The sequence below is a fragment of the Myxine glutinosa genome, chromosome 1, assembly GCF_964187855.1.
Source record: "Myxine glutinosa chromosome 1, kmMyxGlut1.1, whole genome shotgun sequence".
Classification (NCBI taxonomy): Eukaryota; Metazoa; Chordata; class Myxini; order Myxiniformes; family Myxinidae; genus Myxine; species Myxine glutinosa.
The window spans coordinates 425,021,571-425,165,749 of record NC_136261.1 but is presented as its reverse complement, the minus strand read 5'-3'; the positions used below and the strand labels follow the sequence as shown (position 1 = coordinate 425,165,749).

Genomic DNA, 144,179 nt, shown 5'->3' with positions numbered 1-144,179 from the left:
ACGCTTCTCAGCGGTGATATTGCCATCATCATCGACGAGTCCACGAAAGTGGAACGCTCTGCTCTTTTTCTCCCAGTGAGGAAGGGAGCAAAGTTGGGATCGAGCGATAAAATATGAAGAAAATTGTGTCTCCAATTTTCAAAAGAATTCACCGTTTCAGTTTTGCTGATTGACCATTAAATAATGTCGGTGTTCGTCAGTGTATGACTACTGTTACGTGGTCCTCCCGGTAACTACCTGGTCTGGGTGACCCCCGGACCGTGAGAGGAACTTCGCCAGAAAGCTGTACTATATAGGCGCTTTCGCCACGCAAGCCATATGAATTTCACCCAAGAGACAACTGACGTTCAAGGATATATTTCAATGGTAATGATACCAAACAATTTCAATGACACAACCATCAACAATATTTCAAGGACACAACCACGGAGATTTTCCCCGAGCCATCAACAATACATAATCATCACCCATTCCCAATTCACAATCAATTCCCTAGGATTAAGATGGCCATCTTATACAGGTGTGTCCCGGTGAGTACTCACGAAACCCTTTTGGTCTCGGTCCCGCACAATGTCTCTGGGCCCCTCTTGACCAAGATGATGGTCACCGTCACCGCACTCGGGCGGTAGAACAAACCCCGGGTGGACGTTTCTCCACCGGGCAGGTATCGTACCAGGCACCGTGGCGGCAGCCCCCCCCCCCCCCGTGGCCACGCGCAGCGGATACGGTAGAGCAAGCCAAACCCCACGCCGCTTGCAAGGCGCGTTAGGCCCCAACGTGCGACCCGCACGCGTCGGTTTGGACGGTGCCGCGACCGATTCCAGACGCGGGGTCGATGCACGGCCCCACGCCAACTTGACGTCTCCACCGGGCAGGTACACGTCCCCGGGAATTCCTCTCGCCTGACAGGTTTCGGAACGCCTCTGTTTTCCACGCAGCGCGAGGTCGATTCCACCTTTTGTCGTCGCGGGGCGAGGAAGAAGAAGCACCGTCCTTTTTTTCCTCGTGTCTTTTCTTCTTCCGTTTCCGGCCACTTCCGTTTCCGGCCACTGGTTCCGAAGGGCACCTGACCCTCCCATCACAACAACCCTTAATATAATACACACGGATAAGCAACCTGAATGGTAATTCACATACATTCACATAAATATGTAACACTCCCCCCCTTCAAGAAAGAAAGTTTGAACCCAGCGAAAACTTTCTTTGCCGGCCAATTTGGAGAAACAAACCAGATAACTCAACCCCCCCCCACATTATCAGTTCCCCCCGGGCACAGTTATCACTTAAAAATAAAGCAACCAAAATTTCACCCCAACCCCTCCAGATTACTCCCTCTGGACTAAGTACCAACAACGACCTTGTCCCTGCCAAATCAACCTCCATCTCAGGACCCTCTGACTTTACCCATCCATATCTTGGGAATGAAGGTTAAGGGGTTGATCAAAGATCCAAAGTTAAGCAACTCGATAGCACTTTTTCCGGGAGGCCAAGCCGAGTATTCACTACATGGATGCCTTTAGGAACGCGGAGTTCACGGTTATTCCGTGCAGGAAAGTTCTCTACATGGGCGCCTTGAGGAACGTGGAGTTCACGGTTAGTCCGTGCATGAAAGTTCACTACATGGACGCCTTTAGGAACGGCGTTCACGGTTAATTCGTGTAGGAATCTTGGCTCGGCGGCTCCGCCGCCTTCAGTGCTTCAACTTCTCAGAACTTCCCTAATAATTAGGGTGGGACCACTGGTCCCTGTAGTCCCATGAATAGCGGTCTCCTTCTCGGCCACCATTTTTCCAATCCTTCCTTCGGGAGCGGCCATAACTCAGGGAGCCTCCATAATAATATTGATTGCGGCCACCACCAAAACTACCGCCCAGTTGTCCTCTCCTGTAGACCTCTCGACGCCTACGAAATGCCTTCCCTACTGTTATGGTCCGACCCTCCAACTCCTTGCCATTCCAATTCTTCTCTGCCTCTCTGGCGTCTTTTGTGCTGGCAAACGTGACAAAGCCGAACCCTCTTGACTGTTGCGTTTCCCAGTCTCTTACCAACCGCACTTCCACCAGCGGCCCATATCTGTTGAAGACAGAGGTCAGAACTTCTTCCTCTGTTTTGAAGTTCAGTCCCCCTACAAATAACTTGGCACTTTTGTCGCCATCCCGAGTTGGTGTGGTGTTATTTACCCTGCTGGGCTCTTTACCAACCCTCTGGTTACCATAAACTTGACCCCCGGCCAAATCATTCCCGATAACCACAGATACACCCTCTACAGGAAGCGTGGCTTGTAAACCGACGGTGACCGGTCCTGACACCAAATCGGACTCCAACTGGATGACCTGAAGGGGAGCACTAACACCGCCCCCGATCCCCTGTAAACGCACACTATCCCCCGTTGCCGTCTCCTCGGACCATGGCAAAATGCCTTCAAGCATTAAAGATTGATGGGCCCCTGTGTCCCTCAATATCCTAACCAGTCTCCGGTTAGTCGAGGCTCCATCCAGTGACACAAACCCCTCTGAAATAAATGGTTGGTAACCCTTTTGATGGCGATTTCTTACGCTAGCCATCGCATTCGGAGTTGTAATAGTCGGACTCCGCTCTGGGTTGTCCCTTTTCATGAGGTAACAACTGGACATCAAGTGTCCAGGTTTCTTGCAAAATGCGCAAGTAGGTCCGGAGGAAAAACTCGGGGTCTGCCTCGGGCCCCCCGAACTATAAGTTTGTCTTGGGCCCGCATCCCTCTGATTTCGAACCGGTGGGGTATCATAGTTGTCCCCATAATCATCTCGAGGCCGCCGCCATGTATGGTCGTTCTCCGCACCTGCTGTTCCCCACCTCCCCTGCGGAGATCTAGGCGAGGAGTTAGGTTCGTGGACCCCTATTCGGTGGGTTAAGGCATAATCATCTGCCATGGTGGCTGCGTCCCACAACTTTGGTACCTTCTTTTCCTGCAGGTACACTTTGATGTCCTCGTGGACACACTGCTGGAATTCCTCCACCAGGATCAAGTCCCGCAATGTCTCGAAGTCTTTCCCGACTCCTTTTGACTCACACCACCGATCAAACATGTTTTCTTTCACTCTGGCAAACTCCACATGGGTCTCACTCTCCCTCTTCCTGGCATTCCTGAATTTTTGCCTGTAAGCTTCCGGAACCAACTCATAGGCCTTGAGGATGTGCTTCTTCAGTACCTCATAATCTGCACATTGGTCCATTGGTAGCGCCGAATAAATTTCCTGAGCTTTCCCCACCAGCACACTTTGCACGAGTATGGTCCAGGCCTCCTCCGGCCAGTTTAATTGTCGAGCCACTTTCTCAAAGTGTGGGAAAAATTTCGCGACTTCTTTTTCACTGAACGGTGGAACCAGCCTCACATGTCTGCCCACATCCCAGGTTTTCTGGTTAGGTGTCGACCCCGTCAGCAAGGGTGGTGCCTCTCCCCGTTCTCTCATTAACTCCAGCTCCTTGAATTTGATTTCTTGCTGAAGCTCCATGTCACGTTCCTTTAATTCCCTTTCCGCTTTTCTCTCCTCCGCTTCGAGGTCCCTTGCAGCTCTCCTCTCCTCTGCTTTTCTCCCTTCTAACCTTTCCTGGAGTTCTCGTTCCACTCTCCTTTCCTCTGCTTGTTTCTCTTCTCTCCTCGCTTCTGCTTTCCTTTCTTCTTCTGCTAACCTTTCCTGGAGTTCTCGTTCCACTCTCCTTTCCTCTGCTTGTTTCTCTTCTCTCCTCGCTTCTGCTTTCCTTTCTTCTTCTGCTCTTTCCTTTTCTGCTTTCCTTTCTTCTTCTTTTAACCTTTCCTGGAGTTCTCGTTCCACTCTCCTTTCCTCTGCTTGTTTCTCTTCTCTCCTCTCTTCTGCTTTCCTTTCTTCTTCTGCTCTTTCCTTTTCTGCTTTCCTTTCTTCTTCTGCTCTTTCCTTTTCTGCTTTCCTTTCTTCTTCTTTAATCCGTTCCTGGCTCCGTAATTGCAACTCCAGTTTCCGGAGCTCAACGTCTTCTGGTTCTTCGGGTAGCCACTCCCAGGCTAACTCGTCCCATGTTCCTAATCCCACCATAGATTGTATCACCGTGGCCTGCAACTCTGCCTTCCTCAAATTAGTTCGGACCTCCAAGTTAAAATGTTTGGCCAATTTCAAGAGGTCCGACTTTAGCAACGCTCGGAACTGTGCCTCTCTCGGGGTTACCCCAAAGTTCTGTGCCACAAACGCCATGGTGCCTATCGTTAACACCTGTTAACCTTCACCCAAGACTTTACCCCAATTTCTCAAAAAAAAAAAAATTTACCAATTAATAATTAATTAATTAATTTTAATTAATAAAAAATATTATTATTTTATTATTTTATACAATTTTAAATCCCGGACGTAGACCCAATTGCGAAACCGCAAATCGTAATTTGGACGAGCCCCCAATTCTGTTACGTGGTCCTCCCGGTAACTACCTGGTCTGGGTGACCCCCGGACCGTGAGAGGAACTTCGCCAGAAAGCTGTACTATATAGGCGCTTTCGCCACGCAAGCCATATGAATTTCACCCAAGAGACAACTGACGTTCAAGGATATATTTCAATGGTAATGATACCAAACAATTTCAATGACACAACCATCAACAATATTTCAAGGACACAACCACGGAGATTTTCCCCGAGCCATCAACAATACATAATCATCACCCATTCCCAATTCACAATCAATTCCCTAGGATTAAGATGGCCATCTTATACAGGTGTGTCCCGGTGAGTACTCACGAAACCCTTTTGGTCTCGGTCCCGCACAATGTCTCTGGGCCCCTCTTGACCAAGATGATGGTCACCGTCACCGCACTCGGGCGGTAGAACGAACCCCGGGTGGACGTTTCTCCACCGGGCAGGTATCGTACCAGGCACCGTGGCGGCAGCCCCCCCGTGGCCACGCGCAGCGGATACGGTAGAGCAAGCCAAACCCCACGCCGCTTGCAAGGCGCGTTAGGCCCCAACGTGCGACCCGCACGCGTCGGTTTGGACGGTGCCGCGACCGATTCCAGACGCGGGGTCGATGCACGGCCCCACGCCAACTTGACGTCTCCACCGGGCAGGTACACGTCCCCGGGAATTCCTCTCGCCTGACAGGTTTCGGAACGCCTCTGTTTTCCACGCAGCGCGAGGTCGATTCCACCTTTTGTCGTCGCGGGGCGAGGAAGAAGAAGCACCGTCCTTTTTTCTCCTCGTGTCTTTTCTTCTTCCGTTTCCGGCCACTTCCGTTTCCGGCCACTGGTTCCGAAGGGCACCTGACCCTCCCATCACAACAACCCTTAATATAATACACACGGATAAGCAACCTGAATGGTAATTCACATACATTCACATAAATATGTAACACTACGTTTAACTCATAACGCACTGTAAACTGAATGGAATTGAGGTTCAAGCCCTTTGGGATACTGGTTCCCAAGTAAGCATAGCAAGCAGAGACCGGCTACAAGATAACTTGCCAGACACCGTTGTAAGACCAGTGGAAAAAATCCTACAGGACGGATTGTGATTTAAGGCCAAAAATGGAAGCCCCATTCCATTTGAAGGATGTTTTGAAGCAGAGTTTAAGCTTAAAAATTGTTTACACATGGACCCAATAATTGGAATAAACGTCATTTCAGAGTTGATGGTTCAGAACAAGACCACGTCTGACGATGTAGTAGTACCACTGGAGTCATTCATTTCTTTCTGGAACTGAGCCGATCACAAATATGAACCAAACTGTGCAGAATCGAGAGGAGGAACCAGTTTCCATGTGTACAGGCTGTCACCATACTCAAATTCTTCCTGGGAAATCAACAAATATCCCTCATGTTCGTTCCATCCACCTGCATGTTGTTATGGGGTCCTCCCCTATCCTCTGGTCTCGGTAAACCTCCGAACCCCGAGGAAGTCCCCAGCAGAAAGATGTGTTGTCCTTGGTTGAAAACAAGCCAATCAATAACGAGTCCACACCAAGGGTTACGAACAAACCACAATATATTATAAATCCCACACAGGAATCACGACCCCAATTAGTACAGCACTTCACCATATAATTCCTATCCACAGGTGGCACCACCTTATCGAGTCCCTTAACCCCCAAACTCACGGTGCTTTCCCCAATGTCTCTGGACTCCTCCCAGGCGACGTCGATTCGCTCCAGCGATCGTGGAATCAATTTCCGATTCCAATCAGTGGAGGCGTAGATGATCGAACCAACCTGCAGGTCATGTGGTCCAATCCCCAGCATGATAGCGGTAGAATGGGAAACCTCCCAAAGCCGAATTTCTGGTACGTACACGGTTGCGGTTCAATCTACGAGTCTCCTCAATAACCCTCCAAAAGCCACTGTCTTGTACAGCCGTCCCCGGCAAGCCACCGGAGAATAACGCCCGGCCGACGCGACACAAAAACCTGGTCACTGCCGGTTGTGCGCATGGCGAAGACGGCGGACGGCTTTCTCTCGCACACGGGTTTGGAGGTAAGGATACTCGGCAACCTCAGTGAGGATACCCGACTACGCAGGCTCCGCAGCAATCCGGCGATCTCCTATCGCGCGGACTTCTTTTCAAGGAAGCAAAGTTCCCGTGTACTGTACGTTTGACTGCTTGGTCCGGAGCTGCAATCAGAAACGTCTGTTTATGATCTTCTGATGCTTCTTTTTCCTCCTGCTCCTTATCTCTTCCGGATCACGATCCGATTTCCGGCCACATTTTACCAGGAGTGCTTTTTACCCTTTTAACCACAATAAGCATCATCTAGAATCAACCATGATAACAAGAACCACCATAATTAGGGCTGGTGTCCGTAACACTTCCCCCCCTCAAGAAAGAAAGTTGAACATAGGGAAAACTTTCATTGTAGGCAAAATTATTTACACCAACAAGAGTAAGCTCACCCCCAAATCGTCAATTCCTGTGAGCAACAACCATCCATAGTTCCCAAAAATAAAGCAACAAACTTTTCACCCCCCCCCCCCCCCCCACAGAATTCCCCAAACTTAACTCACTCTGGACAACGCATCTGCCATGACATTGTCCCGGCCCTTCACATGTTCAATTTCCAAGTTGAACTCCTGCAAAGGAAACTCCATCTCATCAACCTCGGATTATTGTTTTTCGTTTTTTGAATGAAGGTTAAGGGGTTGATCAAAAATCCAAAGTTAAGCAACTCGATAGCATTTTTTCCGGGAGGCCAAGCTGAGTATTCACTACATGGACGCCTTTAGGAATGTGGAGTTCACGGTTAGTCCGGGGAGGAAAGTTCACTACATGGACGTCTTCTGGAACGTGGAGTTCACGGTTAGTCCATGCAGGAAAGTTCACTACCTGGACGCCTTTAGGAACGTGGCATTCACAGTTAATCCTTGTAGGAATCTGGGCTCGGGGGCTCTGCCGCATTCAGTGCTTCAACCTCTCCGGACTCCTAATAATTACGGTGGGACCACTTGTCACAGTAGTCACCTGACTGGCGGTCTCCTTCTCGGCCATTGCTCTGATAATCCTTCCTCCGAGAGCTGTCATAACTCTGGAAGCCCCATAATAATATCGATTGCGGCCACCACCACTACTATTCCGTGGTCCTCTTCTGTAGCCCCCTCGACCCCGAGGAAATGCCTTCCCTACTGTGATGGTCCGACCCTCCAACTCCTTGCTATTCAGATCCTTTTCTGCCTCTCTGGTGTCCTTGGAGTTTTCAAACGTGACAAAGCCAAATCCTCTTGACCTTCGTGTCTCCCAGTCTTTTATCAGCAGCACTTCCAAAAGCGGTCCATATTTGCTGAAGGCAGAATCCAAAACATCTTCCTTTGTTTTGAAGTTCAGTCCACCTATAAATAACTTGCTAAACTTGTCGCCATCCCTAACTGGTGTGGTGTTATTTTCCCTACTGGGCTTTTTAACAACCATCGGGTAACCATAAACTTGATCACCGGCCAAATCATTCCCGATAACCACCGATACTCCCTCTACAGGAAGCGTGGCTTGTAAACCGACGGTGACCGGTCCTGACACCAAATCGAACTCCAAATGGATGACATGAAGTGGAGCACTAACACAGCCACCAATCCCCTGAAAATGAACACTATCCCCAGTTGCTGTCTCCTCGGACCATGGCAAGATGCCTTCCAGCATTAAAGATTGATGTGCTCCTGTGTCCCTCAATACCCCAACAGGTTTCTGGGTAGTCGGGTCTCCATCCAGTGACACAAACCCCTTTGAAATAAATGGTTGGTAACCCTTTTGAGGGCGATTTCTCACACTGGCCATTGCATTCGGAGTTGTACCAGTCGAACTCCGCTCCTGACTTTCCTTTCCCAGAGCATGACAGTGGGACATCAAGTGTCCAGGTTTATGGCAAAAAGTGCAAGCAGGCCCGGAGGAGAACCTCGTGGTCTGCCAAGGCATGGTGGCGGCGGTCTGAGTCGAGCCCCCCGGACAATAGGTCTGTCTTGGAACTGCAGTCTTCTGATTTATAGAAGTCGTGGTATCAGAGTGGTCCTCATTTTCATCTCGAGGCCGCCCCCCTGAATCTTCGTTCTCCACACCAGATGTATCATAACGCTCCGTGCGAACTCTAGGTGGGAAGTTAGGTTTACGGAACCTCATCCTGTGTGTTAAGGCATAGTCATCCGCCATGGTTACTGCCTCAGAAAACTTTGGTACTTTCCTTTCCTCCAGATGTACCTTAATGTCCTCGTGGACGCACTGTTGGAATTCCTCCACCAGGATCAATTGTCACAATAGTTCGAAGTCTTTCCCCACTCCTTTTGAATCACACCAACTATCAAACATTGTTTCTTTCAATCTGGCAAACTCCACATGGGTCTCACTCTCCCTCCTCCTGGCATTCCGGAATTTTTGCCGGTAAGCTTCCGGGACCAATTCATAGGCTTTGAGAATGTGTTTCTTCAATACCTCGTAATCTGCACATTGGTCAATCGGTAAAGCCGAATAAATCTCTTGAGCTTTACCCACCAGAACACTTTGCACCAGTATGGACCAGTATTCCTCAGGCCAGTTTAACAGTCGGAGCAACTTTCTCAAAGTGTGGAAAAACTTGGCTACCTCCTTTTCATTGAAGGGTGGAACCAGCCTCACATGTCTGCCTACATCCCAGGTGTTCTGACCAGGTTCGAACCAGTCGGCATGGATGGTACCTCTCCCCGTTCTTTCCATACATCCAGCTCCTTGATTTTAATTTCCTGCAGAAGGACCATTTCACGATCCCTCGACTCCCTTTCGGCTTTTCTCTCCTCTGTTTTTTTTTTCCTCTAACTTTTCCTGGAGTTCTCTTTCCACTCTCCTTTCCTCTGCTTGTTTCTCTTCTCTTCTCTCTTCTGCTTTCCTTTCCTCTGCTTTTTCCCTTTCCTGGCTCTGTAATTGCATCTCCAGTTTCCGGAGCTCCAAATTTTCTTGCTCTTCTGGTAACCACTCCCAGGCTACCTCTTCCCATGTTCCTAATCCCACCATAGATTGTATCATCACTGTCTGCAACTCTGCCTTCTTCATATCAGTTCGGACCTCCATGTTAAAATGTTTGGCCAATTTCAAGAGGTCCGATTTTACTAACGCTCTGAACTGTGCTTCACTAGGGGTCACTGTAAACTTCCCTGCGTCAAACTCCATGGTGACTACTGTTAACACCTGCTAACCTTCACACAAAAATCAAAAAAAAATTAATATTTTTTTGTTTGTTTGTTTTTGGAGAAAATTTGGGAATGTTGGAAAAGTTCCAAACTTTGGAATTCTGGGAAAGTTAGGGAATTCTTTCCCGGACTAAATTTAGGAATTTTCAGATCCCGGATGCAGACCCAATTGTGAGCCCACGAATATCAATTGGATGAGCCCCCAATTTCTGTTACGGGGTCCTCCCCTATCCTCTGGTCTCGGTAAACCTCCGAACCCCGAGGAAGTCCCCGGCAGAAAGATGTGTTGTCCTTGGTTGAAAACAAGCCAATCAATAACGAGTCCACACCAAGGGTTACGAACAAACCACAATATATTATAAATCCCACACAGGAATCACGACCCCAATTAGTACAGCATTTCACCATATAATTCCTATCTACCTTATCGAGTCCCTCAACCCCCAAACTCACGGCCCTTTCCCCAATGTCTCTGGACTCCTCCCAGGCGATGTCAATTCGCTCCAGCGATCGTGGAATCAATTTCCGATTCCAATCAGTGGAGGCGTAGACGATCGAACCAACCCACAGGTCACGTGGTCCAATCCACAGCACGATATCGGTAGAATGGGAAACCTCCCAAAGCCGATTTCTGGTACGTACACGGTTGCGGTTCAATCCATGAGTCTCCTCAATAGCCCTCCAAAAGCCACTCTCTTGTACAGCCATCGCCGGCAAGCCACCGGAGAATAACGCCCGGCCGACGCGACACAAAACCCTGGTCACTGCCGGTTGTGCACGTGGCGAAGATGGCGGACGGCTTTCTCTCACACCCGGGTTAGGAGGTAAGGATACTCGGCAACCTCAGTGAGGATACCCGACTATGCAGGCTCCCAGCAATCCGGCGATCTCCTATCGCGCGGACTTCTTTTCAAGGAGGCAAAGTTCCTCTGTACTGTACGTTTGACTGCTCGGTCTGGAGCTGCAATCAGAAACGTCTGTTTACGATCTCCCGCCACTTCTTTTCCCTCCTGCTCCTTATCTCTTCCGGGTCACGATCCGATTTCCAGCCACATTTTACCAGGAGTGCTTTTAACCCTTTTAACCACAATAAGCATCATCTAGAATCAACCATGATAACAAGAACCACCATAATTAGGGCCGGTATCCGTAACAATGTCAAAACACCCACACTGAGAAACTGACCAAGAACAGTGCTGGTCAGATGGGGAGACAGTGAAACCTTTTTTGTGTACTTGGTCTCGGCTTCTTTGAGAGCTAACACATGGAATCTATAATAAGGGCAGCGGGAGAGAAGAGGAGGAGAGAGAGGAAAGTACAACAATAGTAGGGAACAGGGACATCAGGAGATCAGTGAAAGAGAGAGCGCTGGGGTGGAGTCTATGGGATAAAAAAGATGGACACAACAGGGATCTTTTATACAGGAAATAAATTGGAATTTGAAGGAGGTGGATTTAAGATAGATTAATGGGGGTAGAAAAGATCAAGGTTTTGGATGTGGGAAGATATGAGATCGTGGGGAACAGCTGTTTTCAAGACCTGGAGAGAGAAGCAGGATTGAAGAGAGTCTGTGAGTTCGTTCCAGAGGCAGAAAAAGAGGAATTGAAAGAGGGAAGGTGAGCAGAGAGTCTTTATTGTGTCACTTTCACCAGAAAACCCATGATGTACCAAAAGGTTTACTGGCAGATCTTGTGAGTCCTGCAGAGGAATATTTGGGAGATAGAGCACAGGCAGAGGAGTCGATAGAAGTTAGAACGACCGGGAACCTGCCTGCGGTGAGAGTGAAACACCCTCTCTATCAGCTTAATCACGGGAGATAGCAACAATCCTAAAAGCCCTGTTTTCGAAAGCGTGAAGCCGCAATCGGTGTGAGCCAGGAGCGCCAGCCCAAAGGGGAGAGCAGGACTCCATCAAGTAGCGGATTAACACTTTGAAGGTGATGAGGAGCTCAGCAGTGCCAAGGAAGGACTTCGCACGACGGAGGATGCCGAGTCAGCGACTGGCTTTGGAGGTCAGCTTGGAAATGTGGTTTTCCCATCAAAGATCAAGGCAGAAAGTGAGATCCAAAGGCTTGAGTGACAGAACTTCTTGGAGAGGATTGTTGAGAAAGTAGATGGGAGGGTTTTCCTGACTGTCTTTTCGGAGAGACAAGGTAAGAGTGTGAGATTTATCAAGTTTGAAAGACATGTTCCAAGTGTTTGACCCGCCTTACCAAGTCTGCAGAGAGTGAAGAGGCTGATTTTTACCGGGAACTGTCGATCTGAGGGTTGAGAGATGGAACGGCAGAGAGTGGAGTCATCAGCAAAACAATAAACATTTTCCAGAGTCAGAAAGATCATTGAAGATGAGAAAAAGCACCAGGCCAAGAACACCGATTTGAGGAACTCCAGCCTGGCAAGTAAGAGGAGATGAGAGAAATCCATTTGGAGCCACACCTGACTCCGGCAGGGGACATCTGTGAGCCCTTCCTGAAGATTTACATGGATTCCATAAGAGGGTTTGGTGAGCATGGCGGGGTGCCAGACCATAATCGAAGGCACGAGATATGTCAAGGGAGACGGTTCTGATTTAATGTCTGGCGTTGAGGACATCCGTCCATTATTGAGACAGCCGAAGCCGTAGGCTATGTCCAGAGTAGAGTGGCCTGGTCTGAATCTATATTGATGATCTGAGATCAAGCCATTGCAAAAGAGGTAGGATTTAATGTCAGAGGTTATGATGGATTCCATGATCTTGCTGATGATTGGGAGCAGGCTGATTGGTCTGTAGTTGCAAGGATCTGTTTTTGGAATTTGTTTTTTTTAGTTTTTGGAATTTTTGTTTTTTTAGTTTTTTGAATAATTTTTGCTGCTTGGTCTGGGTGGTGGCCACATCGACTTGAATCTCAACCTTTTCGGGGGCAGAGGTTCGTTCCACCTCTTCTTTTCTTTCGAAGTCTGTGTTTAAAGGTATTCCCTCCATTAACAATGCTTTACCATTGATGTTGAGAAAAATGTGGTAGCATCCAGGTGTGTGGACTTCCACATTGGGACCTGTGTAGCTAAGCTGCTTGGCAGCAATCAGTGATGGCATGAAGTGCAGTCATGCCATTATATCACACTAGGGCGTGCCCGTACTATATATATATCTAAAATTATATCCCCCCCCCCCCCTCTATTTACATGAAATGGTTTGGTTCATTCGCAAATGGTTTGGTCCATGCGAATGGTCCAAAGCCAACGGCTTGCGAGTACGGTGACAATCCCCCCCCCCTCTATTTACATGAAATGGTTTGGTCCATTCGCAAAGCCAAACCGAACGGCTTGCGAGTACGGTGACAATCCCCCCCCCCCCCTCTATTTACATGAAATGGTTTGGTCCAAAGCGAACGGCTTGCGGAGTTTGGTAAAGAAATCGCCATAGCTCGGTAACTACTTGTCCGATTAATATGAAACCTTGAAAAGGCACATCCTCGGGTCCCCAGCAATATACCTGGCAAGTTTAAAGTATATCGGACCCGTGGTTGTCGAGAAACAGCGGTCACAGACAAACGACAAACACACAGACATACACACAGACATACAGAGATTACTGGAATTATAGATAGATGCTATGCAAGGCAATCAACTGGTTTGGTGAACAACTCTCAGTTTGATCAGGATTACTTATGGGGACATGGACAACTCCAAACTCTCCACTGACTGATAAATTGATCATGTCCCATTACATATCTATATACATCAAAGCGAAATGTCCATTTGTTTGTTTGTGAAGCTACTCCACTGAGCTCCCAAGGTTAATCGGCACAAAACTTTATAGGATAACATATTTTACCACCCTGCACCTAAACAGGTGTTTTAAAACAGTTATTTCCGCACAATTCGTCCAAAAACCATCCGAGCCGCCACTTGTTTCCATGATCTTCATGGATCGATCCACATCTATCTATAATTCCACTAATCTCTGTGTGTATGTGTGTATGTGTGTATGTTTGTCTGTGACCGCTGTTTCTCGACAACCACGGGTCCGATATACTTTAAACTTGACAGGTATATTGCTGGGGACCCGAGGATGTGCCTTTTCAAGGTTTGAAATTAATCGGACAAGTAGTTACCGAGCTATGGCGATTTAGCCGTTCGCCGTTCGCTTTGGCGTTGCGAATGGACCAAACCATTTCATGTAAATAGAGGGGGTGGGGGGGGGGGTTCTGTGGTCGTTGCGAATGGACCAAACCATTTCATGTAAATAGAGGGGGGGGGGATTGTCACTGTACTCGCAAGCCGTTCGCCGTTCGCTTTGGCGTTGCGAATGGACCAAACCATTTCATGGACCAAACCATTTCATGTAAATAGAGGGGGGGGGGATTGTCACCGTACTCACACCCACGTACCCACGTACCCACGTACGGGCATTGCACCCACGTACGGGCATGCCCTAGTATATACAAATCTTAATAAAAAGCCCTAATTGTTATCGGATTTCAACACGGATATCGATACGATTACTTTGATGGCGAGTTCTGATCCAGGTTACCTTTTTGCTAAATTTACTAAACTAGGGCATGCCCGTACGTGGGTGCAATGCCCGTACGTGGGTACGTGGGTACGTGGGTGCGAGTACGGTGACAATCCCCCCCCCCTCTATTTACATGAAATGGTTTGGTCTATGGAATGTTTTGGTCCATTCGCAACGCCAAAGCGAACGGCGAACGCTTTACATGAAATGGTTTGGTTCATGAAATGTTTTGGTCCATTCGCAACGCCAAAGCGAACGGCGAACGGCTTGCGAGTACAGTGACAATCCCCCCCCCCCCCCCCCCCCCCGCTCTATTTACATGAAATGGTTTTTATTAGTTTTAAAACATAGTTTAACGCCAACATAGCGCCAACATAGTTTGCAAACGTGAAATAAATGAATACGCTCTCAAATGTGCCATCCGAGGCAGAGTGTGTTCGCCACGTTCGGCACACGCGATAGCTCGCTGCTCTCTGATTGGTTGAATCGTTTTTTGGACATAGCTCGGTAAGTAATTGTCCGATTAATATGAAACCTTGAAAAGGCACATCCTCGGGTCCCCAGCAATATACCTGGCAAGTTTCAAGTATATCGGACCCGTGGTTGTCGAGAAACAGCGGTCACAGACAAACAAACGTACAAACAAACAAACACACAGAGATTACTGGAATTATAGATAGATATACACCTCCAAATATACACCATCCAAATATACACTCAAAATATACATCCTAAAGTTTAAACAAACGATGTTAATCCGTAAAACCTTTATAGTTGTTTTGAGCATGCGGCATTGTCAAACAACAAAACAGATTTCGAATATATTATTTAATTAAGAGGTTCCGTGAGCGTGAGACATCGTGGGTGGATCTGCGGGTAACCTTGCCAACAATAAATTTTTTAGATTTCCAAATGGTTTCTGGTCACTATTACAGAACATTCAATCGCAGGTGAGATATATTTCATTTCTTGCGATATTGTCGGTGTCGCCGACAATCTTAACAGTCTTATCCATTCTAAAATTACGTACGGGTGTGGTACCTAACGCTTGAGGTGTGGGGGCTGGTGGTTGGAGTGGGTGGGGGTGGGTGTATGTCCAAACGTTATGGAGTGTTAGAGCCGAGAAGGGGCTACATAACGACCTTTTTCTTTTCATATTAAAATGAGCTGAAGGACTTTTTCGACATTTCTGGGTGAGCTTTACCATAACCTTTAATGAGGTTCTGATAGAGCTTTTCTCTATCAAGTATCAGCCATAACTTGCGGAGATGTCTCACTGTAAGTGTAAGCTGGTCGATGGAAGAAAAAAGTGACACCACATCCCTGATAAGGAGAAGAAGAGGCTGCAAAGGGAAAATAGGTTGGCTATACCAGATAAATCCTGGCACCAGAATTACTTATAGTCGTCAAGCCGCCATCCCTCGGAACTGATGTGATGGGGGGTGGGGGGCAGACTTCAAGCATCATGTAACATATTATTAGAGGGTGTCCATTGAAGTGTTACCGAGGTTTCCAAGGTGTGTGGAAGTGTGGGGAGAGGAGTGGTGGGGCTGTGGTGTTTTGAGGAGCAATATTAGGAGACGATTTTAGCGTTAACTAATTTTTTAGCGTTATTCTGTTAAATTGATTTCAGTATGTATGTAAATATGTAAATAAAGGTCAAGATATGGCTGTATTTTCATTAGGCAGAGATGGACAAGACCACTATGATGAGACCTATGCATATCAGAATGCTCGATATGTAAGCACCAATGAAGCCCTCTGGAGAATTTTTGGCTTTCCCATCCATGAGCATCATCCAACCATTCAGAAACTTCAAGTTCATCTCGATTCTAGAAAATGGTCAGATGATTTATTATAACTCCAGCACTGCAGCACAAAAAGCCCAAGAAGCCCCCATTACAACTCGTACAGCATTTTTTCCAGCTTTGGGGAGAAGATAATTTTGCCTAGACACTGAGGATGAGGAAGTTGGCAATTTTGCCAAATTACTCCTTGATATTGGAGATGGCGGCAAAATTACATTAGCTCATAATTCCAACCAAATTACAATCCCAAATTGATGTGGCATTATTGCAAAAGATGAAGAAGAACTTCACAGTAATGTCTTCCCAACTATTAAGCAATATTACAAGACATTGATTGGCTTTGTGGAAGGGCAATCTTCGGTCCCAACAACTCTGATGTCGAAAAGATCAATATACAATTGATAAATAAATTCCAGGAAAAGAAGTGTCACATAAATCACTTGACACCACCAAATGATGAGGATGCTACACAATATCCCAGAGAGTTTATCAAATCTTTGACACCAACAGGAATGCCACATCATATATTTTACTCTTGAAAGTTGGTACTCCAATCATTCTATTGCAAAATCTCAATGCACCAATATGATGCAATGGGACAAGATTGGTAATAAAGAAGATGCTGCCACATGTCCTGAAGGTCACAATAACAACAGGGAAATATAATGGTGAAGAAGTATTCATACCAAGAATTCCAATGATCCCATCAGATTATCCATTTCTGTTTAAGAGATTGCAACTTCCAATAAAAGTTTGTTTTTCAATCTCTATAAGTTATCCTGCTTTTCACATGGTCAGGTGTATGTTGCATGTTCTAGAGTAAGATCGCCAAGAGATTTCTATATTTTTCCCCAAGAAGGTTGAATAACTACCAACATAGTCTACAAAGAAACAATCTCAACACCAACAAAAAATATGCTTGAGCTTATGTAAAATTATTGTAGCTACCAGGAATGTTTATGAAATAAAGTTATTTTAACATAATTTACTTGGCAGATATTGTGATATTGATAACATGAGTTTTACTTCAATTATGGTGTGGAATGAAGTCACTGGAAAAGAAATTACATGTCAGATATTGTTTTAATTAAGTTTGTGATGTGCAGAAGATATATGTCATCCTGATTTAACTCCAATCTCTCATCCACGAGACAAAGGACTGGTAACTCAGATGTTAAAAATAACTGTTAATTTAAGCCTTTAACATGATTGGTAAAGAAGGAGTCACGTGACCTCTCAATTGCACAAATCATTCAAAAACCAAAATAGTACAAACACAACTAATACATCGATTTAAAGGTAATTTTACTGCACATCCAACAACATCACTCTCAAGGGTGAAAAAAAGATTACCACTAAGCAAAATTTACTAAATAAACACCTCCAAATATACACACAAAATATACATCCTACAGTTTTAAACAATCAATTTTTATTCGTATACCGATATCGTTGTTTAGAGAATGCGTTACGATTGTCTAACAAAACAGATTTCGAATATCTCATTTCATTAAGTCGTTATGATCTTGGATGATCGGGCCAACTGGTGCGTTTTTTTAAAACTAAGGCCGTTTGTTATAAGTTCCCATTGGCTGCAGTTTGAAATTATAAGTCGTGCAGATTAAACAAATACATTAAATTAAAGCCCGAACAGCCACACATTCAATGACACAAGTCAGAAGGGGTCATAATAATATATATATATATATATATATATATATATATATATATATATATATATATATATATATATATATATATATATATATATATATATATATCTATATATATAAAGTAGAGTTGGCCTCTATCTATGATCTCTAAGATCTCGAGAACCCGTGGACGGATTTGCGAGCGGAAAGTACTGTTCGACTCGGGATGGTCCCAGGAATGTCACGGAGACATAAACATTTAAAAAATTTCGGGTTTTAAAATTAGCGTATTATTAGCACTAGCAGAAGAGAGAGGGATTCGAAGGGAGGGAGCGCAGCGCTTCTAGCGCTTCTGACTACAGCACACCTTAAAATTAAAAAAACTTCGGGTCTACAATCTCTAAGATCTCGAGAACCCGTGGACGGATTTGCGAGCGGAAAGTACTGTTCGACTCGGGATGGTCCCAGGAATGTCACGGAGACATAAACATTTAAAAAATTTCGGGTTTTAAAATTAGCGTATTATTAGCACTAGCAGAAGAGAGAGGGATTCGAAGGGAGGGAGCGCAGCGCTTCTAGCGCTTCTGACTACAGCACACCTTAAAATTAAAAAAACTTCGGGTCTACAATCTCTAAGATCTCGAGAACCCGTGGACGGATTTGCGAGCGGAAAGTACTGTTCGACTCGGGATGGTCCCAGGAATGTCACGGAGACATAAACATTAAAAAAAATTTCGGGTTTTAAAATTAGCGTAGCAGAAGCATTGCCGGCGCAGAAGCGGCAGAAGAGAGAGGGATTCGAAGGGAGGGAGCGCAGCGCTTCTAGCGCTTCTGACTACAGCACACCTTAAAATTAAAAAAACTTCGGGTTTTAAAATTAGTGTGTTACGCGTAATTAGCGCTAGCAGAAGAGGGAGGGAATCTCAGGGAGGGAGCGCAGTGCTCCCTCCAGCGCTTCTGTTAGCGTAATTAGCGTATTTCGGAACGTTAACCACAGACTAACGTCTACCGTCTACAACACCACTACCGTCTACCGGACCGCCTGCAACCCCACTTCCATTAACCAGCCCGCCGGCAACCCCACTACCGTCTACCAGGCCACCTACAACACCGGTAACAGGTGAGTTAACAATATTAACTTACAAAATATGTTAAGTGTTCAAGTTTTTGTAAATTTGCATCATTTAACAAGCCGCAATTTTACATTGTCAATTAAACCACCCAACCCCACTACCGTCTACTAGCCCGCCTACCAGTGTTCACAATAATCATAATTTTTAGAATTATGTATCCCGATAACGTCTGCCAGCCCGCATACACTCTCCACTACGCCCAGTTTTGACTTGCGCATTTTTTTTTTTTACTACGCCGCTGAACTATTGTTGCTATAATCTCTGCTTAACTTAAGGCAGTTAAATTTAACATTTATGGTTATTGTTCACTTCAGATATGCCAAGAAAGAGGCCAGCTCTCGGACGCAATACGGCTGCCGCCAAAAGATTCCGTGCTGCGCGGGAAGCAGAACAGCCAGAGCAACGGCAAGTACGACTTGATGCAAATCGCCGTCGCAACGCCGCAGCTCTACAGACTTCACAAGCACGAGCCAGTGAGACCGTCGAGCAACACCGTCACTCCAATAGCATGGCCTTCACCTATGACCGCGGTAACCCAGTGAATTTTGCAAATGTTGGACAAATGAACGACAAGTGCAGGCATGTGCAGCTATGAAGTTTAATGGAGAGACAAAAGGGGTGTGCTGCAGTGATGGCAAAGTCATCCTTACCCCTTACCCAGCCCTACCACCATTTCTCAATGAGCTCATCTCTGGTACAGATGCCACCAGCAGGCACTTCCTTGCCAACATCAGAAGGTACAATGGATCATTTGCGATGACAAGCTTTGGTCACAAAGACGCAGCAGTCCAGGGTTGGAACCCCAGCTTCCGCATTCAGGGCCAGGCCTTTCATCGCATTGGTTCCTTGCTACCACCTGAGGAGGGTCAGCCTAAGTTCCTACAAGTCTACTTCCTGGACTCTCATGCTGATGAACTGACAGCCAGGAACCACAGCAGCCTTAATCCACATATTCTTAGGAATCTTACCATCTGGTTTCATGACAACAATCACCTGATCCGACAACTCAAGACAGCTCATGATGTTCTTGCTGAGGGAAGCAACAATGAAGAGAGGCAGATCATCATCAGGGAGGACAAGAGGCCACACGGAGAGCATGCCCGTCGCTACAATGCCCAGTCAGCACCAGAAGTGGCCATCCTGATGGACAATGAGCCTACAAATCCCCGAGACATAGTCCTCAGGCTTCGAGATGGTGAACTCAAGAGGATCAGCGAGCTGCATGCATCCTATGATTCACTCCAGTACCCAATCATCTTCCCGTATGGCACAGACGGATACAGTGTGTATCTACAGGCCCGAACTGCTGCAGGACAGGATGGAGGGCGCAAGGTCAGCCAGCTTCAATACTACAGCTACCACCTCATGGTAAGAGAGGGCAACCACCTACTGCAAATGGGACGCCTCTTTCAGCAATTTCTGGTGGACATGTACTGCAAGATAGAAACTGAGAGATTGGGCTGGATCCGTCGTGAGCAGAAGACCTTGCGCGCTGATGACTATGTGAGCCTGCGTGACAGCCTGTTTGCTGGTGATGGAGATCCACACAATGTGGGACAAAGCGTTGTACTCCCAGCAACATACACTGGTGGCCCCCGCTGGATGCATGAAAAACAGAGCGATGCCATGGCCTATGTCCGCCGTTTTGGAAAGCCTGACTTCTTCATAACCATGACCACCAACCCCAAATGGACTGAAATTCAGGAAAACCTGCAGCCAGGACAAGAGGCACAAAACCGCCCTGACATCATAGCTCGGGTCTTTCGTCAAAAGCAAAAGAAGCTCATGGAACTACTCAAACGTGGAGCTTTCGGCAAGATGCAAGCCTTCCTGTACACCATTGAGTACCAGAAGCGTGGTCTCCCTCATGCACATATCCTTCTGTGGCTTGCTCCCGAGAGCAAGGTCAGACCTGATGACATTGACCTGGTGATCAGTGCTGAGATTCCCGACAAGGAGATAGATCCGGAACTGCACAAGATGGTCATGGCTCATATGATCCATGGCCCATGTGGACATCTCAATCAGAACAGTCCTTGCATGAGGGACCGCAAGTGCGCCAAGGATTTTCCAAAGCCATTCTTGCAGAGCACAGAGCAAGGAAATGACTGCTACCCCAAGTATCGGCGTCTCAAGCCAGAGGATGGTGGTCACATTGGGGAGATCAACATGCACCAGCTGGGAAGACAATTGGAGCAAGTGGTCAGCAACCAGTGGGTGGTACCATACAACCCATTCCTCCTCCGCCAATTCAACAGCCACATCAATGTTGAGATATGCTCCAGCATTAGTAGCATCAAGTACATAACCAAGTATGTGACCAAGGGGACTGACCAGGCTGTCTTTCAACTGCAGCGCATCGGGGCTGGAGACTGTCCAGTGGACGAAGTCACTCAGTTCCAGAATGCTCGCTATGTGGGTAGCAGTGAGGCAGTATGGAGGATCCTGGAGCACCCCATATCTCAGCACTTTCCCCCTGTTGTGGGACTTGCCGTGCACCTAGAGAATGGTCAGAGAGTCTACTTTAATGCTGAAAATGCCCTGGAAAGGGCACAGAGACCACCGCCAGCCACCACACTCACTGCTTTCTTTGATCTCTGCAGCCATGATGATTTCGCCAAGACACTCAAGTACCATGAGGTGCCACAGTACTACACCTGGGATAAGTCAAGCAAGAAGTGGACCAGGCGCAAGCAAGGAGGCGTGGTTGTTAGAGGAGATTTTACTGTCCACGAAGTTTCAGCTATTGGCCGCATGTACAGCATCAGTCCACGGCAAGGCGACTGCTACTACGTTCGCCTCCTTCTGACTGACATATGTGGTCCCACTTCCTTCAATGCCCTGAGAAGTGTAGATGGTCAAGAATTGTCCTTCCGTGAAGCATGCCTGGCAAGAGGACTCTTGGAAAATGACCAGCATCTTCACCTTGCTATGGAGGAAGCAGGAATCAGCCAGTCAGCATCAAACCTCAGGAGCCTATTGGCCATCATTCTCACCAGCTGCTTCCCCAGCAATCCACGTGCACTCTGGGAGGACTTTCGTAACCTGCTATCCGAAGACTACCTATTCCAGCACCGTCGCCATATTGGTAATGTTGCGGCTTGCTACAATGATGAGGTTTACAACCTGGCACTCTGCGCACTTGAGGACAAGGTGTTGCTGATGGGTGGCAGTGTTCTCAGTTCGTATGACTTCCCAATACCACAGAGGGGCACAGATGAGAGGCTCGCAAGGGAGTACTTCAGAGAGGTAGATTATGACCAAGATCAGTTGACAATTCAGGCCAATGATCTCCTTGAACAGCTGACTGATGACCAGCGTGATGTCTACAATGCAGTCCTTCAACTGGTCGAACAAGGTAGCGTCAACAGTGGCATGAGGCACAGTAACATAATCTTCTTGGATGCGCCAGGTGGCACAGGCAAGAGTTTCGTCATCAATGCCATCCTCAAACATATCCGATCCCAAGGAAAGATCGCCCTTGCAACTGCATCCAGTGGCATTGCTGCAACACTGCTCCAGGGTGGGCGGACACTACACAGCACATTCAAAATTCCACTTGACGCCCACACCAAGGAGCAAGCAACATGTGGCATCAAGCGTGGCACAGCCTTGGCCAGGGTCATAAACGATGCAGCTGTCATCATTGTGGACGAAGCACCAATGACCCACAAATCAGCGTATGAAGCTGTAGACCGCACTTTACAGGACATAACAGGCGTGCACAGACCCATGGGAGGCATACCCACGCTGCTCTGTGGAGATTTCCGCCAGATCTTGCCTGTGGTCAAGAGGGGCACAAGGGCCAACATTGTGAATGCCAGTCTAAAAACTTCCGACCTCTGGCGTCATGTGACTGTCAAACACCTAACAAGGAACATGCGAATGCATTTGTCTGGGGATCAAGGGGCAGCTGACTTTTCCAAAATGCTCCTGGAAGTTGGCAATGGACAGATCCCATTAACAGCTGCACCAGACACCATCACAATCCCTACTGGGCTGGGGAAGGTTGTGAAGACATTGGAGGAGCTCAAGGCTGATGTGTACCCATGTTTGGTTGCCAATGCTCACAATCATGAGTGGCTGGCTGAGCGAGCAATTCTCTCTCCTCTGAACACCAATGTGAGTAAGCTCAATACCTGGCTCATGTCTGAGTTTCCTGGTGAGGAGAGAAGGTACAAGTCTGTTGACAGTGCCATCTGTGATGATGAGGCAGTCACCTACCCCGTTGAACTGCTCAACTCCATTGAGCTGTCAGGAATGCCGCCACACATTCTGATTCTCAAGATCGGTGTCCCAATCATGATACTCCGAAACATGGAGCCACCAAAGACCACCAATGGCACTCGCTGCTTTGTCACCCGCCTTCATGCCAATGTTATCGAGGCCACCATTTCCTGTGGGCCATACAAAAGTGAAGTCATCCTTCTGCCCAGAATACCACTTATGCCATCAGATTCAGAGCTGCCTTTCCAGTTTCGTCGCCTCCAGTTTCCATGCAAGCCATGTTTTTCTATAACAATCAACAAATCACAAGGTCAGACATTCAAGGCCATTGGAGTGGACCTGTCCGTGCCTTGCTTCACCCATGGTCAGCTGTATGTGGCGGCCTCTCGCACTTCCAACAAAGAAAAACTTACAATCTTGGCACCCGAAAGTAAAACGCGGAACGTTGTTTACACAGAGGCCCTGTAGAACTGATATATTGACTACAGGAGGTGCCAGGCGTTGCTCGGGAGAGGGCAAGGGAGTATTCTATGTGTCTTTTGCCAGCCCCACTCCATAATTATGGATTGCGATATGTATCAAACCAGCCCGCCGACAGACACCATCTATCGTCTACCAGCCCACCTCCAACCCCACTAACGTCTAGCAGCCAGCCTAGAACACAGCTACTGCCGACAACCTTACTACCGTCTACCAGAACGCCTACAACCCAAATAACAGGTGAGTTAAAAACATTTACTCATTAATGTAAAGTAACCCACTGGCCCAAAGTAACCCACTCCCGTGCAAAGCCGGGTACCTCTATATATATAAAGTAGAGTTGGCCTCTGTGTCTGTATCCTGATCTATGTATGTGTCTATGTATGTATGTGTCTACAATCTCTAAGATCTCGAGAACCCGTGGACGGATTTGCGAGCGGCAAGTACTGTTCGACTCGGGATGGTCCCAGGAATGTCACGGAGACATAAAATTTAAAAAATTTCGGGTTTTAAAATTAGCGTATTACGCATAATTAGCACTAGCAGAAGAGAGAGGGATTCGAAGGGAGGGAGCGCAGCGCTTCTAGCGCTTCTGACTACAGCACACCTTAAAATTAAAACAACTTCGGGTTTTAAAATTAGTGTGTTACGCGTAATTAGCGCTAGCAGAAGAGGGAGGGAATCTAAGGGAGGGAGCGCAGTGCTCCCTCCAGCGCTTCTGTTAGCGTAATTAGCGTATTTCGGAACGTTAATTTTTCAACTTCATTATTCGGAATCAGTACGTCCCAGAGAACCTTCGTAACGTTAATTTTTCAACTTCATCCGATTGACATGGGACCAACGGCATGTGACAAAGAGTGAAACATACAGGCTACATTTATTTGACGACAATGAGTTCCGACTTCCGACCTCGGTGGGATGACAGGCTGAGTCAACCCCCCTGGTGTGAAGGGGGAGGAGGAGGGGAGGGGGAAGAGAAGGGGAGGGGAACGAGGGGGAAGGGGATGGGAGGGGGGAGGGGAGGGGGAAGGGGGAGGGGGAAGGGGGAGGGGAGGGGGGGAGGGGAAAGGGGGGGGAGGGGGAGGGGAGGGGCCCTTCTTCCCCTGGGCACCCCTGCACCCTTCCCTCCCCCCTTCCCCTCCCCCCTCCCCCCCTTCCCCCTCCCCCCCATTCCCCTCCCCTCCTCTTCCCCCTCCCCTCCTCCTCCCCCGCTTCCCCCTCCCCCCTCCCCCCCCGTTCCCCTCCCCTCCTCTTCCCCCTCCCCTCCTCCTCCCACTCCCGTGCAAAGCCGGGTACCTCTGCTAGTATATATATATATATATATATATGGAGTCGTCACCGCACTGGAGGGACATCATCATAAACGATGCCTGCCAAATATCCTTATATGCAATGCCTGCCAAAACCCCACGTGCCACCATCTCCAAGCCACCACATGCCAACGGGTAAACCTCCAACATCTACCTCACTCACAATAAGGTGAGTTGTTGCTTTTCTGTTTGTTTGTGACCTCACTGCGTTGAGCTCCCAATGTTAATCATGATAAAACCTTCTACAATGAGACTTTTTACAACAATGCACCTCAATAGGGGTTTTAAACAGTCATAAGGACGTCATTTGGCCCATTATTTCCGGGGTGCACTCCAGTTAATTTATTAACGAACCCGAGGTAATTTATTGACTACACCTTCACTCCTTTACACCATTCAAACACTTTCCGCCCCTTGGACCCCCTACACCCCTCAAGCAGTACTTCGGAGTTACAACAAGCACAGATTGGAAATCTTCACTGATGGAATGGTATGAGGCTGTTGAGGTTACCAGCTCCACCCATTGCAACATATGCGCACTGAATATTTACATTCAATTCCCATTTCTATCCATACACACTCCAAAGTCAATTTCTCAATTCAGGTCAGACATTTACGAACCCCCTTCATTGACCGGTATCTTTCATAGAATTCCCAATAACACAGACAGTGGATTGTGGTTTTAGGACCTCTTTTTATTGCAAAACCCTTTACAAATTCAAGTTTCGTAATAGGCAGGAGACTTCTTCTGACAATTTTACAACAAGTGTGTTCTCTCCATATCAGACATGTCAATGAAACATGGACTACAGAAAAGATTGAGCAACAAATGACGTCCAAACTGCCATGGAAAGATGCCATCTGAGCATAACCAAAAAGAGACAAGAAAAACAACTAAATCAGAAAGAAAACTAAATTCCTAAGCACAGGTCACAATCAAAAACCTCAAATGGATCTTGGCTGGATACATGGCGAGGAAGGAAACAAGAATTACAAACTGGCAACCTGCGGAAAACCCTCAAAGAATCCCAATGAGATCCAAGATCAGATTGAGAGATGAAGTTACATTACCATTTGAGTTTGTGGCATCAATTTTCCAATAATTATCCATTATGAGAATATGGAGAACCAGAATAATAAATTTTACATTTTTTTAAAGCTGTCATTTTCTTATCCTACAACCTCATTTTTAATGTCTGGGTATTTCAGATTTCAGCTCTCCTGTATGGATGTTCATCTGTGATTTAATATTTATTTTTTGAGAGAAACCTTTGTCATATAGAGCATTTGTGAGGACGCTCCGCTGTGTGGATCCTCATATGTTTATTCAAATTGCCTTTTTGAGAGAAACCTTTATCACATATTGAGCATGTGTAAGGTCGCTCTCCTGTATGGATCCTCATATGTGATTTCAAACTGTTGCTATGAGAAAAACCTTTATCACATATCGAGCATTTGTAAGGTCGCGCTCCTGTATGGATCCTCACATGTGATTTCAAATGGCCTTTTCGAGAGAAACCTTTATCACATATCGAGCAATTGTAAGGACGCTCTCCTGTATGGATCTTCATATGTTTATTCAAATAGCCTTTTTGAGAGAAACCTTTATCACATATCGAGCATTTGTAAGGTCACTCTCCTGCATGGATCATCATATGTAATTTCAAATTTCTGTTGTTAGAGCAACCTTTGTCACAAATCAAGCATTTGTGAGGTCGCTCTTCTGGATAGATCTTCATTTGTCTAATAAAATTTCTTTTTGTGAAAACCTTTATCGCAGACAGAGCACTTATGGGGGCGTTTTCAGTTTGGATCCTCATGTGTGTTTTGATGGTATCCGTTGAAGCAAAATCCATTCTGCACACAATACACTTATAACGTATTCACCTTTCTACAACATTTTTGTGTTTATTCAATTTAATATCAATCTTGATGGACATGCACTTGTATTTCATTCAAAGTGAGTCTTGATTATGTGATTTTGTTTTCTTCAAAAATGGCTTCTTCTTCACTGTGAAGCTGTGACTGGACCTGATTTGTCCCATATGACTTCTGGATTGTTCTACAGAAACAAAGAACATCACTTTTTAGTCAAAATCAAATTTGCAAAATATTTAACACCTTTCAGGAAAATTTTATATTTTCTCAACACAAAAGATTGTACAGTCACGTGAAAAAGTATGTACACCCCATGTAAAGTTGACTTTTTCAACATATTTCAACATATAGCTATTTGATCTTCATTTCAACAATATTGATAGACTAGCCGAAACACGTGGAACATCCACGGAAGGGAGGATGTGGTGTATGGATAGAGTGTACCATTATGGATGGCATTGCTTGTCCGAGTAAGAGTTAGGAAGAAAGATGAGAATGAAGAGTGCGTATATGAACAACGATCGCCGAAACCGGCACAAATGCATGCTCTGGATTGTCCACTCAGTGGACAGCTTGCTTTCGCCTTCGCCCAGCAGACGTCAATATGATGGCGTCGTAAGATGGCGTCGTAAGATGGCGTTGTATCGGCAGTTAATCGGATGCTTTTGGGCCCCGACGTCGGCTAATTCAGATTTTTCGATTATGGCTGTATGTGATAAACAAAGAGTGCAGTTCGTAGATCGTAAATCCATTAGTGCCGTGGGCAGTGGGTCACTGGGTGCAGGGTAAAAGGGATAACAAAAGTCGAGTCCTTACGCTATTATTATATAGACGAGCCGAAACCCGTGGAACATCCATGGAAGGGAGGACATGGTGTCTGGATAGAGTGTACCATTATGGATGGCATAGGGGATTTGCTTGTCCGAGTAAGAGTTAGGAAGAAAGATGAGAATGAAGAGTGTGTATATGAACAACGATCCCCGACACCAGCACAAATGCATGCTCTGGATTGTCCACTCAGTGGACGGATTGCTTCACCTTCGCCTGTCCAGTGTCCAATCAGCGGACTGCTTGCTTCGGCTTCGCCCAGCAGATGCCAATACGATGGCGTCATAAGATGGCGTCGTATCGGCGGTTAATCGGCTGCTTTTGGGCCCCAACGTCGGCTAATTCAGATTTTTCGAGTCCGGCTGTATGTGATAAACAAAGAGCGTGGTTCGTAGATCGTAAATGCATTAGTGCCGTGGGCATCGGGTCACTGAGTGCGGCATAAAAGGGATAACAAAGTCGAGTCCTTACGCTATTATTATATAGATAAAGGTGATATAATATAACAAATATCATGAAACATTTACATTTTGTAGTCCATTGTATAATTTAAATAAACATAAATCCAAATTTCGCATGTGGAAAAAGTAAGTACACCCTTGGCTCTAATAGGTGGTATTGACACCTTTGGCAGAAACAACCTCAAGTAGACGTTTCTTATAACTGTCTACCAGTCTCTGACATCGACTGGGAGAAATTTTTGCCCACTCCATCATGCAGAATTCTTTCAGCTGTGTGATGTTTGAGGGGTTTCTTGCATGCACAGCTCGTTTCAAATCCCAACCACAACATCTCGATGGGATTTAGATCCGGGCTTTGACTTGGCCACTCCAGAACCCTCCATTTCTTTCTTTTCAGCCATTGCTTGGTGGATTTACTGGTATGTTTAAGGTCATTGTCATATTGCAAGGTCCACCTTCGGTTGAGGTTCAACTTTCCGACAGATGGCCTCACATTATCCTCAAGCACCCTCTGGTATAATGAAAAATTCAAAGTGGACTCAATGATGGTGAGCTGCCCAGGCCCTGATGCAGCAAAGCTGCCCCAAACCATAATATTTCCACCACCATGCTTTACAGTTGGTATCAGGTTCTTGTGGTCAAATGCTGTCTTTGGTTTTCACCAAACATGTCTTCTGGTACTGTGGCCAAATAGCTCTACCTTTGACTCATCTGTCCAGAGCACATTGTTCCAGAAGTGCTGGTCTTTGCCTAGGTGTTCATTGGCAAACTTTAGTCTTGCCCTGATGTTCTTTCTGGACAGCAAAGGTTTCCTCCTGGCACACCTCCGATGTTGATCAAATTTGTGCAGCCTCTTTATAATGGTAGACTCGTGCACTTTGACATCAACAGTGGCAAGAGCTACCTGTAGGTCCCGTGATGACAATCTGTGGTTCTTAGAGACGTCTTTCAGCATCTTGCGGTCTGCTCTCGGGCTGAACTTGTGGGGCGGCCTAGCCTGGACAGGTTGGCAGTTGTTTGGAATCTTCTCCACTTGTAGATGATCTTCCAGACAGTCGAATGATTGATTTCAAATTGTTTGGAGATCTTTTTAAATCCCTTCCCAGACTCGTAGGCATCTATAACCTTCTTTCTGAAGGCCTCAGAAAGCTCTTTTGTTCTATGCATGGTGACGCTGCACACTTCAACAACAAAGAGCAAACCAAACTAAATGTCTGAGGTTTAAATAAGACAGGTTCCTCCAAGATCTTTTCTAACGATGTTCTAATCATTTGCACCTGAGCTGGTGCACCTGATTCTAATTTTAGGTATTTGAAGTATTGATAAATGTTGGAGTGTACTTACTTTTTCCACATGCGAAATTTGCATTTATGTTTATTTCAATTATACAATGGACTCCAAAATGTAAATGTTTCATGGTATTTGTTATATTATATCACCTTTATCTGTCAATATTGTTTAAGTGAAGATCAAATAGGTGTATGTTGAAATATGTTGAAAAAGTCAAATCTTTACATGGGGTGTACTTACTTTTTCACATGACTATGTTAATTTTATACATTTCCACTCACCAGTTGCAAAACAAGAAGCACTTCCATTTGTTATGTGAATATCATCTGAACCTTCCTTTGCAGAAGCACATTTTGAATCTTCTGTGGCAGATGAATAGTCTTGTTGTCTAGTTTCCACATTTACAAGATAGACATCACCTGTGTACAAATCAGCATCAGTCTTTTGCAGGGAAATGAGAATGAGAACAATCTTGAGAGTTCATAGAACATGATACATCATGAAATCTACACACTCATTTAAATATAACAATGATGTTTAAGATTGTTTTAAAAAAAATTCCGGATGTTAAGCGCTATTGATGTGAAGCGTCTTCGACATCAGCCTTATTCGCCATCCTATTTAACATGTCCAAGTACTGCTAAACTCAAGGTTATTGGAAGTATGAAGAAGGTAGTTTGTGTTGAACAGTGTTCAAGTATCTATTTCAATTTAATTAAAATAAAGATTGAAAGATTCATCAAAATCTTTCTCTGGAAATTACTGCCGTTAAATTTTTTTCAAAATTTACTTTCACAAAGCTTGGAACAAGTGTGTTTCTACCCTCAGAAGAGCCAGGAAATAGTATCTCTCCGTTCTCAAGACCGAACTCTCTTATCTGTCTCCCTCTTCCAAATCCTGGTGGCGTCTGGTCAAATCTGTTTCTGGTGTTTGTTCCCCCTCCATCTCCTCCCTTACCTCAAACGGCTACACAGCTGACTCAGCACGTGAAAAAGCTGAATGCCTCAACTCTGTGTTTGCCTCAAAATCTTGTGTCCCAAACCCATTGCTCTCTGTACCCACCATAACCAATCATACCGAGCTGCTCCTGGACTCTTTGTCCTTCTATCCCGACAAGGTGGAGAAGTTTGTCAACCCTCGACTGATTCCGCAAATGGACCAGACGGCATTGGTCCTACGGGTCTCAAAATGCTGCTCTGCCGCTCTATTCCAACATCCCTCTGTTCTCTTCACCCTCTCTTTTGCTCAAGGTCATCTGCCATCTGCTTGGAAATCAGCCAACATCACCACTTTGCACAAAAGAGCTGCAAAAACAGATCATTGCAACTCCAGACTAATGAGCCTTCTCCCAATTATCAGCAAAGTCATGGAATCCATCATTGCTTCGGATATGAAACCTTTCGTCTTCTCCAATGGCTTGATATCTGATCATCAATTTGGTTTCAGACCAGGTCACTCTACTCTGGACATGCAGCTTCAGCTGTCTCAACAATGGATTGAGGTCCTCAATGCTAAACAGGAAATGAGAGCCGACTTCCTTGACATCTGTGGTGCCTTCAATATGGTTGGGCCCTTGTCACCAAACTCTCCTCTTATGGTATCGATGGAAAACTCCTTGCATGGCTTGCGGACTTCCTCTATGGTCATAATCAACATGTGGCCCTGAATGGAATTCTCTCATCTCCCCTTCCTGTCCAGGCTGGAGTTCCTCGAGGCAGTGTTCTTGGCCCTGTGCTTTTTCTGGTCTTCATCAATGATCTATCTGACTCTCTGGAATATCCTCTCTATCGATTTGCTGATGACTCCACCCTCTGCTACTCCATCTCTCAACCCGAAGATCGGCAGAGGCATCCTCTTCACTCTCTGCAGACCGGATAAAATCATAAACTGTCGAACAAGTTGAACATGTCCATTCAATCCTGACAAATCTCACACCCTCACTATTTGTCTTTGTAAAGACCATCTGGAAAACCCTCTGTCACTCAAGCTTTTGTGTCTCACTTTCTGCCATCATCTTTCCTGGGAAAACCACATTTCCAAGCTGGCCTCCAAAGGCAGTCGCCAACTGGACATCCTCTGTCATGCGAAGTCCTTTCTTGGCTCTTCTGAGCTTCTCACCACATACAAAGCTTTATCCACATCTTGATGGCACATGACACCTCTCTGGGCTGGTGCACCTGCCTCACACTTGGCTCAATTTCATGCTGCAGAAGCCAAAGCTTTTAGAATCATTGGTATCTGCATGATGAAAATGATTCTGAAAGCCTTTCACTCTCACAGCAGACAGTTTGGTGATATTTCTGTCTTCCACAAACTCCTCTCCAGCCTCGCTCACACTACTCTGTCTGTGCTCTGCCCCCCAAATATTCCTTCAGGACACACAAGACCTGCCAGGAACCCTGTTATGGTGAAAATGCCAAAATCAAGACTCTCTGCTCACCTTCACTCCTCTTTTCTCCCGCCTTTGGAACAAACTCCCACACTCTCTTCAATCCCACTAGTAGGGAATAAATGTTGTTCCTGGACCACCTCTCATTTCTCCATTCACTTGCATGTTAATTTTCCTCTCACCCTTATTTCCCCAAAACACCTATTTCTCCCACCCTGTTCTTTGCGAACCTTTTGGCCTTTTGACATACAAGCTATAGCACCTACTCTTATCCTCAATGTTGTTCATTAGACCACTCAAATAATGATCGTACAAATATTTGCTCCCTCTCACCCTCTTAATATCCCTAGTAGACCACTCAAACAATGATCCTACAAATATTTGTTTATGTGTAGGAAATCATTTAATTTTTTTCATCAACTTTTTTAACATTAACATTAACTTTTTTAATATTACCATTTTTAAACGAAGGCGACAATACTCAAACCGTTTTTCATTAAATCTCCTCACTTTTGAGAAACGACACTTGGATAAATTCCCAGAACTTGTCATTGTCTTGTTTCCTGTTTTTCATCCACACGCCCTGAATTTCTTCGAAATGATGACAGTCAGTTCATTTCCCCGAATACATTTTACATTATAAAAAGCTGTGTTGAATTCAGTTTTAAACATTATGAAACGATGAAGATGAATGACAACTTGACTTATTCCAGGCTTTGCTCTGATGAAGAATACTCACCAGAACATTGGTGAGTTTCATTCAGAATTAAACACTGCTAATGAGAGCTTTGTATGTGAATAATTATATAACTAATTATTTCTTTTTTCCCTTTATTACAGCAATTCAAATATTGTGAATATCCTGGCTGAATATCAAGTTGTTCCTCAAGAGTTGTACAACGAACTGAATATGGGTTTGAATGAAGACACAGACGAAATTTTGTTTCTTGTCCAAAACGACCATCAGAGTCTGACCCTGGTAATTCATTATTCATCTCTCTGAATGGCACAAATAAACGGGAACCAATAAACGGGAGCTGACATTTATTTATTCATTGTTAATACGATGCATGTTTTTCTTTCTTTTTTCAAACAGAATACAACACCTGTTGAGATCGATGACCATGACTATGCGTGGGCTTATTTTGATTTACTACCAACATGTGATACCCTAAATTTTCATCTCGGCGGTCTTGACACCAAACTCAATTTTTTTAGAGGTGTGTGTGTGTGTGTGTGTGTGTGTGTGTGTGTGTGTGTGTATATGTGTATATGTGTGTGTATATGTGTATATGTATATGTGTGTATGTATATGTGTGTATATATATGTGTGTATGTGTGCATATGTGTATGTGTGTATGTGTGTATGTTACACCATTTAGAATACGTGCACTGTATCCCTGCACATCGTAGGAGGCGATTCAGGGTTGGCGTCAGGAAGGGCACCCAGACATAAATATGTCATTCATATTTTCCTCTCCTTGCTTCACCCGTCCTCTTGTCTAACAGAAAGAGATTCAGAACCTGGAGACATCTGGTGCCTTTGACTTGTGCTGGGAAAAAGCTGAATATATACCTCAAGAAAAATGTTTTAATAATATAAAGATTTTTATGTTTTCAATATTTATATATATTTGTTTTGTCTGCAATTATTTAATTCTTAATTACAAAAAGAGAATAAAGGAAAAGGGAACGGGGAGGTGCGCCCCTCCCAAAGACCCTTCACCCCCCTCATCCCACCCCTCCCCTCCCTTGTGGGTGTGGGGAAGGTGGGGGTGGGATGAGGGGGGTGGGATGAGGGGGGTGGAGGGTCAAGGGTGGGGGCGCACAGAGGGGTTGGGGGATGATGGGTGTGGTCTGTGTGGTTGTGGTCTGTGTGGGTGTGGTCTGTGTGGGCGGGGTCTGTGTGGGCGGGGTCTGTGTGGGCGGGGTCTGTGTGGGCGTGGCTTATGATTTTTATGTATTTATTTAATTATTATTTTTATTACTACTAATTAAATTAGCTAATCTGGGTGGGGTGGATAAAAGTATGGATGGTTGTTGTTTAATGGCTTATCAGTTTTGTTTTTTGTAATTCTTGTGAGTAAAATGAACCCAAGATTTCTTCCCCATTCGTATCATATAATTTGTAGGTCCAAGGGACTGCATGCATTACATCAACGATTTTAAATAATTAATTAGTCCATTTTTTGGTATAACCTTTCTCAAAATGACTTTCCCATCTGCATATTCTTACAATATCACCAACTTTGAACTTCGGTTTTCTCAAATTAATCTCCTTTTCATATTGTAATTTTGTAAACTAGGGCCCGTACGTGCATGCAAAAAAACATGCGTGCAAACAACAACAACAAAAAAAAACTTTGAAACCACGTGGCAGTAACGACCACAGAACCCCCCCCCTCTATTTACATGAAATGGTTTGGTCCATTCGCAACGACCACAGAACCCCCCCCCCCCTATTTACATGAAATGGTTTGGTCCATTCGCAAAGCCAAAGCGAACGGCTTGCGAGTACGGTGACCATACCTTGGGAACCACTTGTCCGATTAATTTCAAACCTTGAAAAGGCACATCCTCGGGTCCCCAGCAATATACCTGGCAAGTTTCAAGTATATCGGACCGGTAGTTGTCGAGAAACAGCGGTCGCATACAGACAGACAGACACACACACACACAGAGATTACTGGAATTATAGATAGATGATTCTGATGGTTTTGATTTTGTTGATGAATGAACTGTATGATTGTAATTATCTATCTATCTATAATTCCACTAATCTCTGTGTGTATGTATGTATGTATGTATGTATGTTTGTCTGTGACCGCTGTTTCTCGACAACTACCGGTCCGATATACTTGAAACTTGCCAGGTATATTGCTAGGGACCCGAGGATGTGCCTTTTCAAGGTTTTAAATTAATCGGAGAAGTACTTACCGAGCTATGTCCAAAAAACGATTCAACCAATCAGAGAGCAGCGAGCTATCGCGTGTGCCGAACGTGGCGAACACACTCTGCCTCGGACGGCACGTTTGAGAGCGTATTCATTTATTTCACGTTGGAAAACTATGTTGCCGCTATGTTGGCGTTAAACTATGTTTTAAAACTAATGAAAACCATTTCATGTAAATAGAGGGGGGGGGGGGATTGTCACTGTACTCGCAAGCCGTTCGCCGTTCGCTTTGGCGTTGCGAATGGACCAAAACATTTCATGAACCAAACCATTTCATGTAAAGCGTTCGCCGTTCGCTTTGGCGTTGCGAATGGACCAAAACATTTCATGAACCAAACCATTTCATGTAAATAGAGGGGGGGGGATTGTCACCGTACTCGCACCCACGTACCCACGTACCCACGTACGGGCATTGCCCCCACGTACGGGCATGCCCTAGTATAGGTAAAACACAGTGTGTGTGTGTGTGTGTGTGTGTGTGTGTGTGTGTGTGTGTGTGTGTGTGTGTGTGTGTAATGTTACCGATAGACTCCTAAACGGAGAGGCTCACGTGCTTGATATTTGGCATAGCCATGGCCATTGAGCCTGGGAAGAACATGGCCTACCTAAAAATATTTGACGAGATCCATATTTTTACCTCAGTGCATTTCAGCGAGGAATATTAGACACGGAATCTGAGCCGGTGGCAGAGCAGCGCACTGATTCACTCAGAGCAATCACGTGATGTTCCATCCTTGCCGCCATAATCTCACAGTTACGCGTTACGTTCAGAGCGAAAAGTGATTGCGTTTTTTCACATTTCAGCGAAGAACATTGCCATTCACACCACATAGGTTGTTTTTTTTCATCTTTAGATCCATATTTTTAGCCATAATGTAGCGAACGTAGCGTAACGTAGCATAGCTAATGTAGCGTTAGCATAACATAGTGTAGCATAGTGATCCTCGCTCAGGATCTTCGTCAGGTTCATGAGCGAGTTAGCCAAAACATAAAAGCGAAAATATATCGAATGACCATTGCCATTCACACCACATAGGTTTTTTTTCTTTCATCTTTAGATCCATATTTTTTGCCATAATGTAGCGCATTATGGCTCACTCGAGCTCGAGTTAGCCAATCACCTTGGAGCATGAGGCCACGTTGGCCACGCCCACGACACGACGCAGAATTGCAATCTTGCATTTGCGTCATTTGTTTGATTGCAGAAGTTGCAATCTTCATCACCACGTGTAAACGTAAAAGTGAAAAAAATTGAATTTGCCTATGAGTGAGTGACTGGAAGACTGACTGTGATAAAGGCAATGGCACCGCAGAAAAGAAATTTGTCGCATTCAACCTCCCGAGCAAGGAAAATCACTGATCGGAGACTCCATGAAACCGATGAAGATACTTTTCACCATCGACAAGCCAATCAAGAACGTGTCTCTAGATTCAGACAGCAAGAGATGGAAGATGAGAGAACGACACGTCTAAATGCCAATCAACAACGTCTGGTGAGGGACAGACAGCGAGAGACAGAAGATGAGACAGAGGCACGTCTAAACGCCAATCAACAACGTCTGGCGAGGGTCAGACAGCGAGAGACAGAAGATGAGACAGAGGCATGTCTAAACGCCAATCAACAAAGTGTAGCGAGGGCCAGACAGCAGGAGACAGAAGAACAGCGCCAAAAACGACTCAACAACTGGCAACCATCAGGCAGATGGCAGCCGGCCATTGCATGGGGGAAGGCTGCATTCAGTTACAATCCGAACACTGACTACTCCTCAAACGTTGATATTGGCTCCATGTCGTTCACCTGTCAGTTTTGCCATGCCTTGAAATGGAAGGGAGAAACACCAGGAATGTGTTGCAGGGGAGGCAATGTCCTTTGCCTTCTCTCCAATCTCCACCGGAACCTTTGAAAGAACTACTTCAATCAACTACGACTCAATCCAGACACTTCCTGAAGGAAATCCGTAATTACAACTCTTCGTTCCAAATGACTTTGTTTGGAGCAGATCGCGTCGTCAATGAGCAAGGATTCATGCCTACATTCAAGGTGCAAGGCCAGGTATGCCACCTCATTGGCTCTATCCACCCTCAACCTATACATCCTATCCGAATAAGGAAAGACAAAGAACATTGTTTACAAGCACTGCGTAATTAACGACGTGTGTGGTGTGTTGTGATGATTGTGAGAATATCGATTCTGATTCTGATTCTGATCTGATTTTTATATAATTCACAGAAAACGTTGAAGCAACCGAGTAATATTGCGGTGATGTTTAACTCTGAGTGGGAATAGCTCTAAATTTTAAAAACTTTCATGTGATATTTGTGATTTATTTCAAACAAACTATTTCCCATCTACACGGCCATGTATTCCTATTAACGTTATGTAAAGTACATAAATTGTGTGGATTACATCATTTGTGGATGTGATCAATTGCCAGCAACCATCTATATCCCTCCTCTCCTCCCCCTCCCCCTCCCTTTCCCTTTCCCCCCTTCCAATTCCCCTTCCCCCTCCCCCTCCACCCTTCCCCTTCCCATCGCCTTCCCTACCCCGGCAATGCCGGGTACTTCTGCTAGTCTACAATATTTTGAATTAAATATACCCACTGTTGAGAACAGAGTTGTGTGAATTTTTTATATAATTTCTCTTTCAAAGTACGATTAAAACGCTCAATAACAACTGCCTTTCCTTCATTAAAGGTGCTGTATAATTTAATACCCTCTCCCTTAAGAAATTTCATAAATATTTTGTTATAGAACTCTGTTCCCTCATCGGTCCACAGTTTATTTGTTTTTCTTTTATCCCTATCAAATATTAGCGTAAAGGCTAACATTAAAGTACCACCCCTTTTATTTTTTAAAGGAACAACCCAGGCAAATCTACTCCTGAAATCAATAACGGTTAAAGCATACCTGTATCCCCAGTCATTATTCAATTCAATTAAATCAGCGGACCATATGTGGTCAGTGTCTTTGGAATAAACCTTCCTTCTTTTAAACTTGGTGATTATAGGTTTGTGTAATTCTTCAGCCAAAAGTTCCTCAGTCTTGATGACATCATTAGAGCCTAATAGTTGTTTGAGGAACAACCAAGACCAAGTTTCAATTTAGCACTTATCATTCCTTTCACAATAAACCTATCAACTTTCTCTCTCAACGTAGGATTTCGTATCAAAGACAAATTATACAACATTTCTCTGTCTGCTTCATGTTTTTCATCCAATGTAGTGGTATTCCCATAAGCAATATCATGATTCAAACACACTTCATCAACCCTATTTATAGGCTTAGACCAAGGTTTAGGATTGTTAGCCTCATCTAATCTTTTATCCAGGTTTGTTCCTGGACCACAGAAAGAATACCCTGGAAGGTGTAATTCCCCAGGAATTCCAGTTGTTGTAAATTTACTTCCTGACAGAAACTTTTGTATGTCTCCTCCACTTTTAGGAGAGATTAATTGACACTTTTTAGAGTCACACACTTGACATATTCCTTTTTGATAAACTCTATTATTTTTAGCTTTAACATGAGATATTTTTAGATTTCCTTTTCTTTTTACATTTGAGAGAATAACTCATATTTATTTATGAGAAAAAGTCTGACATAGCACCAAAACCTTTTTGGTTTTCAACATATACATTTCAATCTTGATATTTTAAAACAAAGAATCCTTAGGAAAGTCTTCACTCTCTCCTCCATTTATTTACAAATAAAACTAACTAAAGTTAACACCAACATCATCAACCACATATTCTTTTCCGTCTTCTTCTTTATCCCCACTTTCTCGTTTAAATCTCCTCCCTGGAAGTGAAGACATTGACGTCCTTAATATTGAATACGATATCTTCCTAAGAGCCATTAATTCTTTATTTTCCTCTTCGGTGCATTGAGATTGATTTATTTGCCGTATTACCTTCAATCTTTCATTAATCTCAGGAATGGTCATATTTTGATATTTTTCCTCTCTCTCTCTTTCCTCTGTTTGCCCTCTCTCCTCCTTCTCCCTCTCCTCCCTCTCCCTTTTCTCCCTCTCCTCCTTTTTCTCCCTCTCCTCCTTCTCCTTTTTCTCCCTCTCCTACTTCTCCTTTTTCTCCCTCTCCTCCTTCTCCTTTTTCTCCCTGTCCTCCTTCTCCTTTTTCTCCCTATCGTCCTTCTCCTTTTTCTCCTCTCCTCCTTCTCCTTCTTCTCCCTCTCCTCCCTCTCCTCCTTCTCCTTTTTCTCCCTCTCCTCCTCCTCCTTCTCCTTTTTCTCCCTCTCCTCCTTCTCCTTTTTCTCCCTCTCCTCCTTCTCCCTCTCCTCCTTCTCCTTTTTCTCTTTCCTCCTTCCCTTCTTCAACTCCTTCCTCCTTCTCCTCAACTCCTTACTCATCCCTTGCTACCCTTGAGTTTCAGCCCCAAAGAATATTATACATATACTCATCTGGATTTTGAGATATTCTTGTATCTAAAATTATTTTTCTCATAATAGGATACCAATAAGATTTGTTGATGATTTCTAAAAGAGTTTTATATTTCAGAACTTTGAGAAGTTCATTTTTATTTAATATTTTAAACAAGTCTCTATTTGTGGCTTTAGCAATATCAGTATAAAGCCAGTTTTTTATGACAAAATTTCCATGTATATGCTCCAAATCATAAGGTACGTAATACCGAGCACCCTTTTCTTGAAGGTATCCCTGGACACAAAAATTTATAATTCTCTTGTAGTCTGCTTCCTGCCATATATGTATCAGAAATATATGTGAGATTAATATTATGACAAGTAATACCACCCCATCTTCCCACTACCAAATCGGTTTGTATTCCTCGGCTTTCTATCCTTATCTCATTGCCTTCATTCTTTGTCATGCTAACCATCACTAAACTATCATTTTTTTAAATTTATCTTAAAATCATGTATTTGTTGTTTATTAATTGGACTTCCACATAACTCCTTCTCCTCACCAAGCGGATAACATTCTTCTTTACGCGACTGATTAAAATCATGTAGGTCTTCTAATTTTATTGAAAAAAACCAATTATACCCTAAATCAGGCATACCATACCCCCATTTATTAATTCGCATATTAACTATATGTCCTTCTTTATAAAATTCAATTGTAAGGAGATAGTTAAATTGAATGAGGAAAGGTGTATGGTCAGTATAACCAGGTGTTGTGGTTGTAAATTTTACTTGTTTAACAAACCGTGCTGTTTTATTTAAAGTTATATATTGTGATAAATCACTGAATCTAATTAAGTCATTCACATCTGTAGGGTTTGGATAATTGATTAATTTATAAGTATTTTTAATATTAATATTTTTTGTTATATTATATTTTTGTCGTTCGGCCTGTGCCTTTGTATAATAATTTGATAAATCAATATCCTGAGGGGATTCTCCAAAGATAGAACCATCTTTTCCAACATGTCATTTGTATTAGATTAAAAATGACATCATAAAAATTTTCATTGTTGTTGAGTTTAAATAATACATATATACATAATTGACCACAACATTTAGAATTAATTTCTTGAACTTGAAATGTTTGATGAACACCATCCTGTAAGAATTGTATTACTTCAACAGGTGGTGGCATACCATAACTATCAAAATAATATTTATCCTGACTATTATGAATACAAACCCAATGAGAACCATTCTGTGTGTCTAAATTCATAATAATATTCTTTGTATTCTTGGACAACTTTGTTAATTCATCTCTCATGCAAATAATCACATTATCAATTTTTAGTGTTTTTACAATACTTAGCTAGTTCCATATTTGACGTTGTATTCTTTCCAAATTGTTTAAACCATTTATCCATTTATTTATGAGAAAGATACAATCCATTACCCCGTTTAGTTAGTTTAACACCCGCTTGAGCGATAGAGGAAAGCATATCTCCAACTAACAATCTAGCTTGATCAGGTAGACTTTCAAGTTTTTGAGCAAAATCTACAATTACACAACTTCCACTAATTTGTTTCTCCAACTCCTTGTTATGTCTTTCCAATTCCTTTTGAGCTTTTAGTTGTGCCTTCCTTTCGATAGCAGTTTTTACCGCTGCTGAAATACCACCAGTCAATGCTCCCGCCGCACTTAAACCAGCAAATAAAGGAATTAGAAATGGGAGAAATCCTCCACTCATTTCCCTTGTTGAATATTTCTTCAACATAGGTTTTGTCATTTTAATTTTAAGTGATCCAGCATTTAGTGTTTTTACCTGCTCTCTTGTGAGTAAAACATCAATTCTTACTGCTCCTTTTCTTTGAATTGTATTAACATTAATAATACAACGCTTTTGATTTTGAATACAAGATGTCAATTTATTAACATTGATTTGATTAACATATAATAATAATAATAATAATGCATATATTTTATATAGCGCTTTTCAGGAAGCCCAAAGAAGCTTTGACAGAGTGCAAAACATAATGCATAGCAAAACATAAAAACAATTGCAAAAAAAGAAGAGTCAATAGGGAAATATTCAAAGCACAAAGGAGGGAGAAGGAGAGGAGATAGTCAGGGGTTAGATGCTGTGGGTTAAATGTTGAATGCAGTGTTGAAGAGGTGGGTCTTGAGTGATGTTTTGAATGTGGTGAGTGAGGAGGAGTCTCTGATGGTGTGAGGTAGCGAGTTCCAGAGGGTGGGAGCAGCGATGGAGAAGGCCCTTTCCCCCCAGGATCTAAATTTGGTCTGGATGGGGGTGGGGGGGGGGTCAGGAGGTTGGTACCAGCAGAGCGGAGGTTGCGGGTGGGAGTGTGTCTGGAGAGGAGGTCAGCCAGGTAGGATGGGGCCAGGTTATGGAGGGCTTTGTATGTCAAGAGGAGGATTTGGTACTGGATTCTCTGGGAGATGGGGAGCCAGTGAAGCTTGAAAAGGACGGGGGTGATGTGGTCACGGGTCCGGGAATGGGTGAGTAGACGGGCAGCGGAGTTCTGAATGTATTGGAGTTTATTGGTGATTGTTGAGGGTGAACCATAAAGGAGGCTATTGCAGTAGTCCAGATGGGAAGTGATGAATGCGTGGATGAGGGTTTCTGCAGCCACGGAGGAGAGGGATGGACGGAGACGGGCGATGTTTTTCAGGTGAAAGAAGGCTGTCTTTGTGATCTGTTTAGTGTATTTGTCGAAGGAGAGGGTTTGGTCAAAGATGATGCCAAGATTCTGGATGTGAGGGGAGGTGGATACTGGGAAACCGTCGATGTTGAGGGCAAAGTTATGGGTGGACTTGGTGAGCGTTTTTGGGCCAATGATGATTATTTCAGATTTATCACAGTTAAGTTTGAGGAAGTTGATTTGAAGCCAGGATTTTATTTCAGTGATGCAGTTTGTCAGGATAGAGTGGGTGGCGGTGGAGATGGACTTGGTGGAGATGAAAAGCTGGATGTCATCGGCGAAGCAGTGGAATTGGAGACCATGACGGCGGATTAAGTGACCGAGGGGGGACAGGTAAAGGATGAAGAGGAGGGGGCCAAGAACTGAACCTTGGGGGACACCTTGGGGGAGGGGAGCAGTGGGGGATTTGCAGTTATTGATGGAGATGAACTGACGTCTGTCAGAGAGGTATGATTTAATCCAAGAGAGGGCAGTGCCGGTAATGTTAAAGGTGGTTTCAAGTCGGGTGAGGAGGATGGTGTGATCGATGGTGTCAAAGGCGGCGCTGAGGTCGAGGAGGATGAGAATGTTGAGGTTGCCAGCGTCTGAGGAGAGGAGAAGGTCGCTGGTGATTTTTAGGAGAGCTGTTTCAGTACTGTGGTTGGAGCGGAATCCGGATTGGAATGTTTCATACAGGTTATTGGCAGAGAGGTGATGTTTGAGTTGAGTGGCTACAGCGTGTTCCAAAACTTTTGACAGAAAGGGTAGGTTGGAGATGGGTCTGAAGTTATTTAGGGTGTCAGGGTTTAGTCCAGGTTTTTTCAGAATGGGGGTAACAGCAGCAATTTTGAGGGACGGTGGGACGATGCCTGTAGACAGGGAGGAGTTTATTGTTGCAATGATAAGTGGAGAGAGAGCAGGAAGGGAGGCCTTGACAAAGCTGGAGGGGATGGGGTCAAGAGTGCAGGTGGCAGTTTTCATTCCGATGAGGAGTTCAGAGAGGTCAGTAGGGGAGACTGGGGAGAATTGAGACAGGGGATGGCAGGATAAGGGGGGGGCAGGTGGTTTGAGGGGGAGCGGGTGCGGCGGTGGTCAAGCTGTTGTAGATGTTTTCAATTTTGCGTTGGAAGAATGAAAGGAAGGAGATGCAGTTGTCTATTGTGAATGACTGGGTGGTGGTGTTCAGGGGGCTGAGGAGTTTGTTTATTGTAGAGAAGAGTGCTTTTGGGTTTCCGGAGCCAGAGTGGATAATTTGAGAGTAGTAGGCGGAGCGGGCGCGGGAGAGGGCATCTTTATAGTGTTGTATGTGGTCCTTGTAGGCCTGGGGTTGTTCCGCCTAAATATCCGCCTATGTGTGACTTAGGCATTACAGTCCGAAGTTTACAAGATCACCCGGAAGTTCTTCATCGTTGTTGAACACTTCATCTTTACGCACATCATTCCTCTTCCTCTTTGTTAAAGATTGTTTGTGACGTCAGCAATTTGTATGCGCCGCCACATTAGAGTTCGAAAATATATGTGAGGATAAAGAAGAAGTAGGGACGGCTTCCGGGTTACCAATGAACCACATGCGAGTGAACGCTGCTCTGGTCGCAATGGCGGATTAACGCACGTGCATATGGTCACGTGCCCAAGGCCCCCAAATGCAATGACGTCATGCAATCAATACAACCCAGATCAGGAGAGATGAGAGATATCGTGAGACCGATCGTGGTCCACAATGTTTCGAGATGAGACCGAGGGTGGGTCTCACTTTACCCACAAAACATCTCACCTTGTGAGTGGTGATAAACACAGCGTGAAGGGAATGAAACATCTCGAGGAAAGAAAACATTGTCACGTGCGTGATTAATCGATTTTAAAAAACGTTTTTCCCTGGTGTTTAACTGGACCAGACACATAAAATGAAGGGGTGAAGTTAGTATTGGTAAAAAAACAGGTTTCGTGGAATAATGAATAACTCATTGAATGTATAAAAATGTATCAATAAATCACATTAATATTCTATAATTGCTGTTGTTTTAAATACATATCGATATTGTTTGTCAAATGCACATTATAATACATTGTAAAATGACAAAAGAAGGTTCATGAGTAAATGGAAAATCCCGTGAGTTCGGCAGAACGTTGCGGTTTTTTAAATCAGAACTCCTGTCCTGAGGATAATGATGCAACCAAACTACCTGAGGATGATGTGGCAACCTAACTACCCGAGGATGATGTGGCAACCAAACTAACTGAGGATGATGTGGCAACCAAAATACCCGAGGATGATGTGGCAACCAAACTACCCGAAACTACCCTAAAAGACATCCACTTCATGCAATCAAATTGGGAGGGGGGGGGGGGGGGGTAGGAAAGGGGCATCTAAAAAAAATTCACATGTTCACGCCAATTTTTTGGGAATTGCTTCCACATTTGAAATAAAAACACCTTGCCATTGGTGTTTGTGCAGTAAAAAGGCAGATTGATGTATCAATTTACAGATAATCGAACTCTCCATATCAGATTGGTTGTCTGTTACTTTCAGTGGTGCAGGAGAAAAGTATTTAATTTCTCCAGACAGGCCTTACTCATTCCACATGTTTCGGCCTACCTCAAAGTGCTGCCATACCTGTACCGCACTTTCAGCAGATATTTGCGTTCTGCAGTGTTCACATACATAATTCAATTGAAATAAAATAAAGATTTTAAAGATGTAGAATTTTGGTTTCTGGTATTTTACCACCCACTGATGCAGCGTCTTTTTCAATTTACACAACCTTATTTAACAGGTTACATTCGTTTTTGTGGCCGTTGTTTGTGTCCTTCATGACATCCTTAAAAACAGGTACGTTTCCTGTTTGGAATTATTTCAAGTTTTCCTTGACTGCAAGACAGTAAAAACCCAAATTCAGAGCCAAAGTTGTGCTAAACTTGCAGGTTTGTTTACAGATTCATGTTCAACGTAAAACATTCAATTTAAATTAAGTTGTTCCTTAATCATAAAGTGACGTGTGTTGACAGACAGACAAAGTGAACTGATTGATTAATCCCGCTTTTCGCTTTAAACGTGTGAGGTAAAAAAAAAACGGTTAAAACCCAGAAAAGTTCCAGGATCTCTGAGGACCGTGGACTAGATGGGATCCGTCCACATGGGAGCTCCCCGTGGATGCCCCGGGATCTCTGAGAACCCCAGAGGAAATGGGGATCCATCCACGTGGGAGCTCTCCGTGGATGTGGAGCAGATGGGATCACGCCCGTACAACCCACGACCTCTTCGCGAATCCCCTTTTAATCAATTTGAGACACTTTTAACGAAACTCATTCTTGCATATTGGCAAAGAAAAAATAAAGTTTATACAGTTTTGATGAAATATATTAGTGTCATTAAAAAAGAAAAGCCATAAAATACAATGGAGAAAATAACATTTATTTCATGGTAAACTCGACCACATTAAAAGTCTGTATTTTATGTTGTTTGTAATCACAATAACATCAACTAATCACAGATTTAGTGTTGTTATTTTTATGTAAAAGTAATCAGGCTACAGATTCGGTTGAGCGTCACAGTCAAACAAAACATAACATAACCGTATAGAAATAAAAGAACACGATTAACAATAAAACAGGTAATCATAATACGACCTGTAATGTCACATTTCAAAATGAATGTCGTGTGCAGTTTTCAATTCCAGCACCAACACATCAAGTGGAATTCAACACAAGCAAGGAAATTCCAAAATGTCAACAACTCCAAACTGACAGCATGAACTCCTTTTCATTCATTGTGCTTGCTCAGATCGAGAGGGTGTTCTTGTCAGACATCGACTTCCAGATCCTCCAGGTCCAGCATCGTCACTGAGTGAGCTTCAGACGTCTCGTACTTCTTTATCCTGTAGTCAAACGCCAGTCTTTCTTTCATGGAGCACCACTCGATGAAGGCCGTCTCATAGTCAAAGTCTTGGAAGTGAGAGGTTTCGGAGTTCAAAGTTATCAGCCAATCAACATTCTCAACTCTCAAAAAATTCTGATTGTCTGTATATATTGCATTGTACTTCAGAATACGACGTTCGCCATTAACAGAGGTGACTGGAACGGTGAGACCGACAGCCACAAGCCGAGTCACTTTGGGTTAATCACCTGGATTCACCTTCAGGAACCGTGAATAAAACTCCTGCGTTCACGTGCACTTGGAAACAACGTCTTGCAACGATGTCCACTCCAGCCTGACTGCCTCGGGATCAATCGGTCTGTCGTGATTTTTCCAAATCAAGAGGTTTCCTCTTCCGTAGAGTTCAACAAGTCCGTCAAACTTGAATCTCCGGTTTCTCCTCCGATTCCTTGACTCCGATTCTCCTTGGTTTCTTTTCCAGCAACTGTCATTGGAGAAAAGACGTGAAAAGCATTCATGATATATTTGTCTGGAAAAGTCGTTTCCATCCAGGTTAAAATGTCACGCAGAAACAAGTCCCTTTCGGATTGAAACTTGGTGCGCTCTTTGGCAGAGTCTTTGAAATTGTGCATTCACCATTCCGTTAAACCGGAGTCTGGTGGCAGAGCAGGGAAGATGTTCTTCAGCTGCCTCATGTATGCCTCACGTTGGCCCCATTCATGTGATGCAAGGACTGCAACACAAATATCCACGTGTCGATCTGCTTCTTCAGCTGCTGGCATCTTGGATTTTCCACCTGCGTGCTCTTTCTCAAGATGCCAAAGAAGCGGGTTGCATCAGTCAAGAAGTGCGTAAGCATGGAAAATCTGTAAGTGCGATATCCTTGGTCAGGTCGATGAATAACGTTTTCTCTAATTAATCTGAATGATCCTCTATAGCTGCACGAAGGGCGATGATTATTGATGGGATGAACCCAGTGATGGTCTTTGTGCTGTCGCAGAACGACAACCATCTGCAGCAGATGTGTTTGCAAAAAAAAATCATTTATTTTCATTCTCTTCATCCTCTGTTTTTCATCGAATTGAATCCTCTGTCTTCGGCAAGAACCAATAAGTGTTTTAATCATCTGTAAGCAGTTCATGAAAGGAATTCCAAGTTATGAGACTCTTCTGCTCATCAGTTTCCAAAGGCTCTCTTTCTCAGCTTCCGTATGACATTTCTGTAATCACATTGGTCACTCTTGGTTCTTGTATAAGTTTCCGGCCGAACAAGGAACGACTTTGCTGTCGATGTCTCAAGGTTGGACCACTCACCTTAGTCTGGAAGTACAGAATTCCTGCCCATGGAGCTCATCCAGGTGTTTTGGTTCATGGTCCTGATGTAGCAGCTTTCAATACCTCATCATCATTACCTGAATATTGGTAAATGTTGTGGGTAGTGCCACACGTTGTTGTACCTTCCAGTGTGTGTTCAAGGAAGTCCAAGTTATCAATGGCACTTTGAGTGAAAATCATAAAATCTGAGACTAAAAAGAATGAAGCTTTTTCTTTCAAAGGAAAAATCAGAATAACTGAATTGGTAATCCAGTGTAAAAATGCTTAAACCATTAAAAAATATCACGAGATCCATCTCTCGATACAGTCACGTGAAAAAGTAAGTACACCACATGTAAAGTTTTGACTTTTTCAACATATTTCAACAAACAGCTATTTGATCTTCATTTCAACAATATTGACAGATAACGGTGATATAATATAACAAATATCATGAAACATTTACATTTTGTAGTCCATTGTATAATTTAAATAAACATAAATGCAAATTTCACATGTGGAAAAAGTAAGTACACCCTTGGCTCTAATAGGTGGTATTGCCCCCTTTGGCAGAAACAACCTCAAGTAGGCGTTTCTTATAACTGTCTTCCAGTGTCTGACATTGACTGGGAGAAATTTTTGCCCACTCCTCCATGCAGAATTCTTTCAGCTGTGCGATGTTTGAGGGGTTTCTTGCATGCACAGCTCGTTTCAAATCCCCCCACAACATCTCGATGGGATTTAGATCCGGGCTTTGACTTGGCCATTCCACAACCCTCCATTTCTTTCTTTTCAGCCATTCCTTGGTAGATTTACTGGTATGTTTAGGGTCATTGTCATGTTGCAAGGTCCACCTTCGGTTGAGCTTCAACTTTCCGACAGATGGCCTCACATTATCCTCAAGCACCCTCTGGTACAATGAAGAATTCATAGTAGATTCTATGATGGTGAGCTGCCCAGGCCCAGATGCAGCAAAGCTGCCCCAAACCATAATATTTCCACCACCATGCTTTACAGTTGGTATCAGGTTCTTGTGGTCAAATGCTTACTTTTGTTTTCGCCAAACATGTCTTCTGGTACTGTGGCCAAATAGCTCTACCTTTGACTCATCTGTCCAGAGCACATTGTTCTAAAAGTGCTGGTCTTTGCCTCCGTGTTCATTGGCAAACTTTAGTCTTGCCCTGATGTTCTTTCTGGACAGCAAAGGTTTCCTCCTGGCACACCTCCCATGTAGATCAAATTTGTGCAGCCTCTTTCTAATGGTAGACTCGTGAACTTTGACATCAACAGTGGCAAGTGCTACCTGTAGGTCCAGTGATGACATTCTGGGGTTCTTAGAGACTTCTTTCAGCATCTTGTGGTCTGCTCTCGGGCTGAACTTGCTAGGGTGTCCTGGCCTGAACAAGTTGGCAGTTGTTTGGAATACTCTCCACTTGTAGATGATCTTCCAGACAGTCGAACGATTGATTTCAAATTGTTTGGAGATCTTTTTAAATCCCTTCCCAGTCTCGTCGGCATCTATAACCTTCTTTCTGAAGGCCTCAGAGAGCTCTTTTGATCTCGGCTTAGTGACGCCACACACTTCCAACAACAAAGAGCAAACCAAACAAAGAGCTCGTCTTCACGCTGTTGAAACCAAAGTGTTCAGAATCATTGGAATCTCCCACGGTGAAGCTAACTCCAACGGCCTTTCACTCACTCACCGCAGGCAGGTTGGTGGACTTTCCGTCTTCTACTGACTCCTCTCCGGCCTTGACCCCCAGCTCTCTCTGGGCTCTGTCCCGCAAATATTCCTGCAGGTTGCACAAGATCTGCCTGCAACCCTCTTATGGTTAAACTGCCAACATCCAGACTCTCTGCTCACCTTCACTCCTCTTTTCTCCCACCTCTGGAACAAACTCCCTCACTCTCTTCAATCCCACTCCTCCCTCCAGGTCTTTAAAACAGCTGTTCACCACCATCTCTTATCTTCCCCCATCAAAACCTTGATCTTTTGTACCCCCGCTAATTTCACCCCAAAACCACTTTTTTGAAATACCAACTTCTGTCCTGCAAGTCCTTGGTGTCCTTGTGTTTTATACTTCCCCCCCCCCCCCCTCCTCCCCCCGCTTCCCACGCCTCCTCCCCCCAAGCCCTCTCCCTCCCACACATCTCCGGATGTCCCTGCTCTCAAATGTTGTGATTGTGTGCTTCCCCTTCTCTCCCCATCTTGTCTACCGCTCCCTCCTTTTATGTATTTTGTTTGTCTGTTTGATTTGTTTGTGAAATAAATATTAGCTCTTTCACGAGCCTCAATTCTGTCTACCAAAAAAAAAGAAGAAAAAAAAGAGAACACAAATTATTCCCACACCGCGAAACACCTGGACGGCAGTTTATACCTGGGTCTGGATTCGAACCCGGACATGTTCAAGATCATCGGTAAAGAAGGATCATTTTGGCCATGAGTGTAAATATCCAGGTGAAGTTCATGACATTACCATTGCTCTCCCTCACACAAATCCCCTTTTCTTTCTTGTGCAGGTGCTTCCGGGTGTTCAAATAGAACGGTTGTTCTTTAAAAACGAGCGAATACTGCATCAAGGTCCAGGTAAATTGTAATGAGCTGAGGATTCCACCGACAACCCCCAAGACATTCCTCCTGGGGGACAAGATCACGTTTACCGATTGTTATCGAATTGATTCGATTGAACATGATGGAGTTGTACAAGGACAGGGAATCGGGACTCCAGGTTACACTTCAGCCATTGTCCGGTGTACACGTTTAAACCAGGGATCCAACAATGGACTTTGAACGTGATTCACTTCGCTCAAGTAATCGACTCAGAAATGATGGGACACGCGTTGTAAACCGGGTTACCGGATCGGGTTTTCAATCACACCTTAATACTCCATGTCGTGATGACGTTTTATCACATTTGTACGTAAACGATGACGTCATACGTCGGTGGAACTATTCTGGTGTCACGTGTTCCCAATAAGTTAACAAATGCTCATCGTGCCTTTACCTTATTTACAGGAGTGCCTCGTGGGTTTCAGCAGCGATGTGTAATTTGTTCAGGATGCCGGCGATAGCTTGCCTACTCTTCGTGAAGGACACCGTGGGATCTTTGACGTTCGCCAACTGATGCCAGCACACATGACGACCGGCTTCACGTCAAGCCGAGGAAAGAGGATGAACACATTGATGAATCATCTGCCTGCGAAACACCTGGACGGCAGATTATACCTGGGTCAGGATTCGAACCCAGCCATCCAGGGTTGAAACTGAAACACATTTTGAAGATCGTTCTCCCGAATGAGTTCAGTTCAGGCTCCAATTGACCTTTGTGAACTCGAACATCGATCGGAGAAATCCGTGGATCGGAATTCGGGAATGATGTTTGTTTTGATAAATGATAACGAGATGAGAACGAGTTTGTTTATTAAACGGGATAATCAGAGATAACGGGTTTAAAATAAACGTTATAAAAGGGTTTAAACCCCTGCAAAATGTTCCCTCATTCGGTTATTCTTTCACAAGAAAATAAACTTCCGGTGAAAAAGAAGTTGAAAATTCAGCTGATGTTATGAAAATAACCACGTTACCTGCTGTGAGACTCGAATGCATAGGAGATCGCGCTCACGTTCTTTGAGGCTGCGTAATCAAGTTGTTCATGACGTCACTAAACGAGGCTGCGTCATCACGTTCATCACCAATTCAGTTAAACTTGAAGGGAATCTCCAAACTCGACACCACGACCAAACACCTCGACACGGTAACCCCGTGCCAGCCCTCACCCGTCAGTGTAATACACATAGTGGTGTGACCTCTTCTTTCCCCTCTTCATCCTTTCATTGTTGTACTCAAACCTTTAAGACAGTTCGAGAGGTTATACATGTAGAAAACAGGTGAGAATAACTGGCGAATAAAATTGATGACTGAGTACAATAAAGGTAATGATCACCTACAATGTTGGAGGTTACGGATATTATGGACCAATATATTGAGCACACAGGGTGAACAAAACCCTTTACAGGTAACACATTGGAAAAAAAAACCCACTATAAACCAGAGATAAAGCACAAATAACAAATGAAGAAGCAAAACTTTTGGCAAATTATAATCTCACAGTCAACACTTCAAATAAATGTACCAATTACTCATGTGCAGTATATGTAAGCCCATTACAGGGGAAGAGTCCCCTCCAACCTCCAGGACTATTCTGCCCCATTACAGTACTTAGGCAAGTATTATGACCATCATATGACAATCCTAAGCATCCAAAATGTAATCCTTCAAGTTCTCGGGCTGGTGTCGTGGAAGGCTGGAGCATCTTGGTGCACAGTCGCTTGGATACATTGTTGGATGATCCACACTGGTATCACTGATGGTCTCAACAGATCGGGAACTAGTCGTATGGCTTTCATCAAGGGGTTCGGGTGCTGGGTGGTCATCAGGTGTTACAGATGGTACTCTGAGGAGTTGTGCTAACAAGGTATATGCTCATGGGGATGTACACATTCACGATGGCTTTCTCCATACTGGATCAATGAATACCTTGCCGACTGCTGAGTATCGCATACAAGGGGGGCACCAACAACCCAGTGTGGGTAATGCAATGTGAATTTAACAAACCTTTTTCAGCAAAACTTTTCAAACAATACTTATTTGGTATTCCAGATTTCAGCTCTCCTGCATGGATCTTCATATGCATTTTCAAACTGCCTTTTCGAGAGAAACCTTTATCACATATTGAGCATTTGTAAGGACGCTCTCCTGTATGGATCCTCATATGCAATTTCAAACTGCTGTTTTGAGAGAAACCTTTATCACATATCGAGCATTTGTGTGATCGCTCCTGTATGGATCCTCATATGTGATCGCAAATCGCCTTTTTGAGAGAAACCTTTGTCACATATCGAGCGTTGAAAAGGACGCTCTCCTGTATGGATCCTCATGTGTAAATTCAACCTGCTGCTACAAGAGAAACCTTTATTACACATTGAGCATTTGTAAGGTCACTCTCCTGTATGGATCCTCAAATGCAATTTCAAATCGCCTTTTTGAGAGAAACCTTTATCACATATAGAGCATTTGTGAGGTTGTTCTCCTGTATGGATCCTCATATGCGATCTCAATTGGCCTTTTTGAGAGAAGCCTTTATCACATATCGAGCATTTGTGTGGTCGCTCTCCTGTATGGATCCTCATGTGTAATTTCAAACTGCTGCTATGAGAGAAACATTTATCACATATCGAGCATTTGTGAGGTTGTTCTCCTGTATGGATCCTCATATGCGATCTCAATTGGCCTTTTTGAGAGAAGCCTTTATCACATATCGAGCATTTGTGTGGTCGCTCTCCTGTATGGATCCTCATATGTGATCTCAAATGGCCTTTTTGAGAGAAACCTTTATCACATATCGAGCATTTGTGTGGTCGCTCTCCTGTATGGATCCTCATATGCGATCTCAATTGGCCTTTTTGAGAGAAGCCTTTATCACATATCGAGCATTTGTGGGGTCGCTCTCCTGTATGGATCCTCATGTGTAATTTCAAACTACTGCTATGAGAGAAACATTTATCACATATCGAGCATTTGTGAGGTTGTTCTCCTGTATGGTTCTTCATATGTAAATTCAACCTGCTGCTACGAGAGAAACCTTCATCACATATCGAGCATTTGTGAGGTTGCTCTCCTGTATGAATCCTCAAATGCAATTTCAAACCGCCTTTTTGAGAGAAACCTTTATCACATATCGAGCATTTGTAAGGACGCTCGCCTGTATGGATCCTCATATGTGATCTCAAATGGCCTTTTTGAGAGAAACCTTTTTCACATATTGAGCATTTGTGAGGTCGCTCTCCTGTATGGATCCTCATATGTGATCTGAAACGGCCTTTTTGAGAGAAGCCTTTCTCACATATCGAGCATTTGTGAGGTCCCTCTCCTGTATGGATCCTCATGTGTAATTTCAAACTGCTGCTATGAGAGAAACATTTATCACATATCGAGCATTTGTGAGGTTTTTCTCCTGTATGGATCCTCATATGCGATCTCAATTGGCCTTTTTGAGAGAAGCCTTTATCACATATCGAGCATTTGTGTGGTCGCTCTCCTGTATGGATCCTCATATGTGATCTCAAATGGCCTTTTTGAGAGAAACCTTTATCACATATCGAGCATTTGTAAGGACGCTCTCCTGTATGGATCGTCATGTGTAATTTCAAATCGCCTTTTTGAGAGAAACCTTTATCACATATCGAGCATTTGTAAGGATGCTCTCCTGTATGGATCCTCATATGTAATCTCAAATGGCCTTTTTGAGAGAAACCTTTATCACATATCGAGCATTTGTGAGGTCGCTCTCCTGTATGGATCCTCATATGTGATCTGAAATGGCCTTTTTGAGAGAAGCCTTTATCACATATCGAGCATTTGTGAGGTCCCTCTCCTGTATGGATCCTCATGTGTAATTTCAAACTTCTGCTATGAGAGAAACCTTTATCACATATCGAGCATTTGTGAGGATGCTCTCCTGTATGGTTCTTCATATGTAAATTCAATCTGCTGCTACGAGAGAAACCTTCATCACATATCGAGCATTTGTGAGGTTGCTCTCCTGCATGGATCCTCATATGTGATCTCAAATCGCCTTTTTGAGAGAAACCTATATCACATATCGAGCATTTGTAAGGACGCTCTCCTGTATGGATCCTCATATGTGATCTCAAATGGCCTTTTTGAGAGAAACCTTTATCACATATCGAGCATTTGTGGGTTCGCTCTCCTGTATGGATAATCGTATTTCTATTCAAATTGCTGTTTGTCGAGAAACCTTTATCACATGCAGAACACTCGTGGGGACGTTTTCCAGTGTGGATCCTCATGTGCATTTCGATGTTCCTCGTTGAAGAAAAATCCATTCTGCACACATTACATTCAAACGTATTCGCCTTTTAAGAACCCTTTTGTGTTTGTTTCGTTAAATATTAATCTTGGTGTTGCGATGCCCAGACATGCATTTGTATTTTATGGAAAGTGAGTCTTGATTGTCTTTTCAAAAAGGTTTCTTTCTTGCTTTCAAGCTGCGACTGAACCTTATTTTTCCCATATTCCTTCTTGATTGTTCTACAGAAAGAAAGAACACAACAAAAATTTTGCGTGAAAATTAAAATATTTAACACATTTCCGAAAATTATATATTTTCACAACAGAAGAGATTGTATGTTAATTTTTTTACATTTCCACTCACCAGTTGCAAATTAGGATGCACTTCCGTTTGTCATGTGAATATCATCTGACCCTTCGATTGCCAAAGCATATTTTGAATCTTCTGTGACAGATGAATCCTTGTTGTGTTGTCTGCCTTCCACATTTACAGGATGGACATCACCTGTGTACAAATCAGCATCAGTCTTTTGCAGGGAAATGGGATTGAGAACTATCTTGAGAGTTCATCGATCATGTTACTCCATGGAATGTTTTCTTCAATTTAAATATGATAATGAAGTCAAAGGTTGTTGAAAAGAAAAATTCCGATGTTGAGCACGAATGCAGCAGTCTTCTACATCACCCTTATACACCACCCAATTTAACATGTCCATGTGCTGCTAAATTGGAGGTGAGTGTAAATAACAAGAAGGCGATTTGTGTTCAACAGTGTTCAAGTATTTAAAACAATTTAGATGAAATAAAGATTGCAAAATGCATCCAAAAAATTTCTGGAACTTACTGGCATTAAAATTCTCTCAAAATTACCTTTGACAAAGCTCAGAACATGTGTGTGTCCACACTCAGGAAAGCCAAGAAATAATATCTCTCCACTTGCAAGACTGAACTCTGAAACCTGTATCCCTCGTCCAAGTCCTGGTGCAATCTGGCCCATATCTGTTTCTGGTGTTTGTTCCCCCTCCATCCCCTCCCTTACCTCAAACGGCCACACACCTGATGCTGCACGTGAAAAAGCTGAATGCCTCAACTATGCATTTGCCTCAAAATCTTGTGTCCCAAACACATCACTTTCTGTACCCACCTTAACCAGTCGTACCCAGCTTCTCCTGGACTCTAGCGGTAATGTTGGGCTTCTCTCCCAACAAGGTGGACAAGTTTCTGTCAAATCTCGACTCTGATTCTGCAACTGGACCCGACAGCATCAGCCTACGGGTCTCAAAATCCTGCTCAACCACGCAAACACACCCTCTCCTCTCTCTGTTCTCTTCACCCTCTCTTTTGCTCAAGGTCATCTGCCATCTGCTTGGAAATCAGCGAACATTACCGCTTTACACAAAAAAGGTGCAAAATAGATCCTTGCAACTACAGACCAATCAGCCTGCTCCCAATTTATCAGCAAGGTCATGGAATCAATCATCGCTTCTGATATGAAATCCTTCCTCTTCTCCAAAAGCTTGACTTCTGATCATCATTTCGGATTCAGAACAGGCCACTCAAATCTGGACATGCTGCTTCTGCTCTCAACAATGGATGGAGGTACTCAATGCTAAACAGGAAATCAGAGCCGTCTCCCCTTGACATAGTGCCTTCGAAAGGGCTGGTCACCCCGCCCTGTTCAACAAACTCTCCTAAAATAGTATCCATGATAACCTCCACCTCCACGCATGGCTTGGGGATTTCCTCGCCTGTCAGAGTCAATGTATGGCCCTGAATGTAATTCTCTCATCTCCCCTTCCTGTTCAGATTGGAGTTCCTTGAGGCAGTGTTCTGGGACAGGTGCTTTTTCTGGTCTTCATTCATGATCTATCCGACTATCTCGAAAATCCTCTCTGTCTTTTCGCTGATGACTCCTCCCTCTGCCACTCCATATCTCAACCCTGAGATCAGAAGACAGCAGCCTCTTTCTCATACTTATCTGCCGACTTGGATAAAATCACAGACTGGTTAAACAAGTGGGACATGTCATTCAATCCTGACAAATCTCACACCCTCGCTATTTGTCTTCGTAAAGACCATGTGGAAAACCCTGTCACTCAAGCTTTTGGGTTTCACCATCTGCCATGATGTTTCTTGGGAAAACCACATTTCCAAGCTGGCCTCCAAAGGCAGTGGCCGACTGGGCATCCTCTGTCATGCAAAGTCCTTTCTTGCCACTAATGAGCTTCTCCCCACATACAAGGCTTTCATCCACAGATTGAGAGTGTCGTAGTCTCCCCTCTGGGCTCGTGCTCCTGCCTCACACCTAGCTCAGCTTCATGCTGTCAAAACCAAAGCTTTTAGAATCATTGGTATCTCCCACGATGAAGCCGATTTTGAGAGCCTTTCACTCTCTCACCACAAGCAGGTTGGTGGTCTTTCTGTCTTCTACTGACTCCTCTCTGGCCTAGCTCCAAAAAAAATTAATAATTAGTTGTTTCATTCAGTCAGCTGATATGGAAATCCTATTCAAGTTTTCAAGTCAATCGGATAAAAATCGGATGAAAATGATTTTAGAAGTTTGAAAAATGTGGTTGACCTTTGACCTATGTTGACCTTTTAACCTCAAAAATAAATAGAATTCTGTCGGCCCACCAACTATAGCGTTTGGTGAAGTTTTGTGAAGATCGGTTTAAAATTGTGACGTGTAGGCAGGTATAAGTGAGCCGACAGACAAACACACAAACCGGAGTGCTCAACATACTTGTCAAAAAAAAGAATTTTTGTGAACTCCGAGCTGTGGGGCGCGGTCGCCCGCAACCTGGGGGTCAAGCTCCACCGTTCTACGGTCTACCACCCCCAAGCCAACGGGTTGTGCGAGCGATTCCACCGCTCCATGAAGGCCGCGCTCATGGCCGGCCTTCAAGACGGCGGTTGGGCCGACCGGCTGCCGTGGGTCCTTTTGGGCCTCCGCACGGCCCCCAAGGAGGACCTCCGGGCGTCCACCGCCTAGCTGGTCTACGGCCAGGCGCTACGCGTCCCGGGCGAATTTGTTGAAGTGAACTCTGTGAGAGAGAACCCATATATCTATTTATTGCATGCTGTTGAGCAGAATGTGAGTGCATGATGGCTAGTGGCACAAGCGATCCTGTCTGAAACATCATCCTGTCTATCTATTTTAGGAAAAACATCCTGTCTATCTATTTGTACATACTAAATCGAGCCATTGAAGGAAATAAGACAAAAACGGGCAAGATGGAAAACCATATACCAAAGAAAAGGCATGTATTTACAAGCACAAAAGCACACAAGATTCAATAATTATGGCGCACATATTTGCAAGCACATCAAACAATAACCAAACATCAAGAAAGGCACAAAAGAGCAGATCTTACTCATAACACTTATTGCCGCTTATAACAATTTAAATAACTTGTCCACACTTGTAGACAGACAGACAAAACCCAATTGCTAAACCCCACTTATCACTTTTAGTTCGCAGAGAAATTAAACACCTACCTCCAAGCACAACATGGGAATCCAAAAGTCTTTCGTGTCGAAGACACAATCAATGCCATTATGGGCTGCCTGTTCCAATTTGCAGCAACCCTTGCTGACACCACAGTTAAACTGAGATTATTTTCCCGGAACTTTTATCCCATCTGAAAGTACCACAAACACCGTAAGGCAGTTTAGGTCAGGTGTGGCAGCTCATCGCAACGCCCACTTTCTGCCGGTACTCCATGCCACCATACCCGAGACAGCACGATGCCCAGCCCATTCCCATCTCCTTGAGATACCGATCAATCTACTGCAACCATAAGGCATGTGGTCAGCCCTCGGGCTCACACATCTCAATGACATGTGGAAACATTATTATCAATGCCAAGGAAAGTGAATCTCGATGTGATCTCAACACCCTCGCAACAGAGCGATGCAGACTGGATTGCAGCATCCAACATGCCATTGAAAGCCTGGATCTTAGTGTTGACCCTGGAGTCCCATCATCTCAGTGGCCCCAACTCCTCATTCATCACCTTAAGGGACCTACCCCAAAAGGATGTCCAGAGTTTCCGCAAAGATGACTGGATCATCTACGAAACAAAGGCCACAGATTTTGACGATTTCAAACGATGCAGCAGAGCTCGATCTCTGACATCTTATTATATTGTAGGAGTTGTGCTGCCACGTCGATCGGAAGAATGGACGCGGTAAAATGCTGGAATTCGCCCGAGTTTCTTTATTGTCACAAAACAACTCGGGTACTCTGAAAAGCCCGTTTATCGGGCAGCAATAGAAATACACACATTATCCCCGAGCGTTTGCCCAGGAAAGGCGAGAGGGGGCGTGGCCGGGCGTCCTGGCCGTGGCCTGGCAAGTCGAGGGCGGGCATGCCCGGGCGTCCTGTACGAGCCCGGCATGGTGATCGCTCCGCGTCCCTGGTAGGTGCAAGGCGATTGTGAAAACCCAGGGGTAGCCGCTACACACGTCCCCCCAGAATCGACTTGCACCGGCAGGGTCAATTTGAGGGGGGTCCTGATGACCCGGCCGAAGCGACCTCTGGCGGGTCGTGGGGGGGGGGAGGGTCCGGTGTGGTGGTGGGTGGTCGAGTGGGGGGCACCGTGGACGGGGGGGCGGCCTCGCCACAGCGGAAGGGCCAAACGTGGCAGTTGGTCGATGTCCATGTGCGCCGGTTTGAGGCGGTCCACCGCAATCCGGTCCGACCTGCCGCCGATGTCGATGATGAACGACTTGTCGTCCCATCGCAGGACCCGGAAGGGACCGTCGTACAGCGGCCGGAGTGGCCCCCATGCGCGTCATGACGCACAAAAACGTACTCCGCTGTGCGAAGTGCTGGGGGGACGTAGGACTGGGGGTCACCGTGGTGGGACGTTGGTACGGGGGCAAACCGTCGAGCGGCCTCCTGGAGGTCCGAGAGCTGGTGAGCTGCGGACCAGGGACTGGTAGCGATGGGCACAAATTCGCCTGGGACACGTAGCGTCTGGCCGTAGACCAGCTCGGCGGTGGACGCCCGGAGGTCCTCCTTGGGGGCCGTGCGGAGGCCCAAAAGGACCCACGGCAGCCGGTCGGCCCAACCGCCGTCTTGAAGGCCGGCCATGAGCGAGGCCTTCATGGAGCGGTGGAATCGCTCACACAACCCGTTGGCTTGGGGGTGGTAGGCCGTAGTACGGTGGAGCTTGACCCCCAGGTTGCGGGTGACCGTGCCCCACAGCTCGGAGGTGAACTGTGGTCCGCGGTCTGACGAGATGTCCACCGGTGCGCCGAAGCGGGCGACCCAGGTGGCGATGAAAGCCTGCGCCATGTCGGCGGTGGTGGTGGAGATGAGGGGAACGGCCTCCGGCCACCTGGTGGTCCTGTCCACCATGGTGAGCAGGTGTGTGAACCCCCGTGATGGGGGGAGGGGGCCCACCAGATCCACGTTGACGTGGTCGAAACGTCGTTCGGGCACAGTGAAAGGTGCCAGCGGGGCCTGGGTGTGTCGGTGGACCTTGGCCTGTTGGCAGGCTGTGCAGGTGCTGGTCCAATCGTGGACGTCCCGTCGAAGGCCGTGCCAGATGAATCGCGCCGAAACCAGCTTCTGGGAAGCTTTCCGGCCCGGGTGGGAAAGGCCGTGGAGGGAGGCGAAGATGCGGCGTTGCCAGGTAACGGGCACGATGGGGCGAGGCTGGCCTTGGGAGATGTCGCAGAGCAGGACAGTGTCCGCGAAGGGGATGTCGGCCAGGCGGAGGCCCGTGTCCGCCGCCCGGAGGGCTTGCACCGTGGTGTCGGTGGTTTGGTCCGCCACCATGAACGTGAAGTCCACGCCGAGGTGGACCGCGTTCGCGCTGGCCCGAGAAAGACAGTCGGCCATGGCGTTGTTTTTGCCGGCGACATGCCGGATGTCCGTGGTAAACTCCGACACGGCGGAGAGGTGGCGCTGTTGGCGGGCCGACCATGGCTCCGTGACCTTGGCCATTGCGTAAACCAACGGATTGTGGTCGACGAATGCCGTGAAGGGTCGGCCCTCCTGGAGGTGGCGGAAATGGCGAACGGCCAGGTGTAGACCGAGGAGCTCACGGTCAAACGTGCTGTATTTCAGCTCGTTCAGCCGGAGCTGCCGGCTGAAAAAAGCGAGTGGCTGCCAAACCCCGTTCACCCATTGCTCATGTACGGCGCCGACCGCGTAGTCGGAGGCATCCGTGGTGAGGGCGATGGGAGCGTTGAGCACCGGGTGAGCGCGCAGTATTGCGTCGGCGAGGGCCCGCTTTGAGCTTTGGAAGGCCGCGTCCATTGCTGCGGACCAGAAGACGTTGTGCTTGGCCGGCTTGCCTCGGAGGGCTTCGTAGAGGGGCCGCATGAGTTGAGCAGCGCGGGGCACGAAGCGGTGATAAAAGTTCACCATTCCCAGGAATTCCTGCAGGGCCTTTATGGAGTGGGGACGCGGAAACGTGGTGATGGCCTCGACCTTGTTGGCAGCGGCATGGCCCCAGTCTTGGTGATGTGGTGGCCCAAAAAATCAACGGCCGTCGTGCCGAAGTGGCATTTGGCCGGGTTGACGATGAGGCCGTGCTCGCTGAGGCACCCGAACAGTGTTCGGAGGTGGAGGAGGTGCTTGGCCCGGGACGTGCTGGCGACGAGGATGTCGTCCAGGTAAACGAAGAGGAACGGCAACTCACGCAGCACGCTGTCCATCAAGCGCTGGAACGGCTGAGCCGCGTTCTTGGGGCCAAACGGCATCCGTAGGAATTCGAATAAGCCGAACGGCGTGATGACTGCCGTTTTAGGGACGTCGGCTGCCCTGACAGGTACCTGGTGATATCCCTGTATGAGGTCGATTTTTGAAAAAATGACCCGTCCCGCCAGACGGGCGGAGAAGTCCTGGATGTGCGGGATCAGATACCTGTCGGGGGTGGTAGCGTCTTTAAGGCGGCGGTAGTCGGCACATGGGCGCCAGCCGCCCCCTGGCTTTGGGACGATGTGTAGTGGCGAAGCCCATGCGCTATCGGAGCGTCGCACGATGCCGAGGTGTTCCAAAGCGTCGAACTCGGCTTTGGCCACGGCGAGCTTGGCTGGGTCGAGGCGGTGGGCTCTGGCAAAGACCGGCTGGCCCGTGGTTGGTATGTGGTGCTCGATCCCATGTCGTACTGCGACGGCCAAAAACGTCGGCCGCATGAGGGCCGGGAACTCCGTGAGCAGGCGAGCAAGCTCGTTCGCCGCCGGGAGGGCGCATGCCAGCTCGGTCGGAGCGGAGCTGCTCAATGTGCATGCCAGGGAGCTGAAGGTCTCGGCGTTGATGAGGCAACGCCGTTGGATGTCCACCAGCAGTCCGTGTGCGAAGATGAAGTCGGCGCCTAGCAGAGCCATGGGCACGTTTGCGGTGACAAACGTCCAAGTAAAGTGTTGGCCGCCGAAGCAGAGGGTGACGTTGCGTGGGCCGAAGGTGCGGATGGCCGATCCGTTGGCCGCAACCAAGGAGGGGCCGCAAACCGCGGACTGCCTGTCCTGATCAGAGGCGGGTATGACGCTCAGTTGGGCGCCGGTGTCGCACAGGAAGCGCCATCCGGACGCTTTGTCCGTGATGAACAGTAATTCGCCCGTGTGGCCGGCGCTCATGGCTGGTAATGAACGCCGGCCCGGCCGTTTCCCGGCCTGCCGAAAGTGCATGGGGGTCGGCATGTCCGGGCCTTCTGTCCGAACCTGGTGCGATAGTAACACCACGCTTGGTCAGGTGGAGGCCCTGGTCGTCGTGCCAGAGGTAGTCGGCTCGACGTAGCGGCTGCCGATTGCGTAGGCAGTTCGGTCGTCGGCCGTGCCGGGTGCTTGGGTGCCATGGGCATTGCGTCGGATGGCGGTGGGCCCCAGGTTGCTGCTGCAATGCGTTGGCCGGCCGCGGAGATCTTGTCGGCTTCCCAGGCGAGGGCACGGGGATCCGTGACTGTCGTGCTTGCCAGGGCGAGGCGTACCGGGCTGGGCAGCTGATGGAGGAACAGCTCCCGGAACAGGAATGCCGGAGAGTGCTCGCCAAGCAGCGAAAGCGTGTAGTCCATTCGCTCGGACAGGCGCGTGTCGCCGAGCTCGGGTAGGTCGAGCAGGCGCCGTGCACGTTCCGCCAATGGGAGGGCAAAAGCGTCGAGGAGGAGCTTTTTAATCGTGCCGTATTTGTCCATGGCTGGCGGGCTCTCGAGGAGGCTCAGGGAGCGGGCCGCGGTGGCTGAACCGAGCGCTGCTACCACATGGTGGAAGCGGGTGTCGTCGGCCGTGATGCCTCGCAGGGCGAACAGGGAATCCGCCTGGGCGAACCAAACCGCCGCGTGAGCCTCCCAGAAGGTAGGCAGTTTAAGGGCAACTGCCGTGTCCATGTCGGTAGGTGACCAATGTAGGAGCTGTGCTCCCACGTCGATCGGAAGAATGGACGCGACAAAAAGCTGGAATTCGTCCGAGTTTCTTTGTTGTCACAAAACATCTCGGGTACTCTGAAAAGCCCATTTATCGGGCAGCAATATATATACACACATTATCCCGGAGCGTTTGCCCAGGAAAGGCGAAAGGGGGCGTGGCCGGGCGTCCTGACCGCGGCCTGGCAAGTCGAGGGCGGGCATGCCCGGGCATCCCGGACACAGCCTGGCAAGTCGAGAGCGGGCCTGCCCGGGTGTCCTGTACGAGCCCGGCATGGTGATCGCTCCGCGTCCTTGGTAGGTGCAAGGCGATTGTGAAAACCCAGCGGTAGCCGCTACAATATCTTATTATAATAGGGCAAACGTATATGGTTTTGTATGTCGTTATGTATGACGTCTTCTTCTTCCAAAAAAATTACCACCCCCTTAATTGTGTTAAGACTGCTGTGACCCCTCAGACCTTTGACCACCCTTTAATTCCCCCAAGACTCTTCAGACCACTAAGACCCCTGAAGACCAAAACACCCCGGAGACCCAAAACACCCCGGATACCCAAAACGCCCTGGAGACCCAAAACCATCCCGGAGACCCAAAAACACCCCGGAGACCCAAAAACACCCCAGAGACCCAAAATACCCATAAAGGCCCAGAGGATCCAAAAGACCCGGAAGACCCAAAAGACACCGAAATGGTCAAAGATGCCGACCCCTCTGAAACGATGTGTGGTGAGGCATGTGGAGCGCGCCGAGTCACGCTCGTGCTCCCAATAATACAGTCCACACAAGTACCAAAAGTGTGGTGGCCAGTACACAATCCTGACGAGTTCAAGTAACAAATGGGAACCAGGCTGAACAGTTTACATTTTTGTATCCCAGTGATAAGGTCTGGATTCAGATCAGGTCAAACCAAAATCTAATCGGCTTGTTCACGGCACCTACCCAAATAATCCACCAAGTTTTATCACAGTCCATCCACAACCTTTTGAAAATACACGTCTATACATCATCTTTGGCCCCATTTGTTCCCTGTCAATGGTGACAAATCACCTAAGCAATTCTCAGATCCGCATTCAATTGAATCACTGAAGAGATTCTCAGATCATGGCTGAGAGCATGGATGTGCCGCTGATGCAGCACACCGTTTCCATTAAGCTGGCGTTCATTTTGACAGGCATCTTCGAAAGACGACAGGCTGAATAAACTTACCTGATGTTATTTAACAGCACGGCTGGGGCTCAAATTCAAGACCCTAAGATCTTAAGCCAGTCAACTTATCCGTGAAGGGGCTTCTTTCAAAAGTGAACTCACTTTAAAAAACGAGAGAAAAAAAAGAAAGAACAAGTACAGAGACATTCAAAGTACACCACCCCCATGCCAAATAATTATATATCCTACAGCGTGGCATTGCCGGGACGCCTCCGGCACCCGGCAATACCGCAGTGCACCTCATAGAGGCTGCATTGGGAGGGAGAGGTGTACGCTAATTGATTGAATAATTCTATAATTAAAATCAATAAAAGATTATCACAAAATATTTTCTTAATCAATTGGCTAAAAGCATAACGAAACCACAAGTGCTTCATCGGAATATGTATCTTTTAGTAATTTAATTAAATCAGTCTTTAATAAAAAATTAAAGAATTAATTGATTAATCAATAATTAATCAATTAATCAATAAATAATTAATCGATTAAATGATTAATCAATAAATCAAAAATATCCTTGATAGCCACATCACTTGGTCACTGTCAAGTCCAAATATTAGCTTCCCAGCTCAAAAGGTGCCTGAGATATTGGCCAAATGAGAAAGAAAATAAATAAATGCTTAATAATGAAAATAAATAAATAATAATCATCAAAAAATTCAATTACTAATCAATTCGGTCACAGAACACATAAACCACCACCATTTCATCAGAATCTGTAACTGAAAAAAAAATTTTTTTTTAGTACTTAATCGAATAATTAAATAATTAATCGAGTAATTGATTCATTGATTAATCAATAAATCAAAAATATCCTTGATAGCCACATCACTTGGTCAATCATGTCCAAATATTAGCTTCCGAGCTCAAAAGGTGCCTGAGATATTGGCCAAATGAGAAAGAAAATAAATAAATGCTTAATAATGAAAATAAATAAATAATAATCATAAAAAATTAAATTATTAATCAATTCGGTCAGAGAACACATAAACCACCACCATTTCATCAGATTCAGTAACTAAAAAAAACAAAAACAAGTACACATACATTCAAAGTACACCGCCCCATGCCAAATAATTAAATATGCTGCAGCGCGGCATTGCCGGGGCGCCTCCGGCGCCCGGCAATACCGCAGTGCAGCTCATTGAGGCTGCATTGGGAGGGAGAGGTGTACACTAATTGATTGATTAATTGTATAATTAAAATCAATAAAAGATTATCACAAAATATTTTCATAATCAATTGGCTAATCGCATAACTAAACCAGTAGTGCTTCATCCGAAGATGTATCTTTTAGAAATTTAATTAAATAAGTCATTTATAAAAAATTAAATAATTAATTGATTACTCAATAAATAATTAATCGATTAATCAATAAATACTTAATAGATGAAATGATTAATCAATAAATCAAAAATATCCTTGATAGCCACATCACTTGGTCACTCATGTCCAAATATTAGCTTCCCAGCTCAAAAGGTGCCTGAGATATTGGCCAAATGAGAAAGAAAATAAATAAATGATTAATAATGAAAATAAATAAATAATAATCATAAAAAAATTAAATTATTAATCAATTTGGTCAGAGAACACATAAACTACCACTATTTCATCAGAATCTGTAACTTAAAAAAAAATTTTTTTTTTGTCATTAATCGAATAATTAAATAATTAATCGATTAATTGATTAATTAATAAATCAAAAATATCCTTTGCAGCCAAATCACCTGGTCATTGGCATGTCCAAATATCAGCTTCCTAACTCAAAAGGTGCCTGAGTTAATAATGGTCAGAAGATAAATGAAATTTAATTAATTAAATAAGTACTTAATTAAACGCTAATAATTAAATAACTCCTCAATTAATTGATTATTCAAAAAACAAAAAAATACCGTATTTGACAAAGGACTTGCTCACTACTGTGCCGAAATTTCAGCTTCCTAGCTCAAAGGATGGCTGAGATATCGTCCGGACAACCAAGAAAACAAGAAAACAAACAAGAAACCAGAGTGAAAACTGAGTACTCTCTTTCAGCGTGCGTCACTGCCGAGCCCCCTTCGGTGCCCGGCAATGACGATTTGCAATGCCTGGAGGTGGCATAGGAAAGGAGCGGTGTACAACAAGTACAGATACATTCAAAGTACACCGCCCCCATGCCAAATGATTAAATATCCTACAGAGAGGCATTGCCGGGGCGCCTCCGGCACCCGGCAATACCGCAGTGCAGCTCATTGGGGCTGCATTGGGAGGGAGAGGTGTACACTAATTGATTGATTAATTGTATAATTAAAATCAATAAAAGATTATCACAAAATATTTTCATAATCAATTGGCTAATAGCATAACTAAACCACTAGTGCTTCATCCGAAGATGAATCTTTCAGAAATTTTATTAAATAAGTCATGAATAAAAAATTAAATAATTAATTGATTACTCAATAAATAATTAATCGATTAATCAATAAATAATTAATCGATTAAATGATTAATCAATAAATCAAAAATATCCTTGATAGACACATCACTTGGTCACTCATGTCCAAATATTAGCTTCCCAGCTCAAAAGGTGCCTGAGATATTGGCCAAATGAGAAAGAAAATAAATAAATGATAAATAATGAAAATAAATAAATAATAATCATAGAAAAATTAAATTATTAATCAATTGGGTCAGAGAACACATAAACTACCACTATTTCATCAGAATCTGTAACTTAAAAAAAAAAAAAATTTTTGTCATTAATCGAATAATTAAATAATTAATCGATTAATTGATTAATTAATAAATCAAAAATATCCTTTGCAGCCAAATCACCTGGTCATTGGCATGTCCAAATATCAGCTTCCTAACTCAAAAGGTGCCTGAGTTAATGGTCAGAAGAGAAAGGAAATTTAATTAATTAAATAAGTACTTAATTAATCGCTAATAATTAAATAACTCCTCAATTTATTGATTAATCAAAAAAAAAATATCGTTTTTGACAAAGGACTTGCTCACTACTGTGCCGAAATTTCAGCTTCCTAGCTCAAAGGATGGCTGAGATATCGTCCGGACAAACAAACAAGAAAGCAAGAAAACAAGAAAACAAACAAACAAACAAACAAGTACACATACATTCAAAGTACACCGCCCCCATGCCAAATAATTAAATATCCTACAGAGCGGCATTGCCAGGGTGCCTCTGGCGCCCGGAAATACCGCAGTGCAGCTCATGGAGGCTGCATTGGGAGGGAGAGGTGTACACTAATTGATTGATTAATTGTATAATTTAAATCAATAAAGATTATCACAAAATATTTTCATAATCAATTGGCTAATAGCATAACTAAACCACTAGTGCTTCATCCGAAGATGTATCTTTCAGAAATGTAATTAAATAAGTCATTAATAAAAAATTAAATAATTAATTGATTACTCAATAAATAATTAATCGATTAAATGATTAATCAATAAATCAAAAATATCCTTGATAGCCACATCACTTGGTCACTGTCATGTCCAAATATTAGCTTCCGAGCTCAAAGGGTGCCTGAGATTTGGCCAAATGAGAAAGAAAATAAATAAGTGACAAGTACAGATACATTCAAAGTACACCGCCCCCATGCCAAATGATTAAATATCCTACAGAGCGGCATTGCCGGGGCGCCTCCGGCGTCCGGCAATACCGCAGTGCAGCTCATTGGGGCTGCACTGGGAGGGAGAGGTGTACACTAATTGATTGATTAATTGTATAATTAAAATCAATAAAAGATTATCACAAAATATTTTCATAATCAATTGGCTAATAGCATAACTAAACCACTAGTGCTTCATCCGAAGATGTATCTTTCAGAAATTTTATTAAATAAGTCATTAATAAAAAATTAAATAATTAATTGATTACTCAATAAATAATTAATCGATTAATCAATAAATAATTAATCGATTAAATGATTAATCAATAAATCAAAAATATCCTTGATAGCCACATCACTTGGTCACTCATGTCCAAATATTAGCTTCCCAGCTCAAAAGGTGCCTGAGATATTGGCCAAATGAGAAAGAAAATAAATAAATGATTAATAATGAAAATAAATAAATAATAATCATAAAAAAATTAAATTATTAATCAATTTGGTCAGAGAACACATAAACTACCACTATTTCATCAGAATCTGTAACTAAAAAAAAAAAAAATGTTTTGTCATTAATCGAATAATTAAATAATTAATCGATTAATTGATTAATTAATAAATCAAAAATATCCTTTGCAGCCAAATCACCTGGTCAATGGCATGTCCAAATATCAGCTTCCTAACTCAAAAGGTGCCTGAGTTAATGGTCAGAAGAGAAAGGAAATTTGATTAATTAAATAAGTACTTAATTAATCGCTAATAATTAAATAACTCCTCAATTTATTGATTAATCAAAAAAAAAAAAAACCTTTTTTGACAAAGGACTTGCTCACTATTGTGCCGAAATTTCAGCTTCCTAGCTCAAAGGATGGCTGAGATATCGTCCGGACAAACAAACAAGAAAGCAAACAAGTACAGATACATTCAAAGTACACCGCCCCCATGCCAAATGATTAAATATCCTTCAGAGCGGCATTGCCGGGGCGCTTCCGGCGCCCGGCAATACCGCAGTGCAGCTCATTGAGGCTGCATTGTGAGGGAGAGGTGTACACTAATTGATTGATTAATTGTATAATTAAAATCAATAAAAGATTATCACAAAATATTTTCATAATCAATTGGCTAATAGCATAACTAAACCACTAGTGCTTCATCCGAAGATGTATCTTTCAGAAATTTAATTAAATAAGTCATTAATAAAAAATTAAATAATTAATTGATTACTCAATAAATAATTAATCGATTAATCAATAAGTAATTAATCGATTAAATGATTAATCAATAAATCAAAAATATCCTTGATAGCCACATCACTTGGTCACTCATGTCCAAATATTAGCTTCCCAGCTCAAAAGGTGCCTGAGATATTGGCCAAATGAGAAAGAAAATAAATAAATGATAAATAATGAAAATAAATAAATAATAATCATAGAAAAATTAAATTATTAATCAATTGGGTCAGAGAACACATAAACTACCACTATTTCATCAGAATCTGTAACTAAAAAAAAAAAATTTTTTTTGTCATTAATCGAATAATTAAATAATTAATAGATTAATTGATTAATTAATAAACCAAAAATATCCTTTGCAGCCAAATCACCTGGTCATTGGCATGTCCAAATATCCGCTTCCTAACTCAAAAGGTGCCTGAGTTAATGGTCAGAAGAGAAAGGAAATTTAATTAATTAAATAAGCACTTAATTAATCGCTAATAATTAAATAACTCCTCAATTAATTGATTAATCAAAAAACCAAAAATATCGTTTTTGACAAAGGACTTGCTCACTACTGTGCCGAAATTTCAGGTTCCTAGCTCAAAGGATGGATGAGATATCGTCCGGACAAACAAGAAAGAAAGAAAGAAAGCAAGAAAACAAACAACCAGAGTGAAAACTGAGTACTCTCTTTCAGCGTGCGTCACTGCCCAGCCCCCTTCGTTGCCCGGCAATGACGATTTGCAATGCCTGGAGATGGCATCGGAAAGGAGCAGTGTACAACAAACAAACAAACAAACAAACAAACAACCAGAGTGAAAACTGAGTACTCTCTTTCAGCGTGCGTCACTGCCGAGCCCCCTCCGGTGCCCAGCAATGACGATTTGCAATGCCTGGAGATGGCATAGGAAAGGAGCGGTGTACAACAACCAGAGTGAAAACTGAGTACTCTCTTTCAGCGTGCGTCACTGCCGAGCCCCCTTCGGTGCCCGGCAATGACGATTTGCAATGCCTGGAGATGGCACAGGAAAGGAGCGGTGTACAACAACCAGAGTGAAAACTGAGTACTCTCTTTCAGCGTGCGTCACTGCCGAGCCCCCTTCGGTGCCCGGCAATGACGATTTGCAATGCCTGGAGATGGCTTAGGAAAGGAGCGGTGTACAACAAACAAACAAGAAAACAACCAGAGTGAAAACTGAGTACTCCCTTTCAGCGTGCGTCACTGCCGAGCCCCCTTCGGAGCCCAGCAATGACGATTTGCAATGCCTGGCGATGGCATAGGAAAGGTGCGGTGTGCAACAAGGAAACAACCAGAGTGAAAACTGAGTACTCTCTTTCAGCGTGCGTCACTGCCAAGCCCCCTTCGGTGCCCAGCAATGACGATTTGCAATGCCTGGAGATGGCATAGGAAAGGAGCGGTGTCCAACAAGTAAAGATACATTCAAAGTACACCGCCCCCATGCCAAATAATTAAATATGCTACAGCGCGGCATTGCCGGGGCGCCTCTGGCGCCCGGCAACACCGCAGTGCAGTCATAGAGGCTGCATTGGGAAGGACAGGTGCACGCCAATTGATTGATTAATTGTATAATTAAAATCAATAAAAGATTATCACAAAATATTTTCTTAATCAATTGGCTAACAGCATAACTAAACCACTCGTGCTTCATCCGAAGATGAATCTTTTAGAAATTTAATTAAATAAGTCATTAATAAAAAAATAAATAATTAATTGATTCACCAATAAATAATTAATCAATTAAATGATTAATCAATAAATCAAAACATATCCTTGACAGCCACATCACTTGGTCACTGTCATGTCCAAATTTGAGCTTCCCAGCTCAAAAGGTGCCTGAGATATTGGCCAAATGAGAAAGAAAATAAATAAATGATTAATAATGAAAATAAATAAATAATAATCATTTAAAAATTAAATTATCAATTATTCACGCTGTTGAAACCAAAGCATTCAGAATCATTGGATTCTCCCACGATGAAGCAAACTCCAAGGGCCTCTCACTCACTCACCGCAGGCAGGTTGGTGGTCTTTCAGTCTTCTGCTCCCCCAGCTCTCTCTGGGCTCTGTCCCGCAAATATTCCTGCATGTCGCACAAGATCTGCCTGCAACCCTCTTATGGTTAAACTGCCAAAAGCAAGACTCTCTGCTCACCTTCACTCCTCCATTCCTCTTTTCTCCCGCCTCTGGAACAAACTCCCTCACTCTCTTCAATCCCACTCCACCCTCCAGGTCTTTAAAACAGCTGTTCACCACCATCTCTTATCTTCCCCCATCCAAAACCTTGATCTTTTCTACCCCCGCTAATTTCACCCCAATTCCACTTTTTTGAAATACCAACTTCTGTCCTGGAAGTCCTTGGTGTCCTTGTGTTTTATACTTCTCCCTTCCCCCCTTCCCACGCCTCCTCCCCCCAAGCCCTCTACCTTCCACACATCTCCCTGCTCTCAAATGTTGTGTTTGTGTGCTTCCCCTTCTCTCACCATCTTCTCTTCCGCTCCCTCTTTTTGTACACCGCACTTTTCCTATGCCATCTCCAGGCATTGCAAATCGTCATTGCTGGGCACCGAAGGGGGCTCGGCAGTGACGCACGCTGAAAGGGAGTACTCAGTTTTCACTCTGGTTGTTTGTTGTACACCGCACCTTTCCTATGCCATCTCCAGGCATTGCAAATCGTCATTGCCGGGCACCGAAGGGGGCTCGGCAGTGACACACGCTGAAAGAGAGTACTCAGTTTTCACTCTGGTTGTTTGTTTGTTACTTGCCGGAAAAATTTTCCGGCAAGTATGTTGATCTGTTCGTTACTTGCCGGAAAAATTTTCCGGCAAGTATGTTGATCTGTTCGTTACTTGCCGGAAAAAATTTTCCGGCAAGTATGTTGATCTGTTCGTTTGTCTGTCTGTTTGTCTGTTTGTCTGTTTGTCTGTCTGTTTGCAGCACTGCGTCTACACCGTTGCACGGAGAATCGCCAAACTTTGCACACATATTCGTCTTGCCCTGGAATAGACTGTGCCCAATTGATGACGTCATCGGTGACGTGGTTCGGCCGCCATCTTGGAAAAACCGAAAAACCTTGCACCTCTATATCTCTGAAAGTACTGAACAGAAAAAATTGAGACATGGCTCATTGTAAAGAACTCTCCATGGGGAATAAAATATGTAAATGATGACGTCATCAGTCACGTGGTTCGTTCGCCATCTTGGAAAAACGGCAAAACGTTGCGCCACTATATCTCCAAAAGTGCTGAACAGAAAAAATTGAGACATGGCTCATTGTAAAGAACTCTCCATGGGGAATAAAATATGTTAATGATGACGTCATATGTCACGTGGTCGGCCGCCATCTTGGAAAAACGGCAAAAATTTGCACCACTATATCTCCAAAAGTGCTGAACAGAAAAAATTGAGACATGGCTCATTGTAAAGAACTCTCCATGGGGAATAAAATATGTTAATGATGACGTCATCAGTCGCGTGGTCGGCCGCCATCTTGGAAAAACCGAAAAACCTAGCACCTCCATATCTCCGAAAGTGCTGAATAGAAAAAATTGAGACATGGCTCATTGTCAAGAACTCTCCATGTGGAATAAAATATGTTAATGATGACGTCATCGGTCACGTGGTGCGGCCGCCATCTTGGAAAAACGGGAAAAAAAATCACCTCCATATCTCCGAAAGTGCTGAATAGAAAAAATTGAGACATGGCTCATTGGAAAGAACTCTCCAGGGGGAATAAAATATGTTAATGATGACGTCATCGGTCACGTGGTCGGCCGCCATCTTGGAAAAACGGCAAAACTTTGCACCACTATATCTCCAAAAGTCCTCAACAGAAAAAATTGAGACATGGCTCATTGTAAAGAACTCTCCATGGGGAATAAAATATGTTAATGATGACGTCATCGGTGACGTGGTTCGGCCGCCATCTTGGAAAAACCGAAAATTTTTGCACCTCCATATCTCCGAAAGTCCTGAACATAAAAAATTGAGACATGGCTCATTGTAAAGAGCTCTCCATGGTGAATAAAATATGTTAATGATGACGTCATCGGTCACGTGGTTCGGCCGCCATATTTGTCCTAAATGGCCGATAAAAAAGTACATTCCGGCAAGTCCTCGGTCTCTGACCGATTTTTCATTTGTTTGTCTGTCTGTCTGTTTGTCTGTCTGTTTGTCTGTCTGTTTGTCTGTTTGCAGCACTGCGTCTACACCGTTGCACGGAGAATCGCCAAACTTTGCACACATAATGGTCTTGCCCTCTAATATACTGTGCCTCAATGATGACGTCATCAGTGACGTGGTTCGGCCGCCATCTTGGAAAAACCGAATAAATTTGCACCTCTATATCTCCGAAAGTACTGAACAGAAAAAATTGAGACATGGCTCATTGTAAAGAACTCTCCATGGGGAATAAAATATGTAAATGATGACGTCATCAGTCACGTGGTTCGGTCGCCATCTTGGAAAAACGGCAAATCGTTGCGCCACTATATCTCCAAAAGTGCTGAACAGAAAAAATTGAGACATGGCTCATTGGAAAGAACTCTCCATGGGGAATAAAATATGTTAATGATGACGTCATATGTCACGTGGTCGGCCGCCATCTTGGAAAAACGGCAAAACTTTGCACCACTATATCTCCAAAAGTGCTGAACAGAATAATTGAGACATGGCTCATTGTAAAGAACTCTCCATGGGGAATAAAATATGTTAATGATGACGTCATCAGTCACGTGGTCGGCCGCCATCTTGGAAAAACGGCAAAACTTTGCACCACAAAATCTCCAAAAGTGCTGAACAGAAAAAATTGAGACATGGCTCATTGTAAAGAACTCTCCATGGGGAATAAAATATGTTAATGATGACGCCATCGGTCACGTGGTTCGGCCGCCATCTTGGAAAAATGGGAAAACTTTGCACCACTATATCTCCAAAAGTGCAGAATGGAAAAAATTGAGACATGGCTCATTGTAAAGAACTCTCAATGGGGAATAAAATATGTTAATGATGACGTCATATGTCACGTGGTTCGGCCGCCATCTTGGAAAAACCGAAAAATTGTGCACCTCCATATCTCTGAAAGTGCTGAATAGAAAAAATTGAGACATGGCTCATTGTAAAGAACTCTCCATGGGGAATAAAATATGTTAATGATGACATCATAGGTCACGTGGTTCGGCTGCCATCTTGGAAAAACCGAAAAACGTAGCACCTCCATATCTCCAAAAGTGCTGAATAGAAAAAGTTGAGACATGGCTCTTTGTGAAGAACTCTCCATGGGGAATAATATATGTTAATGATGACGTCATCTATCACGTGGTTCGGACGCCATATTTGTCTTAAATGGCCGATAAAAGAGTACATTCCGGCAAGTCCTCGGTCTCTGACCGATTTTTCATTTGTTACTTGCCGGAAAAGATTCCGGCAAGTATGTTGATCTGTTCGTTTGTTTGTCTGTCTGTCTGTTTGTCTGTTTGTCTGTCTGTTTGCAGCACTGCGTCTACACCGTTGGACGTAGAATCGCCAAACTTTGCACACATATTGGTCTTACCCTGGAATAGACTGTGCCCAATTGATGACGTCATCCGTGACGTGGTTCGGCCGCCATCTTGGAAAAACCGAAAAAAATTTGCACCTCTATATCTCCGAAAGTACTGAACAGACAAACTTGAGACATGGCTCATTGTAAAGAACTCTCCATGGGGAATAAAATATGTAAATGATGACGTCATCAGTCACGTGGTTCGGGCGCCATCTTGGAAAAACGGCAAAACGTTGCGCCACTATATCTCCAAAAGTGCTGAACAGAAAAAATTGAGACATGTCTCATTGTAAAGAACTCTCCATGGTGAATAAAATATGTTAATGATGACGTCATATGTCACGTGGTCGGCCGCCATCTTGGAAAAACGGCAAAACTTTGCACCACTATATCTCCAAAAGTGCTGAACAGAAGAAATTGAGAAATGGCTCATTGTAAAGAACTCTCCATGGGGAATAAACTATGTTAATGATGACGTCATCTGTCACGTGGTCGGCCGCCATCTTGGAAAAACGGCAAAAGTGTGCACCACTATATCTCCAAATGTGCTGAACAGATAAAAATTGAGACATGGCTCATTGTAAAGAACTCTCAATGGGGAATAAAATATGTTAATGATGACGTCATATGTCACGTGGTTCGGCCGCCATCTTGGAAAAACCGAAAAACTTTGCACCTCTATATCTCCGAAAGTACTGAACAGCAAAAATTGAGACATGGCTCATTGTAAAGAACTCTCCATGGGGAATAAAATATGTACATGATGACGTCATCAGTCACGTGGTTCGGTCGCCATCTTGGAAAAACGGCAAAACGTTGCGCCACTATATCTCCAAAAGTGCTGAACAGAAAAAATTGAGACATGGCTCATTGTAAAGAACTCTCCATGGGGAATAAAATATGTTAATGATGACGTCATATGTCACGTGGTCGGCCGCCATCTTGGAAAAACGGCAAAACATTGCACCTCCATATCCCCGAAAGTGCTGAATAGAAAAAATTGAGACATGGCTCATTGTAAAGAACTCTCCATGGGGAATAAAATATGTTAATGATGATATCATCGGTCACGTGGTTCGGCCGCCATATTTCTTCTAAATGGCTGATAAAAAGTACATTCCGGCAAGTCCTCGGTCTCTGACCGATTTTTCATCTGTCTGTCTGTCTGTTTGTCTGTTTGTCTGTCTGTCTGTTTGCAGCACTGCGTCTACACCGTTGCACGTGGAATCGCCAAACTTTGCACACATATTGTTCTTGCCCTGGAATAGACTGTGCCCAATTGATGACGTCATCGGTGACGTGGTTCGGCCGCCATCTTGGAAAAACCGAAAAACTTTGCACCTCTATATCTCCGAAAGTACTGAACAGAAAAAATGGAGACATGGCTCATTGTAAAGAACTCTCCATGGGGTTTAAAATATGTAAATGATGACGTCATCAGTCACGTGGTTCGGTCGCCATCTTGGAAAAACGGCAAAACGTTGCGCCACTATATCTCCAAAAGTGCTGAACAGAAAAAATTGAGACATGGCTCATTGTAAAGAACTCTCCATGGGGAATAAAATATGTTAATGATGACGTCATCTGTCACGTGGTTCTGCCGCCATCTTGGAAAATCCGAAAAACTTTGCACCTCTATATCTCCGAAAGTGCTGAATAGAAAAAATTGAGACATGGCTCATTGGAAAGAACTCTCCATGGGGAATAAAATATGTTAATGATGACGTCATCGGTCACGTGGTTCGGCCGCCATCTTGGAAAAACTTTGCACCTCAATATCTCCGAAAGTGCTGAACAGAAAAAATTGAGACATGGCTCATTGTGAAGAACTCTCCATGGGGAATAAAATATGTTAATGATGACGTCATCGGTCACGTGGTTCAGCCACCATATTTGTCCTAAATGGCCGATAAAAAAGTAAATTCCGGCAAGTCCTCGGTCTCTGACCGATTTTTCATCTGTTTGTCTGTCTGTCTGTTTGCAGCACTGCGTCTACACCGTTGCACGTAGAATCGCCAAACTTTGCACACATATTGGTCTTGCCCTGGAATAGACTGTGCCCAATTGATGACGTCATCGGTGACGTGGTTCGGCCGCCATCTTGGAAAAACCGAAAAAATTTGCACCTCTATATCTCCGAAAGTACTGAACTGAAAAAATTGAGACATGGCTCGTTGTAAAGAACTCTCCATGGGGAATAAAATACGTAAATGATGACGTCATCAGTCACGTGGTTCTGGCGCCATCTTGGAAAAACCGAAAAACGTTGCGCCACTATATCTCCAAAAGTGCTGAACAGAAAAAATTGAGACTTGGCTCATTGTAAAGAACTCTCCATGTGGAATAAAATATGTTAATGATGACGTCATATGTCACGTGGTCGGCCGCCATCTTGGAAAAACGGCAAAAATTTTCACCACTATATCTCCAAAAGTGCTGAACAGAAAAAATTGAGACATGGCTCATTGTAAAGAACTCTCCATGGGGAATAAAATATGTTAATGATGACGTCATCAGTCACGTGGTCGGCCGCCATCTTGGAAAAACCGAAAAACTCTGCACCTCCACATCTCCAAAAGTCCTGAACAGAAAAAATTGAGGTATGGCTCATTGTAAAGAACTCTCCATGGGGAATAAAATATGTTAATGATGACGTCATCGGTCACGTGGTTCGGCCGCCATATTTGTCCTAAATGGCCGATAAAAAAGTACATTCCGGCAAGTCCTCGGTCTCTGACCGATTTTTCATCTGTCTGTCTGTCTGTTTGTCTGTCTGTCTGTTTGCAGCACTGCGTCTACACCGTTGCACGGAGAATCGCCAAACTTTGCACACACATTGGTCTTGCCCTGGAATAGACTGTGCCCAATTGATGACGTCATCGGTGACGTGGTTCGGCCGCCATCTTGGAAAAACCGAAAAAATTTGCACCTCTATATCTCTGAAAGTACTGAACAGAAAAAATTGAGACATGGCTCATTGTAAAGAACTCTCCATGGGGAATAAAATATGTTACTGATGACGTCATCAGTCACGTGGTCGGCCACCATCTTGGAAAAACAGCAAAACTTTGCACCACTATATCTCCAAAAGTGCTGAACAGAAAAAATTGAGACATGGCTCATTGTAAAGAACTCTCCATGGGGAATAAAATATGTTAATGATGACGTCATATGTCACGTGGTCGGCCGCCATCTTGGAAAAACGGCAAAACTTTGCACCACTATATCTCCAAAAGTGCTGAACAGATAAAATTGAGACATGGCTCATTGGAAAGAACTCTCCATGGGGAATAAAATATGTTAATGATGACGTCATATGTCACGTGGTTCGGCCGCCATCTTGGAAAAAATTTGCACCTCCATATCTCTGAAAGTGCTGAATAGAAAAAATTGAGACATGGCTCATTGAAAAGAACTCTCCATGGGGAATAAAATAAGTTAATGATGACGTCATTTATCACGTGTTTCGGCCGCCATATTTGTCCTAAATGGCCGACAAAAAAGTACATTCCGGCAAGTCCTCGGTCTCTGACCGATTTTTCATTTGTTTGTCTGTTTGTTACTTGCCGGAAAAATTTTCCGGCAAGTATGTTGATCTGTTCGTTTGTTTGTCTGTCTGTCTGTTTGTCTGTCTGTTTGTCTGTCTGTTTGTCTGTTTGCAGCACTGCGTCTACACCGTTGCACGGAGAATCGCCAAACTTTGCACACATAATGGTCTTGCCCTCTAATATACTGTGCCTCAATGATGACGTCATCAGTGACGTGGTTCGGCCGCCATCTTGGAAAAACCGAATAAATTTGCACCTCTATATCTCCGAAAGTACTGAACAGAAAAAATTGAGACATGGCTCATTGTAAAGAACTCTCCATGGGGAATAAAATATGTTAATGATGACGTCATATGTCACGTGGTCGGCCGCCATCTTGGAAAAACGGCAAAAATTTGCACCACTATATCTCCAAAAGTGCTGAACAGAAAAAATTGAGACATGGCTCATTGTAAAGAACTCTCCATGGGGAATAAAATATGTAAATGATGACGTCATCAGTCACGTGGTTCGGTCGCCATCTTGGAAAAACGGCAAATCGTTGCGCCACTATATCTCCAAAAGTGCTGAACAGAAAAAATTGAGACATGGCTCATTGGAAAGAACTCTCCATGGGGAATAAAATATGTTAATGATGACGTCATATGTCACGTGGTCGGCCGCCATCTTGGAAAAACGGCAAAACTTTGCACCACTATATCTCCAAAAGTGCTGAACAGAATAATTGAGACATGGCTCATTGTAAAGAACTCTCCATGGGGAATAAAATATGTTAATGATGACGTCATCAGTCACGTGGTCGGCCGCCATCTTGGAAAAACGGCAAAACTTTGCACCACAAAATCTCCAAAAGTGCTGAACAGAAAAAATTGAGACATGGCTCATTGTAAAGAACTCTCCATGGGGAATAAAATATGTTAATGATGACGCCATCGGTCACGTGGTTCGGCCGCCATCTTGGAAAAATGGGAAAACTTTGCACCACTATATCTCCAAAAGTGCAGAATGGAAAAAATTGAGACATGGCTCATTGTAAAGAACTCTCAATGGGGAATAAAATATGTTAATGATGACGTCATATGTCACGTGGTTCGGCCGCCATCTTGGAAAAACCGAAAAATTGTGCACCTCCATATCTCTGAAAGTGCTGAATAGAAAAAATTGAGACATGGCTCATTGTAAAGAACTCTCCATGGGGAATAAAATATGTTAATGATGACATCATAGGTCACGTGGTTCGGCTGCCATCTTGGAAAAACCGAAAAACGTAGCACCTCCATATCTCCAAAAGTGCTGAATAGAAAAAGTTGAGACATGGCTCTTTGTGAAGAACTCTCCATGGGGAATAATATATGTTAATGATGACGTCATCTATCACGTGGTTCGGACGCCATATTTGTCTTAAATGGCCGATAAAAGAGTACATTCCGGCAAGTCCTCGGTCTCTGACCGATTTTTCATCTGTTTGTCTGTCTGTTTGTCTGTCTGTCTGTTTGCAGCACTGCGTCTACACCGTTGCACGTAGAATCGCCAAACTTTGCACACATATTGGTCTTGCCCTGGAATAGACTGTGCCCAATTGATGACGTCATTGGTGACGTGGTTCGGCCGCCATCTTGGAAAAACCCAAAAACTTTGCACCTCTATATCTCCAAAAGTGCTGAACAGAAAAAATTGAGACATGGCTCATTGTAAAGAACTCTCCATGGGGAATAAAATATGTTAATGATGACGTCATCAGTCACGTGGTCGGCCGCCATCTTGGAAAAACGGCAAAACCTTGCACCACTATATCTCCAAAAGTGCTGAACAGAAAAAATTGAGACATGGCTCATTGTAAAGAACTCTCCATGGGGAATAAAATATGTTAATGATGATGTCATATGTCACGTGGTCGGCCGCCATCTTGGAAAAACGGCAAAACTTTGCACCACTATATTTCCAAAAGTGCTGAACAGAAAAAATTGAGACATGGCTCATTGTAAAGAACTCTCCATGGGGAATAAAATTTGTTAATGATGACGTCATATGTCACGTGGTTCGGCCGCCATCTTGGATAAACCGAAAAACTCTGCACCTGCACATCTCCAAAAGTCCTGAAAAGAAAAAATTGAGGCATGGCTCATTGTAAAGAACTCTCCATGGGGAATAAAATATGTTAATGATGACGTCATCGGTCACGTGGTTCAGCCGCCATATTTGTCCTAAATGGCCGATAAAAAAGTACATACCGGCAAGTCCTCGGTCTCTGACCGATTTTTCATCTGTTTGTCTGTCTGTCTGTTTGTCTCTCTGTCTGTTTGCAGCACTGCATCTACACCGTTGCACGTAGAATCGCCAAACTTTACACACATATTGGTCTTGCCCTGGAATAGACTGTGCCCAATTGATGACGTCATCGGTGACGTGGTTCGGCCGCCATCTTGGAAAAACCGAAAAACTTTGCACCTCTATATCTCCGAAAGTACTGTACAGAAAAAATTGAGACATGGCTCATTGTAAAGAACTCTCCATGGGGAATAAAATATGTTAATGATGACGTCATATGTCACGTGGTCGGCCGCCATCTTGGAAAAACGGCAAAACTTTGCACCACTATATCGCCAAAAGTGCTGAACAGAAAAAATTGAGACATGGCTCATTGTAAAGAACTCTCCATGGGGAATAAAATACGTAAATGATGACGTCATCAGTCACGTGGTTCTGGCGCCATCTTGGAAAAACCGAAAAACGTTGCGCCACTATATCTCCAAAAGTGCTGAACAGAAAAAATTGAGACTTGGCTCATTGTAAAGAACTCTCCATGTGGAATAAAATATGTTAATGATGACGTCATATGTCACGTGGTCGGCCGCCATCTTGGAAAAACGGCAAAAATTTTCACCACTATATCTCCAAAAGTGCTGAACAGAAAAAATTGAGACATGGCTCATTGTAAAGAACTCTCCATGGGGAATAAAATATGTTAATGATGACGTCATCAGTCACGTGGTCGGCCGCCATCTTGGAAAAACCGAAAAACTCTGCACCTCCACATCTCCAAAAGTCCTGAACAGAAAAAATTGAGGTATGGCTCATTGTAAAGAACTCTCCATGGGGAATAAAATATGTTAATGATGACGTCATCGGTCACGTGGTTCGGCCGCCATATTTGTCCTAAATGGCCGATAAAAAAGTACATTCCGGCAAGTCCTCGGTCTCTGACCGATTTTTCATCTGTCTGTCTGTCTGTTTGTCTGTCTGTCTGTTTGCAGCACTGCGTCTACACCGTTGCACGGAGAATCGCCAAACTTTGCACACACATTGGTCTTGCCCTGGAATAGACTGTGCCCAATTGATGACGTCATCGGTGACGTGGTTCGGCCGCCATCTTGGAAAAACCGAAAAACTTTGCACCTCTATATCTCTGAAAGTACTGAACAGAAAAAATTGAGACATGGCTCATTGTAAAGAACTCTCCATGGGGAATAAAATATGTTACTGATGACGTCATCAGTCACGTGGTCGGCCACCATCTTGGAAAAACAGCAAAACTTTGCACCACTATATCTCCAAAAGTGCTGAACAGAAAAAATTGAGACATGGCTCATTGTAAAGAACTCTCCATGGGGAATAAAATATGTTAATGATGACGTCATATGTCACGTGGTCGGCCGCCATCTTGGAAAAACGGCAAAACTTTGCACCACTATATCTCCAAAAGTGCTGAACAGATAAAATTGAGACATGGCTCATTGGAAAGAACTCTCCATGGGGAATAAAATATGTTAATGATGACGTCATATGTCACGTGGTTCGGCCGCCATCTTGGAAAAAATTTGCACCTCCATATCTCTGAAAGTGCTGAATAGAAAAAATTGAGACATGGCTCATTGAAAAGAACTCTCCATGGGGAATAAAATAAGTTAATGATGACGTCATTTATCACGTGTTTCGGCCGCCATATTTGTCCTAAATGGCCGACAAAAAAGTACATTCCGGCAAGTCCTCGGTCTCTGACCGATTTTTCATTTGTCTGTCTGTCTGTTTGTCTGTCTGTTTGTCTGTCTGTTTGTCTGTTTGCAGCACTGCGTCTACACCGTTGCACGGAGAATCGCCAAACTTTGCACACATAATGGTCTTGCCCTCTAATATACTGTGCCTCAATGATGACGTCATCGGTGACGTGGTTCGGCCGCCATCTTGGAAAAACCGAATAAATTTGCACCTCTATATCTCCGAAAGTACTGAACAGAAAAAATTGAGACATGGCTCATTGTAAAGAACTCTCCATGGGGAATAAAATATGTTAATGATGACGTCATATGTCACGTGGTCGGCCGCCATCTTGGAAAAACGGCAAAAATTTGCACCACTATATCTCCAAAAGTGCTGAACAGAAAAAATTGAGACATGGCTCATTGTAAAGAACTCTCCATGGGGAATAAAATATGTTAATGATGACGTCATCAGTCACGTGGTCGGCCGCCATCTTGGAAAAACCGAAAAACTTAGCACCTCCATATCTCCGAAAGTGCTGAATAGAAAAAATTGAGACATGGCTCATTGTAAAGAACTCTCCATGGGGAACAAAATATGTTAATGATGATGTCATCGGTCACGTGGTTCGGCCGCCATCTTGGAAAAACCGAAAAACTCTGCACCTCCACATCTCCAAAAGTCCTGAATAGAAAAAATTGAGGTATGGCTCATTGTAAAGAACTCTCCATGGGGAATAAAATATGTTAATGATGACGTCATCGGTCACGTGGTTCGGCCGCCCTATTTGTCCTAAATGGCCGATAAAAAAGTACATTCCGGCAAGTCCTCGGTCTCTGACCGATTTTTCATTTGTTTGTTTGTTTGTTTGTTTTCTTGTTTTCTTGTTTGTCCGGGCGATATCTCAGCCATCCTTTGAGCTAGGAAGCTGAAATTTCGGCACAATAGTGAGCAAGTCCTTTGTCAAAAACGCAATTTTTTTTTTGATTAATCAATAAATTGAGGAGTTATTTAATTATTAGCGATTAATTAAGTACTTATTTAATTAATTAAATTTCCTTTCTCTTCTGACCATTAACTCAGGCACCTTTTGAGTGAGGAAGCTGATATTTGGACATGCCAATGACCAGGTGATTTGGCTGCAAAAGATATTTTTGATTTATTAATTAATCAATTAATCGATTAATTATTTAATTATTCAATTAATGACCAAAAAATTTTTTTTTTTTTAGTTACAGATTCTGATGAAATAGTGGTAATTTATGTGTTCTCTGACCAAATTGATTAATAATTTAATTTTTTTATGATTATTATTTATTTATTTTCATTATTAATCATTTATTTATTTTCTTTCTCATTTGGCCAATATCTCAGGCACCTTTTGAGCTGGGAAGCTAATATTTGGACATGAGTGACCAAGTGATGTGGCTATCAAGGTTATTTTTGATTTATTGATTAATCATTTCATCTATTAATTATTTATTGATTAATCGATTAATTATTTATTGAGTAATCAATTAATTATTTAATTTTTTATAAATGACTTATTTAATTAAATTTCTAAAAGATACATCTTCGGATGAAGCACTAGTGGTTTAGTTATGCGATTAGCCAATTGATTATGAAAATATTTTGTGATAATCTTTTATTGATTTTAATTATACAATTAATCAATCAATTAGTGTACACCTCTCCCTCACAATGCAGCCTCAATGAGCTGCACTGCGGTATTGATGGGCGCCAGAGGTCCTGGCCATTTTTCAGGGTGGCATAGTTCCGAACCCGAAGGATCCGTAACCGACACAATTTCGGTCTTTGAGGCCGGCCGATAGGCACAGTGTGACCAGAAGGGACGAGGTTCTCCTGACCACATGGCCCTTGACTCGGTGGGGTTTGTCCGCACAATGTGGGCGCTTTCAGGATGAACTTTAGCCGGGGAGCGTTTGGGCGCCCCGGTCTGATACTGCCGCCCACGCGCAAAACACCTTGTGAGTGCACATGGGTCCCGGCGGTCCCACTGGCCTAGCGCTACCATGTTTAGACAGCAAAATCCGTCCCCGGGCACCGGCACCTACTCCCGGAAGTCGAGAGAATAGCGGCGCCAGGCACGGTTGGACACCCGTGGAGCCCCGGCGGACCAGGGACGCGCGAGCCTACGCGTTAGCGTGCTACGGCGGAATCCACGGCTTCGGCCACGGCCAGGCCGATACTCGGCCCGGCCGCACCGGAAATGAACTGGTTCGACACCCACACTAGAGAGGTTGCGGGCGACTGAGATGTATTAACAAATTAATTAATTAATTTAAGGTGTCCAATTTCTAGTGTTTGGAAATTTGGAAGAGCTTGACCCTAGCCTTTCCCTTGCGAGGGCAAGGAGGAACTTAACACTTAAGCTTAGTTTGAAGTACACCCTGGCCAGCGCTGATGGTGGGATGGCAGGGCAACCAGAAGGGATGAGGTTCTCCTGACCACGTGGCCCTCGATATGGGAAGCGAGAGGCATTCCATTAGTGGACGTGCCCCTCACGCCCGACTTTTGGGCGGCCCCGGCAGGCCGTTTGTTTTGACGTTCCGTGACAGGCCCCACACCCCCACCTCCGGGCCGACCAGAATGAATCCCGGTGTCCCGATCCGAACCTTCAGAGCAGGCCGGCTGGGGAGTGACTGGCACCCCATACCTGCACTTTCCGTCCCTGCGGTCCCAAATACCGAAACCACCCGAATACCACTTTATTCGACAAAAGCCTTAGCCTTAGACCTCAGCCTTATAAAGCCTTTAGCCTTAGCCTTAGACCTTAGCCAGCCTTAGAAAAACCAACCCTAGATAAGTCAATACCTCCAATGACTCCCCCCCGGAGCAATTAATATTAATGAAACAGATTCTAATTTGGAAGTAAAGTGAAGGCGTGCACAATGAAACAAGATTTCCTCAGAATCGACCCTCGACCCTTGTGCCGGGGACGCGACGACGCCACTGCGCCCCAGCCTTAGAAAACCAACCCTATATAAGTCAATACCTCCAACGACAAATCAGGTTATCGCACTAAGAAGGGGCTGTTACCCCCCTGTTTGGGGAGAATACCTTAGATAGCATTATGTGGTAGGTAGGGTTAATACCCGACTCACCTAGAAGTGGGTTGATAGAGAGAATAAATTTAATTGAGACTTAGATTTACCTCAGGCCTGCATGCCCACACCTGAAGCACCCATTGCCTGTCAAAGGCGTGGTTAACCAGAATTATCCCCCACATTGAAGGAAAGGGGGCGATCGAGGGGTCTAATTATATATGGGGCAACAAGGCAATTTCACTTACATTTTCGGATTCAGTGTTCAATTCCATATAGGTGAGTGTATTTTGAGGCATATGTGACTTCAAATAAAATTGGAAGCCAGGAAAAACGTTTCTTGTCATTCCTTAGGGATACAACATGTAAAACTGGCCCAAACGTCAAAACAAAACTCGCTCATTTTAAGTCGTACAAGCTCATGTGAACACTCATTCTTCTGGGAAGAATCCCGTGCACATGCTTGTCACACTTATAACTCACCTACGTCTTTATAAGTTCATCAAATACTGACACTGCGATTGACATTCGCCGAGGTAAATGTTGATATCTCTTCTGAGGTCAAAAAAAAAAAATTTTTTTTAAGCATTATACATATCAAATTATACATTTTATGAAACGGGAAACCGAATACTCACTTTGGTGGTTTTAAAATGACAGAATATGGCTTTATTAGAAAAAAATGGAACCTTCAAGACGACACTGCTAACAAAATACACCGCTCTAACGCATAACCACGAGTTCAAACTACATTTACAACAAATATGAAAACTATTTTCATATCACAATGTTAAATATAGAATATATAGAAGATAATGTTAAAAAAAATGAGCCCTATCTTCCAATGGTAAACAATCCTTCAAAAAATTCCTGGATCCAGAATAATATCCTGAGATTCACCAAAAACTAATCAATTCTTCCTTATCCCAAGGGCAATCATCCCACCAACTTTCATCCAAATCCGTTCAGAACTTTTCCAGATATATTGTTCACAAACACACGAACGCACGCACGCACACACACACACACACACACACACACATACACACACACACACACACACACACACACACACACAATCGAATGCATTACTCCCTAGTGGGAGTAATTAATCACAAAATAAACTTTTAACAACATTGTTAATATTTCATTCATTGTAAAAACTACCAAGTCAACAGTTAAAAGGATTTTGAGCCGATAGGTGTTACGGCCTTGGCAAGATCGATGGAGACAGCGATCTGTTAGCGTATACACCGCCCAAATAGCTATGTGGAATTCTCTCATGTAGAGATTAAACTCATGTCGTGACTCACTCAAAACACATAAACTGCTTACCGGCCATGCCCTCCAGCTCCTCCCTCGGGCCTGCTAGACTTGTCCTAGGCCCATGACATGGCACTTCAGGCTGCAATGAGGCCTACCATTACTCTACCTGCCTCAACACATACTAACACTGGGAAGGAGACTATACTTCACATTTAATAAGAAATAACTAACTAAGCGAGGTTACATGTTGTGGTGTAACTAACTATAGGGGGGTTGCCTTTATTTACAAAACCGCAACAATATATTAAAAACACCTCACCACCAAGTAATTAAAAACACCTCACCACCAAGTAATTAAAAACACCTCACTACCACCTAATTTAAAACACCTCACCACCAAGAAATTTAAAACACCTCACCACCACGTTATTAAAAACACTTCACAACGGGGTTCCGCAAAGTGTCTGCAAGGTCGGTGCCCAGACAACTCACACCCGAACTGAAAGAACGGCGAGTGCACGCATGTAAAGAACTTCTGCAACGTTACGAAACAGAGACGACGCTTTCTTACAGCGTGTAGTGACTGGGGATGAACGCTGGGTGCACTTCGTTTCAGCCAGAAACGAAGAGGGCAAGCAAAGATTGGCGCCATTCAACTTCACCGAAACCCAAAAAATTCCGCACACAGCCGTACACTGGAAAAGTGATGCTGACGCTCTTCTGGGATACCCGAGGCCCACTTGTAGAGCATTACATGCCCAGAGGGACCACAGTCACCAGTGCATCATACTGTGACCTCCTTAAAAAACATCTGAAACCAGCAGTCAGATCAAAATATTGTGGACTACTCACTGCCAGTGTTTTGCTTCAGCATGACAATGCTCGGCCCCATTCTGCCTGCGCAACAGCTGCAACAATCGAGGACCTGCATTTTGAGTGCCTTCCTCATCCACCCTACTCACCAGTATCAGGTTCTTGTGGTCAAATGCTGTCTTTGGTTTTCGCCAAACATGTCTTCTGGTACTGTGGCCAAATAGCTCTACCTTTGACTCATCTGTCCAGAGCACATTGTTCCAGAAGTGCTGGTCTTTGCCTAGATTTGCTTACCAGTGCTGGTCCTGGCCTCGACTCTTGGCGGCCATGGGATGGGTTTGATTGACTTGACATCATCCTTGAGCTGCTTAGCCACATTGTGCACCAGTTGTTCACTGCCAACACCGATGGCGGAGAGTGCTGCTTCAACATATGAACCACCCCCAGACGTGTCATAGACTAGGTCGCTCTGGTTTCTCTGAGGGCGGGAGTGGAAGCCGATATTGCCCTCAAACTCCCGGGTCAGGATATCTTTGATAAAGGATGACTTGATGCTGGATGTTGAGAAGCCATACCGAGATATGATAGAGCTGTAGTCTTTGAGGAGGCTCTGTAGTGACCTTAGCTCACGTTCCTCAAAGATAACTGTTCTGATGTGGTCAAAGAAGATAGTCTGAGCCTCATGGAGATTGACATTGTGCATGCGTGGGAGTTTGTCATCTTCACTCATTTTCTGGTAACTACGCACATATTTCAACCAGCATTTGTTGTGATATCTGATCTCAATCGCATATGGGTCATCAGCTGTATAATCGATCACACAGTTGATTCTGTCTCGCATGCTCTGATCTTCGAGGACCACCGTGTGACTCTTGAACGTTGCCCATGCATTATCATACGAAATCAGGGACAGCTTTGATTCTGGGTGCTTTGCCGACTCCGGTTTACAGCACCAGACACATTTTGTTTTTTCATGTATCAGCCCTTCTACACTTGATCGCAGCCGCTTGGCAGGTGGAGAAGCAGCCGGGGGGAAAGCCTCAGACATGGACGAAGACTGAGATTGGCATTCCTTGACTTCTCGTTTTTTCTGTCTTGTCTTGGCCTGCTCCAGTTTATTAGCATTCCATAAGGTTAGCCTACATGATTTATGGACACATTGTCTGCCGGGACCATTATCCCAATTGACTGTTGCATAAACGTCTCCGAACTTGTCAAGACTGCTCCATAACAGGGCTTTTTTCTTGAGATTTTCCCAACTCTCAACGGAGGTAACGACATCAGTGGCTTCATTGCAAAGCCCGCCACACTGGAGGACACACGGAACGGTGGACATTCTCTTGGCAGCTATCTTCTGAATACTGCGCTTCTCAGTGCCATCTCATTCGCTCGTATACTCCCTGGAAAGACAGAAATAAGTATATGACATTACACACACAGACAAATAAAAAACAAGAAAATAGCAATTCACTATTCAGGACCTCAATTCCGTGGCCAGTATAGATTTAGCCAAAATAATGTGTTAATTCATGATCATATGTTCTCCCATTTAAAAGTTGCATTTTCGCTCTACTGGATGGTGGCCATCTTGGATTTCTGGGTCAAAATAATGTCATAACGTCAAACTAATGTCAGATTCAGAATCCTCGTGGTCAAATTACCCAAAAAGGTGTCTTTGTACGTGATTCTAGGTGTTCTGGTTCAAAACTTAATTTTTCAAGATAGTGCCGGCGGTCATCTTGGATTCGGGCCTCTGGCGAAAAATGCCGGGATTTTTGGGAGGGACATAGAGGCTATTTTTGTTATAAAATGTCAATAGAAGTCAAATCAATTGTCAAACCTTACTAGCCAGAAAATGGTCACGGAATTGAAGTTTTGGACATAACTACCATTACTGCTACCCCTACTCCCTTATGAACCTCCTAACATTTACCCTAACTAGGGCATGCCCGTACTATATATAAGCTAGGACGTGCCCGTACGTGGGTGCCCGTTCCTTGCCAAAAAAAAAAAAAAATTTGTGTAGGGGTGTGTGTGTGTAAACATCCTAGGGCGTGCCCGTACGTGGGTGCAAAAAAACATGCGTGCAAACAACAACAACAAAAAAAAACTTTGAAACCACGTGGCAGTAACGACCACAGAACCCCCCCCCTCTATTTACATGAATGGTTTGGTCCATTCGCAACGACCACAGAACCCCCCCCCCCCTCTATTTACATGCAATGGTTTGGTCCAAAGCGAACGGTTTGGTCCATTCGATGTGATTCGATGATTCGATGTGAATGGTTTGGTCCATTCGCAACGACCACAGAACCCCCCCCTCTATTTACATGAATGGTTTGGTCCATTCGCAAAGCCAAAGCGAACGACCACAGAACCCCCCCCCCCCTCTATTTACATGAATGGTTTGGTCCATTCGCAAAGCCAAAGCGAACGACCACAGAACCCCCCCCCCCCCCCCCCCTCTATTTACATGAATGGTTTGGTCCATTCGCAACGGCAAAGCGAACGGCGAACGGCTAAATCGCCATAGCTCGGTAAGTACTTGTCCGATTAATTTCAAACCTTGAAAAGGCACATCCTCGGGTCCCCAGCAATATACCTGGCAAGTTTCAAGTATATCGGACCGGTAGTTGTCGAGAAACAGCGGTCACAGACAAACAGACAAACGTACAAACGTACAAACGTACAAACGTACAAACGTACAAACGTACAGAGATTACTGGAATTATAGATAGATTAACCCATGATCCTTCTAGCCTTATGGACCTACGATCCTTCTGGCTCTTCTACTATTGACACTGAGCACAGGTCCTTATACACAATTGCTTCTTCCATATCATCTGGTATCTTTGGCCCACTCAAACAATAATCCGACAAATATTTGTTTATGCGTCGGAAATAATTCAATTCTCCTCCAATTCTCATCACCATCTAATAAATTAACAAAGTATATGTTTGAGTTTGGTTCTTTATCAAGATATTTTAACTGAGCTAAGATAAAATGATAAACCTCCCTCAATGTACTTGTTTGAGTGCCTCCAGTGCCACACACTTTTTGGTAAGCTCCACCCACTTTTTGGTAAGCCCCACCCACTTTTTTGGTAGGCTCTGCCCACTTTTTGGTAAGCCTCACCCACTTTTGTTAAACCCCGCCCACTTTTGCTAAACCCCACCCACTTTAAGTCCCACCCACTTTATAAACTCTCCAGCATTGTATCATTTCCAGTTTCGACATTACATCATTTACAGTTGAGACATGCCCAGGTCTGCCCAGGCAATTTCCACAGGAAATGACACACACCCAGCCCTTCTTATAAAAGGCACCGACCACACAGGCTTTTTAAAACACACTTTCTGCTTCACTTGAGAATGGACTACTGTGCTGAAATGGAATGGGATAACTTTGCCATTCCTTGGAGTCCTGCTACCTGTGTGGAGCTCAACCTTCAGATTGATGAACAGGACTCGAACCTCTTATCAATGGAGGTGTTTGTTTATTTATTTATTTATTTATTTTTCATTATTATTCTTTTTTTGGATGAGACTCGTGTAAGAGTTAGCAAAGTTTATTTTAATATTCATAGAGCTTGATTTATACAAATAAAAATATTGTATTAAATTAATACATTGTTATTTTCTCTCACAGGAAATTGTATCTGAGATACGAAATGAAAATACTGCTTTTAACACAACTTGGAATGAAGTTATTTTTTTGTTTGAAGACATTTTGAACAACCAAGACCCACAGAACGAGTTCTACCTTGATGACCCAGCCAAAGAGTTATACCTTGGAGATCCACAAAATCCTGAAAAAGAGTTCTACCATGATGATACTTATTGTGACTTATCAAAACAAAACCCACTGAACAAGTTCTACCTTGATGAGCCAGAATACAAGTTATACATTGGAGACACACAAATTTATGAAAATTGGGAAACGGGAGTTCTCCCTGATGGTCCGCAGTTTTACTATGTGAGACTCATCAAAGAAACCCTAAAAAATTGGGAAAGGAGAGTTCTCCCTGATGGTCCACAGTTATACTATGTGAGACTCATCATAGAAACCCTAAAAAATTGGGAAAGGGAAGTTTTTCCTGATGGTCCGCAGTTATACTATGTGAGACTTATCACGGAAACCCCCAATATTTCTGAAAATTGTGGTTCTACCTTGGAGACTTGGAAAGATGGTTATATTTTTGGAGACTCGGAATGGGGGTTTTGTTTTGATGACTCGGAATGTGATACCTATCTTGGAGGCTCAACAGGAATGTGGTTATACCTTGGAAACTTGGAAAGTTGGTTTTATTTTGGAGACTCTACCTGTGGGGTCCATCTTGGAGATTCTTTAGATTCTAAAGCAATGAACAATGTTCTTTGTTTAATGACATCTGATTTAAGGTAAGTTCAGTTAATTAAAAATCAATTAAATTATATATGTTATTTAATTCAATACCAGATAAGTAATATATTTTTAAATTTTTTTTACAAACATTCCAGCAATATCAAGAAAATTCGGGGAAGAAAATGCTGGAAAATTCTTTTTTCCCATTTCTACCTCTTCAAACTTGAAAACCTTGCAAGACAGAATTGGAGGGAAGAGGAAAAAAAAGAAGATAATGTTGGGGTTGGGGTTGGGATTTTGAATGTAAGGGTTAGGGATGGTTTGGGTTAGGGTTGGGATTTTGAATGGAAGGGTTAGGGATGGGTTGGGGTTGGGATAGGGATGGGATTTTAAATGTGAGGGTTAGGGATGGGTTGGGTTAGGGATGGGGTTGGGTTAGGGTTGGGATTTTGAATGTAAGGGTTAGGGATGGGTTGGGTTAAGGGAAGGGGTTGGGTTAGGAATGGGGTTGGGTTAGGAATGGGGTTGGGTTAGGGTTCTGGATGTGAGGTGAATTTTTGAATGAACCTCACAGACTCATTTATCTTATATTATCATTGAATTGTTTTTAAAAAGTTGGAAAAAAGATGAATAGAATTGGAAGGTTATACAAAGATGGAGTTAAGAACTTTTTAAATGGTTGATGTAATGGATACAGTTGTTTAGACTAACAAATTTGGTGTTTTAATGTGGGGGTTAAGGGTTCAGTTAGGGTTAGGGTTGTGGTTGAGGTTGAGTTAGGGTTCGTATATTATTATGACTCGCTCACACACACACACCAACAAACAAAATTGTGTTCAGAAGTTAAGCCCCAACTGAAAAGTTGAAGGATTCTGTGTTTGGGGTTCACATATCTCAAGAATGTATCCCCATTGAACACACACACACAAAAGTTAAGCCCCAACTGAAAAGTTGAGGGATTCTGTGTTTGGGGTTCACAGATCTCAAGAACATATCCCCATTACATTTTATTTATTTATTATTTTCAAGGGTATTACCTGCTTAATTGTGTTTTTTGTAATTCTTGTGAGTAAAATGAACCCAAGATTTCTTCTCCATTTAAATCATATAATTTGTAGGTCCAATGGACTGTATCCATTAAATCAACGATTTTGAATAATTCATGAGTCCATTTTTTTGTATAACATTTCTCAAAATGGCTTTTCCATCTGTATATCCTTACAATATCACCAACTTTGAACTTGGGTTTTCTCAAATTAATCTCCTTTTCATATTCTAATTTTGTAAATGTTTCCGAAGGTTTTGATTTTGTTGATGAATGAACTGTATTATTGTAATTATCTACAATATCCTGAATTAAATATACCCATTGTTCAGAACCGAGTTGTGTGAATTTTTTACATAGCCTCTCTTTCAAAGTACGATTAAAACACTCAATAACAACTGCCTTTCCTTCATTAAAGGTACTGTATATATAATTTTACACCCTCCCCCTGAAGAAATTTCATAAATATTTTGTTATAGAACTCTGTTCCCTCGTCAGTCCATAACTTCTTTGGTTTTCTTTTACTTTTAATAAATATTCCACTGAAAGCTAACATAAGAGTATTAGGGATGGGTTGGGGATGGGTTACCCCTTTTGTTTTTCAAAGGAACAACCCAGGCAAATCTACTCCTCAAATCAATAACGGTTAAAGCATACCTGTATCCCTTATCATTATTTAGTTCGATTAAATCAGCGGACCATATGTGGTCGGTGTATTTAGAATAAACTTTCCTTCTTTTAAACTTTGTGATTATAGGTTTATGTAATTCATCAGCCAAAAGCTCCTCAGTCTTGATGACATCATTAGAGCCTAATAGTTTTTTGAGGGTGAATAACCAAGACCAAGTATCAATTTAGCACTTATCAATTTTTTCACAATAAACCTATCAACTTTCTCTCTCAACGTTGGATTTTGTATCAAAGACAAATTATCCAACATTTCTCTGTCGGCTTTATGTTTTTCAGTCAACGTAGTGGTTTTCCCATAAGCAATATCATGCTTCATACACACTTTATCAACCCTATTCATAGGTTTAGACCAAGGTTTAGGATTGTCAGCCTCATCTAATCTTTTATCCAAGTTTGTTCCTGGACTACAGAAAGAATACCCTGGAAGGTGTAATTCCCCTGGAATTCCAGTTGTTGTAAATTTACTTCGTGACAGAAACTTTTGTATGTCTCCTTCACTTTTAGGAGAGATGAATTGGCACTTTTTAAGAGCCACACACTTGACATAATCCTTTTTGATAAACTCTGTTATTTTTAGCTTTAAGATAAGAGATATTTTTGGATTTAGTTTTCTTTTTACATTTGAGACAATAACTCATAATTATTTATCAGAAAAATTCCGACAGAGTATCAAAACCTTTTTGGTTTTCAACATAATCATTTCTATCTTAATTTTTAAAACATAAAGAATCCTTAGGAATGCCTTCACCCTCTCCTCCATTTATTTACAAATAAAAACTAACTAAAGTCAATAACACCAACATCATCAATCACATAATCTTTTCCTTCTTCTTCTTCACCACTTTCTCGTTTAAATCTCCTCCCTGAAAGTGAAGTCAAGGTTGTTTTCATTCTTTCAAATAATATTTCCCTGAGACTTTTCATTTCTTTATTTTCCTCCTCAGTGCGTTGAGATTGATTTATTTGCCGTAATACATTCAATCATTTATTAATCTCACTGATTTCCATCTTTTTATATTTTTCCTCCCTCTCTCTTTGCTCCCTCTCCTCCTTCTCTCTTTTCTCCCTTTCCTCCCTCTCCTCCTTCTCCTTTTTCTCTCTTTCCTACTTCTCCTTTTTCTCCCTTTCATCCTTCTCCTTTTTCTCTCTTTCATCCCTCTCTTCCTTCTCTCTTTTCTCCCTTTCCTCCCTCTCCTCCTTCTCCTTTTTCCCCTTTCCTCCTTCTCCTTTTTCTCTCTTTCCTCCCTCTCCTCCTTCTCCTTTTTCTCCCTCTCCTCCTTCTCCTTTTTCTCCCTCTTCTCCTTCTCCTTTTTCTCTCTTTCCTCCTTCTCCTCAACTCCTTCCTCATCCCTTGCTACCCTTGAGTTTGAGCCCCAAAGAATATTATACATATATTCATCTGGATTTTGACATATTCTTGTATCTATAATTATTTTTCTCATAATAGGATACCAATAAGATTTGTTGATGATTTCTAAAAGAGTTTTATATTTCATAACTTTGAGAAGTTCATTTTTATTTAATATTTTAGTCGTCTCTATTTGTGGGTTTAACAATATCAGTATAAGGCCAGTTTTTTATGACAAAATATCCATGTATATGCTCCAAATCATAAGGTATGTAATACTGAGCACCCTTTTCTTGTAGGTATCCCTGAATACAAAAATTATAATTCTCTTGTAGTCTTCTTCCTGTCATTTATGTATCAGAAATATATGTGAGATTAATATTATGACAGGTAATACCACCCCATCTTCCGACTACCAAATCGGTTTGTATTCCTCGGCTTTCTATCCTTATCTCATTACCTTCCTTCTTTGTCATATAAACTATTGATTTGCTGTCATATGATTTTATATTCTTAAAATCATGTATTTGTTGTTTGCTAATTGTACTTCCACATAAATCCTTATCCTCACCAAGCGTATAATATTCTTCTTTACGAGACTGATTAAAATCATGTAGGTCTTCTAAGTTTATTGAAAAAAAACCAATTATACATTATCAATGGAGGTTGTGGGATAAATATTCCCCTTAATATCCCCTTGGGATAAAATATCCCCCTGACCCTTCCTTGGGTTCAATGGTCCCTTGTTGAAGTTGAACAACTTCAACCCATTCTAACACCCTAAATCAGGCATGTCATACCCCCATTTATTAATTCGCATATTAACTACATGTCCTTCTTTATAAAATTCAATTGTAAGCAGATAGTTAAATTTAATGAGGAAAGGTGCATGGTCAGTATAACCAGGTGTTGTGGTTGTAAATTTTACTTGTTTAACAAAACGTGCTTTAATTTAAAGATATATATTGTGATAAATCACCGAATCTAATTAAGTCATTAACATCTGTAGGGTTTGGATAATTGATTAATTTATAAGTATTTTTCATATTAATATTTTTTGTTATATTATATTTTTGTCATTCAGCCTGTGCCTTTGTATAATAATTTGATAAATCAATATCCTGAGAGGATTCTCCAAAGATAGAACCATCTTTTCCAACAAGTCATTTATATTAGATTTAAAATGACATCATAAAAATTTTCATTATTGTTGAGTTGAAATAATACATATAAACATAATTGACCACAACATTTAGAATTAATTTCTTGAACTTGAAATGTTTGATAAACACCATTCTGTAAGAATTGTATTACTTCAACAGGTGGTGGCATACCATAACTATCAAAATAATATTTATCCTGACTATTATGAATACAAACCCAATGAGAACCATTCTGTGTCTAAATTCATAATAATATTCTTTGTATTCTTGGACAACTTTGTTAATTCATCTCTCATACAAATAACCACATTATCAATTTTTAGTTTTTTTACAATACTTAGCAAGTTCAATATTTGACGTTGTATTCTTTCCAAATTGTTTAAACCATTTATCCATTTATTTATGAGAAAGATATAACCCATTACCCCTTTTAGTTAGTTTAACACCCGCTGGATCGATAGAGGAAAGCATATCTCCAACCAACAACCTAGCTTTATCAGGTAGACTTTCAAGTTTTTGAGCAAAATCCACAATTGCACCAATTCCACTAATTTGTTTCTCCAACTCCTTATGTCTTTCCAATTCTTTTTGAGCTTTTAGTTGTGCCTTCCTTTCATTTGCAGTTTTTACCGCTGCTGAAATACCACCAGTCAATGCTCCCGCCGCACTTAAACCAGCAAATAAAGGAATTAGAAACGGGAGAAATCCTCCACTCGTTTCCCTTGTTGAATATTTCTTTAACATTGGTTTTGACATTTTAATTTTAAGTGATCCAGCATCATTTAGTGTTTTTACCCTCTCTCTTGTGAGTAAAACATCAATTCTTACTGCTCCTTTTCTTTGAATTGTATTAACATTAATAATACAAGGCTTTTGATTTTGAATACAAGATGTTAATTTATTAAGATTGATTTGATTAATATATACCGGTTCCTTCCTACTCATTTATTTATGAGAAAAAAATCTATGTGATATTAATCATAACACCATTATCTGTATTAATCTGTAATTCTGTTTCTTCCAAAAGCAAACAATAAGCATCAACTTCTTCATTCTCTCCTCTTTCAATGTATAGAGAAGTAACCACCCTATTAGACTTTATAGTTTCCTTTTGAGAACTCAGGTCATTTGCGTAGATTGTATAAAGTTTTTGAAACGCAGCCATATCCAAAATAGGCTCATTATTACCGTTGCTTTCACACACCTTTTGGTAAGACTTTTAGGCTTCCGCATAAGCATTTTTTTCCCAATCAATTTCCAATCTATCTCAGGGATAAAATGTGCCATCAAGAGAAACCCGAAGTTGTTTCACCTTGGCATTATCACTCAGTGCATTATTCTTATCACTACCGTCCTCTCCATCTGGTTTTTAAAAAATGAGCTACAGGTATAGTGGCTTTCCTTGAAGAACACCCAAATTCCAAGTGTAGGTAGTGTGTTCCAGTTTAATGTGTTGACATCTTCTTTTAAGGTATGATACATTTAGCGGTTTCTTTGAGTTAAGTCTTCTATTTAACATCTCTTCCATTTTAAGATTAGGAGTATATTCACTGATATACCAACACAAATCATGAATAACAAATTTATTATTGTCGCCAAAAGCATTTTCAGCCCCAAAAAGCAACCTATTTACATTATCATTCCTTTGTAGTTGAAATCTAATTTTAAGACCATACAAAACTTTATCATAATCACAAAATCCAAATATACCTCTCAGAGGTACTGCTACGGTAAAACTATTCTCCGCTTTTGTATCATCATTATACATTGCCTTCCTTTGACTATAACCAGGGTCTGCGTTTGTACCCGTTGACATATCAGGAATAAAACCTTCAACAGCTCCCTTACCCATTCTATCACTAAACGAATATAGTGTAAATTTCATCATTTCAGATGTAGCAGAGACATTATCAACCGCTTCAAACTCTTGTGTTCCAATATACAGGCGGACACCATCAAACATTTTCCAGAAGAAATCATTTACGAGTGTAGCATTAGTGTTATTTGCAGCCTTAGTGAATTAAAATTTACACAGCAAGAAACTATCAGCTAGATACAAGAAAGATTGTTGATTATTTATTTCAAAACTTTTTGTTCCATTTGAATTCCAGTCTGTTCGTGTTGTAGCATTTACCTTGAAATAGTCTTCCTTTTTAGCGGAGTTTGAAATGATAATCGTATCATCCAAATCATAGATACTATCAATCACTTCCATACTTGTATTTTTATGGCATTAAAATCGTTGAAACCCTGACCCAAATATTTTAATGATTTTTTGTCATTCTTGTGAAGATAGTTGAGTTTTACCTTTTTAATTTCTTTGATTGCTTGTAATTTATGAGACTCCTTTTGAGCATCTTTTATACTCTTTATAGCACCCGCAACTGAGCCCACGGCAGAAGCAGTTGAACAAATTAGGTCTTTATGTTCAAGGATGGTTGAACCAATACCCATTAGAGTATCAATTATCCCATGTCCTTTATTTCTAAATTGATGTCCCACTGTGGAAGTGTAAATTTATGAAGCAAGCAATTTATATGAGCCTCAACCCTCCATTCCTAGTTTGCAGGTGTCTTTTGTGGTTTCCATCCAGAATTTGGGAGTTACTACAGTTGGCAAGTTATCTCCGGCACTGCCCAGATTCGTGGCTCGAGAAGAGTAAAAATTCTTAGTGGAGGCAATGGCGGAGCACATATTGTCATAAATGACTGAGGGAAATAATATTACAAATAGGGTTTTTCCAAATAATGTAAGGTTGGATCGAGTTTGTCTTATTGGAGAAAAGATATTGTTTCTTGGTAAATAATTAAATAATACAACTATAGCCACAATGTCTACCAGGGTTCTTTGGGGTGATTTGCTGGGTTATCAAGGCTTAATCGTTTCAGCTTGAGGTCTGGCAAACTACGATTGTTTAATAAATTAGATGTAAATATTTGTAGGGTGTGTCCCCTCCCACCTTTGCCGACGTGACTTCTGGGGGATGGTAGTTCTGAAGTCCATCCTCAACTTAATGTTATTGAGTTTTAAAACAAAGCTAAACTGAACAACGGTTCGGAAATAATAAAGTATAAAATCCATGTAGGCTAGCTCTCTCTGGCTCTCGGCTTCTCAGTAAAATCTTTTGTGGGATTGTAGTAGGATTTGACTTGTGAGGGAAAAGATGAGTTTGCAGATTGAAAAAGGATGGGGATTGCCATAGCTATTGAAGTGACTGTTTTATTTTTTTAAGTTTTAACATGACATCAAAAAACCCATGTTACTAGTGTGTTAATTCGTAATATGGTATGATACTAAGGGTAATATGGTTTAAAAATGTGCTTTGAAATAAAGTAAGTGGTCTTTGTTCTTGTCCTGTCAAAAATGAGTAAAATATATGTCCACTTCACTGAGAATGACCTTCAGATGTTCTTGAAGGGATTAGAGAGACAGGGCTCCAGGTGTTTTGCTGGAGACAATGGAAAAGCAGAAAGAATTTGGGATGCAAACCTGCTCTCAGCGGGAGGCAACCTCATCCTCACCACCCACTCCCTCCCACCCAAACTTTGCCCAACCAATCCTATTGCTCTCCTCCCCTCTCTTCGCTCCTCCGCCCTCCACTTGTCCCCTCCCACCCAAACTTTGCCCAACCAATCCTATTGCTCTCCTCCCCTCTCTTCGCTCCTCCCCCCTCCACTTGCTCCTCCCACTTGAAACTGTATAAAAAATCAGGACAAATGACCAAATAGCCAGGATACTTCACTTGGCTGGTTGATTCTGTATGTTAACTGTATACTGTGCATGTTGGTGTTTAGTATGATATTTCTTTGTGCATCCCTACTGTACCAGGATTTTCACTCTGCACTTTGATCTAGGATTTGTTGTAAATCTTCCTTGTGTGTTTTTGTGAATTGTACCATGCTCTCCTTGGTTTGATAAGGGTCATTGTTTTCTTGCTGTGTATTTCTTGAAGACAGAAAGTGTTGTCATCCTCGGGAATTAAAATTTGTGACTCTCTTCTGACATTGAATATTTTGGTACATCTATTATATGCTAATGTAGGGGAAAATCCCTAGCAAATGGCGACCGTGACATCTTGCTAACTCTAGGATGACCTGGGAAAATAAAGACTTGAGCACAAAGCTGTGCTCTCCTCTTCCCCTTGTCGCCTGGTAACGCATCTAACGAACTGATTACAGATTTTGATTCCCGAGTATTATGGTCACAGGGTGGTGCATTGTGTTAACTATTTGCATCATCTGTCTGTCTGTTCTTGCATAAATTTGCAGTGTGGTATGTTATTGGTTAATTGGTTGTTTGTTGGTTTGTTTGGTTTGTTGGTTGTTGGTTGGTTTGGTTTAATTGGTTATTTGGTTGGCCAGGTTATATGGTTCGTGGGTATACCAGACAGTTGATTGCGTGAAATACCCCAGGAGTGTTTTGTCAATGTGGTTTTTGCCACTAGATTTGACTAGATAAACACGGATGTCCGCATTTTGTAGCGGTGGTTCTGAACAATCACTCACTCTTCTGCAGAAGAGTGGTGATGTTGCATGTGTTTGGTCAAAATTAGATTTTTAACAGGTTAACACGGGTGTCCGCATTGTAGCGATGGTGGTGTAGTGGTGAACAGTTGTTCGTTGGTGTGTACATGTCTTGAAGTATCAAGAGTGAGTTTTCGTGTGTGGCAGAGTGTGCTTTGCAATGGTGTGTCAGAGATATGGGTGAAAATATTGTGTTTGCAGGTGTGCGCGACATTTGGTCAAGTAGACAGGTGCACTTGTTACAATTAGGCTGCTTGTACCTTGGGTGTGAATGTAAAATGCTTTTTGGTGTTTTACAGACAGGCTGACAACTAACATTCACTCGGATGGTGGTTGAAGCTGACCTTCCTATTGTTATGGAACCCAAAGTCGGCCTCTGTTCCCCTTATCGAGGGGGGATTAGTCCCCTCATTTATGACTGACTGACGTGGTCCCTCAAGCTGCCCAGGCTCCCTCTTCTCGAGGCAGGTGAGCAGCTTCGTTCGCGACCGCGGATAAAGGATGTTAATTTGCCGAGCGGATGGCAGCCGCGGCACGAACCGTTACCAGGACTAACCCGATCCTGAATGTTGGCCAAATCGTGCCACGGGTATTCAATTGGGAAAAGACAAGGACGAAACGGATGTAAAGGAAAGGAGGACAAAAGGTTGGAAATACGAATATTATTTATTACTACTATTTACACATCATCAAAATAACCAAGGAGAAAGAAGGATAAGAAAATAACGACAGAAAGAGGGACGGACCAGAAGGACACAGTGAAACTCTGGCTTAACTAAACAGGCTTAACTTATACCCCAAGGACAAGACAAACAAAGACAGACTCACACGAATGGGGAGATGAAGGCAGGCACGAATGGCTGGACAGGGAGGAAGGTTCAGCTCGGACCAGAGGACGGCCGGGCCGGGAGTGAGCAGCCGCCGCCCTTTCTCAACAGCAATGCTGCCGTCAACGCTCAAGCTGCAGCGGTCAAAGCAGCGATGGTTCAAGCTGCTGTGGTTCAAGCTGCTGCGGTTCAAGCTGCTGCGGTTCAAGCTGCTGTGGTTCACAGCTCATGGGGCATCCCTCTCTCCTCTCCTGGATCATGCAGCTCACGCATCTGACGCATCTGATGTGGGGGCGTTGCGTGACGGGTTCTCTCTCAGGGCTCATCTCTTGTGGGGGCGTCCCGCCGCGGGTTATATAGGCCCCACCCTTGAATCCTCGCGAACCTCCCCGATCGTTCTCTCTCCGCCCTCTCAAGCCAAACCCCTTCATGCTTGATTTGTCGGCAAGGGCTGGCTCACTCCTCCTTCCGATGATGAGGGTGGAGACACGCCTTTCTTCTCCGAGGCTGGAACACATGGTCAATGGCGGCAAATGCAGTTGGTAAGTGCAGTTTGCGATGGTGATGCCATTAACCCCACCCAAAGTTACTGGCACTTTTAAGATGCCATGGGGGCGTCGGAGGGACCTAATTTTATTTCATTTGATGCAATGCAGAGTCAACTATTGGGAAACACAGCCTTAAACTACATAGAATAAGGAGATAACTATTTAAAAGGGTATATGGGGACCTACGTGTATGTTTATGGACTAAGAGGACAACCTTTGACCTTTTACACTACGGAGGGTGACATTTACACACAACAAAACCATAATTCTCACATTCGCAACACTGCACCCTCCCTCCTTCCTTCAGGCCCGTCCTCGGGCCTATACAATTTTACTTTTAGTGTGACACGTAGGTGTAGTTCCCTCTACATTTCACCTGACCCTGAGTGTGACAGTTTTAAACACACATAAGTATGTCCCCCTGCTGCATTGCACCCTACCTAACAGTTTCACACCCACAGCTAACCGAATTGCGGAATGGTCTTCAAACTACAACATGGACGATGGGGGAGCATTATTTACATTTAACGCTATTTTATTTACAAAACGCAACCCAGGACCTTTGAGTGTTCTTTTTGTGGTTGGGGGGGGGGGGGAGACAGTCTGCCCTGCATCGACGCACAAGAAAGCACCAAAAACGCACCGAAGCACCATCAAGCACCAATCGGTGCACAGTCATCACTGTTTGTAATAAAAAATAAACCAAACAAACCCTGGTGCTGGTCTTCCTCTTCGGCTCCCTCTGCTGGTCAATGTTCTTCCTGATGTTGTCAACTTCTTTGCTGGCGGCCTATTTGGACCAATAAAAAGGCACTCAAGGCGTCCATTTTTTTATTTATTTATGGCCCACAGGGCCGACTTTGTGTGGTTCACCTGGGTGGCATAGGTGCCACGTTTCCGAGGTCTGCCAGCAAGATCTCGGGACATCATGGCCAGTTCCAGCAGAGGGGCCATGCCCCAACCCGAGGGGTCCATAAGTGGTGCTCAGCCACAGACATGTGGTCCATTCGTGGTGCATCGATGCAGACAGCTGGTTGCGGGAGTTTCGGGCACACAATGGCGGACTCCCGCATGCTCCCCTCGGCGCCCAGTGGCGCACAGTCCTCGGGTGGGAGACAAGGGGGGGGGGGAAGAAGACAGGTGAGCATGGGGTAAGGTCACAAGGGTACACTTCAAAACAGGTAATGCAGGATGAGGTGCGTACGGAGAGCGAAGTGAGAAAACTCGTCCCTACCGTATGTCACCCCCTCTGTTACCTACTCTACCCTTGCCCTTACCCCATATTTAGTATTTACACAATCTACACCTTACAAATTCGTCGCTACGTCTCGTCTTCCCCACATTTCCCCTATACCAAATTCGTCATCATAATCCCTCTAATCAAAATTTGCCATCACCAAACTTCATCATCAATCCTCATAAGGAGTGAGAGATGGAACATCAAAGCACAATGTCACACCCACGTCATGATGCGTCTCACATTCCAAACATTTGCACAATAAAATAACAAAACATGGCATGGTGTGGAGTTTTGTCACCTCAGGTGAGTGGATGTAGATGGTGCGAGGAGATTCCAATCCTAACTACTTCCTAAATGACATTAACACACTTTGCACTACCCGGGGTCTTTCCCTGCCAAACCATTGGCAATCTTACACGATGTGGTTTTAAGAACCAAATTCCCATTGACCAAACTGTGGTGCTTCCTCAATTTGGGGTCTCACTCCCCCGATTCAACTCCCTGTGCCTTTGCACAATTTCAGGACTGGGTCGTGTGGCTCTCCCAGCAGGTCTACTTACCTGTGCACCTCCACCACTGAAGTTGCCACCCGAGCTTACCTAGCTCCTCACCCTACCCTAAATCGGGGAACGCCCCTCGTGGCTCTCTCACCCCTCTGATGCCCTCTCTGGCATTGGGCTACCCGGGTCCTTCTCCTGGATCCTCGGGCCCCGCTGAACTCCAACGGCTCCCAGAGCCCACCTGCGGCCTCACCTGGCCGACAGACTACCAGTGGCGGAGCGCTCACTCAACTATCCCTTTAACAGGCCACACGCCCAGTCTTTTCCACAACACCAATGCACCCATCCAAACACCATTCTTCCACCACGCACCACAGATGCCAATATCTAACCACAATTTACCTGTACTCTCTACCTAACTCTTAAACTACCCGCCCCGGGTATTCGTGATGGGGTCCATCCTCCTTTCCCCCATCCACACCTTCGCACCATCCACTCCACTCCACAGTTTCCACCATACTCACTCCACGACCATCCATTCCATACTCCATATACTCCACACAACCATTCTCCATACACCTGCAGTTGCACACCTGTGCAATCTCACCTGGTGCCACCTGCACCCTCCTTCCTCCCTGGACCATTTGGTCAACACAATACACATCACTCACTCATGCATACACTGCTCCATACACCTGTCCACTTGCACACCTGTGCAATCCAACCTGGTGCCACCTGCACCCTCCTTCCTCCTAGGACCATTTGCTCAACCATTCAATACAATGCACAACCACTCACTCACTCATACTCTGCTCCATACACCTCCACGCTCAATACAACTCACAATCACAATTAGTCACTCTTTTCACAATACACTGCTGAATACACTTTTAATTCTCAAACACACGGCATCATCTGATCTAACTACTCCCTTCTGAAACTTGCGCTCCCTCGTCTCACCTTACACTATTGTACTCCCTCTTTGTTATCATCTAAACTAATCTACCTGCATCCCCACTAAAGGTATCATTGTCACTACTTACCTCTACAGTCACCTATGGTCATCTTCTCTAGATCCCTATCATTATCCTAACCCTCCCTCGGTGAGCTTACACTGCCATACCCCATAACCTATTGCTCCTTTGCCCCCACTGTGAGGGATGGTGGATTTCCCATCTCATCACATAGGGTATCTCTCACTACCAATTTTGCTCATCCAAATTCCACAAATCAAAAATTTTGCTTTCCCAATTCACTACTGCCACCACCCTCACACGTCTACTCACTAGATCCTCTCAGTGCGCCAATTCATTCCGTAAGCTCGGCTTCGTAAAGCCGAGCAATGAATGCGGGTGGTTCGTTGCCAGCGGTTGGGCCCGTCCGGCATTCGGTGCAGGGAAAGGGGCTTACTCACGCTGAGATCCCACGCACCATCCCGGCACGGAGCCGTTTGATGCCCCAATCTCGGCCGGCCGGAACGCCACCACCACAAGGGGCCACCGTGCCGACCCTTCTCACCTGTTCTCGAACCGGCCCACCTGCTCCGCCTGGCGGAGCACAGGCGCGACCGTTCAGAGCGCGGCCCGGCGTGATTCACGCACGGTGGTTCTTTTGAAACCGCCGCGGCTACGATATCACCTGGGCCCGGCGGCACCCAAACCCCGGCACGAACCACGGGCTTGCTTCGGCTAACCGTCGGTTTAATCGCTAACCCGGTTAACGTCGATGCTCCACTTGCATGCTCACACCACGTGTTCCGTTCCTTGCTCACACATCCTGCTGTATCCGTTTTCTCCGCCTTTGTGCCTTCTCTTACACACCCACCAGGTACACTCATTGACTTTGTTACACACATGACCACCGCACACCTTGGCACACACTCGTCGTTCACACACCTTATCAACACACCCCTTCTCGCCCCTTCCTCGGTCACATCCTCTGTGACGACCACGGGTGTGCTCTCCTTCGCACACCCAATCACGTGCTGCACTACCAACTCCAGCGTGCACTCCCACACGCGCTTGACCATTCCAGGTGTGCATCCTTTCATTCCAGATGTACACCCTCTCTCACCTGTTACAACCAACTCGCGCTCCGTGTCACTCTCACCACTCTCACCACCACACTCTCCCGTTACGTCCTCCGTAACACTCACCACAGGTGTGCACTCTCTCGTTACATCCCCTGTAACACTCCCCTTCACACGCTTACATGTGCCCCCCCACACTTGCGCTACGACCAACTCACTCTCAACAGCACACTCACTCCTCGGCGCACACTTTTTCCTCACACACTCCTCTGGTCCACACCTTTCTCGCACACACTGTTGCGCACTCTCGCCCGGTACATACTCCGTACCACTCACCACCACGCGCTTCAATGTGCCCTCCCGCACCCGCGCGAACACCAACTCACTCTGGACAGCACACTCACGCCTCGGCGTGCACTTTTTCCTCACACACTCCTCTGGTCCACATCTTTCTCACGCACCCTGTTGTGCACTCTCGCCCGGTACATACTCCGTACCACTCACCACAACGCACTTCAATGTGCCCTCCCGCACCCGCGCTAACACCAACTCACTCTGGACAGCACACTCACTCCTCGGCACGCACTTTTTCCTTACACACCCCAGAGTCGGACATCCTTGCACACCTCCTCCTTCACACTCCGTACCTTTCACACACCTCACCAGTGGCCTCTCACGAACACCAGGGTCCACACCAACCCCCAAGCCGACTGAATCTCCCTTCACACCATATACATTCGCGAGAATATCGCCACTCAACCTTGGCACATCGTCTCCATTCCTCCTTTGCCACCTGCAAACTCTTTATTCGGTTAGTGAGCACAGCATCACGATTTGAGCACAGACCTTGCACATATTCCATCACCTCCTCCTTCATCTCTTCCTTAGTTTCCCTCTGTCTCTTTTTAATTTCACACACCCCTTCTTCCACTTCCTCTAATTTTTCTTTTACCTCCTTCATTTCCCGGTGTGTCTCCTCAATTTCGTCTTCTAAGGCCACCTTGACCGTTTCTATATGCGTCCTCACCTCCTGGTCCTTTGTCTCCATTGCCTCCGTCACCTCGTCCAACCTCGTTGTCAGCCCCTCATGAACCATCCGACATTCCCTCTTCGTCGCTATTAATTCATTCATGATTTCTTTTTGTGTCGCTTTCAACCCTCCTAGCACCGGTGTTCTTTTCCACCTGCTCCACTAGTTCCTTTTGTCCCACCGTCAGCGGTTCTACCCCCTGCGTCAACTCCTCTATGCCACCTTGTAACTTTGCCGTCCCATTTCTCACCTCTTTCTCCATATGCTTCTCACCTCACTTTACCTCCTCGCGTACCCCCGAGACCTCCTCGCCCACACCTCGTCTTATCTCCTCCCCCATTTCTCCCATCTCTTTGGTAGATGCTGCCCTCATCTGTTCCAAATCATTCCTCTGGGCGTCCAATTTAGTTTGTAACCTGATTTTTCCCTCTTCTATCTGGTTCCCCATCTGTTTAATTTTCCAGGCAGATTGCTCCCCTATTTCCCTCAATTTGCCTTCCATCTTGTCTTCTAGCCCCGTTAACCCATTCTTCATCCCTTCCATCTGGTTCTCCTGGGCAGCCATTCTATTTTACAACCCTGCTAACCTATTCTTCACCTCTTTTATTCCGTTGTCTAACCCCTCAAATTTATTGTCCATCCCCTTAAAATTATTGTCTAATCCTTCAAATTTGTCTAACCCCTCAATTTGATTCCCCATATCATTCCTCAATTCCCCGATTTGATTTTCTATTTGCTCACCCTGAGCCCTCGTTTCGTCCCTCATTCTGTTTTCCATCCCTTTCATTTCTGCCCTTGATTTGACCCCGACTCGGCCATAAGGGCCCTTATTTGCTCCACGAATAAGCCCCAGTCCATTGGCGGCGCAGCGACGGTCACGGGCGCGGCGACATTTGGTGCCGCTGCAACCGCATGTGTGAGGGCGCCATTTTGTGCGCCTGATACCTCCTCAACCACCTCCTCATTGTTCTCCTCCTCCATTTCTCCCACATACATTTCCCCGAGGTCCTGGGTCCACTCTACACCCTCTAGTTCCCCCACCGGCATCCGATCATCTTGACCATCCATGGCACGATTTTAAATTTGGATGTTAAAAATAAAATCTCAGGCCACTCAAAATTTTGAGCACACTAAGCGCTTCAGGTCCGAATCTCGCTCCCGACACCAATTGTTATGGAACCCAACGTCGGCCTCTGTTCCCCTTATCGAGGGGGGATTAGTCCCCTCGTTTATGACTGACCGACATGGTCCCTCAAGCTGCCCAGGCTCCCTCTTCTCGAGGCAGGTGAGCAGCTTCGTTCGCGACCGCGGATAAAGGATGTTAATTTGCCAAGCGGATGGCAGCCGCGGCACGAACTGTTACCAGGACTAACCCGATCCTGAACGTTGGCCAAATCGTGCCACGGGTATTCAATTGGGAAAAGACAAGGACGAAACGGATGTAAAGGAAAGGAGGACAAAAGGTTGGAAATACGAATATTATTTATTACTACTATTTACACATCATCAAAATAACCAAGGAGAAAGAAGGATAAGAAAATAACGACAGAAAGAGGGACGGACCAGAAGGACACAGTGAAACTCTAGCTTAACTAAACAGGCTTAACTTATACCCCAAGGACAAGACAAACAAAGACAGACTCACACGAATGGGGAGATGAAGGCAGGCACGAATGGCTGGACAGGGAGGAAGGTTCAGCTCGGACCAGAGGACGGCCGGGCCGGGAGTGAGCAACCGCCGCCCTTTCTCAACAGCAACGCTGCCGTCAACGCTCAAGCTGCAGCGGTCAAAGCTGTGATGGTTCAAGCTGCTGCGGTTCAAGCTGCTGCAGTTCAAGCTGCTGTGGTTCACAGCTCATGGGGCATCCCTCTCTCCTCTCCTGGATCACGCAGCTCACGCATCTGACGCATCTGACGTGGGGGCGTTGCGTGACGGGTTCTCTCTCAGGGCTCATCTCTTGTGGGGGCGTCCTGCCGCGGGTTATATTGGCCCCAACCTTGAATCCTCGCGAACCTCCCCGATCGTTCTCTCTCCGCCCTCTCAAGCCAAACCCCTTCGTGCTTGATTGGTCGGCAAGGGCTGGCTCACTCCTCCTTCCGATGACGAGGGCGGAGACACGCCTTTCTTCTCCGAGGCTGAAGCACATGGTCAATGGCGGCAAATGCAGTTGGTAAGTGCAGTTTGCGATGGTGATGCCATTAACCCCACCCAAAGTTACTGGCACTTTGAAGATGCCATGGGGGCGTCGGAGGGACCTAATCTTATTTAATTTGATGCAATGCAGAGTCGACTATTGGGAAACACAGCCTTAAACTACATAGAATAAGGAGATAACTATTTAAAAGGGTATATGGGGACCTACGTGTATGTTTATGGACTAAGAGGACGACCTTTGACCTTTTACACTACGGAGGGTGACATTTACACACAACAAAACCATAATTCACACATTCGCAACAATATGAATTTATTTATGACAACAATATTTTATGACAAAAGGATGCACTTGAGTGATATCACTTACAGAAATGGGTGAGTATTTTTGATCTGGCAGACATTCTGAGTGACGATTCAGAGAAGTTCTAAAAGATGCAAGCCCTTCTATGTGATTGCAAGCCTTTTGCAAGCCTTTGATGCAAGCCTTTTGTCCAAAATCAATATATCTAGGATTATTGCATGACAAATGATGGGAATTTAATGAACAGGCTAAAACAATTGCGTACATAATTTGTGAAATGGGAGAGATACAATGTTGTTCTTGTAAATTCCTGCATGTTTTATGTGCCTTGAAGGAACAGGTGGACTGAGCAATGCAGGTCCAGGCTCAGGAAAACAGATTTGGTTGCTATATATATATTTTTTTGGTACATATGCAGGTCCAGGCTCAGGAAAACAGATTTGGTTGGTACATATATTTTTATTGAAAGGTGAAAAGTATATATAATGAATTGGAATGCTGTCAAAATGATGGACTAAACTGATTGGATTTGCTTGGTGTTAATTTAAGGACTATTCCGATTATCTTTGTTGAGCACCAAAATCTGTCTTCCAAATTTTGTCTATGTCCATCACTAAGCTTTGAGACATGCTTCACGTTTAATGAAAGACAATAATTAAGCGCTTTGAGGAAAGGCAATGGCAAACCACCCAATGTCGCCACCTTTGTATGGCAGACGACGACCTACTTCCTTTGAACAAGTAGGGAGTCAAGGATAAGTACCAGGGGTTCAAGGAGGGTTCAAGGAGCTTGTGTACAGACATTGGCCATTTCATGAGCTCAGAGAAATAAAATTCCAAATTCCACTCTGCTGGTTCAATTGAAACAGACAATGGAACAGCTAGCGATGAGTGTTTGTGAGTAACAACCAACCTCTGGTCGAGGCTCATAGAAAAAGTGATACTTATTGATGTAGCACGCTTACAATAGATATTAATGGCAAGGGTTGTGGTTGATTCGATTTTGCGAAATTAACATTCTTTGAACAAGTTAAATGGTAAAATAATGAAAAAATATATAATTATTTACTCTCAGAAACTGGGTATATTTCTGACTAGGGTATAGTTCTCAGGTATAGTTCTAGGGTATAGTATAGAACTCTGGGTATAGTTCTCAAATCACTCTGGGTTGTGACTTGAAGAATGAATTGGAGTTGTGACAAGGTGTAGACAGATGGGAGGTTGCGATGCTGGTACTGTGGATTCTATGAGACAAAGTACAGACAAATTTTATTTCACTTCTAAAAAAATTTGTGGACAAAAGTGGGTGTGTGATTCAACCTTTTGGTAAAAATGTAAGGATGTAAGGATGTAAGGTAAAATTAATTATGGAATTAATTGCTTTAATGAATAATCTTTCAGCATGCAAAGGGACAAGACATGGGATTTTAATGGGATTTGTAATGGGATTTTAATGGGATAAATATAAAAGATATTTGTTTATTGTCAAAAACAAAAAGTGACAATTAGCTGAGGAGTCACCGAGGCCAAACTTTAACCTTTGACAGCAGATAAATTGTGTTCTGACAGCAAAAGACTTCCAAATAATATTTATGGCTGGATTGCTTCAAGAGAAATGACATAGAGAAATGACAAGCCTTCCAAATAATATTTATGGCTGGATTGCTTCAAGAGAAATGACATACTATTTATTTTAATATAAAATTGCTATGAGATGAAATTATATTTTCGGTGTTGGTGTGACAGTACTTACCTAGAAAAATATATCTGAAGACTTACGGACATAATTCGGCAAAATATGGCAGAATAGTTGTTGAATGCTTGTTGATTAAAAATTTCAAAGTCAAGTTTTTACACCTTCAAGACTTCATAGCTCCACTTACTTTCGGAGAGTCATATAGAAATCTTGGACAAACGGAAGTTGAAGGAAATAAGAAATGGGGATCACATGATTTCACTCGTATCTAATGGGACTTTATAATATTAATCTTTCTGTGTCACTAATAAAGCACAGATCATAAACAAAAATTTTTTTTTTTTTTAAGGAATATAGTACTGATGAAATCTCCTTGTTTTTTCCACATGTAGTTTTGTTGAAAAATGGATGAAGATGAATAATTGACGATTATTGGAAAATTTTGATGGGTCTAACTGTGGAAAGTGTTATTTCATAGCTAGAGCTTACGATGAAATAACAGTACAGACAGCCAAGCAAAATGAGTGTAAAGACGCTGACCAACCAAGATGTTGCATATCTTTGTAGATGTTGTGACTTTGTTTGCTTCAATTATGGAGGAATTAATAGAATCGCTATTAAATGAGAATTTTCAATTGGATGTTAAAGCAATGAAGAGTTTTATGGGATTATAAGCTCATATCGTGACATCATGGAAAAGCTAATGTTAATTGTGAGATGTCAGAGGTAATGGTGTAGTTTAATGTTCACACTGTTTGGGAAAATAATGCTCAATGCAACATGATCCTAAAAAGAACCCATCCCTACATCTAAGGATCAGGGAGGGAAGGAATGGAAAATTTGAGGTATTAAAATTAAGAAACTCAAAATATCCAGGTTTGGATGTGCAGTCATTAATAAAAATTGAGTCATTCATTGGTTTGATGATAATCCTAGGAATAATATTGCTAATAGTTTGTCTAAAGGCTTTGATAAATATTTGTCTAAAGCAAACAGCGATTTCTAAGATGACAGAAGTGTGGGGTATTTGGCATCACCAGGCTAGCTTATTGGTTTAGGAATGTTAAGAGGTCATTACAATGTGATAATTACTTGTGTGATCATTTGTGAAATTTCATGAACAGATATGTGAAATGGATCTAATTTGAGTGTGTATGAGAAAATTTGTTGCAGGATTCGTGGAATGTTCAAGGTCGGACATGATCATTGGAGGAGTAACAGTAAATTTGGGAAAAAGAAGTGACTTTCCATAAAATTTTCACAAAAGATTTCAGAGGAAGGAAGAGAATAAATTTGAATTGAAAATTCTGGAAAAACAAAAAGGTTTACCCTGTATTGGATTAACACATGTGTTTAGGGGGGCATCATGGGGAATAGAACTGAAAGACAATTTTCGGAACAATTGATTTACCAGTTAATGGGACGCTATGAAAGTCACATGAAATTTAATGATAACATGACTCTCATATGGAAGTCAAAGGATGAAGCTGAAGGGAAAGGTGTAAGCTGCATGTGGGAGGATGTGTGCGTGTGTGCAACGAAGGCTGGAAAGGGCGGAAATGCGAATGGTTCGGTGGATGTGCGGAGTATTGAGAGAGAGAGGAAGATAAATGATGAATGGGAATAGAGCCTGTGATTGATGCTGTAAAGAGGAACAGGTTGAGATGGTTTGGTCATGCATTGAGGAAGGATGAAAGTGACTGGTTGAGAAGAGTGATGGAAATGAATGTAGATTGAAGTAGAGGACGGACGGGGAAGACCGAGAAAGACTTGACTAAAGATGGTGGAAGAAGAAATGTGGGCAAGGGGGTTAACAAGGAGAGATGCAGAAAATAGGGCAAAATGGAGAAGATTGTCATGGGGACCGCAAGGCTAACCTCCGCTCTAGCAGGGAAAATGGCCTTAAAATACATGTTGTTGTTGTTGTTGTTATCTGGCATGTGAAAATATCTGCTATTAATCTTGGGGTAAAATTTTGGGGAGAATTGACCAATAGTCCGGCAGCTAAGCTAAATATAGCATAACAATTGTGCATTTTGTGAGAAAAGCACCAAATTTGGCACACTAGTAGACCATCATATTATGAAAAGATCTGGATATTGGGCCATCTCAGATTCAGAGATTTGATTTTTGCAAGATTTGCAGATTTTGCAGATTTGCAAGCTGAGATTGCAAGGCCAGGGACGGCCGACTCCTTCCTGTGAGCTGCCCACGTCACCCGCACAAGAAGAGCTCATCAAATCACTGCAGCGGCACTGCACATCCTGCAACACTGTGCGTATGAACGCCACTGTATGACATATGCTGATGATGCAGAAGACCTGCCTGAGTTCGAAGACTGGTGTCACCAGAGAGGAGAAGACATTCCCAACTTTCAGTACTGGCCAACTATTCTGGAACTAGAGATGTTGGTACTGATCTACGTGCGTTCTCTGCGGCAGGCTTCATTCACGATGTACCTTGATGCCCTGACGGAACTGGTCCCATGGTTCCATGCCTTAGACCACACACACTATGCCAGGTGGGTCCCTGTTCACCTGAAGGACATGGTTGCACTCCCAATGAAGCACCCAGATGTAGCCAGAGAATTCAGGGCTGGCAACTTCACTGTACAGAAGACGAAGAAGGTGTTCTCTTCGATCCCAATTGAATCGAAATCTTGCAAAAATCAAATCTCTGAATCTGAGATGGCCCAATCTCCAGATCTTTTCATAATATGATAGTCTACTAGTGTGCCAAATTTGGTGCTTTCCTCACAAAATGCACAATTGTTATGCTAAGTTGCCCCACTACAAGGAAGGAAAAAGGGAGCTGGAAATGTTAATAATGATAGACCAGAGGGGAAAACACTGAATAATATATTGTGGGACAAAAACGTTGGTCTAAATGTTAACATTGTGTGTAGTTCTGAAAATTAATAGGCGAATATTGATGAGCAGACTTTAAAAAATGACAACTACCCTGATATGGGAAAATAATAGTACAGAAAATTGGCAAAATTGATAAGGACTATGTATTATTATGATTTTGTGTAAGTACGAAAGGTTCGTGGTCACAAATTTCAAAGGAAATGGAAGTTATGTCTTTGGAAAGTTTTCAAAATTTGTAAGGGCTCTTGCATGGGTCTACCAAAGCATTTTTCAGTTTAATGGAAATTGGATTTTGTAAAAAATATACAGACATATGTGGGTACAGACATATACTCGGGGTAAATTGACAATTTTCTGATTGGATTAAGATATGAACATACATATGGTTTAATGTAACCACAGTATAAAATAATATACAGATTTGGGACATTTTGTAAACTTTTTTTAAAAAGAGAAAAGTCATAAAATTCATTTTATTTCGTGAATGAAAATATTTGCGTTAAAATAGCATGGTTAAAATGGTTAAAAGCAGTGAAGTGAAGTGAAGGTTTGGGACTAGCAGGACTAGCAGTGAACTTCTTCACTAGCAGGGAAGAAGCATGGTTAAAATTACGATCTCGTGATGGCCTGGACCTTACAAAACAAAGGGTTATGAAAATGGTCAATCATTAGTGCACTGTACGTTTTATTACAATAGATATGTTATGATATTGTGTTATACTAAAGGATATAAACGAGATGTAATGGTAAATCTTTCAAAGGAAGGGAAAATACAAAATGTATGAACTATTGGACGTGCTGTTACGTAGCTTAAAATTTAAAAAACGCGATGTTACATGCACCAACACCATACATTTTTGATAACTTGGGACATCTACATACAGGTTTCATTTGTATTCACTAGTTAAAGTGTAAATACGAAAATTGTAAAATTTGATGATGAAACTAGGTTATTTTTCTTGTAACAATGATAAAAGTAAAAGGATGTTCAAGTGAACTTCGTGCTGTGAAAAGAATGTCAAGTTAATGGAAGTTTTTTTTGATTAAATTTGTTCCATTTGTGTTCAAGTGATCAATGTTTATCACAAGTCATGATAAATTAATGGAATTAATGCTCCAAATTAATGGAATGAAATGTAAATCTTGAACAAGATGGAAAACTGGCCTCACTGAAGGAAGAGTGGAATTATGTGATATTTATATTATTTTTAATGAATGGTGTTGATGTTTTATAAGGTGGATGAAAAGGGAAGGAAACGGTGCCCTGGGGGCATGCACCTGTTACATACACATGTACCTGTTCCATAGCTACTATCTCTCCTTTGAATGCACTGTTACCAATGAGAAGTACAACGATATTGTAATCATTGTTAAAATGTCACAAATTTATTTTTCGGATTGTAGGTTATTTGAGGTCTAATGGGATTAATGTGTATGATAGGAACATTTTGAAAAGAAATATGGATATATGGCATTACTAAAAGAAACCAAGCAATTGAGAGTTCTTGGGTTAATGGGATATAAATAAATGCATCTACAAGTTGATGGTTTATAAAAATATTTTTAGTTCTGGATGATACTAAAACGATGAACAATGTTGACAATATACAAAGAATGTGACTTGTTATTTTTTTGGGAAAACATGTTTAAAATAATTGGCTAAGTTTTAAAAAATGAAGATGTTTTACAGAACTCGTATGATTATTTATATGAATAACGGACTATTCCACTGGCGAGAGAAAATGGTTGATATTAATAAAAAATGAGAGGAGGAAAATACAGATCTTGGCAACAGATTTGTAAAATAATGAATGTGAGATAACAGGGGTCGAAATTATCGACGGCATCGACAGCAAAAGCCGGCGTGCCCAAGCTATTTGCCGTGCTACCCCCAAACTTTTCATGATCACTACGGCGGAGAGTTGCAGTGCCCTTTTTCTTCAGTTGCTGCTGTGCCCTTTTTGTCAATAAAGCATAATAATAGAGACCAAAGTATGAATAAAGTAATGATGAAAACAACAAACTGACTTCATCGGCTTTCGTTTTCTCAGTGCATGTCGGAACAGACTGCTGCATAGGAGCTGGTGCCGATTGTGCCTCTGTCAATTTTGGCAAGGATTCTGGTGTTCTGAAGCGTCTGCAGACCCCAGCACCATGGCTAATTAAGGTGCACTGTGTAGCACACAGACTCGAACTATCTCTCAAAGATGCATTCACAGGTTCATATTTTGATACCGTGGTAAGTCTGTTGCCATGTCATACTTAGTCAATAATCACTAGTATTGTGTCTCTGACAGTTTTTGATTGAATCCCATTGTCTGACGTCAATATAGTGGACAGATGAATTTGCCTGAAATATAAATAAGTAGAAACATAAATCAGGATGCCAAGCCATAGAGGAAGCAATAGTTATGGATGATAAAATGTAAATCATCATACAAGTGCCATAAAGACACAAGTGCCATAAACATCTTTATTCAACATGTCTTCCACCACTGTCTTTTCAGATTGATGACCTCATGAGGCAGTTGTTCTACCTGTTCAAAAGATCAGCGAAAAAGTGGAAGAACATGGAACAACTTACGGACATAATTGATGAGCATGTGCTTAAACCAACAAAAGCATGTGGAACCAGATGGATTGGTCACCGGCTGCTTGCTGTAAAGGCTTTGGACAGGGATTACAAGACCCTCCGTATGCTTTTTGACGACCTGGGCTCTGGTGAGAGAGAAGATACAACTGCAACGGTGTCTGCCACCATGAAGGGGCACATCAAAGACTTGAAAACCCATAAATTTGCATTGTATCTGGCAGTGTATCAGGACTTGTTGCAAGAACTTTCAGTTCTGTCGAATAGATTCCAGGCAGAGGACATCCCCATCACCTCTGTGAGAGCCAGTGTTGAGGTTGCTGCTCTTGCCCTGAAGGCACAACTGGAAACTCCAGGCACTCATGTACAGAAGTTTGAGAGGGAAGTGCAGGAAGCCAACACTGACTCTGACACCGAGGATGGGGACAATCAGACCAAGGGGCTGAAGTACAGGGATCTGGAGCTTTATGGTCCTAGAGTACCATCTGTTGAGGAGTTTCAGGCTGGACCCTCGAAAACTGTAGTTGACAAAGTGATTGATTGTTTGGACAAGAGATTTAATGAGTTCTATGAGAATGAGGTCCTGATTGCGTTTGAGGTGTTTGACCCCAGCAACATGCCAAAGGGCAAGGAAACCCTTGCTGCCTATGGCAATGCCAAAGTCACTTACCTTAGCAATCACTTCAGCAAATCATTGAAAGAAATGTTTGTGATCCAAGTCAAATACAAAGAGAATGGCTGTCCTTGAAGCTTGACATCAGCAGAAATCATGGAGAGGAGTCCAATTTCCTTGGTCTATGGAAGACCATTCTGACAGAAAAGGGCCACAAATACCCTAATATACTTCATCTGGTGCAGATCTGCCTTGTGTGCCCAGTGGCCACATCACATGCAGAGAGGCAGTTCTCAGCAGTGAAGCATATTCTTGGGGATTGGAGGCTAAAACTGGGGTTGGGTATGCAGGAACACCTTCTGCGCATCAGCACAGAAGGGCCAGACCCCGACGACTTTGATCCTACATGTAGCGTTGCCAGGTGGCATTCTATGAGTGCATTTGGACGTAGGCCTGATACTACACCCCTCTCCCCCAAGGGTGATTGAATTGTAATCATGTATACCTGACTCAAGACTGAGTCAGTATTCAGTAAAGATGATGTCTGATGATGATGATGAAAAAGTTCAACTCTGTCAAACAAAAGTTAAACTTTGTTACATGGACATGATGACAATGCAGTTCTGACTGAGTTGAGTTGAGTTTTGAGAGAAATCAAATCTGAAACTGTTATTGAGATTCAAATTCTAAAAATACATTATTAAAAAGTTTAAGTTGATTTACTTGTTCTGTCAAACAAAGGTTAAACTTTGTTACATGGCCATGATGACAATGCAGTTCTGAGTTGAGTTGAGTTTTCTGAAACTGTTTATATTCTAAAAATACATTATTAAAAAGTTTAAGTTGATTTCCTTGTTCTGTCAGTAACATTTCCCTGCCTGTTTAAGTTACCGACACACTTTGCCTTTGTGCCCACAAGAATAATTCGAGATTGCCTTGGTGCCCCCCAAACCCAAAAGAAAATGCCTTGGTGCCCCCCAAACCCAAAAGAAAATGCCTTGGTGCCCCAAAAATTTTGAAGTCCATAATTCCAGTAATCTCTGTGTGTATGTCTGTGTGTCTGTGACCGCTGTTTCTCGACAACCACGGGTCCGATATACTTGAAACTTGCCAGGTATATTGCTGGGGACCTGAGGATGTGCCTTTTCAAGGTTTCATATTAATCGGACAAGTAGTTACCGAGCTATGGCGATTTATTTACCAAACTAATCACAGAACAGGTTGCGGGGTAGGCCAGCCAATCACAGAACACGTTGTTGCGTAGGCGTGGCCGATGTGAGAGCGCGTGTGCCATTACGGATAGTAATTCGAGGCGCAGCGGGCGCCATTTGGAGGAGCTGGGAGGACTCAGTCGTGATAGAGTGAGCCTGAGTGAGTATATCAAGACAAGAACAAGATCTAGAAGGAGGTATGTACAGTGCGATTCATATAATATATTGTTTAGTTATCGTCGATGAGGAATTTGGGGTCGGAATGGGTGATCGGCCTGGGTGACTGGGTCTCGACTAGATGCTGGGCCGCACCAAGGAACGGGCACCCACGTACGGGCATGTCCTAGTTTCCTCAATACAAATAGTCTCTTCCCTTGTAAGAAATGGTGTATTATTATCATAATGCTTAACATTCATCTCTCTTATTAATCTTGTCAAGTAATTCATTTTTGGTTCTAATTTAACAGAGTTCCATATATTTTTATATTTTTTATTATCATTAATTAAAACTAGGACGTGCCCGTACGTGGGTGCCCGTTCCTTGGTGCGGCCCAGCATCTAGTCGAGACCCAGTCACCCAGGCCGATCACCCATTCCGACCCCAAATTCCTCATCGACGATAACTAAACAATATATTATATGAATCGCACCGTACATACCTCCTTCTAGATCTTGTTCTTGTCTTGATATACTCACTCAGGCTCACTCTATCACGACTGAGTCCTCCCAGCTCCTCCAAATGGCGCCCGCTACGCCTCGAATTCGCATCGGCCACGCCTACGCAACAACGTGTTCTGTGATTGGCTGTTCCTGTTCTGTGATTAGTTTGGTAAATAATTCGCCATAGCTCGGTAACTACTTCTCCGATTAATATGAAACCTTGAAAAGGCACATCCTTGAAAAGGCCCGTACGTGGGTGCAAAAAAACATGCGTGCAAACAACAACAAAAAAAACAAACTTAGAAACCACGTGGCAGTAACGACCACAGAACCCCCCCCCCCCCCCCCTCTATTTACATGAAATGGTTTGGTCCATTCGCAAAGCCAAAGCGAACGGCTTGCGTTACTTTTACTAATAGCTCGGTAACTACTTGTCCGATTAATATGAAACCTTGAAAAGGCACATCCTCAGGTCCCCAGCAATATATCTGGCAAGTTTCAATTAGATCGGACCCGTGGTTGTCGAGAAACAGCGGTCACAGACAAACACACACACACACACACACACACACACACACAGACACACAGAGATTACTGGAATTATAGATAGATTAAATCACAGAAAATACATTGTTTATATGAACCCTCATTATTAAGCCCTATTCTATCACAACGGCGGCAGATTTCTAAATTATCATATGGAGAGTCTGGAAATTCTAAATCTCCTTCAGAACTTATCATATTTATATAGTAAAACTTTACTTAAACTAAAAGCAAGTTTACGAGTTAATAAATACAATGTTTCAAAGCACAAAAGACAAATTTCAATCAATTTCTACTTCGGTGGAAGATATAGAAAAATATGTCAAAGATGTTCAATTGAACAAAGATAAATATGGAAATTTTTGGGTAAAACCAGTTATGGAAAATAACATGAGCCCCTCTGTCTCATTTAAAGGAAGAGCTCTAGCTATGCCTGGAAAGACATCCATTAAAGTAAATCTAACAAAAGTTTCTCCTCTACTCCTGGCAATTTATTCAAAGCTTGAAAAAGTGATCGGACACGATATGAGTCGGGCTTTTAAAATAAATGATAAGACCATCAACAATACTCGTGGAGAAATTTGTATTTACTTTAATAATCCAAAGGGTGTAGATCTAAGTAAAATGAATGATGTTAATATTTCTGGTGAAATGTCATTTCGTTCTATGACAGTTAGAGATTATTTAAAGATAACTTTTGATATTAAAAATGTTGAGATTGAAGCCGTTAATGAAAGAAAGTATATTGATATAGATGGGAATATTTTTCCTGCTAATTAAATGAGTGATAGTTCCTGCTCAGAAGTTTCCTCATATACTGAGAGCCTCTGTGATAGAGAGTCTCTGCTCCTGTGATACGGAGAGTCTAGGTTCAGTAGATAGTTTTGATTCAGAGAGTCAATATGATAGTTATGACAGTTGTTTTATTGATGACTCAGATGTCTGATTGTGAGATTGATTCTGAATATGACCCTGGTTCTAATATGGATTGGAAGATGTAAAGGTGTTTTAGTTTAAGTAAAGTTATATATATAAAACAAGCCAAAAAGGCGTTTTAGTTTAAGTAAAGTTATATATATAAAACGAGCCGAAAAAGCTCGAAAAGGTGTTTTAGTTTAAGCACAGTGATATATATAAAACACTCTGTTTTCTTACCCTATAAATATGGTCTTTTGTGATACTTGCGAAAAGGAAGTAAAATATTATAGAAAACACATACTCACAGATAAACACACTTACAACATTCTAAATCAATTATGACCACTTCCGAAGAACAAAAAACATTGTAGTCTCTGTAATAGAGATATCCTAAAGAAGGGGTTCAATGCCCATCTTAAAACAAACAAACACTTGTCAAAATTGTTTACTATTAAAAATACTGATGGTGCTTTCAAAAGGCATATTAAAATAAGAGTCTTTAACTTCAAACCTCCTGAACCAGAGTCTATAGTTGATGCTGTAGAAATAGTTAAACCTGCTGTTCAAACATTGATTGAAAAAACACTAAAATAAATGAAACCACTTAAATTTTATATGGGAGTAAAATTAGAAATGACAAAGGCTAACCCCTGCTCTAGTGGGGAAAAATGGCCTTAAAACGATCATTCATTCATTCATATTCAAAGGATGAAGGAGTTATAGATACACCATACATGAGAACTGAGCCACACTTTGTATCTTCATATCAAGATTTCAAAACCTCAGGAGTCGATGATGAACTTATTAAACAAGAGCAAGATGTGGATAATTCAATCGTAGGAAGTGGATTCAATACAGGAAAAATTATTTTCATCGACATTCATATTCTTAAATCAGATCCTCTAAAAGCTTCTTCTTACATTGATTTACCTTGTGTTATCAAAAATAGAAAAGCAGTTATCAATATCAAAAATAAAGACAATAAATGTTTTCTCTGGTCTATTCTAGCACACTTACATCCTCCACATTTTCATGATGAAAGAGTATCTCATTATAAAAAATATGAGAATACATTTTAATACAAAAGATCTAAAGTTTCCTATGGCTTTAAATGATATTCCTAAATTTGAAAAGTTGAATAATTTATCAGTTAATGTTTATGGTCTAACAGAAACAAACAACATTCAGGTTTTAAAGCTTTCTGACAATTGTAAACAAACTCATATTAATCTTCTATATTTTAATTCAGAGGAAAATTCACATTGTACATACATCAAAGATATTGCTAAATTAATAAAACCACAAGTATGTAAAAGAACAAATAAAATATATATGTGTTTGCGTTGTCTTAACTTCTTCAATTCACAAGAAAGATTAGATAAACATTCAAATTATTGTGGTGATCATAAATCAACGGTAATCAATATGCCTAAAGAAGGCTCAAAGATCACATTCAAAGATGAAAAGAAAACGATCAAACATCCATTTGTAATATATGCTGATTTCGAAAGTATTCTAGAAAAAATAGATACTGCTTCTCCAGATCCAAAAGAATCATACACAAATAAATATCAAAAACATACTCCTTGCGGTTTTTGTTATTATATCAAATCATCCGTTGGTAATAAATATAACAAGTTAGAGGAGTATAGAGGCTCAAATACCCCAGAGGAGTTTGTGAAACGACTAGAAAAAGACTGTGTTTGATTAACCAAGATAATGAGAGAAACCAATAAACCAATGTCCTTGACGAGTGAAGAGAAAAGGGAAATTAGATAAAACAATGTTTGTCATATTTGTGAGGAAAAAATTGGTGAAGGTCTAAAGTATAGGTTCTCAAAGTGGTCCCTACCACCCCCTAGTGGGCGCTGGGAACTTTCAGGGGGGCGTTCGAGAGTCCACGGGCGGTAGGGGGGCACTGGCAATGATTTGGGGGGCACTGGCGATTTAGAGGAGCAGTGGCGATTTAGATCACTCATTGGGCTTCCTGTCATCTGAACAGGTTACCCGGCGCCATTCGGCAAATTGGCCATCCAATCAATGACCACATTCTTTTCTCTTTCGCATGGTTTTTGTGATCACATATTTGCTGATGTCATGTCTGTATTAGGTTTGACCTGTTTCCATGCCCTCTTCTCAACAGTGGTCGAGTTTCTGTCGGAAATTGATACGGAACTATCGGAGAAAGTGAATGCGATTGAGCATGATGTGGCTTACCTCACGGACATATTCAGTATACTGAATGATGTCAACAAACAATTCCAGGGTGACCATATGACGCTGATTAAAGCAAAGAAAGTGATCGGCGCGTTCGTAACCAAGGTGACTCTGCATAGGGAAACCCTCGGCCGCAGAGATATGTACCACTTTCCCCGGTTAGGAAACTGCTGTTTCTGATAAAGAGCTGCTCCTTTATTGCAATCACCTTGAGAAGATTTGTGGAGACATGGAGTAGCATTTCAGAGACATGCTATAACTGTCGGTGCCAGCATGGGCGATCAACCCATTCAAATGTGACATTCAAGATGTGAAGCGCGAATTACAGGACGAAATTATCAACCTCCACAAGGTCGATGATTGCGAAGGCAAAATTCTCGCAGCATGAATATGGCAAATTCTGGATTCTGGAGCGGGGCGAATACCCCACAATGTGGACAGAGGCAGACTGCTGCTGATGGCGTTCCCCACATCATACCTCATTGAAAGAGGGTTCAGTGCCGTGATGGTGCTGCTGACCAAGTATCGAAACCGCCTTGACATTACCAAGAGGGGCGGTCTGCGTCTCTACCTCACTGAGATGGAGCCAGACGTTCGTAATTTCGCAGCGCGTCACCAGGCCCACCCTTCACACTAACGGTGTTAGGGCCTGTGATAACAGATTCCCAGTTTGCCTCACCTGGGCCTGTTCTGCTGAAACATTGTAGGTCATGCAAAATAAAATAAAAAGTAAAGTAAAATATTATTCAGAAAATATTATTCAGAAAATATTTGGCTTCTGTTATTTTTGCTTCCTCTCTACATAAATTCTGGGTGTCCGACCACGAACGATAGGACAAGGGGGGAATTGGCCACCCTTGTCCTATCGTTCGTGGTCGGATTTAAGTTGTTTTGGCCTGGGATGGGCCGGGAGGAAAGGAGGGTGCAGTGTTGCGGTTTTGAGAACCCCTCACTTGTAAATACTTGTAAACAACTTTTTTTTTCCTTTTTCTTTTTTGTATACTGAATCGAGGCTCGTGAAAAAGCTAAAAGCTCTTGTAAATATCCCAGCATTTAATAAGGTCGCACCCATAGTTAGTCCATATGCAACACGTAGGACACCATAGGAACTTTCAGTTATTTATTTAGTCTGTGTTTAGTTAAGGCTGCGTTCCCAATAGTTGAATCTGCGTTGCATTAATCAAATAAGGTAGGCCCCATTCATCACATTCAAACCTCTCTCTCTCCAAGCTACTCCATCATGCCCACCTACAGACGGGGCTTGTCCCTCTCAATGCTCTCATGTGGTTTTATTAGCAGCGTTCGCTGCATTCAAACGCCATTGAACATGCGGTCGGCTCAAAGAAATAAGGGGCGGAGCCACGAGAAGAGGTGTGGCCTCGCCCACGAGCCGTCGAGGGTGGAGCTGGTGAGCCCTCGCTGACCAATCGCAGCTGAGGTAAGCTCACTGAAGAGCGCATGGATTTTCCAAGCACGTTATATAAGCGCAAGCGCAGCACCTTTTCACAGAGAAGATAAGAGAGGACAGAGAGAAAAGAGAAGAGAGGAGGGAGAGAAGCTGAGTAAGGAGTTCATGAGCAGAGTGAGTGGGAGAGCTGCGCTAACAGAGAGGGCACGGACAGCTGCGTTGGGAGAGAGCTGCGCTGGGGAATTCCTAATTCATATGAATTCATAGGAACTGCGCATACGGACCTGCGAAGGACTCCCCCCCCCCCCCCCCCCCCACCATATGTAAGGTCCGGGTGCGCGCCAACGATACGTGCTAGCTGCCTGCCCGGGTTTTCGCCACGGTACGAATCGACACCTGGAGCCGGACCTCAACGCCTGGAACCATCTGCTTGGACCTTCCTCCCCTACCGCTACCTTCCCGTGTGAGCATCTGTCTGTTTGTCTGGGGTTGTAAGTCAGACTGTATAGTTAAGCTAGCCCTGTGTCCTTTTGCTCTTGTGTATTCCTTTCATTCTTCTTTTGGGTTCTTGTATATAATTAATAAACCCACTCTTTGTTCTTCTTATTTTCTGGGTTTCCTCTTTTTCGATTGTTTGCGTCTTTTCCCAATTGAGTACCTGTGGCACGATTTCGGAACCGCTCAGGATCAGGTTAGTCTTTGTTAATGGCCTGAGTCACGGCTCGCTTCGCTCGGTGTATCCATTAATGCGGCGGCTCGGGTGGGAGTTATCTCCTCGCTTTACGGTCGGGATAGTACGTAGGTATTTGGGACTTCATTGACCAATGACCCGAGCTGATTCCGACCGGAAGTGATGTCATAGCTTCCAGGATTGGGGGACGCCCAGCTTAAAAGACAAGGGGATTAACCCCCCCTTGATAAGGGGAGCGCCGACCCGAATCCGCAACAATATCATGTATTCATTATAATAGAGCAAAGGTATATGGTTATGTAGTAATGTCATTCTGCATGTTTGTTTATATGCAACGCAAACGTATTCTTCTTATTCTTCAAATAAAATTAACACCCTCTTAATTAACCCTTTCAATTACGTTTATACTGCTGAGACCCCATAGACCCAAAACACCGCGAACACCCAAAACATCCCGAAGACCCAAAACACCCCGAAGACCCAAAACTCCCCGAAGACCCAAAACACCACGAAGACCCAAAACACCACGAAGACCCAAAACACCACGAAGACTCAAAACACCATGAAGACCCAAAAAACCATGAAGACCCAAAAAACCTTGAAGACCCCAAAGACTCTTCAAGACCCTTTCAAACCAAAATACCCTTAAATACCCCAAAGAACCAAAATACCCCAAAGACTCATAGAGACCCAGAGGAAACAAAAGACTCAAGACCCAAAAGCCCCCGACGACACTGAAGACCCAAAAGACCCCGAAGACCCAAGACACCCCCAAAGCCCCAAAATACCCTTAAAGGCCCAGAGGAACCAAAATATTCTGAAGAACCAAAACACCATGAAGACCCAAAAGACACCAAAATGGTCAAAGATGCCTATCCCTCTGAAACAACGTGTGGTGAGGCGCGCGGAGTGCGTACTATATACTATATACTAGTACTATATAAAGGGGCCTTTTCTATAGTTTGCCACATGGCACATACCATATAAAAGGGCCTTTTCTATGCCACTGCCATTTTCCCCAAGAATATATATATATAAAGACACACATACATACATATATTACATACATCGAGTGAATCTGTTAGTACAGCAGATAGGCGAAATATTTGGGAGAATTGTGACTTTGATGATACAAGCACGAGAGTTGGCACACAGTTAGAGTACACCCTGAGGAAGATATTTGGCTGCAAGGCCATCGCAGATTTGTCCTGTGACAACAATGGCAACTATTTTTCAAAATGGCCTCCATTGCTTATTTTACATATATTTGGTAGATTACTGTGTGCAGTGAAATTATACCAAAGTTGAACCCAGGAGTGATACTCGCTTAAGCCACTGAAGGGCGTCTATAAGACCTGGGACATCCGCGACGCAGAGCCACTCCTGTGACATTTACTATGACATGTAGTCCTGTAGTCTTGAATGGTACGTACCCACACCTATATGCTAGACTCGCTTGCTTTGACTATTATTATCGGTCCTTTCTATATGATGCCAAGATCCTGATATCTATTGCATGATTGTATTTTATACAGGATGATGTCAGAGATCTAATTGTGATTAAACCAACCTGTGGGACAAAGTTGTGGACCTGATTGATTTCCACGACATTTAATCACAATTAAGATCTACGGAAATGGCGGGACACAAGATGATCAATGTACCGACACTCGGCGCCGACCCACAAGCTGAGGATTCGGGCTCGGAGTTCACTCACTGGCTCAAAACGCTGGAGAACCAGTTCGGCACCCAGGATGCCATTCCCACAGCTGAAACGGAGCTGTCTGTGTTGCAGACCAAAGTCGACCACCGCGTTTACATGAGCATCGCACGATGTACGACATACGATGCCGCCGTGGCAGAACTAAAGCGACTTTACATTAAGAAACGGAGCGTGGTGTACAACAGGAATCTGCTCGCAACGCGGCGTCAACAGCCAACCGAGTCGATCGATCGCTTCGCCCAGGAGCTGCGACACCTCCTCGCGGACAGTGCTCAAGAGGTACGGACACACGAGCATGTCCAGGACGATCTTGTCCGAGATGCTTTCGTCTCTGGGATCAGCTCTACAAATCTGAGACTCAGACTCTTGGAGACAGCTGACCTGACGTTGGCGGAGGCCCTACGGGTGGCCAACGTTTCCACCAGGCCCGGGAACAATCTACCGCTTATGACCACGCACGGGTCGTTGCGGGGACTACTCAACTCGCGCGACCGGAGAGGGCTACCGCCGAGGATACGGGTGCCGACTCGACTACGGCCGAGCCCCTGGCCGCTCCCGAGGTGGACTCGGATTCCGGCCTGGCAGCAGCTACAGCAGCCAGGCCAAGGCCTGAACGACACGCGACATGTTACTTCTGTGGCAATCGACAGCACCCCAGGTAGGCGTGTCCGGCTCGGGAAGCCATATGCCATTTGTGTTCTACTAAAGGACATTTTGCAAAAGTCTGCAAGAAGACCGCGCGGGGCGCGCGAGCTCGTGCGACCTTGAATGGGCTTATCGCTGAGCCAACAGACCGAGCACAGAGCGGGGCGCCTCACCCGGCTTTGAGGAGTGGACCTCCTACTCACGGGCCCCTCGCTGCATGCACGTCCTTGGTGAGATACATCGGGCCGCCACAACAAATGGCACGAACACGACCGGCTGCGGAGCGACCGACCTTGACTGGCGTTCGAACGCCCTCCTCGAACAAACGACAAGCTTCTGCTCTGAAAGCTCCTCCTGTTTTGCAGCAAACGCTGCACGTGACACGAGCGCCGTGCGACGGCAGCTCGTACGAACTACACACTCTTGCTCGAGCACATGAAATTACAATTGACTGCGATCTTTCGCACGTGACACGAGCGCCATCTGACGGCGGCTCGTACGAACTACACGCTCTTGCTCTGGCACGACCAACTATGCGTTTGGCATGGGGGCCCTCCGCGGGCTCCTCAAACGCCCGGAAAACTGCAGCCGGTGTGGGATCCACACGAGAGGCGCGATCTTCTCGCTCGGACAGCACAATACCTGCCGGATCTTCCGGCCTTGATCAGGCCATTGTTCCGCTCTTGGTCGAAGGCATTTATGCGCGGGCCCTAGTCGACACAGGATCTACAGATCGTTTTGTCGATCAGCGGCTGGTGCGCCACCATGGGTGGCCGGTCCTCGGGACTACATGACGGATCTTCATGGCCTCCCAAGGACTTAGGCTCAGCACGAAGGGGGAATGTCGATTGAAACTTGTGATAAAGGGACGCATGTTTACCGATGTACATCTCATGGTCTTGCCTGCATTATGTGCTGACATTCTGTTAGGACACGATTTTCTTAAACGACATGGACGTTTGGAAATGGAATTCGGAGGGACGGACATGCTTGCTGCGTGTGCGCTCACGAAAATGGAAATTGAGCCTCTTTCACTGTTCCCCAACCTGACCACTGACTGCACTCCTGTAGCGGTAAAATCGCGGCGCTACTCCTGAGCAGACATGCAATTCATTGCAGAAGAAATGACCCAGCTCTTAAAGGACGGTGTTATCGAACCTAGCCTGTCGCCGTGGCGGGCCCAGGTCTTAGTGGTGTGAAGTGAGGCCCATCGCCGGCGCATGGTAAGACTACTCACAGGTGGTTAATCGCTTTACACAGCTGGAAGCCTACCCATTACCGGGGATGGACGCGCTAGTACGACAGGTTGCCCAGTACTCCGTCTACAGCACTCTCGATGTGCGTAGTGTGTATCATCAGATCCCCATCTCTAGGGCTGATCGCATCTATACTGCCTTTGAATCGGGTCAAAGGTTATACCAGTTCACCCGACTACCTTTTGGAGTGACGAACGGGGTCTCCTGTTTTCAGAGGGCTATGGACGACCTCGTTACTAAGGAGAACTTGACAGATGTCTTTGTATATCTGGACAATCTTACGGTTTGTGGGTATGACCAGGGGCATCACGATGCTAATCTGAAGCGCTTCCTCGAGGTCGCGCAGAGGTATCGCCTAACCATGAATGAGGCTAAGTGTCATTACTCTCTACGCACGATAGATCTTCTGGGGTACACCGTGACCCATGGCTCAGTCTCTCTGGATAAGGAGCGTCTGCGACCTTTGCTCGATATGGCTCCGCCTAGCGATCGGGCTTCACTGAAGCGCGCTCTCAGGCTGTTCGCCCACGATTTGAAGTGGGTGCAAAATTTCTCCGCGAAGCTCTGCCCCCTCGTGGCCTGCGACACGTTCCCCATGAACCTGGCCGCCTTGGCGGCCTTCGGGGGCCTTAAGGCCGACATCGCTGGCGCCGCTGTGGTGACGATCAACGAGAGCGAATCTTTCGTCTTAGAAAGTGATGCCTCGGATCGTGCGATAGCGGCGACTCTCTCCCAAGGGGGGCGCGCCCTGTGGCTTTCTTTTCGCGGACTCTCACCTCCGCTGAGCGGAGGCATTCGTCTGTCGAAAAGGAAGCGTACGTGATCGTCGAGTCGATTCGGCGATGGCGACCGTACTTACTCGGGCGATGCTTCCAAATCATCACGGACCAACAAAGCGTTGCGTTCATGTACAACACCTTACATGCTCAACGTATTAAGAATGAGAAAATCACTCGCTGGCGTATCGAACTCGCCGACTTCTGCTACACCATCAAATACCGCCTGGGGAAGGATAACCTAGTCGCCGACGCCTTATCAAGGCCGGCTACATGCGTGGGGATCGTAACTTTGGAGGGACTGCGCGCTTTGCACGACACTATGTGTCATCCAGGGGTGGCGCATTTCGCTCATTTTGTGTGTAGTGGTAATCTGCCATACTCGATTGAGGCCATCTGCCGGATCTGCCGTGACTGCGCAATATGTGCGGAACTCAAACCGCGTTTTTACAAACCTCCCATGGGGATGCTGGTTTGGGCTACTACACCGTGGGAGAGATTGGCAATGGATTTCAAAGGACCGCTGCCGGAGTCTAGCAACTCTCATTAGCTGCTCACTATCGTTGATGAGTACTCGCGATTCCCTTTTCCTTACATGTGCGGGGATATGACGGCTGCCATGGTCATACGGTGCCTGCAGAATTTGTTTTCTATGTTTGGGTATCCGGCCTATGTGCATACCGATCGGGGTGCGGTGTTCCTGTCTCACGAGGTGAGAGGTCATTTGCTCCAAAATAATGTTGCTTCGAGTTACACCACACCGTACAGACCCCAGGCGAATGGGCAGATCGAACGCTTCAATGGGAATATATGGAGGGCCGTCATGCTAAGCCTCCGGACCCTTGGCCGGGGTCTCAATAAATGGGCTTGGTCGCTAACTGCGGCTCTGAACTCGATCAGGGCTCTCCTATGTACGGCCACCAACCAGACTCCTCACGAAAGACTGTTCCACCACCCTAGAAGCTCGGGTAGTATCCGATATTTACCCAGCTGGCTCGCTGAGCCGGGGCCGGCCTATCTCAAACGAGCAGTGCGCAAAAGCAAGTATGACCCCTTAGTCGATAAGGTGCAGGTACTCCAGGCGAATCCCGAGCATGCTCGTGTGATGACGGCAGATGGACGCGAGTCCACTGTCTCCGTACGCCATCTCGCCCCTTGTAGGGTCATCGACCCTTATAGAGATATAGACGAACCGATCTACGAGTCTATGGACTCTACCGAAGCTTACTCTATGGAACTTTTGCCGACACTTCTGTCGTCACCTACACCCATGCCTGAAGCCTCTGCGGTGCCCCTCCGACACCTGCCTCCAGCGGCTACTCCGAAGCAGGGGACTCCGGGCTTGGGGACGCCATACCCGGTAGTTTCCGGACACGAGCTGGCAGGGTAGTTCGCCACCCCGACCGTTACGGGTGGACCGACTGACATGGAATGACGTCCCCAATCAATTAATGCTGACACACGCTTGGAATCTGCCTAGCGGCAGTATAGTTCTAACGGCGGGGAGAATGTAGTGAAATTATACCAAAGTTGAACCCAGGAGTGATACTCGCTTAAGCCACTGAGGGGCATCTATAAGACCTGGGACATCCGCGATGCAGAGCCACTCCTGTGACATTTACTATGACATGTAGTCCTGTAGTCTTGAATGGTACGTACCCGCACCTATATGCTAGACTCGCTTGCTTTGACTATTATTATCGGTCCTTTCTATATGATGCAAAGATCCTGATATCTATTGCATGATTGTATTTTATACAGGATGATGTCAGAGATCTAATTGTGATTAAACCAACCTGTGGGACAAAGTTGTGGACCTGATTGATTTCCACGACACTGTGTATAAACTGTTTTTGTGGTCATACAAGCTTGACATTTGGCACATAATTAAAGACCCCTATCTATAGGGTTATCATATATTGTCCTGTGACAACAATATTTTGAAAAATGGCCACAACTTATATGGTATATTATGGTATATGGTATATGGTATATTATTTTGTACAAACTGCTGTTTGAATCATGCAAGCATGGTATTTGGTACACAGTTCCATATTCTGACTATTGGAGTCATCACAGGTGTGTCCAATAAAAATGGTACCCAATTTTTAGTACGGCAGATAGGTGAAATATTTGGGAGAATTGTGCCTTTGATGATACAAGCATGAGAGTTGGCACGCAGTTAGAGTACGCCCTAAGGAAGATATATGGCTCTAGGGCCATCGCAGATTTGTCCTGTGACAACAATGGCGGCCATTTTCCAAAAAAGGACAAATCTGCGATGGCCCTATCGCCAAATATCTTTCCCAGGACATACTCTGACTGTTTGCCAAATGGCATGCTTGTATCGTCAAAGGCACAAATCCTGCACCATGGTCACCATACTATGTTGAAAATTGATGATTTATGTCACCAAGACCTAAGACCTATTCCCCTAAATAAAAAAACACTTAGTTTCGCGCGTCGCTGATGCAGTGCCCCCTGTTTCCGGGAGGCTGGTACTCATTTTTCCGACTTCAAAAGGACGACGCGCTGAGTCAACCCACCTGGTGTTATTTTAACGGCGTGACCCTAACATCTCAAACTAAAGCAGCCACATTAATCATGAAGCCAACACCAGGATTCGTTTCACAAGTAACGAAGTAGAACGTCACTCGGTATCGCACAAACCTCCACCAGGATAAATAGGAAACGTTTTGTATCCACTGATGGACCGGATCTGGATTCGGACGTGAACCTACATCGAATCAGCTTCTTTTTCTTCTTCTCACCTCCCCATCTCATCCCCAAAGCTTCGCCATAATCCATCCACATCTCTTTGTCATATCGTGCTATGTATAATCATCATGTTCGCCCAATATCTCGATTAATATTATAAAGAATCACTTCAATTTCACCACCATCTCTTATCTTCCCCCATCGAAAACCTTGATCTTTTCTACCCCCGGTAATTCACCCCAGAGTCCTTGCAGTGTTCATATGTTTTAATCCTCTCCCACCTCCCCCCAAGTCCTCCCGATGTCCCTGCTCTCAAATGTTGTGTTTGTGTCCTTCCCCCTCTCTTTTGTGTCCTTCCCCCTCTCTCCCCATCTTGTCTACCGCTCCCCTTGTTTTTTGTGTTTTGTGTGTCGATTTGTCTTTTTGTGTGATTAATGTTAGCTCTTTCACGAGCCTCGATCTTGTATACAAAAAAAAAAAAAAAAAAAAAAAATTGATCGTTTTACAGAATATCTTTGTCAGTATTAATAATAAAATGAGAAACTCCGAACAAACCTTTTCCTCAGAAGATCCGAACCGATCACTGTTTCAGCCGCTTGTGGAAAAGGACACGGAGCCGATGTCAGTTCATGCAAGTCATGTCCCACGTCCAGCCCGGAAGTGACGCCGAAAGTACACCCACCGTATTACCATGCATACCATAATCACCCACTAGGCGGTGTATGTGTAATGTAACAAGTTAACTTCCGTAACAACGTCCGTGACGTGTATACTTCCATTGTACATTGTACATTGTACATTTGTATAATACATTGTACATTTGCATTATAACACAAGTTTCATCGACTCCAATAATCTAGTGATTCCCTGTGAAATGATCAATGTAAAATAATATCCAACATCATGTGCGTCACACTCAATTTGACGTAGAAATGATGAGATAATTAATTGATATTTCCCCCTTTTATAATTAACATAATTAATTGATATTCCCCGTTTTTTATAATTTATTGATATAAAATAAATGTGTCACTCCCCACGATGATCACGTGTACTAACTAACATTCGTGTTATGTTAAAAAGGATTCCAAAAACTTGTCTTACTTTTTACCAGGTAACAAACACGTTTTTAAGCTCACCTGGACCTTAGTCCAGTAAACTTATCGATCAAGCAGTGTCCATCCGTAGGTAAGTGAGTGAAGGTAAGTAAGTGAGTGAGTGTGTGAGTGTGTGTGAGTGAGAGTCAGTCAGTGTGAATTGAGTGAGTCAGTGAGTGAGTGGGTGTAAGTGAGACAGTCAGAGTGAGTCAGTCAGACATTGAGGGAGTCAGTCAGTGAGTGAGTGTGAGTCTGTGAGTGAGCGAGTCAGTGAGGCAGACAGTGAGTGCATTGTGTGTCAGCCATTGAGTTGAGTGAGTCAGTGTGAGCCAATGAGTATGTATGTGAGTGAGTAAGTGGGTGTAAGTCAGACAGTCAGAGAGTATGTGATTAAGTCAGTCAATGAGTATGAGTCGTTGTGTGAGTGAGTGTGTCACTTAGTCAGTGAGTGAGTGAGTGAGTGAGTGTATATGTGAGTGAGTCAGTCATTCAGGCAGAGGAGGATTAACATTTTTGGGGGTCCTGGGCACAAACCACCGATCTTTACGAAACCTCGCCAAATCGTAGAGTTGGCCATAAGGAAAAACAAACCTATTGATTTTGAGGTCAAAATGTTAGGATAGGCCAAAGGTCAACAATTTTGGCCGATTATTATTATTATTATTATTATTTTTATTTTTTTTGTATGTATATTGAATCGAGGCTCGTGAAAGAGCTGACATTTATTTCACAAACAATTCAACCAGACAAACAAAATATACAAAAAGAGGGAGCGGAAGATAAGATGGGGAGAAGCACACAACCACAACATTTGAGAGCAGGGAGAAGTGTGGGAGGGAGAGGGCTTGGGGGGAGGAGGCGTGGGAAGGGGGGGGGGGGGAGGAAAGAGGTATAAACACAAGGGGACCGAAATTAGCGGGGGTAGAAAAGATCAAGGTTTTGGATCGGGGAGGATAAGAGATGGTGGTGAACAGCTGTTTTAAAGACCTGGAGGGTGGAGTGGGATTGAAGAGAGTGAGGGAGTTTGTTCCAGAGGCGGGAGAAAGGAGGGATGAAGGAGTGAAGGTGAGCAGAAAGTCTTGATTTTGGCAGTTTAACCATAAGAGGGTTGCAGGCAGATCTTGTGCAACCTGTAGGAATATTTGGGGGACAGGGCCCAGAGAGAGAGCTGGGGGGGGCAAGGCCAGAGAGGAGTCAGCAGAAGATGGAAAGACCACCAACCTGCCTGCGGTGAGTGAGTGAAAGGCCCTTGGAGTTAGCTTCATCGTGGGAGATTCCAATGATTCTGAACACTTTGGTTTCAACAGCGTGAAGACGAGCTAGGTGTGAGGCAGGAGCACCAGACCAGAGGGGAGAGCAGTATTCCATAGAGCTGCGGATGAAAGCCTTGTATGTGGTGAGGAGCTCAGGTGTGCCAAGGAAGGACTTCGCACGATGGAGGATGCCCAGTCGGCGACTGGCTTTGGAGGCCAGATTTGAAATGTGGTTTTCCCAGGAAAGATCATGGCAAATAGTGAGACCCAAAAGCTTGAGTGACAGAACTTCTTGGAGAGGATTATTCAGAAAGTGGATGGGAGGGTTGTCCAGTCGGTCTTTTCGGAGAGACATCGTAAGAGTGTGAGATTTATCGGGATTGAAAGACATGTTCCATTTGTTTTCCCAGTCTGTGATTTTGTCCAGGTCTGCAGAGAGTGAGGAGGCTGCAGACTGCCGATCTGAGGGATGAGGAATGGAGCGACAGAGAGTAGAGTCGTCAGCAAAGAGATAGAGAGGATTTTCAAGAGAGTCAGAGAGATCATTGATGAAGACTAGAAAAAGCACAGGCCCCAGAACACTACCTTGGGGAACTCCAGCCTGAACAGGAGGAGGAGATGAGATAAACCCATTCAGGGCCACACATTGACTACGACCAGAGAGGAAGTCCGCCAGCCATGCATGGAGATTTCCATGGATACCAAAGGAGGAGAGTTTGGTGAGCAGAGCAGGGTGCCAGACCGTATCGAAGGCACGTGAAATGTCAAGGGAGACAGCTCTAATTTCCTGTTTGGCGTTGAGGACCTCCATCCATTGTTGAGAAAGCAGAAGCAGCATGTCCAGAGCCGAGTGACCAGGTCTGAAACCAAATTGATGATCAGAGATCAAGCCATTGGAGAAGAGGAAAGATTTCATATCTGAAGCAATGATGGATTCCATGACTTTGCTGATAATTGGGAGAAGGCTGATTGGTCTGTAGTTGCTAGGATCTGTTTTTGCACCTTTTTTGTGCAAAGCGGTGATGTTGGCTGATTTCCAAGCAGATGGCAGATGACCTTGAGCAAAAGAGAGGGTGAAGAGAACAGAAAGACTGAGTGAAAGAGCGGAAGAACATGATTTTAGGACCCGTGGGCTCATGCCGTCAGGACCAGTTGCAGAATCAGAGTCGAGGGTTGACAGAAACTTTTCCACCTTGTCAGGAGGAAAGGACACAGAGTCCAGGAGCAGCTGGGTATGACTGGGTACGGTGGGTACAGAGAGGGATGGGTTTGGGACACAAGATTTAGAGGCAAACACAGGGTTGAGGCATTCAGCTTTTTCATGTGCGGAGTCAGCCATTAAGTTGTTTGAGGTGAGGGAGGGGATGGAGGGGGAACAAACACCAGAAACAGATTTGACCAGACGCCACGAGGATTTGGAAGAGGGAGACAGATAAGAGAGTTCGGTCTTGAGAACGGTGAGATATTGTTTCCTGGCTCTCCTGAGGGTGGACACGCACTTGTTTCGGGCTTTGTGAAAGGAAATGAGATTTCCTTCTGTTGGATTTGCTTTCCAGGAGATGAAAGCAAGTTGTTTCAGGGCAACAGCCTCACCACAAGATTCCCTGTACCATGGATGGGAGGAAGGGTATGACAACTGAATACGAGATGGGATAAATCTGTGCATGAGAGAGAGCAATTTACTTTGAAAGAATTCCCAGGATGAGTTGATGTCAGAGGCGGTAGAGATGGGAGACCAGTCCAGATGATTGATGGCTGCTTGAAGACCGTGCCAGTTGGCCTGAGTGAAATGCCAGACACGTCGATGCTGAGGAGGCTCTCTGAGAATGGTCAGAGAGATGTCCACTTTGACAAGCACATGATCAGATGAGCCGATTCGAGCAGAAGAAGAGCAGCAGACATTTTCAGGGAAGTTAGTCATGACTAGGTCCAGAAGAGAAGATGCTCCGTTGACTGAGATCCGGGTCGGGAAATTGACAGATTGTGTCAGTCCCAGTGAGACGCAGAAGTCCTTTGCTGAAGAGCCATGGCTGGTAAGTAAGGTAGCCACACCCAGCCAACTGGCATGGTGACAATTGAAATCACCACATATGAGGAAGAGAGAGTTGGGATGGGTAGATAGAAGTTGGTCCATATTATCAGACAGCGAGATGTAGATGGAGTAATCACTGTTTGGTGGACGGTACAACACACATATGAACAAAACGTGGGAGCGAAGGGGAAGCCGTAGCCAAAGGTATTCCTGGGGGTGAGGTGGAGAGAGGGCAGTGGAGGGCGAGTGAGGAAGAGAGTTTTTTTATAAAGATAGCAACCCCACCTCCAGCACGAGGCTCAGGTCTATCATACCGGAGGAGGGAGTAACCTGGGAGAGATACCAAGGCATCAGAGAAATCGTGGAGGAAAGTTTCTGTTAAGCAGATCACATCTTGTTTGTCAGAAGCAACCTGTATGGAGAGATCAGTCAAGTTTGAGCGAAGGCCCCGGATGTTTGAGGTCCATACCGTTAATGAAGAGGAAGGGGGAGCATCGGGTACAGAACAGGGGGGGGGGGGGGGTAGGGTAAGATGTGGAAGAGGAGGAAGAGGTAGGGAGAGCTGTGAATGTGTGTCAGAGATTTCAGAGATTTCAGAATCGCTTGGAGATTTATAAAAATCCTCAATTTTCATCCGATTCACTTGAAATTTAAAGAGGATTTGCATATCAGGACAATGAATTCAGCCACCTATTATTTTTGACGTCAACATCGGCTAAAAGGTCAACATAGGCCAAAGGTCAACATCGGCTGAAGGATAACAACCTATTTTAGGGATTTCGCAAGTATCGTTCGGTGCACGACAGGTTTCTTATTTGTCTGTTTTGATGTCAATTGCCCACAAGTTACAATTCTACCCTGATCGTCAGGAAACTTTACCGAGTTGTAGAGGTAGTCACAACTGAGAAGCCTATTGATTTTTTTAGGTCAAAGGTCATCTTGAAGTCAACTTTCTAAAATAGTCAATTTTCATCCGATTGTCATTAAAGTTGAACAGCATTTGCATATGGAATCACCGAATTGGGGAATTAACTATTTTTTAACGTTAAAAGGTCAAATGTCAACTGTAGGTCAAACTTCTAAAATCATCAATTTGTCTAAAAAAAATTCATTTTTCATCCGATTAACCTGAACATTAAAGAGCAATTGCAAAGTGCCTCACTGATTTGGGAGACAAACTATTTAAGGTCAAAAGGTTAAAAGTCAAACTTTTAAAATCATAAAATTTTCATCTGAAAATCAATGAGCGAAGATTATGATTGTCAACTTTAATCTCAATGAAATGGACAATTTGATGTCTCAATGGAAACTTTTTGGGGGTTTGGGGTGGATTATATCAAGTACTGTGCTCTGTACGACGTCTTTCTTGTTTATTTATTTGTTTTTGGATACAAAGACGAGGCTCGTGGAAGAACAAAAAGTTTATTGCTGAGTGCCCGCCAAGTGGCTTAAGCACAAAAGCAAGCCCTTCAACAAAACCGTTGGTAAGGAACGGCTGGCTTGGCAAGCGACAGCAAGCTGCTTGGTAATGAACACACAAGCTGGACAGACCGAAGACCCTTTTGTGATTCTGCCGCTTATGTAATGAACAAAGTTAATTTCGGGTGATGTTCAACTCTTTTCACCTTTTGTTACCTCCACAAACGAAGGTGGATCATCAAGGAGGTTTTGTTTTCACCCCTGTTTGTCTGTTTGTTTGTGAAAAGAATATCTCACAAAATTGTTGATAGATTCGGAAGAAATTTGGTGCAGAGGTTGGGTGTGTGACAAGGACCAAAATATTGGATTTTGGTGAAGATCCGGATCTGAAAAGTTTAAAGTGATTTTTCACCATTGAAAAACAAGACCAAAAACGATAATATAGCACGATATCTCAAATAATTGTGGACAGATTCAGACAATTTGGTGGACAAGTTGTGTGTGTGACAAGGAAGAACCGATTCAATTTTGGTGAAGGTCCGAATCAGAATCCGGGTCGGATAATTTTATAATTTTTTGAAACGATTCTTCACCAATGATAGATCGGGCCAAAAATGATATTGTTGCGGTTTTGCGAATAAAGATAACCCCCCTCGTAGGTAGATGCACCACAACATATAGCCTCGCTTTAGTTCAGTTATTTCTTATGAAATGTAAGCGTAGTCTCCTTTCCTGTGTTAGTTTGCGTTGAGCAGGCCAGTGAGTTAGGTGTTCTTTGGGCTGGAATGCCACGTGTTAGGCCTAGAACAAGTCTGGCCACAGACTCCTCTGGAAGGGAAGAGCTGCAGGGAGTGGCCGGTAATCAGCGAGCAGCCAATCGGAGCTCAAGGGGAGTGGCTCACAACGGCAGCGAGAGGAGGGGCTTGGAACATTCGAGTAAGGCCGGAGAGGGGCCATATAAGACCCTGCCCGGAGCCCCCCGCATCAAAGTCGTGTGAGAGTCAGTGTCGGAGTAACAGGCAGAGCTTGAGAGTTGGTTCGTGCTTTGAGAGCGTTGTGAGCGCAGTGAGAAAGAGACATTGTCGCAGCACGAGTGATGTCCCCTCCTTGTTATAGCCCTCTTTACCCGAACTCTCCCTGTGCCCTGCGCTCTGCGGCTGTGTTAATCGTGCTTGTGGAGATGATCCATTCCGGAGCCACAGATGGCCGATCTCCCTGCCTGCGCTCCCAGCATATGTGCCGTGAACCCCCGAGGGCCACGCCTGGTGAGCTGACCGGGAGCGACCGGCGTCAAGGCACGTTTGGCGCGCGAACTTGTTCTTCCTTCTTTTCCCCCGCGTGAGTGAGTGGGCCCTTGTCCGGGTATAAGTTAAGACTGGTTAAGCTTGCTCTGTGTCTCTTATCCTTGTATAGTTGTAAATAAACCCTGTTCTTCCTTCTATTTGATCGTTCCCGTCATTTCACTATTGGCCCAGCATCACATGAATAAAACCGCCCGAATCGGGTTCAATAAAAGTAATGGCCGAGTCACGTGATACGCAAACTGCTCGGCGTATTCGATTAGCATGGCTTGTGCGAGGTCCAGTCCCCGTTCTCTTGGCAGCGTGGATACCGAAAGGGTACGTGTGGAGTCGTCCCGATACCCTTCCGCAAGCTCGCTACGGGGGTGGCGACTCAGCCTCGTGGACTCGAAGACCCGAGGGGGAAAAGGGATGTAGTGCCCCCTCTGTACATCGACGGGCTTCGAGAGATTCGCAACAATATATTATAGCACGATATCTCAAAAAGTTGTGGACGAATTATGACAAAACTATGAGTTGCTAAGCGACAAGAACAAGCGATTAGATTTTAGTTCAAGTCGAATCGAGATTCGACCTTTCAGTGTCTGACCTAACAAAACGTACGGTGTTCACCTGGTGCAGGTATGCTCCCTACCGAATGCTGAGTTGTGTTTCCCTTTTCAACGACGCTGCTGTAGTTTTGGGTCACATTGGGACAGATGTTCTGAGTTTTAAAACCGCAATGTTCCGCCATGATCACGGGTTGGTCCATTTACTAATGAGGGGTGTTTTGTGATCGTGTAATATAATATAGTGTGGATTTGCCAAACAATATCTACAGTCACATGAAAAAGTAAGTAACCCCCATGTAAATTTTGACTTTTTCAACATATTTGAAAATACAGCTATTTGATCTTCATTTCAGCAATATTGATAGATAAAGGTGATATAATATAACAAATATCATGAAACATTTACATTTTGTAGTCCATTGTATAATGTAAATAAACATAAATGCAAATTTCGCATGTGGAAAAAGTAAGTACACCCCCAAATTTATCACTACTTCAAACACCAAAAATTAGAATCAGGTACACCAGCTCAGGTGCAAATGAAAAGAACATCGTTGGAGAGGATGTTGGAGGAACCTATCTTATGTAATCCTGACATTTAGTTTGGTATCTACAAGTGGAGAAGATTCCAAACAACTGCCAACTTGTTTAGGCCAGGCCGCCCCAGCAAGTTCAGCCCGAGAGCAGACCGCAAGATGCTGAAAGAAGTCTCGAAGAACCCCAGAATGTCATCACGGGACCTACAGGTAGCTCTTGCCACTGTTGATTTCAAAGTGCACGAGTCTACCATGAGAAAGAGGCTGCACAAATTTGATCTACATGGGAGGTGTGCCTGGAGGAAACCTTTGCTGTCCAGAAAGAACATCAGGGCAAGACTAAAGTTTGCCAATGAACACCTGGGCAAAGACCAGCACTTCTGGAACAATGTGCTCTGGACAGATGAGTCAAAGTTAGAGCTATTTGGCCACAGTACCAGAAGACATGTTTGGCGAAAACCAAAGACAGCATTTGACCACAAGAACCTGATACCAACTGTAAAGCATGGTGGTGGAAATATTATGGTTTGGGGCAGCTTTGCTGCATCAGAGCCTGGGCAGCTCACCATCATAGAATCCACTATGAATTCTTCATTGTACCAGAGGGTGCTTGAGGATAATGTGAGGCCATCTGTCGGAAAGTTGAAGCTCAACCGAAGGTGCACCTTGCAACATGACAATGACCCTAAACATACCATTAAATCCACCAAGGAATGGCTGAAAAGAAAGAAATGGAGGGTTCTGGAATGGCCAAGTCAAAGCCCGGATCTAAATCCCATCGAGATGTTGTGGGGGGATTTGAAACGAGCTTTGCATGCAAGAAACCCCTCAAACATCGCACAGCTGAAAGAATTCTGCATGGAGGTGTGGGCAAAAATTTCTCCCAGTCGATGTCAGAAACTGGTAGACAGTTAAAAGAAACGTCTACTTGAGGTTGTTTCTGCCAAAGGGGGCAATACCACCTATTAGAGCCAAGGGTGTACTTACTTTTTCCACATGCGAAATTTGCATTTATGTTTATTTACATTATACAATGGACTACAAAATGTAAATGTTTCATGATATTTGTTATATTATATCACCTTTATCTATCAATATTGTTGAAATGAAGATCAAATAGCTGTATGTTGAAATATGTTGAAAAAGTCAAAACTTTACATGGGGTGTACATACTTTTTCACATGACTGTATATATGCATTAACATTAGGAGTTATACAATTTTTATTTGGGTTATTGTTGCAGTAGTATACATGAAACGTAGTTATTATTTTACTAAACCTGCTTTTTCTATTAATACTGACCTCATCCTCAGAGACGGATTACCCAATGGGCACAATGGGCACGTGCCCACGGCCCCAAGATTGAGGGCAAATATATATCCTACTAAAATGTTCAATAACCAGATCCAACACGATAATATGAAATGCTTAATTTAATATCCATCAATCGCTTATCACACAAGCCCACGGTAGTTCGTCAATTGATGAAAAATAACAGGTTGCCGTGCTACTTCATTTGACAGACCAATCGATGAGGGAAGTGATTTAAAATAAAGTGTGAATCTTAAGTTTTGTAGGGATTTTTATGATGTGCTGACAACCAGGAGCATGTTTTTAAATAAAGTTTGAATTTTAATTTTTATAGGGCTTTTAATGGTGTGGTGACTACCAAGAGCATGTTTTTAAATGAAGTGAGTTTTAATTTTTATAGGGCTTTTTATGGTGTGGTGACTACCAATATGGCAGCGAATGACTTCAGCGTTTTCACCAAACCAATGATCCAGTTACATTTATATTTGTGAATCCACTTCATATCCAGATGTGTACAATGAAGTCATTATTTACCACTTTATAATCATCATTGGCTAATTTTTTTAAACGTTTTTTAAATCAGTTGCAGTCAAAATTTCTAATCTGCCCAGCACTGCAATATCAACAGACGAAACAATCACAAAAATGTTGGCAAAAAAACAAACATTTTATAAACTCATGTTCGAATATGCAAATGACTTGCAACCTTGTGATGTCTGGATGCACGAACAATCAGAACAATGAAGGCAATCAACTTTATATCCGCTTTATCAGCATTGCACTCAGCTCCACGTTCCTGGTCCCTGGTGTCGCGCATGCGCACACCGGACTCACATACATCACAATATCTCCACCACCCCCCACCCCCTCCCATTAATTTCAAATCCAACTGGTCTGGATGTCTAGATGTGATGTGCGGGAGGACGTACGCAGAGGAGTTGTTACAGGAACAGGTACAGGTGGCATGGACAAATGTACCGGACTGTTGGCAGGCATCGGTACAGGTACTTCGGGTGGAGACGCATCACTGACGGCATTAGATGCAGCCTCGGAAACAACAGTTGCTCTTTCGAACAACGGAACAATAACTGGATGAACCGCAGGATTTGCATTTTCCTCCAACTCAATATAACGCCGCTTGATTTGGTCCATATGTTTGTAACCATCGGCCCATGTTTCAGCTCGACACAAAAAACACGGGTGCCTTCCCTGTTAAGATCTTCACCTGGCAGCCATTTCCCTCCACGCCATTGTTTAACACATAAACTGGATCGTTTACAGCAAAGTCTTGCAACACAGCCGTGCGATCACGATATAACTTCTGACTCTGACGCTTGCTAGCAACAGTTTCACCGACATTAGGATGAACAAGAGAGAGTGCAGTTTTGAGGTCTCGCTTCATAAGTAATTCTGCTGGGGGCACTCCAGTTACGGTGTGTGGTCGTGATCTACACCCTCGCAACATGCGTGACAAACACGTTTGAAGCGAACCTTGAGTAACATGCCTTAATCCTCGCTGGATGATCTGCACAGCACGCTCTGTCTGGCCATTAGAAGCGGGTTTGAACGGAGCAGAGCGGACATGTCTGATGCCATTCTACCTCATGAATTCCTGAAATTCCTGACATGTGAAAAACGAACCATTATCGCTTACCAACACATCTGGTGGACCGTGAGTAGCGAACATGACACGTAAATTCGCAATGGTAACAGCAGAAGTGCTGGTAGACATGACAGAGCATCCAATCCATTTGTTAACAATCAAGTTAGGTCAGGAATTTGTAATTTGTTCAGGATGCCGGCGATAGTTCGCCTTCTCTTCCCGAAGGAAACCGCGGGATCTTTAACGTCCACCAACTCATGTCGGCAGACGGGATTCCCGTTTAACGTGCATCCGAGGGACGGTACGCACATTGATGAGTCACCCTACCTGTTGTGGAAGAACATACAATCAGGTTCAGAGTAAAATTGATTCACTGCAGAGTTGAAACATCAGAGATTTTTTTTTACCTGCACAGAGAAGTTCAACAAGACAAGTTACATGAAGACCCTTGTGTTCGAACCCAAAGCCCTCGCTAGATATTCTCATTTTGAAGAAGGTTTGGAACATTGACCTGTAACAGGTGTGAAGTTCTGTTCGACCCCCGATCAGATCGCAGGGGATTACACAAAGGTGAGAATTCTCGAGCAACATTTGGGAAAAAAACAAAGTTTCACTACAAAGGAAAATTAATTACTCTGGAAAAATGAGAGAGAGAAACATATTTCAGGTGAGAAGCACATTTGAGAAATGCGAAGCAGGTGTGGATCCATTTTGCAGCAGGAGACACCAAGTTGGAGGCTGTTTAATGGTCTAAGCGGAGTCCAGGTAAGCATATCCCAGAATGAGCACATTCCCTTAGGAGAGATAAAATACCTTCTTTGGTACAATCTCTGAACAGGTATTTTTGGTTATTAAAAACATTGAGTTCTTGTACTGAAGGTAATTTCACTTGAAGGTAAAATCATCTCTCCAGGACAATTAAACATTCATAATAATGGATACAGGTATTCGGTTTTGTTTACGTGTTTCGCAATTACTCGAAATTAATTTTCGGAGAACACAAATTATTCCCGCACCGTGAAACACCTGGACGGCAGTTTATACCTGGGTCTGGATTCGAACCCCGACATGTTAAAGATCGTCGGTAAAGAAGGATCATTTTAGCCATGAGGGTAAATGTCCAGGTGAAGTACATGACATTCGCATTGCTCTCCCTCACACCAATCCCCTTTTCTTACCTGTGCAGGTGCTTTCAGGTGTTCAAATCGATCGGTTGTTCTTCATAAACGAGCGAATACTGTATCAAGGTCCAGGTAAATTGTAATGAGCTAAAGATTCCACCGACAACCCCCAAGACATTCCTCCTGGGGGACAAGATCACGTTTACCGATTGTTATCGAGTCGTGAAACGAAATTTTGAAACTCCCATCTGTGACGTCACAACGCATGGTGACGACACAATCCACGGAGAACCCCCAAGACATTCCTCCTGGGAGACAAGATCACGTGTACCGGTTGTTATCGAGTTCGTTCGATCGAACATTATGGAGTTGTACAAGGACAGGGAATCGGGACTCCAGGTTACACTTCAGCCATTTTCTGGTGTCCACGTTTAAACCAGGTATCCAACAATGGTCTTTAACCGTGATTCACTTCATCGAGGAATCGATTCAGAAATGATGGGACACGCGTTACAAACCGGGTTACCTGGTGTGGATCGGGTTTTCAATCACACCTTAATACTCCATGACGTGATGACGTTTTATCACGTTGGTTTGTGTACGATGACGTAATACGTCGGTGGAACTATTCTGGTGTCACGTGTTCCCGATAATCGAACAAATGCTCGTCGTCCCTTTACCTCATTTTTCAAGAGTGCCTCGTGGGTTCAGCAGGAATGTGTAATTTGTTCAGGATGGCGGCGATAGCTTGCCTACTCTTCGTGAAGTACACCGTGGGATCTTTGACGTTCACCAACTAATGCTAGCACACAGGACGTCCGGCTTCACGTCGTTCCGAGGGACGAAGATGAACACATTGATGAATCACCTGCCTGCGAAACACCTGGACGGCAGTTTATACCTTGGTCGGGATTCGAACCCAGCCGTCCAGGGTTGAACCTGAAACACATTTTGAAGATCGTTCTCCCGAATGAGTCTCCCAGAAATCCCGAATCTCCCAGGGTCCGATTGAACTTTCTGAACTCGAACACCGATCGGAGAAACCCGTGCATCGGGATTTGGGAATAATGTTTGTTTTGATGAATGATTGAAACCGGTGGTGAAATGTTAACCAGCACCGAAAAGTAACAGTCGCTTTGGGGTTGGACTTGGCCACGCCCCCTTGGGGAGCGCACCTGACGTAGCATGAGGGGGCGTGACGTTTCAGGCTGAAAATCCTGATGTTCGTGTTGGTTTGTGAGAAAATACAAGACGTGTTTGTATGTAAATCGAAGTTTCCCACAATGATAATTGGTGTTTTAAACCCACTAGTTAAAGGTGAGTGAGATTGTAAAAAGTTGGGATCACCTGATACATGATAC

The 144,179-nt window shown here is 43.8% G+C and overlaps 1 protein-coding gene and 1 long non-coding RNA gene across 5 annotated transcripts; both read right to left on the bottom strand.

Annotated features, from left to right (window-relative positions):
* Positions 1-25,408: 25,408 nt before the first annotated feature.
* LOC137417888 (uncharacterized) lies at positions 25,409-51,775 on the bottom strand. 3 transcript variants are annotated; one of them, XR_013621945.1, is made up of 3 exons: positions 50,386-51,775; positions 29,473-29,610; positions 25,409-26,796 (listed from the first exon to the last, which is right to left on the bottom strand). It is a non-coding gene; the product is annotated as an uncharacterized LOC137417888 (long non-coding RNA). The 3 variants fall into 3 exon arrangements; XR_013621947.1 differs by lacking the exon at positions 50,386-51,775 and adding an exon at positions 32,091-33,280; XR_013621946.1 differs by lacking the exons at positions 29,473-29,610; positions 50,386-51,775 and adding an exon at positions 27,651-28,682.
* Positions 50,205-131,256, bottom strand: LOC144889635 (uncharacterized). Of its 2 annotated transcripts, XM_078770635.1 has the most exons (4): positions 131,150-131,256; positions 56,415-56,715; positions 54,036-54,176; positions 50,205-53,911 (listed from the first exon to the last, which is right to left on the bottom strand). In XM_078770635.1, exon 4 carries the CDS (start codon positions 53,704-53,706, stop codon positions 51,799-51,801), a length of 1,908 nt encoding a protein of 635 aa, XP_078626761.1. In that variant the 5' UTR covers positions 53,707-53,911; positions 54,036-54,176; positions 56,415-56,715; positions 131,150-131,256; the 3' UTR covers positions 50,205-51,798. The 2 variants fall into 2 exon arrangements, with proteins under 2 accessions (XP_078626761.1, XP_078626762.1); XM_078770636.1 differs by lacking the exon at positions 56,415-56,715.
* Between the last annotated feature and the right edge of the window lie 12,923 nt (positions 131,257-144,179).

What these genes read in the sequence shown, in the direction of transcription:
- LOC144889635 (XM_078770635.1), bottom strand. Translation starts at nt 53,706, where the DNA reads ATGGATTTTTCTTCAACGAGGAACATCGAAATGCACATGAGGATCCAC.